The sequence below is a fragment of the Lynx canadensis genome, chromosome X (assembly GCF_007474595.2).
Source record: "Lynx canadensis isolate LIC74 chromosome X, mLynCan4.pri.v2, whole genome shotgun sequence".
Taxonomy (NCBI): domain Eukaryota; kingdom Metazoa; phylum Chordata; class Mammalia; order Carnivora; family Felidae; genus Lynx; species Lynx canadensis.
Genome location: NC_044321.2, coordinates 45,411,092 through 45,554,659, shown reverse-complemented (window position 1 = coordinate 45,554,659; position 143,568 = coordinate 45,411,092). Strand labels below are relative to the sequence as shown.

The following is a 143,568-nucleotide window of genomic DNA, read 5'->3' as shown; positions in this document are numbered from 1 at the left end:
TCTATTTCCTTTAGGTGTGCTGTTAGATTTTGTATTTGGGATTTTTCTTGTTTCTTGAGATAGGCCTGGATTGCAATGTATTTTCCTCTCAGGACTGCCTTCGCTGCGTCCCAAAGCGTTTGGATTGTTGTATTTTCATTTTCGTTTATTTCCATATATTTTTTAATTTCTTCTCTAATTGCCTGGTTGACCCACTCATTCGTTAGTAGGGTGTTCTTTAACCTCCATGCTTTTGGAGGTTTTCCAGACTTTTTCCTGTGGTTGATTTCAAGCTTCATAGCATTGTGGTCTGAAAGTATGCATGGTATAATTTCACTTCTTGTAAACTTATGAAGGGCTGTTTTGTGACCCAGTATATGATCTATCTTGGAGAATGTTCCATGTGCACTCGAGAAGAAAGTATATTCTGTTGCTTTGGGATGCAGAGTTCTAAATAGATCTGTCAAGTCCATCTGATCCAATGTCTCATTCAGGGCCCTTGTTTCTTTATTGACCGTGTGTCTAGATGATCTTTCCATTTCTGTAAGTGGGGTGTTAAAGTCCCCTGCAATTACCACATTCTTATCAATAAGGTTGCTTATGTTTGTAATTGTTTTATATATTTGGGGGCTCCGGTATTCGGCGCATAGACATTTATAATTGTTAGCTCTTCCTGATGGATAGACCCTGTAATTATTATATAATGCCCTTCTTCATCTCTTGTTACAGCCTTTAATTTAAGGTCTAGTTTGTCTGATATAAGTATGGCTACTCCAGCTTTCTTTTGGCTTCCAGTAGCATGATAAATAGTTCTCCATCCCCTCACTCTCAATCTAAAGGTGTCCTCAGGTCTAAAATGAGTCTCTTGTAGACACCAAATAGATGGGTCTTGTTTTTTTATCCATTCTGATACCCTATGTCTTTTGGTTGGCGCATTTAATCCATTTACATTCAATGTTATTATAGAAAGATATGGGTTTAGAGTCATTGTGATGTCTGTATGTTTTATGCTTGTAGTGATGTCTCTTGTACTTTGTCTCACAGGATCCCCCTTAGGATCTCTTGTAGGGCTGGTTTAGTGGTGACAAATTCCTCCAGTTTGTGTTTGTTTGGGAAGACCTTTATCTCTCCTTCTATTCTAAATGACAGACTTGCTGGATAAAGGATTCTCGGCTGCATATTTTTCCTGTTTAGCACACTGAAAATATCGTGCCAATCCTTTCTGGCCTGCCAAGTTTCAAAAGAGAGATCAGTCAAGAGTCTTATAGGTCTCCCTTTATATGTGAGGGCACATTTATCCCTTGCTGCTTTCAGAATTTTCTCTTTATCCTTGTATTTTGCCAGTTTCACCATGATATGTCATGCAGAAGATGGAGTCAAGTTACGTCTGAAGGGAGTTCTCTGTGCCTCTTGGATTTCAATGCCTTTTTCCTTCCCCAGTTCAGGGAAGTTCTCAGCTATAATTTCTTCAAGTACCCCTTCAGCACCTTTCCCTCTCTCTTCCTCCTCTGGGATACCAATTATGCGTATATTATTTCTTTTTAGTGTATCACTTAGTTCTCTAATTTTCCCCTCATACTCCTGGATTTTTTTCTCTCTCTTTCTCTCAGCTTCCTCTTTTTCCATAACTTTATCTTCTAGTTCACCTATTCTCTCCTCTGCCTCTTCAATCCGAGCTGTCGTCATTTCCATTTTGTTTTGCATTTCGTTTAAAGCGCTTTTCAGCCTCTCGTGACTGTTCCTTAGTCCCTTGATCTCTGTAGCAAGAGATTCTCTGCTGTCCTCTATACTGTTTTCAAGCCCAGCGATTAATTTTATGACTATTATTCTAAATTCACTTTCTGTTATATCCTTTAAATCCTTTTTGATCAGTTCATTAGCTGTTGTTATTTCCTGGAGATTCTTCTGAGGGGAATTCTTCCGCTTGGTCATTTTGGATAGTCCCTGGAGTGGTGCGGACCTGCAGGGCACTTCCCCTGTGCTGTGGTGTATAACTGGAGTTGGTGGGCGGGGCCGCAGTCAGTCCTGATGTCTGCCCCCAGCCCACCGCTGGGGCCACAGCCAGACTGGTGTGTGCCTTCTCTTCCCCTCTCCTAGGGGCGGGATTCACTGTGGGGTGGCGTGGCCCGTCTGGGCTACTTGCACACTGCCAGGCTTGTGGTGCTGGGCATCTGGCGTATTAGCTGGGGTGGGTAGGCAAGGTGCACGGGGGCAGGAGGGGCAGGCTTAGCTAGCTTCTCCTTAGGTGATCCACTTCAGGAGGGGCCCTGTGGCAGCCGGAGGGAGTCAGATCCGCTGCCGGAGGTTTGGCTCCGCAGAAGCACAGAGTTGGGTGTTTGCGTGGAGCGAGCAAGTTCCCTGGCAGGAACTGGTTCCCTTTGGGATTTTGGTTGGGGGATGGGCGGGGGAGATGGCGCTGGCGAGCGCCTTTGTTCCCCGCCAAACTGAGCTCTGTCGTCCGGGGGCTCAGCAGCTCTCCCTCCCTTTGTCCTCCAGCCTTCCCGCTTTCTGAGCAGAGCTGTTAACTTATGACCTCCCAGATGCTAAGTCGCGCTTGCTGTCAGAACACACTCCGTCAGTCAGGCCCCCTCCACTTTTACAAGCCAGACTCGGGGGCTCTGCTTGGCCGGCGAGCCGCCCCTCCGCCCCGGCTCCCTCCCGCCAGTCCGTGGAGCGCGCACCGCCTCGCCGCCCTTCCTACCCTCTTCCGTGGGCCTCTGGTCTGCGCTTGGCTCCGGAGACTCCGTTCTGCTAATCGTCTGGCGGTTTTCTGGGTTTTTTAGGCAGGTGTAGGTGGAATCTAAGTGATCAGCAGGACGCGCGGTGAGCCCAGCGTCCTCCTACGCCGCCATCTTCCGTACTCTCAAATGTCAGGTTCTTGATTTCAGCTCAGATCATGATCTTGGGGTCATGAAATTGAGCCCTGCCTTGGGCTCTGCACTGGGCATAGAGCCTGCTTGAGATTCATTCATTCTCTCTCTCTCTCTCTCTCTCTCTCTCTCCCCTACCTCACTCCCTCCCTCTCTCTCTGCCCCTCCCCTGCTCGTGCTCTCTCTCTCTAAAGAAAAAAAAAATCCATTAGTGAGAGGAACACCTGCATCCTTGGAAGCTCTGTGGTTGTCTTCCTTGCATGCCAGGTATGACTTCAGGGAAGAATGCCCCTGATTGCAATCCAGAGATCATCAGGGCTGCCTGTCCAGTCATAGGCCCAGAGTACAAGGGCTCTGTGGACAGAACGGTTTCAAAGGAGGAGGTGTTGGCATATTGCCCAACACTGCCTCACATGGTGGTGGGTTCTTTTCCTGCACTCAATACCAAGCTCGCCAGCTACCTCAGGTGCAGCTCTGGCATCCCAAGATGGCACGGGCTGCACCATGGGGACATGGTGCCTCCACCTAGATTTCAAAGGACCAGGCCTCCAGGCAGAGCTGCAACCTGAGGACCCCAGCCAGGTGAACCATGGGGCCCTAGCAGAGAACTGCCTGGGGGCCAGATGCCCAAAGCCTTAGGGGCCCAACTCATGCCCAGCAAAGCTGTGGAGTAAACCTGCCACCATGTGCCTCTCTCCAGTGTGTCTGGAAGGTAGGACCTCCACCCCAATGGGCCTGGAGAGCAGAGCATCCAGCCAAAGAGGAATATTCTTTTTTTAAAAAACTTTTGTTGAGAGTCCAGGGAAATTTACTTTTTAAAAATGTTTATTTTTTGCACCAAGAAGCATAAAATACCTAAGAATAAACTTAACCAAAGATGTAACAGATCTGTATGCTGAAAACTATAGAAAGCTTAGGAAGGTAGTTGAAGAAGATATAAAGAAATGGAAAGACATTCCCTGCTCATGGATTGGAAGAATAAATATTGTCAAAATGTCAATACTACCCAAAGCTATCTACACATTCAATGCAATCCCAATCAAAATTGCACCAGCATTCTTCTCGAAACTAGAACAAGCAATCCTAAAATTCATATGGAACCACAAAAGGCCCCAAATAGCCAAAGTAATTTTGAAGAAGACCAAAGCAGGAGGCATCACAATCCCAGACTTTAGCCTCTACTACAAAGCTGTCATCATCAAGACAGCATGGTATTGGCACAAAAACAGACACATAGACCAATGGAATAGAATAGAAACCCCAGGACTAGACCCACAAACGTATGGCCAACTCATCTTTGACAAAGCAGGAAAGAACATCCAATGGAAAAAAGACAGTCTCTTTAACAAATGGTGCTGGGAGAACTGGACAGCAACATGCAGAAGGTTGAAACTAGACCACTTTCTGACACCATTCACAAAAACGAACTCAAAATGGATAAAGGACCTGAATGTGAGACAGGAAACCATCAAAACCCTAGAGAGGAGAAAACAGGAAAAGACCTCTCTGACCTCAGCCGTAGCAATCTCTTACTCGACACATCCCCAAAGGCAAGGGAATTAAAAGCAAAAGTGAATTACTGGGACCTTATGAAGATAAAAAGCTTCTGCACAGCAAAGGAAACAACCAACAAAACTAAAAGGCAACCAACGGAATGGGAAAAGATATTTGCAAATGACATATCAGACAAAGGGCTAGTATCCAAAACCTATAAAGAGCTCACCAAACTCCACACCCAAAAAACAAATAACCCAGTGAAGAAATGGGCAGAAAACATGAAAAGACACTTCTCTAAAGAAGACATCCGGATGGCCAACAGGCACATGAAAAGATGTTCAACGTCGCTCCTTATCAGGGAAATACAAATCAAAACCACACTCAGATATCACCTCACGCCAGTCAGAGTGGCCAAAATGAACAAATCAGGAGACTATAGATGCTGGAGAGGATGTGGAGAAACGGGAACCCTCTTGCACTGTTGGTGGGAATGCAAATTGGTGCAGCCGCTCTGGAAAGCAGTGTGGAGGTTCCTCAGAAAATTACAAATAGACCTACCCTATGACCCAGCAATAGCACTGCTAGGAATTTATCCAAGGGATACAGGAGTGCTGATGCATAGGGGCACTTGTACCCCAATGTTTATAGCAGCACTCTCAACAATAGCCAAATTATGGAAAGAGCCTAAATGTCCATCAACTGATGAATGGATAAAGAAATTGTGGTTTATATACACAATGGAATACTACGTGGCAATGAGAAAGAATGAAATATGGCCTTTTGTAGCAACGTGGATGGAACTGGAGAGTGTGATGCTAAGTGAAATAAGCCATACAGAGAAAGACAGATACCATATGGTTTCACTCTTATGTGGATCCTGAGAAACTTAACAGAAACCCATGGGGGAGGGGAAGGAAAAAAAAAAGAGGTTAGAGTGGGAGAGAGCCAAAGCATAAGAGACTGTTAAAAACTGAGAACAAACTGAGGGTTGATGGGGGGTGGGAGGGAGGGGAGGGTGGGTGATGGGTATTAAGGAGGACATCTTTTGGGATGAGCACTGGGTGTTGTATGGAAACCAGTTTAACAATAAATTTCATATATTGGAAAAAAAAGAAAAGAAAAAAAATAAAAATATTTATTTTTGAGAGAGAGGGAAAGCACAAGGGTGGGAGAGGCAGAGAAAGAGATGTGGATACACAGAATCTGAAGCAGGCTCCAGTCTCTGAGTTGTCAGCCCAGAGCCTGACATGGGGCTCAAACCCACAAACCTTGAGATCATGACCTGAGCTGAAGTCAGACACTTAACCAACTGAGCCACTCAGGCACCCCTAAAGAGGAATATCTTTGAGCCTTAAGGTCTAACAGAATTTGCCCCTTGAATTTTGGACTTGTCCAGACCATGTCACTCCTTCCTTTTCTCCCATTTCTCCCTTTTGGAATGGCAATGTCTACCCTGTGCTTGTGCCAAAACTAAATTTTGGAAGCACATGACTTGCTGGGTTCACAGTTGGAGAGCAATTTGCCTCAGGATGAATCATACCTTGAATCTCGTTCATATCTGATTTAGATAATATTTTGATGAGGGTTTTAGATTTTAGAGTTGATGCTGAGATGAGTCAAGACTTTTGGGATTATTGGGTTGGAATGACTGTATTTTGCATGTTAAATGGACATGAATTTGGGGGGGGCCAGGGGGAGAATGCTATACCCTTAATGTACCTCCCCAATTCATATGTTGAAACCTAACCCCCAGTGTGATGGTATTAGGAGGTGGAGCCTTTGGGGGGTGATTAGGTCATGAGAGTGGAGCCCTCAAGAATGGAATTAATGCCCTTAAAAAAAACTCCAGAGAGATCCCTTCTACCATGTGAGGACACAGTAAGAAGACAGCCATCTATGAACCAGGAAGCATGTCTCAACAGACACTGAATCTGCAAGTGCCTTATTTGGACTTCCCAGCCTCCAGAGCTGTGAGAAGTAAATGTTTCTAACCTACTCAATCTATTATATTCTGTTCGAACTGCCTGAATACACTAAGACAAGCTCTCTGGTTTCAACGGGGATGATGGCTTCCCAGAAAAGTAGAGGCCAATTGGCAACACTTAACTGCCAAAGACAAGGTAGGAACATCTACCATAAAAGGCAGCATGAATGTATAGGCAAACTGATCATGATGTCCCTAGGAATGAAACAGATGAATGGCCTACTAGAATATTGCTAATTTATATAAGTTCTAGATCTAGTAGCCAGAAATCTGACTCAAGTCACCACAGTGGAGAGTCAGCCTCTTGCTGTTTTCAGTCTGAAGTCAATTCACAGACCCAGAGCCCTTTGACTGAAGGGAAGGGCAGGTTCCCTTGAGGAAGGAACATGCACCATTGCTGTAAGAACATACCACAAATCTTCCTCCAAGCCTTCCCCCAAGGGACCTGTGGCCAGTTAATAGAGTGAATGTGCATTGAGGAAAATGAAATACCCAGACTAAATGAGGATTCCTAGGCACTGGCTCTGAATTGACACTAATTCCTAGGGACCCAAAATGCCACTGTGGCCCAAGAAAGTGGGGGCTTCACTTTTACTTTACAAAGTGATGGTCAGGTGATAGAATTTTACCTCAATTCCCCTTGAGCCCAGTTGGTCTAGTAACCCACCTTGTGGTTATTTCCCTGGTTCCTAAATTTATTATTAGAATAAACATACTTAGAAACTGGCATAATCCCCACATCAGTTTGCTGTTAATAATGAGGGCCATTTGGGGCGCCTGGGTGGCGCAGTCGGTTAAGCGTCCGACTTCAGCCAGGTCACGATCTCGCGGTCCGTGAGTTCGAGCCCCGCGTCGGGCTCTGGGCTGATGGCTCAGAGCCTGGAGCCTGTTTCCGATTCTGTGTCTCCCTCTCTCTCTGCCCCTCCCCCGTTCATGCTCTGTCTCTCTCTGTCCCAAAAATAAATAAACGTTGAAAAAAAAATTTTTTTTAAAAAATAATGAGGGCCATTATGGTAAGAAGGGACTAAGTGAAAGTGAACTTCCTCTCCCTTTAACGTTAGTAAACCAATCATAACGCATCCCCAGGAGAATGCAGAGATTAGTATCACCATAAAAGACTTTAAAAAGTAGATGTGGTGATACTTATCCTGTCTCCATTTAACTCACCAGTTTGGCCTGTGTAGAAGTCAGCTGAATCTTGGATGACTGCAGACTATCATAAATTTAATCGGGTGGTGGGATGCCAGGGTGACTCAGTGGGTTCAGGGTCTGACTCTTGATTTCAGCTCAGGTCGTGATCTCGTGGTTCATGAGATTGGGCCTCACATCGGGCTCTGTGCTAACAACTGAAGCCTGCTTGGGATTCTCTCTCTCCCTCTCTCTCTGCCCCTCCCTTGCTTGCATGTGCGTGTGCACTTTCAAAACAAATAAATAAACTTAAAAAAATTAACCACGTGGTGACTCCAATTGTAGCTGCTATTCCAAATACAGTGTATTTACTGGAATTGTTCAATATAACTCCTGGAACTTGGTATGCAGGTATTGGCTTGGCTAATGACTTTTTCTCCATACTAAATTTCAAGGACTACCAGAAACCATTTGCTTTAACTGCTGAGAACAACAGTATAACCTGGGGGCATCTGGCTGGCTCAGCTGGTAGAGCATACAACTCTTTTTTAAAAATGTTTATTTATTTTTGAGAGCCAGAGAGAGGGGGACACAGAGGATCCAATGCGGACTCTGCGCTGACAGCAGAGAGCCCAATGTGGGGCTTGAGCTCATGAACCATGAACTCATGACCTGAGCTGAAGTTGGATGGTTAACCAACTGAGCCACCCAGGCACCCCAAGCATGTGACTCTTGATCTCAGGGTTGTGAGTTTAAGCCCCAGGTTGGGCATGGAGCTACTGAAAGAAAGAAAGAAAGAAAGAAAGAAAGAAAGAAAAGAACAGCAGTTTGTCTCAGGGATACATAAAGTCTCCTGGTGTCTGCTATAATATAGTCTGCAGAAATCTTAATCATCTTGACACTCAACAAAACATCACACTGGGCTGCTACATTGATGAAATGCTGATTGGATCTGGTGAAAAGGAAGTATCAAGTACCTTAGATGCCTTAATAAGAATGAAAAGGTTGGTGTGATAGTTAATTTTATAACATTGACTTGGCTGGGCTTGTGCCCACATATTTGGTCAAATATTGTTCTAAGATGTTCTGTGAAGGTGTTTTTTGGATAAGATTAACATTTAGATTGGTGGACTTTGAGTAAAGCAGATCATCCTCTTAACGTGGGTGGGCCTCATATAATCAGTTGAAGGACTGATTAGACCAAAGACTGACTTCCCCTGAGCAAGAAGTAATTCTGCCAGCAGTGGCCTTCAAACTTGAACTTCAACACTGGCTCTTCCCTGAGTCTCCAGCCTGCCAGCTCACCCTGCAGATTGTAGACTTGCTAGCCTCCATAATAATGTGAGTCAGTTCCTTAAAATAAATCTCTCTCCAATATATACACATCCTATTCATTCTCTTTCATTGGAGAACACTGACAAATATAGTTGGGTATAAACCCCACAAAGACTCATGGACCTACTACCTTGGTGAAGTTTCTAGGAGTTAAATGGTCTGGAGTATGTTGAAAAGTTCCCTCTGAGGTGAAAGACAAGTTGCTACACTTCATACCTCCTACCATAAATAAAGAGGTATAACCCTTGTGCTTTGTCTGAATGTTTATGTCCCCCGAAATTCACATGTTGAAATCCTAATGCCCAATGTGAAGGTATTAGGAGGTGCTTTGAATGTGCTTAGGTCATGAAGGTGGGGCCCTCATAAATGGGATTAGTGCTCTTATGAAAGAGACCCCACAGAGTTCCCTCTCACCTTCTTGCCTCTCATTTTCTCACCTCTCACCTTCTACATGTGAGGTGAGCTACATGTGAGTGAGAAGTGAGCTATCAGCAAGGAAGCAGGCCCTTACCACACATCAAATCTGCTAGTGCCATTATCTTGGACTTCCAGCCTTCAGAATTGGGAGACAGAAATGTTTGTGGTTTATAAGTCACCCAGCCTGTGATATTTTGTTATAGAAGCCCAAATGGACTTAGATGCCTTGGTAGGCTTCTTTAGATTTTGGAAGCAACATTTCAGTATGCTACTTTGAACCCCTCTACAGAGTTGCCCACACAGTTTCCAGTTTCGAATGGGACCAGAGCAAGCTAAAGCTCTGCAGCTTCAGTACAAGCTCCTCTTCAGTTGAAACCTTATGATCCAGCAGATCCATTGGCACTCGAAGTGTCTGTGACAAATAAGAATGCCGTATGACAAGCTGGCAAGGAAAAAGTCAAACTTTCACTCTTTGCAGATGATATGATACTCTATGTGGAAAACCTGAAAGACTCCACCAAAAACCTGCCAGAACTGACATACAAATTCAACAAAGTCATAGGATATGAAATCAACGTACAGAAATTGGTTGCACTTCTATACACCAATAATGAAGCAGCAGAAAGAGAAATCAAGGAATTGATCCTGTTTACAACTGCACCAAAAACTATAAGATATGTATGAATAAACCTAACCAAAGAGGTAAAAGATCTGTACACTGAAAACTATAGAAAACTTATGAAAGAAATTGAAGGAGGGGCGCCTGGGTGGCTCAGTCGGTTAAGCATCCAACTTCGGCTCAGGTCATGAGCTCACGGTTTGTGGGTTTGAGACCCGTGTCGGGCTCTGTGCTGACAGCTCGGAGCCTGGAGCCTGCTTTGGATTCTGTATCTCCCTCTGTCTCTGTTCCTCCCCTGCTCTCACTCAGTCTCTCTCTATCTCTCAAAAATAAATAAAAGATTTTTTAAAAATTAAAAAAAATTGAAGGAGATGCACAAAAAATAGAAAAACATTCCATGTTCATGGATTAGAAGAACAAATATTGTTAAAATGTCAATACTGCCCAAAACAATCTACACATCAATGCAACCCCTATCAATATAACACCAGCATTCTTCACAGAGCTACAACAAACAATTCAAAAATTGGTATGGAACCAGAAAAGACCCCAAATAGCCAAAGTCATGTTGAAAAAGAAAACCAAAGCTGGAGGCATCCCAATCCTGGACTTCAAGCTGTATTACAAAGCTGTAATCATCAAGACAGTATGGTACTGGCATAAAAATAGACACATGGATTAATGTAACAGAATAGAGAACCCAGAAATGGATCCACAAATGTATGTGGCCAACTAATCTTCAACAAAGCAAGAAAGATTATCCAATGGAAAAAAGACAGTCTCTTCAGCAAATGGTGTTGGGAAAACTGGACAGTGACATGCACAAGAATGAAACTGGACCACTTTCTTACACCATAAACAAAAATAAATTCAAAATGGATGAAGGACCTAAATGTGAGACAGGAGACCATCAAAATCCTAGAGGAGAAAACAGGCAACAACCTCTTTGACTAGTCTCCTTAGGCTGTCATAACAACAAAACACCATAGACTGGGTCACTTAAACAACAGAAATGTATTGCTCACAGTTCTGGAGGCTAAGAAGTTCCAAAATTTGAGTGCAGGCTGATTTAGTTCCTGCTAAGATCTCTCTCCATGGCTTGCAAACAGCCATCTTCTTGCTCATGTAACAAAGAGAAAAGGCTCTTTTTACAAGGGCACTAATCCTATCATGAGGACTCCACCCTCATCACCTAATTGTCTTCCAAAGGCCTCATCTCTAAATACCATCACACTGTGGGTTAGGGTTTCAACATATAGATTTTGGGGGACACAATTCAGTCCATAGAAGCCCATGAACAAAGTGGTGAGGGTGGGAACTATGCCTGGGCTCAACAATATGGGCTTCTCTATACTGAGGATGGTATGGTTAATGCTATTGCTGAGTACCTAATCTGCCATCAAACAGAGATGAAAACTGAGTCCCTGGAATGGCACTATTCCTTTTGGGAACCAACCTGGTGGCAGGTTGATTATTTTGGACCTCCTCCATCATGGAAGGAGACAGAGATTCATCTTCACAGGAATAGACACATTTTCTAGATATGCTTTTCCCTTTCCCACCCGTAATGCTTGTGCCAACACCACCATCTGCGGACTCTTTTGCACAGCATTGTATCTGATCCAGAAACTCATTTCACAGCAAAGAAAATGTAGCAATGGGTTCATGTCTATGAAATTAACTGGTCTTACCACATACTATACCATCTGGAAGCAGCTGGCTTAATTGAAAGGTGGAATGGCTTTGAAGATTCAGTTATGATGCTAGTTAAAAAACAACACCCTGAAAGGATAAGATTCTGTTTTATAGGACAGAGTATGCACTTTGAATCAGAGACCATTACATGGTGCCATCTCCCCCATGACCAGTATAAATGGGTCCTGAAATCAAGGGGTAAGAGTAGGAATGGCCCCTCTCACTATCATATTTAATAACCCACGCATAGAATTTTTGCTTCCCATCATAGCAACTTTGAGCTCTGCTAGTTTGGAAGTCTAAGCCCCTGTGGTGGTTAATTTTATGTGTCAACTTGACTGAGGCATGGGATACCCAGATAACTGACTAAATATTATTCTAGGTGCGCCTGTGAGAATATTTCTGAATGAGATTAACATTTGAATTGGTATACTGAGTAAAGTTGATTGCCTCCCCAATGTGAGTGGGCCTCATCCAGTCCACTGAAGGCCTGAAAACAACAAAAGGGCTGAGTAACAGAGAATTCACTCTTTCTTTGCCTGACTGGCTGTCTTTCAGCTAGGACATCAGTCTTCTTCTGTCTTCAGACTCGGACTGGAACTACACCATTGGCTCTCCTGGTTCTCAGACATTTGGACTGGGACTGGAACTATACCATTAGCTCTATATACTACATACTATGTACTATATACTACACCATCTCTGCTGGCTGCAGATCTTGAGCCTTCTCACCCTCCATAATCTCATGAGCCAATTCCTTGTAATACATCTCTTTATATATAAATATATCCTGTTGGTTCTGTTTCTCTGAAGAACACTGACTAATACAGATTTTGGTGCCAGGAGTGGGGTTAGATGAACAGAGTGTTAAGGATGAGTTTTCTAAATTGGGTCTGGAGTTTCTGGAGTTGGCTTTCTAATCTGATTAAATTTAAAGATGCTACTGACTCAATTTCCAGTATAAAGAGAGCACTGATGAAAATGGATATATTTTCTAAAGAGAAAATATATCCATTGGATCATCCTAATCAACCACTTATAAGAAAGAGCTGAGTGATGGTGTATATGAGACTTTGAAACATTTTTTTGAAAACTAACAAAAATAGATTGGCCGGTTGCTCCTAATATTGCTGGACAAAGCAGAGGAAGAAAAGGATGAGCTCAGAGATTTGAATTCTCAGCTTAAGCACCATATAAATGACCTAAGATCTAGGTGTGCCCTGAAGGAGACCCTTATCTCCTATAGCTGGAGAGCTAAGATTATTGAAAATCAAATGCAGACTCTCACCCTGCAATTGGCTGAATTACAATGCAAACTGAATTTGTAGTCTTGCAGGGTGTCTACTGTGAAAGTGAGGGCATTGATGGGGAAGGATGAGGGTCCTGTAAATTGGAATGGGTATGGGTGGGAAGACCCTAATGAAGCTGGAGACATTGTCCTCTAAATTTTGGTGATTCTTTGCCAGTGGAAGAAGCCTCCACTAGGGGGCACAACAACAGCTCCACTGAATTGGAAGCTGAGCTATTTTGGGCTCCTATGCCAATGAAACTACAGGCAAATAAAAATAGGGGGAGGTAGAGTTAATTCACTGGTTGTAGTGACTGATTTTCATTACCAAGGGGAAATCAGGTTGCTGTTACACAATGGAGGCAAGGAAGACTATGCCTGCAACTCAGGATTATCTGGGATGTCTCTTAGTACTACCATGCCCAATAGTAAAAGTTAATGGAGAACTAAAGTAATTCACAACAGACAGGATGATGGAGGACTCAGACACTTTAGAAATGAAAGTTTGAGTCATTCCATTAGGTTAAAAAAAAAAGAGTACCTGAGTTGCTGGAGGAAGGCAGGGGAAATACAGAATTGATAGTGGAAGAAGAAAGCCACAGATGACAATTACAGCTTCATGATCAATTACAGAAATGAGTACTATTGTAGCTTTGCCTATTTTCTTTTTGCTTGTTATATTTATGTGTTTATGTATATGCTAGCAATTTAGGCTATTTTATTTTTCTCTCTCTTTCCCATTTTTATTTTATATACAAATAGTTGTTGGAAGTTAATCTTACAATTTAGTCTTTCAATATTAGAATATCAGTGGACTGTGACTAAATTTGAGGAATAATTAACACAGGCAACAATGGATACAATTACTCTTGAGACTATGTGTCTTATTTTGGGGAGTGACAACTTCCTCTTTTATGAGAAGGAGAGCTATACATTGTTTTGTTGTATAAGAATTCAATTATGTGTAGAGGGGTGCACATATAAGCTGAGTAGTCAAAGGGGTAGACTGTGCCAGTTGCTGATTTTTCCTCTTGGCTTCAAATTCACTCTTTATGCTTGCTCTGTGAAAATGGATCTGGCCCATTTAAATTCTACTCCCAAAGCCAATATTTCACTGAATGTTAACTAGCTAAAATTTAAATAAATTTAAAAAATTTTGAAAAAAAAATTTTTCTTTTGCCAGCTGGCCCTGAAGCTTTGCCAGTAGAGGGCACTGGAGAGACATTGCAAGAAGGAAAACGGTTTTTCTTCCGGGCTCTGTTGTGCCCACTCAGCAGGTTCCCGCACCATACACAGCTTTCTCCAGCACCAGGGTCCTAAAGCACTCTCAGATTCTCCAGTGCCTGGCTCCTGCAGTACATGGTGACCACCAGCACCCAATGGCCATCAGATTCTCTCTGAAATCCCCCATCATATGGGTTAGTAGTGATTTGCTTCTGGTATTTGAAATACTCACAGCTTCATTTTCCAGTTCCTGTGATGCACAGCAAGCAGCAGTGCCCAGTGGCCAGCAACCTCCCCTGGCACCTTCCCTCAGGTAGTTTTGTAGCAGAGTGCCTCTGATGACACAGCTCCCCATGAACAGCCTTCTTTGGCCTCCTACCTCTGAGGACTGTTCCTCTGATCCTCTTCAGTAGACTTTTCCTGGCCTCATCTTCACATACATTTGCTGATCAGTATTTGGTTGAAGACTTGAAGGGAACCCTCTGTAGATCTCCAAAGGAGCTTTCTCTCTCTGTGAAGCTTTCTCCTCCATAGTACTCTGCCCAGTTCTGTGAATTCTAGCTGTTGTTAACCTCCACAAACTCTTACTATGTCTTCTAAACTCAAGAAGATCACCAGGCTCTTCTTGAGTCCCTCCCACACCCCACATGGCACCTGAAAATTCTCTCCAGGGAGTCATATGGTTCAACTATCTGTTTACCTTCTCTCAGGAATCACGGTCCCATGTATCCTGTTGTCTAATGTCTAGAAACCACTGTTCCATATATCTTATCTGGTTTTTCAGTTGTTTAAAGGAGAAGAGTGAATCTAATCCCTTTTACTTTACCATGGCTGGAAACAGAGATCCCAAAACCCTCTTTTCTGACCCATCTGAGACACTAGAACTCACATTTGATTATCACCAGAATCCCTACATCCTCAGCCTCCTCACTGAAGGTTGAATTTACCTTCTTGCTCCAATGGGAACCTGAATCTTGCTGGACAATACTGCAGCTCTCTCAAGCAGTAAATTCTCTCCCATAGCTCTCATACCATTGATCCAGGAGGCACAGGTGTTCTCCTTGAACTTCATGCACAACCCCAAACCATGTTCCTTCCCTCCTCAGGAAGTCCCCCAGCTCCTTTGAGACACAAACATCAGGTTATATGGCCCTCTGTGCATCTTTGTTCGCCATCTGCTGAGCCCCTCATCACTCCCCTTTGGGTTTTGAGGACATTTTCCTGGCTCACTGTGACACTCTCCAATACCTCTCTTGTCCAGAATCTTGGTGGTTTCAAAACCCAAACTGACGGTGGATTCGAAATACACATTCCAACCACCTAGTAATTCTCTGTGAAATCAGTTGGGTGTCCTACAATTCAATTCAATTCTAATACTATCTGCCTACAGATAGAGTCAGATCCCAGAGGTTAAGGGCTCAGTCCTATAAGACTGCCCCACCCCAAATCCAGATGCCAGTCACAAGTCCAGGTTGTCACCTGGAAGAGATGCATAGGGAAAGGTAGGTGGGAAGAGACACTGAGTTTCCATGTCCTTTCTGGGCACACCACTCTCTCAACACCTCCACACCTTGTTCATCAACCCCAAAGCTCTATAGACCTTCTACTTTGAGGATTTTATGGAGGATTCATCATGTAGGCACAATCAATCATTAACTCCATTTTTATCCCTTTTCCCTTCTCAAGAAAATGGAGGGATGGGGCTGAAAATTCCAAGTTTCTAATCATGGTTTAGTTTTGCCAATGACCAGCCCTCATCCAGGAGCCATCCAGGAGCCCACCCAGAATCACTTCATTAGAACAAAAGACACTCCTTCTATCACACAGGAAATTACAAGGGTTTCAGGAGGCTTGCATCAGGAACCAGGGATAGAGACTAATATATATTTTCTACTATCTCACAGACTTCAACATATGTATTTTGAGGGACACAAAAAATTCAGCCTATATCACAAAACAAGGAGGAAATACAATTACAGTCCTTGGTTCTGTAACTGGTCATATGCTTGTAGCTGGTATTTACAAACACCTTCTTCCACTACCTATTCTGTATTCCTTCCCTTTGCTCTCAGCAAGCACCTCAGCTGGTTGTGATTCTTTATTGGTTGGGTAACCTGAACCTTCATTCCTGAAGGGTCTGGGCCATTAGCACTCCTACTTGGATTGGGTTGTTGTAGTTTTTCATTGTAATCACAGAGCACTGTAACGCTAATAGACACCTTAAGGAATCCCCTGTATTCCATACGTACTCTTCCTTTTTGTTTTTCTTTAAGTTAGTTAGTTTAAGTAATCTCGACACCCAATGTGGGGACTCAAACTCACAACCCCTGAGATCAAGAGTCACATGCTCTTCTAAGCCAGCCAGGCTTCCGCAGACATACTCTTCCTTGTCTCTATCATGGAGCAGCAGTTCAATTTCCCCTGAGTAGTCAGGATCAGTCACCCCAGCAAGCACAGTAACTCCCTTCTTTACTTGTTGATTCAGAGGTATGAGGAGCCCAAAGTGTCCAGGTGACACCAGTTCAGTGTAGTCATTGTTGTGTCTCCTGGTGGAAGCATTCCTCCTTTTGGAAACAAGACCTCTAGGCCCTCAGAGCATAAGGTCATGGGAACAGGAAGCACCCTGTGGCCAAGTCAAATTTACATATAAAATTAACCATCACATCCTTCAACCCCATTAGCACCTAGAATCTATTGACTCTATTACCTTTTCACTGTTCCATACCTCTTTCATGTCCCCACTTCCTAACCTACCCAGCTTAAATTCTATGGTCCATAATTGTGATTTATCTGTTTAATTGTCCCTCTCTCACTTCATTTAATTCACTCAAGCCTAGCTCCTAATGAAATCATGGGTCCAGGCAGTGATCACTAATGGTTGCTACATCCCAAAAAGAGACACACTGGATATCATTGGTTGTGCATGATGATATCCTTTTCTGTGTGCCTGTCTCTGACAATGTGTTTTAAGAAAATTTCTATGGCTTGTTATAGGTATGTGCGATTCCAGTCTGCGTGCTCCTTTGTTTCTCAGTCAGTATCTTTGTGAGTGTGTACCTGTGTGACTGTGTCTGCACAGGTCTGGTTTGGTATCACCGTATGTTAGCTTGTGTGGGCTCTGCCTCTGTCTGTACTCATGGGCTTTGTCTATGCATGCATAGGTCTCTATGTGGCTTGTATATCTTTGTGAGTGACTGAAAATCACTATACTCAGTGTCTCTGGGTGACTCTGTCTGTATGTGTCTCTGTTTGCTGTTGCCATATGTCAGAATATGTGTGCCTATATCTGTGTTTGTGCTGTGTGTCTGTGTGTGTGTAAGTCATGCATGGTCACTGTATGTGGATGTCTCTGGGTGACCCAGGGGCTGTGCCTGTGCTGGCCCCTTCTTATGTGTCTGTGCCTCTGACTAAAAAAGGGGGTGGAGGGGGGTGAAAAGGGAGTGGGAGCAAAAAGACTCTGATTTAAAATCTTCCCTCCCACTCTCATAGGCCAAGGCCATCATGCAGTCTCAGGCATATACTATAGGGGTCAGGTCTTCTGCTGGGTGGGAAGCACCTGCCATCTGCAACCAAGGCTCTCCCCAGATGCAGGAGGGGCCTCCCCTGGGGAGGAAGAAAAGAAAAGAAAGGGGCAGGAAGGTGAGGTGGTCCCTTGGTACCCTTCAAAGTGTCCAGGAATACTCCACCTCCCTGTCCACATCCCCTCCCTTCCCCCCACCCATTCTAACCCTGACTTACCCTCAATTCTTTTTTTTTTTTTTTTTTTCAACGTTTATTTATTTTTGGGACAGAGAGAGACAGAGCATGAACGGGGGAGGGGCAGAGAGAGGGAGACACAGAATCGGAAGCAGGCTCCAGGCTCTGAGCCATCAGCCCAGAGCCTGACGCGGGGCTCGAACTCACGGACCGCGAGATCGTGACCTGGCTGAAGTCGGAGGCTTAACCGACTGCGCCACCCAGGCGCCCCTTACCCTCAATTCTTAATTTTATGCCAGCCCTACCCCCAGCAGAGTCACTGAAATGCCATACACCTATACCTACCTTCTGGGCCCATGACCCTTTCCACCACCATCTGCACTTGCCCCACTCGAAAAGAACCTTTTCCCTCACTTCTCCCTCTGTGCTACCAGACTGAGCCATGCTGGAATGTGTGCCTGGCAAAAACACAAGCATTTCTGCCCTTATTGGATCCTTGTCACTAGCAAAGCTTATTTCCAAATCAGGACCTGTATTGTGTTGTGTTGTGTTGTGTTGTACTGTATTGTATTGTATTGTATTGTATTTAATATTTACTTTACCATTACTTATTTTATTTTATTTTATTTTATAAGTAGGATGCATGCCCAGTGCACAGCCAATGAGGGGCTTGACACGACCCTGAGATCAAGACCTAAGTTGAGATCAAGAGTCAGACACTTAACCAATTAAGCCAGCCACCCCCAACTCAGGATCTTTACACTGTCTTCTGCCTGGAACACCCATTCTCCCATATCAATGTACAACTGGCTCCTTCAGGTCATCATTCCAGTCTCAGGTCCTGTGTCACCGCAGAAAGGCTTTCCCTGATCACCACTGGTAAGTACTAGCCCTGCTTCATTTCCTTCAGGGCATTCATCACCTCCTGACATAATGTACTGATTTGTTTGTTAACTGTTTGCTGTCTCTGCCAGAATGGCAGTTTCCCTGGGGCAGGAGTTCATGTCTGTTTTGCTCACCATGGTTTCCCTAGCACATAGAACAGTATAGGTGCTCAATAAGGAATTGGTTGGATGAATTAAAAAATATCCTGGTGTTAGATATGGGCCCTAATCTCCCCTACCCCCTACTGTGGGCCTGGATGCTAATGGCTCTAACAGAGGGCAGGATGAAGCAGGCTGAAGGTGAAGTCACAGAACCAGTTAGGTCAAGGGCATTCAGCTAACCTGCACCTGGCAGTTCTCATGCTGGGCACACTCCCTGCACCCAGCCTTGGTTCCTAAGGATCTCACACCTGGAGGGCTGGGTAGGGCCTTTGCCCTAACTATGCCAGCTCAGATCAGCAACATGGAAATTTTGTCCAGCTGAAAAGCCTCTGGTGGCCTGGGGTGGGGAGCAGACCTACAGTCCTTCTGGGGGGGGGGGGTCCCTCTGCTCTCTCCCCCTTCCCCTGGCCCTGAAAGTGTCAGAAATGGCGGGCTTCTCAGAGTGCCCAGATTCCCACCCTGGCTCTGAGGTGAATAGTTGCATTCATTTATAGTTTATCCTTCCTGGGTTTCTTTCTTTGCAAAAATGAGCAGATATATGTCTATATTCTTATTTCTTCTTCCTTATTATAAAAAAGATAACACTTTCTTTTTATAACCCAATAGAAAATTTCCTACCCAAAGCAATCTACACATTTAACACAATCCCTATCAAAATACCACCAGCATTTTTTTCCAGAGTTAGAACAAATAATCCTAAAATTTGTATGGAACCACAAAAGACCCTGAATAGCCAAAGAAATCCTGGAAAAGAAAAACAAAACTGGAGGCATCATGATTCCGGATTTCAAGCTATATTACAAAGCTGTAGTCATCAAAACAGTACAGTATAGGCACAAAAACAGACACATTGATCAACGGGACAGAATAGAGAACCCAGAACCCAGAAATGAACCCACAATTATATGGTCAACTAATCTTTGACAAAGCAGGAAAGAATATCCAATGGAAAAAAGACAGTCTCTTCATTAAATAGTGTTGAGAAAACCGGACAGCAACATGCACAAGAATGAAACTGGACCACTTTTTTATAGCATACACAAAATAAATTCAAAATGAATGGAAGACCTAAATGTGAGACAGAAGACCATCAAAATCCTAGAGGAGAAAACAGGTATCAACCTCTTTACCTCAGCCTCAGCAACTTGTTACTAGACATGTTTCCAGAGGCAAGGGAAACAAAAGCAAAAATGAACTACTGGGACCTCATCAAGATAAAAAAAACTTGTGCACAGCGAAGGAAAAAATCAACAAAAGTAAAAGGCAACTGACAGAATGGGAGAAGATATTTGCAAATGACATATCTGATAAAGGGTTAGTATCCAAAATCTATAAAGAACTTATCAAACTCAACACCCAAAAAACAAATATCCTTCCATGGGGGCCCAGAGCTGGGATGGAGCAGGAGTTAAAAAGTGAAGATGAAAGGTAGTAAGGTTCATCTCAAAGTCGAGCTTTTCTAGATACTGAGAGTCTTAAGCTGAGCCTCACCCAGGAAGAGGCTCTAGTAATACAGAAAACAAAAGACAAAATAAACTGGATTTCATCAAAATTGAAAACTTTTGTGCATCAAAGGACATCGTCAAGAAAAAGAAAAGACAACCTACAGGAGAAAATATTTGTAAACTATGTATCTGATATATATTCAGAATATGTAAAGAACTCTTACAATTCAACAACAAAAAGAAAAACATTTTTTAAATGGGCAAAGGGTTTAAATATTTCTCCAAAGATATACAAATGGCCAGGAAGTACACAAAAAGATGGTTAACACCATTCATCACTAGGAAAATACAAATCAAACCCACAGTGAGATATCATCCCCACTAGTATGGCTATAATACAAACAAACAAACAAACAAACAAACAAGTGTAGGCAAGAATGTGGAAAAATTGGAGCCCTTGTGCACTGCTGGTAGAAATGAAAAATGGTTCAGCCACTGTGGAAACAGTTTGGAAGTTCCTCAAAAAGCTAAACAGAATTAACCACAATTCCAGTAATTCCACTGCTAGGTAGACACCCAAAAGAACTGAAAACTGGTACTCAACAAATACATGTACACACATCTTCATGGCATTACTATTCACAATAGCCAAAAGGTGGAAGCAGCCGCCCATAGGTCCATCAACAGATGAATGGATAAACAAAATGTGTTTTTTCCATATATACAATGGAATATTATTCAGTCATAAGAAGGTATGAAGTACATGATACATACTACAGGGTGGATTAATCTTGAAAACATTATGTGAAAGAAGCCACACACAAAAGGTCACATATTGTAATAGGTAAATCCATTGACATAGAACACAGATTGGTGGTTGTCAGAGGCTGGGAGGGGCAAGGGGGTAGAATGGGGAGAAACTGCCTAAAGGGTACAGGGTTTCCCTTTGGGGGTGATGGAAACGTTTTGAAGCTAGACAGAGGTGGTGACTATACAATGTTGTGAATATACTAACTGCCACTGAATTTCTCGCTTTATGATAATTATCGTAACATTTTAAAAAGCAAAAAAGAAGAAACAGGAGAAGAAGAAAAAAGGGAAAGATGGTGTGATCCAACTCTCTGATGGGGCCTGAGAGAGTGAGTTTTCCTTCAGACATTTTTTTCCAGCTTTATTGAGGTATAATTGACATATAACACACTGTATAAGTCTAAGGGGTACAATGTGTTGATTTGATATGCGTATATATTGTGACATGCTTATCACAAAAAGGTTAATGTGCTTCCTTTACCTCACATAATTACCATCTTGTTGTTGTTGCTGTTGTGTATTGTTATGATGAGAACATTAAAGCTCTATTCTCATAGCAACTTTCAAGTGTACAATGCAGTGTTGTCACCACATTGTACATTAGATCCCTGGAATTTATTCATCTTATAACTGCAAGTTTGTACCCTTTGGCCTTTAAACGTTTTTATCACAGTAATTCATGAGCCTGGGAATAAGTCCCACAGTCCCATGAGGCTTTTGGTGAAAAGCAGATTTCTGTCTGCCCCTCCCACCCCCATATTGCAGCCCCAAAGATAACTATTTTTACCTCTTCAACTTCATTTTGGTTTTAGTTCTTCCAGTGATTTCTGCCATAACTCTAGACCAGCACTGTCCAATAAAACATTCTGATTGATGGAAATGTTCTATATTTCCACTGTCCAATACAGTAGCCACTAGACACATATGGCTATTGAGCACTTAAAATGTGGCAAGTATAGGGGTGCCTGGGTGGCTCCGTAGGTTGAGTGTCTGACTCTTGATATCGGCTGGGGTCTTGATTCCAGGTCGTGAGATCAAACCCCATGTCAGGCTCTATGCTGAGCATGGAGCCTGCTTGCGATTCTCTCTCTCTCTCAATCTCTCTCTCTCTCTCTCTCTCTCTCTCTCTCTCTTTCTCTCTACCTCTCTCTCTCTCTCCCTCCCTCCCTCTGCCCCTCCTTCCCCCTGCCCCTCCTCTGCACGGTCTCTCTCTCTCTCTAAAATAAAACAATTTTTTAAAAATTAAAAATTAAAAAAATGTGGCAAGTGTAACTGAAAAACTGAAGTTTTATTTTTTATTGTGGTAAAATACATAAAATAATAACAAAATAACATGAAATTTATCATCTTAACCATTTTTAAACATACAGCTCAGTAGTATTAAGTACATTGCATTGCTCTGCAACCATCACCACCATGTATGTCCAGAACACTTTTCCTCTCTCTTGCAAAACTAAAACTCTGCAATTAATCATTCCTCAGCCCATGGCAACCACCATTCTACTTTATGTCTCTATTCGACTACTCCAGGTACTTCATGTAAGTGGAATCATACAGTATTTGTCCTATTGTGACTGGTTTATTTCACTTAGTATAATGTCCGCAAGATTCATCCATGTTATAGCACGTATCAGATACTTTATTTAATTTTAATTAAGTTAAATGTAAATACACACATACACCTAGTAGCCAGCATATTGGAGAGTACAGCTCTAGATAATATGCTTCTGTCACTTTGTCTCAATTTATCAACTGCTATTGCTATTAACTGCTCCAGAGTAAAGAAAAGGGAAATTCGCCAACTGACTTCTTGTGACTCAAGTAACTCTATGTACCAGGAATTTATCTAGAGAATGTTGACAGGATTTTATACTTCAGTTTCCCTCACTCCAGGAAAAGAGAAACAGAAGTCATATTTATTATATATAAGACTGAGGGAGTATATTTTGAAACAAAATGTGCAATAGCCTTTGAAGATGACCTGTAAGCCCCACTTCTGCCTTAATGTCCTGGGGGCAAGGGGAAGGGTTTGGAAATAAGGAGCCTACCTGCTTCTGATGGACAGAAAGCAGATGGGAGAATTATCATGAGGGCTGATATGGGCTGGGACTACTGCTCTGATGCTCTGCCAGATCCATTCACTCATGAATGCATTTACTACACAGATGTTTATGTATTGCTTAAATCAGTACCAGGCCATGTTCTAGCTGCTGGGGACAGAGCAACACAACAACCAGACAAAGCCCCTGCCTTCATGAATGCCACTTTCTTGCAGGACAGAGACAAATAATAAACAAGTAATAAAAATTTAAAACTCAAATGATACTAAGTGCAAAGCAGAGCAAAGGGAGGAGTGCCAGGTGGTTTGGGATAAGGGAGGGAGTGCTATTTTATATAAGATGGTCAGGGCAGACCTCACTGAAGAGGTGACATTCAAGTAGAAACCTGAAGAAAGTTTTCAATACCGGGCTGATTGCGTCTCATGGTCTTGTTCAACATGTGCCTTTGTTGCCTAGATATCTATAAACTGGGAGTTGTCCCTACAGGTTGATCTGGTATAGGTTCAATCTTTGGGCAAGGATCCATCTTAGGTGGTACTGTGAGTTCTTCCATCAGGAGGCATGTATGTCTGGCCCTCTCTCCTTTCTGGTCCTAGATAGGCATTGCTTGGATCCATTATTTCATTAGATATTTGCAACACGATGAGAGTCAATTGTTCTTTCTTCAATATGAGAGTTCTTTTTAAATCCTTGGCATACAGGGGTGCTTGGGTTGCTCAGTCAGTTAAGCGTCCGAATTCACCTCAGGTCATGATCTCACAGCTCATGAGTTCGAGCCCTGCATTCGGCTCTGTGCTAACAGCTCGGAGCCTAGAGCCTGCTTCAAATTCTGTCTCCCTCTCTCTCTGCTCCTCCCCCACTCATGCTCTGTCTCTCTCTCCTTCAAAAATAAAAACATTTAAAAAAATTTAAATCCTTGGCATACAGAGGATACATTCAAACATTCTCCCTCTCTTCTTCCCCAAACCCCTTAGTTTTTAAATTTTAATTCCATTATCGTTAATATAGTGTTGTATTAATTTAAGGTGTACAGTATGGTGATTCCAGAAGTCCATATTACTCAGCGATCATCAAGATAAGTGTACTCTTTAATCCTCGTCACTCATTTCACCCAACCCCTCACCCACCTCCCCTCTGGTAACCATCAGTTTGTTCTCTATAGTTAAGAGTCTGTTTCTTGGTTTCTCTCTCTCTCTTTTTTCCTTTGCTCTTTTGTTTCTTAAATTCCACATATGAGTGAAATCATGTGGTATTTCTTCCTGACTTATTTCACTTAGTATTATACCCTCTGGATCCATCCATGTTGTTGCAAATGGCAAGATTTCATTCTTTTTTATGGCTGAATAATATGTTCCATTGTATATGCATACCACTTCTTTATCCATTCATCTATTGATGGACACTGGGGCTGCTTCCATATTTGGCCATTGTAAATAATGCTGCTATAAACATAGAAGTACATGTATCCCTTTGAATTAGTGTTTTTGTATTCTTTGGGTTTGCATTTCCACAACAATGCATAGGGGTTCCTTGTTCTCTGCATCCTTGCCAATACCTGTTGTTTCTTGTGGTTTTGATTTTAGCCATTCTGACAGCTGTGAGGTGATAGCTCATTGTAGTTTTGATTTGCATTTCCCTGATGATGAGTGATGTTGAGCGTCTTTTCGTATGTCTGTTGGCCACCTGGATGTCTTCTTTGGGGAAACGTCTGTTCATGTCCTGTGCCCATTTCTTAGTTGGATTGTTTGTGTTTTTTTGGTGAGTTGTATAAGTTTTCCATATTTTTTGGATACTAACCCTTTATTGGACTTGTCATTTGCAAATATCTTCTCCCATTCAGTAGGATGTCTTTTAGTTTTGTTGATTGTTTCCTTTGTTGTGCAGAAGTTTTTCATTTTGATGTAATCACAATAGTTTATTTTTGTTTTTATTTCCCTTGCCTCAGGAGACATGTCTAGTAAGAAGTTTCTATGCTCAATGTCAAAGAGGTTACTGCCTGTGTTCTCCTCTAGGATTTTTATGATTTCAGGTCTCCCGTTTAGGTCTTTAACACATTTTGAATTTATTTTTGTGTATGGTGTGAGAAAGTGGTCCAGTTTCATTCTTTTGCATGTAGCTGCCCAGTTTTCCCAACACCATTTATTGAAGAGACCGTCTTTTTCCCATTGCATATTCTTGCCTCCTGTGTCAAAGATTAATGGACCTAATAATTGTAGGTTTATTTATGGGGTTTTCAATTCTGTTCTATTGATCTTTGTGTCTGTTTTTGTGCCAGTACCATATTGTTTTGATTTCTACAGCTTTGTATATAACTTGAAGTCTGCAATTATGATGCCTCCAGCTTTGCTTTTTTTTTTTTCAAGATTGCTTTGGCTATGGGGGGGGGGGTGTCTTTTGAGTTTCCATACAAATTTTAGGATTATTTGTTTTGGTTCTGTAAAAAAAATGCTGTTGGTATTTTGATAGGGATTGCATTAAATCTGTAGATTGCTTTGGATAGTATGGGCATTTTAACAATGTTTGGTCTTCCAAGCCATGGGCATGGAACGTCTTTCCATTTCTTTGTGTCGCCTTCAGTTTCTTTCATCAACATTTTATAGTTTTCAGAATACAGGTCTTTCACCTCTTTGGTTAAATTTATTCCGAGGTGTTTTATTATTTTTGGTGTAATTGTCAATGGGATTGTTTTCTTAATATTTCTTTCTGCTGCTTCATTATTATTGTGTAGAAATGCAACAGATTTCTGTGCATTGATTTTGTATCTTATGACTTTACTGAATTCATTGATTAGTTCTAGTAGTTTTTGATGGATTCTTTAGGGTTTTATGAATTGAATATCATGTCATCTGCAAATAGTATTTTTTCAAAGGTCTTCCAGGTGATCCTACTATGTAGCTGGGCTTGAGAACTATAAAGGAGCTGTTCAGTATACGGATGGAAAGATAGGCTAGAGCCAGATAACAGAGATGATAAATTAGCTAATGTTTATTGAAAGTTAACTATGTGCTAGACACTTTATGTGTAGTAATCCATTTAATCCTCACAATCCTATGAGTATAGGTACTATTATCATTATGTTACAGATGAGGAAACAGTAAATTGACCAAAGTCTTATATACCAAAAGAGTGTCAGGCAGTCTGGCTTCAAAGCATATCCTAGAAACACTTGTATTCCAGGCCAAAAAACTTGGGTTTTCTTCTGTAACCATCTTTATTAGTTTAGTGTATATCCATCCAGAATTTCTTTATGCATATACAAGCAAGTGCAAATGTATATTCCCCCTCTCTTACACAAAAGGTAGCACACTAGATATACTAATCTGCATCTTGCTTTATTAACAAAATATCCTAGAAATCTTTACATATCACTACACAGAGAGCATCCTCATTCTTTTTTTTTTTTTTTTTTTTGCGGCTCCTTAGAATTTGTGTGCATGTACCATAATTTATTTAATCTTGGGTTGTTTTCAGTGTCTATCAAAATGCTGTGATAAATAATCTTGTATATGGATCACTTTGCATAGCCACAGAAATGGAATTACTGAGTCAAGGAGTATATGTGCATTTGTAACTTCAATAGATATTGCCAAATTATCCTCCACAGGTCTTGTACTATTTTGTATTCCTACCTGCAGTATGTGACATATGTTGGCACTTTTTTTATGAAATAACTTTTATTAATCATTTCAAAGGTCAATAAATAGGAAAAGTCCTAGAAAGACTGATCAAGGGGGTAAAAGTGAGAATTCAAATTACTAACGTCAGGAGTAGAAATTAGGAGTTAAAGGAAAAAGGAGGTCCAAGTAATAGTGAGGGAGAACAGAAGCCCATGATCTCCAAAAGTTTTAAGCTCTTCACAAAAACAGAAGAGGGAGCTATAGAGCCATGAAGTGAGAAAAGCAATCTTGAACCATGCTGCCCTTCTAAACATTCAAGAAAATTAATTCCATATAAAAGAATGGAGGTCAAATCCCATATAAAGTTATCGTAAGAAGAAAGAGGGTAAGGAGCAGAATAACCTCCCTATAAGCAATGAGAGAATTCCAGAAAGACACGCTTATAAAACAAATGAAAACTCCATCCTAGTGTTTTCAAATGAGCTAAGAGATAAGAAATGATTCAAGATATGAAAGAGGAGCATAAATCAGAATGAGAAAAGTTCAGAAATGAGATAATAGAATTCAAGAAAGAATTGGAAATGAAACAAAACCATTTCAGAAATGACTAAACTAGAAGGAACACCAGAGCAAAGAAACACAACAGATAATGGCCTAAGAGAAACACATGAAAAAGAGGAAAGTTTTTTTTTTTTCATTTTATTTTTAGGGGTGCCTGGGTGGCTCAGTCGGTTGTCTGACTTCGACTTAGGTCATGATCTCATGGTTGGTGGGTTCAAGCCCCGCGTCGGGCTCTGTGCTGACAGCTCAGAGCCTGGAGCCTGCTTCAGATTCTGTGTCTTCCTTTCTTTCTGCCCCTCCCCCACTCGCACTCTGTCTCTCTCTCTCTCTCTCAAAAATGAATAAACGTTAAAAAATTTAAAAATTAAAAATTTTATTTTTATGTCATCTCTACACCCAACATGGGGCTCGAACTCACAACCTTAAGATCAAAAGTTGCACACTCCACCGACTGAACCAGCCAGGCACCCTGCCTTTTTTTTTTTTTTTAATTGAAAAGGAGGAAAATTTTTAAAATAAAAAATAAATGAAAAGATTTTTGGTTTCAACTTGGACGTGTAAAGAACTGCAGAAAAGACACTCCCATCCTTACAAGAAAGGGCACAAAGTGATGACTCTGTAAACTCATCAGAGAACTGAGATCACAGGACTGATGGCCATCTTGAAATCTGGAGAGAAGGAAGTTGCCTGCAGGGAGACACAGGACCAGAGCATTTGCTCACCTGGGTAGGAAGCCACTGGATGCTATATGAGCCAAGAGGAACATTAAACTAGAAATGTTCACAAATTGCTGGAGGCCAATTGGAAGGAGAGTGTGAAGCTTGTAGAGAGTGCAGGTTTTTACTCCAGGAGATCCACTAGGCTCTCACAGGAAGAATAACAGAGAATCCAGACAAAGCTCCCTCCCTGCCACCATAGCTAGAGGAGGGAGACAACCACGAGGTCAGTCCACCTAAACTGTGTTCCTTATCTTCAGGGGGCAGTGTGAGGCTTCTAGGCTATTTAAGAGACCATGTACCAGGTGTGAGAGATTGTAGTTCTTTGGGGATCTGTGTCCTAGAGTTTGGGGGTCTGTGGACTGTTTGGGGTTCTGCTTCCCAATGTGTGAAGACTTCAAGTACTTTGGGTCTATGTTTCCAGGGTATGAGCCCTCTGAGATATTTGGGGGTTACTGATCCATGGTTTGAGGTATGGAGTTGTTTGGGAGTCTGTGTCACAAATGTAAGGTCATTGAGATGTTTGTGCTTCCCTGCCCCTGGCTTTGAATGCCTGGGGATGTTTGAGGGTCTGAGTTTTAGAATGTGAGGTCTCTAGGCTGTAGCTCAGGCTATGAGGCTTCTGAAACATTTGGGGGTTCTCCTTCTCAATGTGTGACATCTCACACTTCCTAGTATGTGCAATCTCTGAGCTGGTTTACTTTTGGCTGTGGCATGAGTTCTCTGAAGTCTTTGTGAGTCCATTTCCATTGTTTTGAAGTATTTGATATTTTGAGGGTCAGCATCCCTCACTGTAAACATCTCTGAATTTCTGAGGTTCTCTCCTTGAATTTAAGGCCATGTTGCTATTCCAAGCTGTGTTTAGCCTTGTGAGAGGTTTCTGAGCTCTTTTAGCATATATGTCCAAAATGTGAGGTCATTGAACTTTTTAGTGTCTCCTCGCAAGATGTTAAATGTACAAGTACTTTTAGGAATCTTTGTTCCAAGTTGTGAAATCTCAAATGCTGATGGAGGCATTTTAACATATGGTGATAGTTGTTTGGGTGTTCTGTGTACCAGGTTATGAAGTGTCTGAGCTGCGTGGGACTTTGTCCAAGGTTTGGTATCTTTATAGTTTAATCTGTAGAGTATCTATACCATGGTGTGTGGTATCTGAGTTATTTGAGTCTTTGTTCCATGGGGTGAGTCTCTGAGCTCTTCTGTGGGCTATGTTCCAGGTGTGAGGTCTCTGAGTTGTTTGGTGCCCTATTTTCTAGGTTGTGAAATCTTCAAGTTGACTTGTTTATTTTCTGCCTGTGTATGAGACCTCTGAGCTCTTTGTGTTTCTGCTATCCAGGGTGTGGGGACTCTCAACCTTTGTGAGACTCTCCCTGATGGTGAGGATTTAATATTCTGCAGGCCTGTGTTCCTGAGTGTGGAGGCTCTGGCGTTTTAAGTTTTTCATTCCTAGTTATTGTTTGGAGTATGTTTCAGGTCTCTGAGCTGATTTCATACCTACATCCAGAATGTGAGGTCACTCAGCTGTCTAGGTTTCTGTCTGAGATGATAGCACCCAAACAGTTTGTGGGTCTGGATCTCTACATGCATGGTATCAAAGGTTGCTTGGGTGATTTCATCTTATAATGAAATGTCTCCCCTCTTGGATATTTTCCAGGATGTGTGGTCTCTGAACTCTTTGTAGGGTGGCGTCTCTGAGTGTTAAATTCTCTATGATGTCTTTGTGGAGATGGTCCATGTAATGATGATCTTTGAGCTGATTTAAAGTTTCTTGTTCTAGGATCTGATGTTTGCATTCTTTCAGGGTTTCTGTGTCCCAAGGTGTATAGCCTCAAATTTGTTTGGAATTCTGTGTCCATGGCATGAGATGTATAGGCTTTGGGGGTCTGTGCCCACCATATGTGGTTTATGAGTTTTTGGGGGGTCTGTGTTTCAGGGTGTGTAGTTTTTAAGGTACTTGGGACCTGGTGTGTGGTGCCTCTGAGCTCTCTGAGTATTTGTGTCTGGTGTGTGAGGTGTCTAAGGAGACTGGGGAAACCATTTCTAGGTTTTGGGCTCTCTGAGGTTTGGACAGGTTTGTGTCAGGGTTTGAGGTCTCAGAACTTTTAGGTGGTATCTAATGTCTGAAGTATCTAAGTAGTTTGCAGATATGTTACAGAGGATGAGATCTGTGCTACTGTGGGGTCTGTGTCCTAGGTTGTGAAATCCCTGTACTTTTTTTTGGGGGGGGTTGGTATGTGTCCCAGGGTAGTGAAGTCTCTGGTCTTTTTGGAGATTTGTGTCCAGTCTGAGACATACTTGAGTTTTGGTAGTTCTGTCCATGGTGAGAGGTTTCTGAGATTTTCACATATCTGTGTTAGAATTTGAAGTCAGAACGATTTGGGGTGATGTTTCCATGGCAAGTTGTCTCTCATATGCCTAGGTATCTGTGCCATGTGTGTGAAGTCTCTAGGATATTTCAATGTCTGTTTCTTAGGGTGTGATAATTATTATAGTTGGGGCACCAGAGAGAATGAGCTGAAATAACAGGAAGAATTTGAGAATGGGATGCATAAACTTAATATTATACTTGTTCCAGTTTGGGTGATGATGTCAAGGTTATTTCTGTGGATGTGAGTGGCTGCGGAGACCACTGTAGGAAAGGAGGTCAAGAAAGTGAAAAGCCAGGTTTGTATGTGAAGATGGAAGAGTCATTTAAAGAGAAATGAAATCATCAAGGTTCAAAGGAGAGGTGGTATTAGAGACAGTGATAGTAATCTAGGAGCTAAAATTCTAAAGAAATTAGCATTGGTAGATGACTTTGATACTCAGGACCCTCATAACACGTGCACTAAAACTGAGGGGTTTTGTGAGAGCTTATCCCCTAAGGTCAGGAACAAGACAAGGATGTCCATTCTCTTCACTTCTATTCAGCATAGTACTGGAAGTCCTAACCACAACAATCAAACAAGAATAAGGAATAAAACACATCCAAATTGTAAGGAAGAACTAAAACTTACACTATATGCAAATGACATGATACTATATAGAGAAAACCCCAAAGACTCCACCAAAAAAACTGCTAGAACTGATAAATGAATTCAGTAAAGTCACAGGATACAAAATCAATGCACAGATATCTGTTGCATTTCTTTTTTTTTTAATTTTTTTACTTTATTTATGTTGTTTTTTTTAAATATAATTCATTGCCAAGTTAACTAACATACATTGTATACAGTGTGCTCTTGGTTTCAGGGGTAGATTCCCATGATTCATCGCTTACGTACAACACCCAGTGCTCATCCCAACAAGTGCCCTCCTCAGTGCCCATCACCCATTTTCCCCTCCCACCACCACCACCCCCCATTAACCATCAGTTTGTTCTCTGTATTTAAGAGTCTCTTATGGGTTTCCCTCCCTCTCTGACACTATTTTTTCCCCTTCCCTTCCCCCCTGGTCTTCTTTTAAGTTTCTCAAGCTCCACAGATGAGTGAAAACATTTGATACCTGTCTTTCTCTGACTGACTTATTTCACTTAGCATAATACCCTCCAGTTCCACCCACATTGTTGCAAATGATAGGATTTCATTCTTTCTCATTGCTGAGTAGTATTCCTTGTATATATAAACCACATCTTCTTTATCCATTCATCAGTTGATGGACATTTGGGCTCTTTCCATGATTTGGTTATTGTTGAAAGCACTGCTAGAAACATTGGGGTACATGTGCCCCTATGAATCAGCACTCCTGAATCCTTTGGATGAATTCCTCGTAATGCTGTTGCTGGGTCATAGGGTAGTTCTAGTTTTAATTTTTTGAGGAAACTCCACAGTGTTTTCCAGAGTGGCTGCACCAGTTTGCATTCCCACCAACAGTGCAAGAGGTTTCCTGTTTCTCCACTTCCTCATCAACATCTGTTGTTTCCTGAGTTGTTAATTCTATCCACTCTGACCAGAGTGAGGTGGTATTTCAGTGTGGTTTTGATTTGTATTTCCCTGATGATGAGTGATGTTGAACATCTTTTCATGTGTCTGTAAGCCATCTGGATGTCTTCTTTGGAAAAACATCTGTTCATATCTTCTGCCCATTTGTCACTGGATTATTTGTTTTTCAGGTGTTGAATTTGGCAAGTCCTTTATAAGTTTTGGATACTAACCCTTTATCCAATATGTCATTTGCAAATATCTTCTCTTATTCCATCAGTTGCTTGTTAGTTTTGTTGATTGTTTCCTTTGCAGTGCAGAAGCTTTTTATCTTTATGAGGTCCCGAGAGTTCATTCTTGCTTTTATTTCCCTTGCCTTCGGAGAGGTGTTGAGTAAGAAGTTGCTGTGGCTGAGGTCAAAGAGGTTGTCGCCTGTTTTCTCCTCTAGAGTTTTGATGGTCTCCTGTCTCACATTTAGGTCTTTCATCCATTCTGAGTTTATTTTTGTGTATGGTGTAAAAAAGTGGTCCAGTTCCATTCTTCTGCGTGTTGCTGTCCAGTTCTTCCAGCACCATTTGCTAAAGAGACTGTCTTTTTTTCCATTGGGTACTCTTTTCCTGCTTTGTCAAAGATTAGTTGGCCATACATTTGGGGTCCAATTCTGAGTTCTGTATTCTTTTCCATTGGTCTATGATCTGTTTTTGTGCCAGATATCTGTTGCATTTCTACAAATAATGAAGCAGCAGAAAAAAAAAATTAAGGAGCTCCTACATGGCTCAGTCAGTGGAGCATGTGACTCTTGATTTAAGGATTGTGAGTCTGAGCCCCATATGTAGAAATGTGTAGAGTTACTTTAAACTGTGTAGAAATTGCTTTAAAATAAAAAATCCCGGGATGCCTGGGTGACTCAGTTGGTTGAGCGTCCAACTTCAACTCAGGTCATGATCTCGCTGTCCATGAGCTCAAGCCCCATGTTGGGCTCTGTGCTGACAGCTTAGAGCCTGGAGCCTGTTTCAGATTCTGTGTCTCCCTCTCTCTCTGCCCTTCCCTCACTCATGCTCTGTCTCTCTCTGTGTGTCAAAAATAAATAAACATTAAAAAAATTTTTTAATAAAAAAATCTTAAAAAGAGAAATTAAGAAAAAATCCCACTGACAATTACACCAAAAATAATAAAACACCTCGGAATAAACTTAACCAAAGAGGAAAATGTTGATGAAGGAAACTGAAGGCGACACAAAGAAATGGAAAGACGTTCCATGCCCATGGCTTGGAAGACCAAACATTGTTAAAATGCCCATACTATCCAAAGCAATCTACAGATTTAATGCAATCCCTATCAAAATACCAACAGCATTTTTTTTTTTACAGAACCAAAACAAATAATCCTAAAATTTGTATGGAAACTCAAAAGACACCCCCCCCCCATAGCCAAAGCAATCTTGAAAAAAAAAAAAGCAAAGCTGGAGGCATCATAATTGCAGACTTCAAGTTATATACAAAGCTGTAGAAATCAAAACAATATGGTACTGGCACAAAAACAGACACAAAGATCAATAGAACAGAATTGAAAACCCCATAAATAAACCTACAATTATTTGGTCCATTAATCTTTGACACAGGAGGCAAGAATATGCAATGGGAAAAAGACGGTCTCTTCAATAAATGGTGTTGGGAAAACTGGGCAGCTGCATGCAAAAGAATGAAACTGGACCACTTTCTCACACCATACACAAAAATAAATTCAAAATGTGTTAAAGACCTAAACGGGAGACCTGAAATCATAAAAATCCTAGAGGAGAACACAGGCAGTAACCTCTTTGACATTGAGCATAGAAACTTCTTACTAGACATGTCTCCTGAGGCAAGGGAAATAAAAACAAAAATAAACTATTGTGATTACATCAAAATGAAAAACTTCTGCACAACAAAGGAAACAATCAACAAAACTAAAAGACATCCTACTGAATGGGAGAAGATATTTGCAAATGACAAGTCCAATAAAGGGTTAGTATCCAAAAAATATGGAAAACTTATACAACTCACCAAAAAAACACAAACAATCCAACTAAGAAATGGGCACAGGACATGAACAGACGTTTCCCCAAAGAAGACATCCAGGTGGCCAACAGACATACGAAAAGACGCTCAACATCACTCATCATCAGGGAAATGCAAATCAAAACTACAATGAGCTATCACCTCACAGCTGTCAGAATGGCTAAAATCAAAACCACAAGAAACAACAGGTATTGGCAAGGATGCAGAGAACAAGGAACCCCTATGCATTGTTGTGGAAATGCAAACCCAAAGAATACAAAAACACTAATTCAAAGGGATACATGTACTTCTATGTTTATAGCAGCATTATTTACAATGGCCAAATATGGAAGCAGCCCCAGTGTCCATCAATAGATGAATGGATAAAGAAGTGGTATGCATATACAATGGAACATATTATTCAGCCATAAAAAAGAATGAAATCTTGCCATTTGCAACAACATGGATGGATCCAGAGGGTATAATACTAAGTGAAATAAGTCAGGAAGAAATACCACATGATTTCACTCATATGTGGAATTTAAGAAACAAAAGAGCAAAGGAAAAAAGAGAGAGAGAGAAACCAAGAAACAGACTCTTAACTATAGAGAACAAACTGATGGTTACCAGAGGGGAGGTGGGTGAGGGGTTGGGTGAAATGAGTGACGAGGATTAATGAGTAACTTACCTTGATGAGCACTGAGTAATGTATAGAATTCTGGAATCACTATATTGTACACCTGAAACTAATATAACACTGTATGTTGACTATACTGGAATTAAAATTAAAAACTTAATAAAAAAAAAGAAAGGGGTATGATCTACTGGCTCACACAACTAGTGTATTGATCAGCCATTTCTGTGTAAATCTCAAAAAAAAAATATTGATGACTGGGCCCCACCCCCAGACTATGTAAATCAGAATCTCTGGGGAAAGGGGTAGTGGAGCCCAGGCATGGATATTTTTAAAAAGTGCCCCAGATGTTTTGATCATTCCTATCAGACTACTGGTCCCCTTGCTGCCCTAACATACATCAGGCTCATTCCTGCCTCCACACTTCCCCCTACCCCTGCTTGGGAAGCCTTCTTCTCCATCCCACATCCCTGCCTCTTGAGTTTCTACTCATTTCTAAGCCCTAATTTAGATGCTCTCTCCTTCATAAGGACCTCGCTGCTCTCCCCCCACACCCTTTGATAATTCCCTGATGCCTACAGGGCAAAACTGGAAAGGCCCACCTTTCCAGCCTCATCACCTGCTTCTGTTCCACCACATATTTCTTCCCTGTGCTTCTCCCATACCAATTTGCCCTTCTGCAGCCGCACTTATGCCTGAGCCTTGCACATGCTCTTCCCAGCCCCCAGCCTCAACAGTGCCCTTAACTAACTCCTACTCATCCTTCAAGACTCAGCTCAGGCAGCACTCAAGTGAAGCCAACTCTGAGCCCCTCTGCCGGTCTCCCAAGACTCCTCTCTCTGCCCTATATCCCCTAACACTTTTGATTTATTACTGGCATTCAGCACATTGTGTTAATTGTCTTGTATTTGTCTGGGTTGCAGTTAGTCTGAACTTCTTGAGAGCAAGGATTGTAATGTTTCCATCTCTCTCACTTTCCTGCAGCACAAACCTTGCATAAAGGAAGTATTTAGAGAACGTTTGCTGAGTTCTCCACTGGTATTCATTGTGAAAATTGCTGCTCTCTCCTGCAAGTTAAAGCCTGGTAACCGAACACAGTAGTCTAAAACTAGTATGAACAGCACTGAGGAAACTGGATTATCACCTCTTTCATTTTAGTCCATTTCTGTCCTTAGAATCTAGGGTTAAGATCTCAATAACTTATTTACATTGCATTATCAAGCCAGGCTTTGAGGTGTAAGATCTTATTAATGTTAATAAGCGAGTCTTTGAGTACCACCCCCTCAATCAATTCACCGCCTGATAAATTGCTTTGCTTAGTCAATGGTTCGCAGCCTCAGCTATACATTCAAAACCAGCTGGGCAGCTTTTCATCATCCTACTGCTCAGGCCACCCTGCAGGCCAATTACATTAGAATTTCTGGGGGTGGGTCCCAGCCATCGGTGTTTTTTGAGGCTCCCAGCCGATCCCAAAGTGTAGCCAACATTGAGAATCACTGGTGCTCCCTCCGTTGGCTCTGCCCTTTTATTTTTTCCTCCCTTGTCTACCCTTCCTTCCTACCCTCATCTCCACACTCCTCTCCTCTCCCTCTCACTTTGCCTGCTCTCAGGTCGCTCACGCTTATCTTGATGACACAACTCACCTTATGTCCCAGATGTCAACTGAGTAGTGGAAACTGCACTGAGCTAGGAGTTAGTAAGCCTGGACCTCTGCCCTGTTGTGGTCCTGGGGCAAGTCCCTTCACTCTCTGTATCTTCGTTTCTTCTTGGGTCAAATGGGGATCATAGCACTTGTTCTGCCTCCTTAGGAGGCCTATGTGAGAATCACTGGAAATAATGGACCCTAAAGTCCTTTGGGTGCTGAAGAGCACCATGTAAATACACAGAATTTTAGAGCTTCACTTACCAACACAGGGGCCATATAGTGTTAACATCGCTTGCGCAAAATAAGACTATATCATGTTTACAAAATACTACGAAACATTTATGGATGCATTCATATAAAGTTGGAGAACAAACCATGCATGGTCATGATGAACTCCAAATTCAGGACAATGGTAACTGGGGGAGGAAATGGGATGCCCCTGAGGGAACAGCTGAGGGGGATTCAACTGCTTTGTTAATGCTCTCTTTTTAAAAAATCAAATCTGAAGGGACGTCTGGGTGGCTCAGTCGGTTAAGCATCCAACTTCGGCTCAGGTCATGAACTTGTGGTTCATGAGTTAGAGCCCCACGTTGGGCTCTGTGCTGACAGCTCAGAGCCCAGAACCTGCTTCGGATTCTATGCCCCTCCCCTGCTCATGCTCTGTCTCTCTCTCTCTGTCTCTTTCATAAATAAACATTAAAAAATAAAAAATAAATAAAAATAAAATAAAGCAAAATAAATAAAAGGAGTTCTTATCATCATCTCGCCCTAGGTTCATTCTATTGTCCACCTTAGTATAATGGCAGAAAAAGATAAATCTGGGACTTGACAGCCGCTTCAAATCCTTCACATAAGATAGAAATGTATAAATCAATAACTTCATAAATTTAGAAAAAATGGGTCTGTTTCCTCTACCTGATTTTGAAGACATCAAGTGAGGACATTTTTGTATGCACTGTACCAAGTAATGAATGCTCAATTCTGCTGAAATAAACAAAAGGAATGGGAAGGAGAGACCCAGAAAGAGCCTGAAGGGGGAGAGGGAAAGGGGATGCAGGAAGAGGGGGCAAGAGGGGTTCAGTCACCTGGATGAAGTCACGCTCAAGTAGTAGTGAGTACCCCGATGTATCATACTCTCCTCGGTTCAGTCCTCACGCAGTTTCTCCATGGAGGGGTTGAACACGCCCACTGCACTACCGCTATGGGCTCTGTAATAAGGTAATGTACATTCATTGTTCATGGCACTGGGTTTTTTTTTTTGTTGTTGTTGTTTTTAAGGCAGCGGCTAAGCCGTTTCAGCTTTTTCAATAACCTCATAACTGGTCTGCTGCCCTGGCAACTACTAGCTCAGCGCCTGGCACACAAGCCACAGCTTGCCTGTCTAGCACCTTCATTCTGTTTGGACAAAGCTGCCCTTCTGGGAAGACAGCTCCTCCTGCTCACCGTGTGGCTAGCTTGTGGTTATTAGTAAAAGGAACCCCTCTCTCCTGCCCATGGAGCCCTGCACAGCTGGGTGACCGTAGGAAAGGTTAATTTTTAGATCCCTGTCGTCACTCCCTCAGCACAAGGTGTCCTGTACGGTAAATACTTGGGGGACCTCACTGGGTAGTCCTGCTGGCACCTAAGTACCAGTGATTTGCCCCCTGACTGTCCCCAAGTCCTCAGACTTTAATTGTCCAACTCTCCCCAGCTCTGCTCTCATTCACTGCTTTCACTGTGTTACCTGCACTCCAGTAATACTGGCCCTCACATCTGCCTCAAATCTTTTCACTTGCTCTTCCCTCCAGATTGCTTTCCTTCCTAGACCTTTGCATATCTGGGTTCTCAGTTATCAATACAGAAAATCCCGTCTCCAATATCATCATTACCTGAAAATCTTATGAATGTTTATTATTGGTTCCATCTCCCTTGAAAACTATAAAAAGTCTCCGCACAAACACTCCATTCAAACACCCTCACTCCGCCCACCCACCCACCTCCTGCACTAAAATATTTGATCAAACTTTGGCTTGGCTTCTAGCAGCCTAAGACTGCAAGCAGAGATGACCCAGCCCTCTTTTGAGTTTGTGTCTGAAAAAGGTCAGGACTGCTAAAAGATTTTATCATTTGTTCTAGCCAGCACCGGATGGTAATCCCATGACCTCGTTTTCTTAGAGCATTTACTAAAAAGGGCTTACAACTGTGAATTGTTCCTGTCCCTTTGAGATGTATATGTATCTCCTACACTTCAGAAAGTTATTTCTTAAGCACCTGAGAGCCATTCCTTTAAAATGTAAGCATAAGAAATGCTAGGGCCTCTACCTCCCATTCTCTGTGGGGGGAATAGCATCCTAAGTGCCAGCTAGCACACACAGCAGGCCTAATTTGTAATTTTTCACCTCCTTGACTCTACCTGAGCCCCTGCTCCCTCTTTCTCCCTCCTCCCTCCTCCTCCCTTTAAAATACTCAGTCACTTCTGCACAAATTGAAACGGAGCTCAGCTCTTTTCCTTACTGACAGTAGTTACTGAATAAAATCTGTTTTCACTGCTTTAACTAATGTCAGTTTTGTTTATCTTTGCCACCCTCCACCTTTGCCCTCCCTCAGAGACTAGAGGGCAGGGACCATGTCTGTTTTGGTCACAGGTGAATCCTTAGTGCCTGCAAGAACGCCTGGCACAACAAACATTTGCTAAGCGAACAAATAAATGTTTGTTAGAATGCACTTAGTAAAAAGGCCCCAAGGTTGGGAGATAGGAGAACTAGATTTTAGTCTCATCATTTGTCTTGTTACCTAATCTGTTACCTGAGTCAAGTTGCTTCATCAACTTGGTCCAACTACTATCTGTATGACCTGGGCAAGATATGGAACCTCTTTCAGTTTCTTCAACTAGCAATTCCTTCCTTAGAAAGTTGTTGGGAAGATTGAAATAATGTGAGAGAAACACAATACTGTGAGAGTAGGTGCTCAGAAAACAAGTTCCAGTCTTGACCTTCTCCTGGGTTTCTCTTGTCTGGTCTCTTACCCAGACCAATATAATCTTGTGCTCCTAAGAGTGCAGACTCTGGAGCCAGACTGCCTGACTGTGAAGTCTTGCTTTGATCCTTACTAGTTATGTGACTTTGCAAAGTAGCTTAACTTTCCAGGACTCACTTTCTTCATCTTAAGCCAGGAATGATTGTAATGCCTACCTCATAGGGTTGCTGTGAGGATTAATAGAGTAAATACACTCGCAACAGAGCCTGACCCATCACATATAAGCCTTAGATAGTATGACTGGGCCTTGGGATCCTCATTTATAAGAAGCATTAGGCCTTAAGGTCCCTGAAGCTTCTGCGACTTAGCACCTGCAGCTGGAGATGGCAATGGCTCCTACCCTTTCAGTACAGGGGTCTGAGGTCAGAGTCATTAATTTAGTCTCACACTGGGCTTATGAGCACCTCCTTCAGGCTTCACTTCCGGATCAGTGGTCTGAAGTCACTCTTCTGGGAGCTGCCGGGCCGGTCTGGTGTCTTCCATCAGCGCAGTGCCCGATTTGGAAGTGGTTCTTCCCAGACCACAGAGGCTCCACCGCAGGTCTTCCAACCCTGCCCCACCCTCACAGGACCCCCTTTTTGACTTAGAGTCGCCCAGAGTGTGGCCTCTGGGACTGACTGGAAGACTGGGGGTGGGGTATGGCGCGGTCACTGTCCAAATTTAGACTTTCTTCCAAAGAGGATGACCTGGGGGCGACTAGACGTCAGACTGAGTCCCTTCTAGGGCATGGAGTTGTAACGACGGGATCGAAAGATGTTTCCTCCAGGTCTAACACACCCACTCCTTTCTGTCCTCCGGTTTCCCGTCTCCCCCAGGGGGCTGCAAATTGCAGTCCGGGGGGGAAAAGAGCAATCCCAACTGTCCTTCTACCTCTGAGGACTCTGCGCTGGCCTAAACCTCTCTTGGTGGCCGCACTTATCCTCTTCCTCCCGCTGTGATCTGTCACTATCGCACACAGCTTCGTCCTAATCCCCTAATAGCCACCCACTGTGGACCGGTCCTCCCACTCATTCCCACCGCCAGCTCCACAGGAGACGACTCCAACTCCACGGGGAACTTGATGAGAGCTGGACACGCATGCGCGAGTACAGCCCATGCCCTCCAGAAGGCCTGGTCGGTGCGGAGAGCGCTTGCGCGGAGGCGAGGTAGGCAAGATGCTGCAAGTGCCTGGCGGAGTCAAGCTGGCCCGGTGCGTTTCCGAGACCCCTGCCGCGGTCCTTCCTCTCCCTGGGTCTCCCCTTCCCACACCAAGTCAGGACCGTAGGACAGCCCCGTATTGGAGTCTTAGTGTGAATCCTTCTGTTTAGCTAGCTTCCCTCTAGTAGAGAAAATGAATAAGTGACAACCATAGTGAATCTAAGGTGACTTTGCTTAGAGAGGGTGCAGCCTGTACATTGCCACCCAGTCCTTGGTCCCAGAGCGGGCGTCTTTTCTTCTCCACCTGGAAGTCGCACAAATAAAAAAGGAATTTGCCGCCTGCCCGAGCCCCTTCACCAGACCTTTTGGGTTCCCTCAGACCCCCACCATTAGGACAGTCTCGCATGACGCAAGTGGACTAAGGTAGAGGGCATAGCACTAAGATTGATCATTACTACTCACCGCTTTTTTTGTGGCAGACATAGTATGCTCTCATAAAGCGAGTGAGTAGTCGTATTCCCACTTCACAAAGGAGGAAATTGAGGCTGAGAGACGAAGACGACTTGACCCATGTCCCACGAGTGCCCCTTCAGTGGGTGCGTGGTCAAGACTTATTACAGACACTTCCTCAAAAGCCTCACACCCAGAATGGGCACCCCCACACCATGGGCCCCCAACTTCTGGGTGCTGCTGCCCCACCTGGGTTGATTCATCTCCCCCATAGTCATTTATTCTATTCCAAGTCTTTCCTAACTGGACCCCGGCTTCAGAGAGGAGGGGATTATCAGAATCTCTCCCTGGTCCACATGATGTGGAGGCTGGGGGAGTTGGAGAAACTAGGTAAACTCCCAGGCTGGAGAGCTAGGAGGCCTGGAGAGGGCCAAGCCCCCTGTGTCTGACTCTGACCATGAACAGGGTGGGGGTCTTCTGCTTTGCCTTCATTAGGAGGAGAGGTGGTGTTGATGTGGGAAACAAAGGCAAAAGAAAAAAATTAAATTTCCTTACTACCTACAGCCCATTGACAAGTCCCATTGACAGGCAGAGTGACCTTCCTCTGGGAGCTCAGCTGCCACAATGTTGACGCTTTGCTAAGGGCAAAAGGCAATCTTAGCTTAACATTATCCTGATGCCCCCAGGATCCTGTGAGTCTACTTTAACATATAGAAATTCCTTTGGAAACTTCCTTTATATCTAGCCCCACCCAAGATATATGTTAGCAATCATCCTCCAAGCTGATGGCCCACTGATATACAGCTGAGGGGAGTAAACTCCTGAGAGTTTACTAAACACTAATAAATGACGTTTTCCTAACAATAGCTATCCCCCTCAGGGTCCTGGAAACCTTGTTTCCAAAATTCCTTGGAGGCTTGTGCTGTGCCTAACCCCTTCCCAACTTGAAAGTATATAATCAGTCACCCCTCACAGCCCTTGTGCAGCTCTTTCTGCCCAGGGGTCCTGTCCCCGTGCTTTAACAAAACCACCTTTTTTTTTTTTTTTTTTTTTTGCACCAAAGACGTCTCAAGAATTCTTTCTTGACTGTTTGCTCCCAAACCCAACATTTCCACATCAGTGTGGCATCCTGGAGGGAGAAGAATGGTTCCGTCCATATTGCCAGAGCCTCCCTCCTCTGGCTGCTGGCTCCTGCCCCCTGCCACCTGGCTGTACTCCTCCTCTGGTGCCAGGTGGCCGCTTGTTTCTAGCCTTTGTTCCTACCTGCTTGCTTTTCTGCCTTTCCTTCAGGCTGTCCACATCGTCTTTCCTTCCTCCCCCATTTCCTCCCTTGCTCTGGTCCTTTTTGCCTTCTTCGACCTCCATATAGCCAGAATACTAGCTGTCTTCCTCCCATTCCTTTTCTCCCTCCAAAAAGAGCCCCAAACTGGTCCTATAATGAATGGCTTCTCTAAGCCTTCAGATGACTTCCACGTTTCTAGCTTGTCTGCTGGGTGCATGTGTAAACCATGAGGTAATTTTTCCAAAGCTGTGAAGGGAAGGTGGATGGATATAAGTGGAACTGACACTGTGTGATGATCACAGCACTTATTGATTTTGTAAAAATTAATAAAAGAAAACCCCATTTAGAATGGAATTCGGAGGCTGCCAAGGGGAGCTCTCACCCCTAGTACTAGTTATCATTGAAGACCCAAAAAGAAGAAACTGACTTTGCAAGTCCATACTACTTTACTAACCCAGTAGAAGGTTTCTTCCTACTCTGCCAACAGCCCCGCCAATGAGAAGCCACTATACTTCCAACCCCCCAGTTTACTTCAATAGATTAAAAAGAATTTTTTTAATGTTTATTTTTGAGAGAGAAAGAGAGCGCAAGCGAGGGGAGGGGCAGAGAGAAAAGGAGACACAGGATCTGAAGCAGGCTCCAGGCTCTGAGCTGCCAGCTCAGAGTCCAACGTGGGGCTTGAACCCATGAACCGTGAGATCATCACCTGAGCTGAAGTCGGACGCTTAACCAACTGAGCCACCCAGGCGCCCCTCCAATAGATTTTTTTTAAGTTTATGTATTTATTGTAGAGAGAGAGCATGCTCTGGGAGGGGCAGAGAGAGAGGGAGAGAGAGAGAGAGAGAGAGAGAGAGAGAGAGAGAATCCCAAGCAGGCTCTGCACCGTCAGTGCAGAGCACAACTCCATGGGGCTTGAACTCACAAACCATGAGCTCATGACCTGAGCCAAAAAGTCATAGGCTTAACTGACTGAGCCATCCAGGTGCCCCTACTCCAATAGACTTTTAATTTATAATAGCTCCTCCCAACTGTCCCCTGAACACACATACTTTTCCTCTATAACAGAGAGTTCCTCTCCTTTGTTCTCTGGACTTGTCTATGGTTTTATCATACCTTGCTTGTCTTGAATTGTAATTCTCAGCTATTCCTGAATAAATCCATTTTTTTTGCTGGTAAAATAACAGTTTTATTTTTAAGTTTAACATTACTTGGTGGCCCAAAAGGGTATCCAGAGAAGACCCCCCTCCCCAAAAACTCCAAGGCTGGTGAACAAACAGGTGTTTACATGCACAGAGCCCATTGGGCTCACTGCTTTCTTGCCGACTCTGGGGTTTTGAGAATAAGTTTTCTTCTGGTTTTTATGCTGAATGCTTTGTGTTTGAGCTCCCCAGAATTTATTCAAGATCTATTTTTAAAGTTTTGCTTGTTTGTTTTTTTAAAATCTCTCGACAGTACTCATTTGGCCTTTGGGCTGACTCCTTTTTGCAATCAGACCATTCCTGATAGAACTGTGCTGGCCTTCAGTCTGAATCCTGTTTGGAACCAGACTGTTCCTGTTGGAACTTGTGCCAGTTTGAATTGTGTAGGACTTTGAGCCAACTCCTTTTTGGGATGGGACCATTCTAGTTGAGCTGTTCTCATTAGAACTGTGCTGGCCTTTGGTCTGATTCCTCTGGAACCAGGCTGTACCTCTTGAAACTGTTATGTTGAGGAATTTTCTCTTTGCTCTAGAGAAAAACCTGTAAGATATAGGATTCCAGTCATCAAAATGCTTTGAGGGCACTCCTCTCTACTGGGACGCTGGCCAGTTTTATGTTTAAAAACTATGGTTCCTCCACATGCACAGTCATAAGTCAGTGGACTGACTTAACCAAAGAAATTTAAGGCTTTAATGGACATGATCTTGAACTTTTGATCTCCCCAAAGTTGTTTGCTCAAGATTAAATTAGAAAGCTGCAGCTCCTAAAAATAAATACATACATACATACATACAAATTTTTAAAGGGTAAAAAAGGGAGAAAAGAAAAAAAGAAAATTAATGGAATGTCTATTTTATTTAAAAAAATTTTTTTAACATTTATTTTCAAGAGACAGAGACAGAGTGTGAGTGGGGGAGGGGCAGAGAGAGAGGGAGACACAGAATCAGAAGCAAGCTCCAGTCTCTGAGCTGTCAGCCTAGAGCCTGATGCTGGGCTCGAACCCACCAACCATGAGATCACGGCCTGAGCTGAAGTCGGAATGTCTTCATTTTAATGAAGGCACCCCTGGCACCCCTGGAATGTCTATTTTAAATGGTACCTGAGGCTTCCAAATGTTTTCAGGATTCTAAGTGTCTCTCTTTGCAGAAACACTATTTCTAAATTAACTGAGGAAAACAGTTGAAAGAAGCCAAAATGGCTTCTGAGGCCTCTTTTTTGCCTCCCCTATTTTCTTTGTCTGCAGACCCATGGTGGCCACCTTGTCCTCAGGCTCTGCAGTGGCTGGCTGGTGCCTTTATCCTCTATTCTGTCTGCGGAGCTTAACTTTCCTCTGAATCTCTCCCCTCTCGCTCCTCTCCTGCTGCCGTTTCAAATTCTTCTGAGGATCCAAATAAACTTCAAATTATGTTGCCTGGATTAAGGCCAAATTATGAGCCATAATTAAAGAGTTTCCTAAAGTGACTGAGGACCCCCATAAGATTTCCAAATAATTTAACATAGTTATTCAAATTTACCAACCTGGTTTTTCAGATTTCTTTTTTTTTTAATTTATTATTTTTATTTTTATTTTTTTTAATATATGAAATTTATTGTCAAACTGGTTTCCATACAACACCCAGTGCTCATCCCAAAAGGTGCCCTCCTCAATACCCATCACCCACCCTTCCCTCCCTCCCACCCCCCATCAACCCTCAGTTTGTTCTCAGTTTTTTTTTTTTTTATGAAATTTATTGACAAATTGGTTTCCATACAACACCCAGTGCTCATCCCAAAAGGTGCCCTCCTCAATACCCATCACCCACCCTCCCCTCCCTCCCACCCCCCATCAACCCTCAGTTTGTTCTCAGTTTTTAACAGTCTCTTATGTTTTGGCTCTCTCCCACTCTAACCTCTTTTTTTTTTTTTTTTCCTTCCCCTCACCCATGGGTTTCTGTTAAGTTTCTTAGGATCCACATACGAGTGAAACCATATGGTATCTGTCTTTCTCTGTATGGCTTATTTCACTTAGCATCACACTCTCCAGTTCCATCCACGTTGCTACAAAAGGCCATATTTCATTCTTTCTCATTGCCACGTAGTATTCCATTGTGTATATAAACCACAATTTCTTTATCCATTCATCAGTTGATGGACATTTAGGCTCTTTCCAAAATTTGGCTATTGTTCAGAGTGCTGCTATAAACATTGGGGTACAAGTGCCCCTATGCATCAGCACTCCTGTATCCCTTGGATAAATTCCTAGCAGTGCTATTGCTGGGTCATAGGGTAGGCCTATTTTTAATTTTCTGAGGAACCTCCACACTGCTTTCCAGAGCGGCTGCACCAATTTGCATTCCCACCAACAGTGCAAGAGGGTTCCCGTTTCTCCACATCCTCTCCAGCATCTATAGTCTCCTGATTTGTTCATTTTGGCCACTCTGACTGGCGTGAGGTGATATCTGAGTGTGGTTTTGATTTGTATTTCCCTGATAAGGAGCAACGTTGAACATCTTTTCATGTGCCTGTTGGCCATCCGGATGTCTTCTTCAGAGAAGTGTCTTTTCATGTTTTCTGCCCATTTCTTCACTGGGTTATTTGTTTTTCGGGTGTGGAGTTTGGTGAGCTCTTTATAGATTTTGGATACTAGCCCTTTGTCTGATATGTCATTTGCAAATATCTTTTCCCATTCCGTTGGTTGCCTTTTAGTTTTGTTGGTTGTTTCCTTTGCTGTGCAGAAGCTTTTTATCTTCATAAGGTCCCAGTAATTCACTTTTGCTTTTAATTCCCTTGCCTTTGGGGATGTGTCGAGTAAGAGATTGCTACGGCTGAGGTCAGAGAGGTCTTTTCCTGCTTTCTCCTCTAAGGTTTTGATGGTTTCCTGTCTCACATTTAGGTCCTTTATCCATTTTGAGTTTATTTTTGTGGATGGTGTCAGAAAGTGGTCTAGTTTCAACCTTCTGCATGTTACTGTCCAGTTCTCCCAGCACCATTTGTTAAAGAGACTGTCTTTTTTCCATTGGATGTTCTTTCCTGCTTTGTCAAAGATGAGTTGGCCATACGTTTGTGGGTCTAGTTCTGGGGTTTCTATTGTCAAATTGGTTTCTATTTGTCTATGTGTTTCATATTGGTTTCACATTGGTCTATGTGTCTGTTTTTGTGCCAATACCATGCTGTCTTGATGATGACAGCTTTGTAGTAGAGGCTAAAGTCTGGGATTGTGATGCCTCCTGCTTTGGTCTTCTTCTTCAAAATTACTTTGGCTATTCGGGGCCTTTTGTGGTTCCATATGAATTTTAGGATTGCTTGTTCTAGTTTCGAGAAGAATGCTGGTGCAATTTTGATTGGGATTGCATTGAATGTGTAGATAGCTTTGGGTAGTATTGACATTTTGACAATATTTATTCTTCCAATCCATGAGCAGGGAATGTCTTTCCATTTCTTTATATCTTCTTCAATTTCCTGCATAAGCTTTCTATAGTTTTCATCATACAGATCTTTTACATCTTTGGTTAGATTTATTCCTAGGTATTTTATGCTTCTTGGTGCAATTATGAATGGGATCAGTTTCTTTATTTGTCTTTCTGTTGCTTCATTGTTAGTGTATAAGAATGCAACTGATTTCTGGGCATTGATTTTGTATCCTGCAACTTTGCTGAATTCATGTATCAGTTCTAGCAGACTTCTGGTGGAGTCTATCGGATTTTCCATGTATAATATCATGTCATCTGCAAAAAGCGAAAGCTTGACCTCATCTTTGCCAATTTTGATGCCTTTGATTTCCTTTTGTTGTCTGATTGCTGATGCTAGAACTTCCAGCACTATGTTAAACAACAGCGGTGAGAGTGGACATCCCTGTCATGTTCCTGATCTCAGGGAAAAAGCTCTCAGTTTTTCCCCATTGAGGATGATGTTAGCTGTGGGCTTTTCATAAATGGCTTTTATGATCTTTAAGTATGTCCCTTCTATCCCGACTTTCTCAAGGGTTTTTATTAAGAAAGGGTGCTGGATTTTGTCAAAGGCCTTTTCTGCATCGATTGACAGGATCATACGGTTCTTCTCTTTTTTTTTTTATTAATGTGATGTATCACGTTGATTGATTTGCGAATGTTGAACCAGCCCTGCATCCCAGGAATGAATCCCACTTGATCATGGTGAATAATTCTTTTTATATGCCGTTGAATTCTATTTGCTAGTATCTTATTGAGAATTTTTGCATCCATATTCATCAGGGATATTGGCCTGTAGTTCTCTTTTTTTACTGGGTCTCTGTCTGGTTTAGGAATCAAAGTAATACTGGCTTCATAGAATGAGTCTGGAAGTTTTCCTTCCCTTTCTATTTCTTGGAATAGCTTGAGAAGGATAGGTATTATCTCTGCTTTAAACGTCTGGTAGAACTCCCCTGGGAAGCCATCTGGTCCTGGACTCTTATTTGTTGGGAGATTTTTGATAACCGATTCAATTTCTTCACTGGTTATGGGTCTGTTCAAGCTTTCTCTTTCCTCCTGATTGAGTTTTGGAAGAGTGTGGGTGTTCAGGAATTTGTCCATTTCTTCCAGGTTGTCCAATTTGTTGGCATATAGTTTTTCATAGTATTCCCTGATAATTGTTTGTATCTCTGAGGGATTGGTTGTAATAATTCCATTTTCATTCATGATTTTATCTATTTGGGTCATCTCCCTTTTCTTTTTGAGAAGCCTGGCTAGAGGTTTGTCAATTTTGTTTATTTTTTCAAAAAACCAACTCTTGGTTTCGTTGATCTGCTCTACAGTTTTTTTAGATTCTCTATTGTTTATTTCTGCTCTGATCTTTATTATTTCTCTTCTGCTGCTGGGTTTAGGCTGCCTTTGCTGTTCTGCTTCTATTTCCTTTAGGTGTGCTGTTAGATTTTGTATTTGGGATTTTTCTTGTTTCTTGAGATAGGCCTGGATTGCAATGTATTTTCCTCTCAGGACTGCCTTCACTGCGTCCCAAAGCGTTTGGATTGTTGTATTTTCATTTTCGTTTGTTTCCATATATTTTTGATTTCTTCTCTAATTGCCTGGTTGACCCACTCATTCGTTAGTAGGGTGTTCTTTAACCTCCATGCTTTTGGAGGTTTTCCAGACTTTTTCCTGTGGTTGATTTCAAGCTTCATAGCATTGTGGTCTGAAAGTATGCATGGTATAATTTTAATTCTTGTAAACTTATGAAGGGCTGTTTTGTGACCCAGTGTATGATCTATCTTGGAGAAGGTTCCATGTGCACTCGAGAAGAAAGTATATTCTGTTGCTTTGGGATGCAGAGTTCTAAATATATCTGTCAGGTCCATCTGATCCAATGTATCATTCAGGGCCCTTGTTTCTTTATTGACCGTGTGTCTAGATGATCTTTCCATTTCTGTAAGTGGGGTGTTAAAGTCCCCTGCAATTACCACATTCTTATCAATAAGGTTGCTTATGTTTATGAGTAATTGTTTTATATATTTGGGGGCTCCAGTATTCGGCGCATAGACATTTATAATTGTTAGCTCTTCCTGATGGATAGACCCTGTAATTATTATATAATGCCCTTCTTCATCTCTTGTTACAGCCTTTAATTTAAGGTCTAGTTTGTCTGATATAAGTATGGCTACTCCAGCTTTCTTTTGGCTTCCAGTAGCATGATAAATAGTTCTCCATCCCCTCACTCTCAATCTAAAGGTGTCCTCAGGTCTAAAATGAGTCTCTTGTAGACACCAAATAGATGGGTCTTGTTTTTTTATCCATTCTGATACCCTATGTCTTTTGGTTGGCGCATTTAATCCATTTACATTCAGTGTTATTATAGAAAGATACGGGTTTAGAGTCATTGTGATGTCTGTATGTTTTATGCTTGTAGTGATGTCTCTTGTACTTTGTCTCACAGGGTCCCCCTTAGGATCTCTTGTAGGGCTGGTTTAGTGGTGACAAATTCCTTCAGTTTTTGTTTGTTTGGGAAGACCTTTATCTCTCCTTCTATTCTAAATGACAGACTTGCTGGATAAAGGATTCTCGGCTGCATATTTTTTCTGTTTAGCACACTGAAGATCTCGTGCCAATTCTTTCTAGCCTTCCAAGTTTCAAAAGAGAGATCAGTCACGAGTCTTATAGGTCTCCTTTTATATGTGAGGGCACGTTTATCCCTTGCTGCTTTCAGAATTTTCTCTTTATCCTTGTATTTTGCCAGTTTCACTATGATATGTTGTGCAGAAGATGGATTCAAGTTACGTCTGAAGGGAGTTCTCTGTGCCTCTTGGATTTCAATGCCTTTTTCCTTCTCCAGTTCAGGGAAGTTCTCAGCTATAATTTCTTCAAGTACCCCTTCAGCACCTTTCCCTCTCTCTTCCTCCTCTGGGATACCAATTATGCGTATATTATTTCTTTTTAGTGTATCGCTTAGTTCTCAGATTTCTATCAATAATCCACATGCTTGTTGGCAAGGACCAGGCCAAGCATTGGATGAAACTAGCTAGAATGGATCATCCCAAAGGGAATTTAGAGAAACAAACCCCTAACTTTTGGCAAGATGCTAGAGCACTCACTGGAAATCTCCACCGAGCAATCACAGTAGCTTGTCCCAAGACTGCTGATTGGAGCAAATTTCAGGCCTGTACACAAAAGCTTGATGAGCCTGTTCATGACTATTCTAAATTGTTTTTTAGAGTATTCTGGTCTCTCTTTAGATGTTGAATCCACTGGGTAGCATTTAACTCTTTTTTTTTTTTTACATTTATTTATTTTTGAGAGAGAGACAGAGACAGAGAATGAACAGGGGAGGGACAGAGAGGGAAACACAGAATCCAAAGCAGGCTCCAGGCTCTGAGCTGCCAGCACAGAGCCCAATGCAGGGCTTGAATCCACAAATCACGAGATCACGACCTGAGCTGAAGTCAGACACTCAACCAACTGAGCCACCCAGTTGCCCCTAACTCTATGTTTACTAACAAGCTGAACTGGGATCTTTCTCTTTTAGTTAAAAGGACCAGGATGGGGGCGCCTGGGTGGCTCAGTTGGTTGAGCATCTGGCTCTTGATTTCAGGTCAGGTCATGATCTCACAGTTCCTGAGACTGAGCCCCACTTCAGGCTCTGGGCTGACAGTGTGGAGCCTGCTTGGGATTCTCTCTCTCCTTCTCTGTCTCTCTGCTCCTCCCCAACACGTGCACTTCCTTCCTCTCTCTCTCTCTCTCTCTCTCTCTCCCTCTCTCAAAAATAAATAAAGATTTAAAAATTTAAAAAAATTGGGGCATCTGGGTGGCTCAGGTGGTAAGCATCTGATTCTTGATTTCGGCTCAGGTCATGATCTCGCAATTCATGAGTTTGAGCCCCACATTGGGCTGTGCTGACAGTGCAGAGCCTGCTTGGAATTCTCTCCCTCTGCCCCTCCCAGCCTTTGCTTGTTCTCTCTCTCTCTCTCTCTCTCTCTCTCTCAAAATAAATAAATAAACTTAAAAAAATAAATAAAAATAAAAAAATTTAAAAGGACTCGGGTGGAATGGGAAACTGCCTACTCCAGATTTAGTTAATATGGCAAGCCAGCTTGCTTGCATCCTGGGTGAGTCATCTAAAAGAAAGACTGCTTTGGGGCGCCTGGGTGGTGCAGTCGGTTAAGCGTCCTACTTCAGCCAGGTCACGATCTCGCGGTCCGTGAGTTCGAGCCCCGCGTCTGGCTCTGGGCTGATGGCTCAGAGCCTGGAGCCTGTTTCCGATTCTGTGTCTCCCTCTCTCTCTGCCCTTCCCCCGTTCATGCTCTGTCTCTCTCTGTCCCAAAAATAAATAAACGTTGAAAAAAAAATTTAAAAAAATAAAAGAAAGACTGCTTTGATTCTCAATTTTCAACTCTGGCAAATGAAATCCATTAAACAAAACCAAAAACTTTCAAGTTTCTGCTATTATTGCAAAGAGCCAAGGCATTAAAAAAAAGAGTTTTACAAATTTAAGTACTCCAGGCACCTTCAGCCCTCTAGCCAGTCTTTCTAATGTCCTCCTAATTCCCAGTGACTGGGGCTCTGAGGAACTACAAGGGCTCATCCCAATCCTCCCTCTTAACTGGCCCAGAGAAACCATTCTTCAGATCGGGAATGAATCTCTGTCCTTATTGACACCAGAGCTATATTCTCGGTGCTTAACCCCCCTTCTGTAAAGCAGTTCCTGCCTTGGAGTCCTAAAACAGTTCAAATAATGGAGATCTCTAATACACTTCAACAGGTTCCTGTCTCTGAACCTATTCCCTTTTGTCTAGGCTCTTGGAAAGCTACTCAACCTTTTTCTCTTTAGTTACTCTGCCCCTATTCATTTATTGGGTTATTTATTAGAAAAGTATCATGCCAGAATTTCTCCCAAAGCAGGAAAATAATTCTAGAATTTGACAGAAGCAATAAAAATAGCCAACTCGGGGAATTAAATGACTGTTTTGACCTCTTTTATTTGTTCTGTCTCTTATGGCACTGTATTTGAGCTCAGGGACACTGAGCATTTGTTCCTATTGGATCAGCTACCATTCTCTTTATTGTCAAAATTCTCAACTGCTGTTGACTGAATCCACACTGCACTTCCAATCAAGATTCAAATAGAGCCCTCAAAAACTCTTCCCATAAATAATGCCCTATAAATAAAGGAGCCCTTCATGGCATCAAGCCCATAATAGAAGATTGCAAGGCTCAGGGCCTCATTATCCTGTGCACTACTTCCTGTGACAGCCCTGTTTTACCTGTGAGAAAACCCAATGGCCAAGGATGGAGGTTTATTCATAACCTCTGAGCAATAAATAATACTGCTATTCCTTGGCACCCTGTTCTTCCTAACCCCCATGTGCTGCTAACATCCATCCCCACTGAAAGCAAATTTTCCACTGTAATCTATGCAGTGCATTTTTAGTATTCCAGTTGACAAAGATAGCCAATATCTTTTTGCTTTCACTTGAGAAGAATGGCAATACACCCTGACAGTAATGCCCCAGGATTTCACAGAGAGTTCTTACTTTTCACAAGCCTTAAAAGCTCATTTGGATGATACAAAGTTTTCATCAGGCTTTACCTTGTAATACATAGATGATTTGCTTCTCTGCTCCCTTTCCCACACCTCTTCACAGGAGACAGCATCCACCTGTTAAAACTTTTGGCTTTGGACCCTGCTGGAGCCACTTCTGTCAGCAACACGTGCAAGGTAATTTAGAGGTCTGTGGGGCCAGCCAGCCTGGGTCTGCTCACCTTCAAAGTCTATGCATCACCTGAAAAGGACTCATCTCAAAAAACTTTTCCACAAAGGTTAATGAGTTTTCACTCTACTCCATTCCTGAGGCTCAGTCTAAATTTGTGGAGGAGCCAAGGACCCAACTTGAAGAAAGTTTCTCACATCTCTGACATTATTGCAAGCCATATGCAAGTCAGTGTCAGGAAATATACTCCCAAACTAAGCCCAAGATGCAGAGCTTGGTTCAGTAGAGGTTAGACAGCTATGACTATCTCCAAAATGCACCTCCTGGATTTTTTCCCAAGACTTGGTGTTATTGGTTTTGCTGGCATTGTTGGACTTCCTTTGTATGTCCCAAATATTGCATGGGAGATACTTAAACTGAAAATTATTTATTGTTCATCTGAATTCAAATTTAATTACTGAGCACCCTGTATCTGATCTGGCAGCACTACTGTGAGAGGTATCAAGTAGTGCATTGCTACTGGAAAGTACAGTGTTTTACACAGACTGAAGTCAGGCAGCAGGCAGCAGATTATGCAGAGCACTGAAAGTGAGCAGGAACCACTTAAAGGGTTTAAAGAAACGAGGACAACATAATAAAATTTGAGTTTTAGGAAGAGACTTCTTCTGGCTTCTTGAAGGATCCTTTTAAGAGGGATAACTGGGATCTGACCAGTTGCAATAGCACAGACAAGAGATTTGGGGTGGTGATAACTGGAAGAGAGGAAAGAGGAGGTGCCAGATTCAAGAAATATGTAGGAGTTAAATCAACAGGATCTGGCAATTGATTTGAAGCAGTGAAGGGGGGGGGGGCCTGGATGGCCCAGTCAGTTAAGGGTCTGACTCTTGATCTCAGCTCAGGTTTGTTTGTTTGTTTGTTTGTTTGTTTTTGTCAGCTCAGGTCTTGATCTCACAGTCATGAGTTCAAGCCCCATGTTAGACTCCCCACTGGGTGTGAGGCCTACTTATAAGAAAAAAAGGAGTGAAGAGGGCATCAGTCCCAAGATCCAGTTTGAGTGTCTGAGAATATGGTATTACTACCAAGATAGAGAAGGTTTAAGGGGCAATGATTCAGTTTAGTTTATGCCATGTGTTGTAGGTGCCCAAGAGACATCTGGTGTAGGGGACTAGCATATGATTGGCTATCTCATTCTGAAGTTCAGTGGAGAAGGTGAGCTGGAGGTAGAGATTGGAAGTCCTCAGTAGAGAGGCAGTATTGAAACTAAGAGATGGTTGAGCTCCCCAGAGACAAGGGGTGCAGAAGAAAAGGAACCCAGGAAGAAGACCAAGAAGGAACAGTCAGGGAAGTAGGAGGAACCAGGAGAGTTAGGTGTCACAGAAGCCAAGGGAGGGTTTCTAGGAGGAATAAGTGATCAAACATGTCAAATGCAGCCAGAAAGTTTTGATTATACAAAGGCTAACCAATGGGGGGCACCTGGGTGGCTCAGTTGGTTAAGTGCCTGACTCTTGATTGCGGCTCATGTCATGATCTCATGGTTCATGGGATTGAGCTTCACTACCAGCGAGGAGCCTGCTTGAGATTTTCTCTCTCTCCCTCACTCTCTCTGCCCCTCCCCTGCTCACATGCTCGCTCTCTCTCTCAAAATAAATAAAGGCTAAACAATGGCCATTGATTTGAGTGATGGTAAAGTCATGATGAACTTAGGCTGGCATCACACAGATTCATTCAGACATCAGTGCTATTTATTCAAATGGTAAACAGCCAGCATGAATCCTCAGCATGGTCTCAGATGCTGGCCACATTCCCATGTTGCACACATGCTTTCAGAATTTAAGCCATTCATTCAAATTGTGCCCCAACTTACTCAGGAGTTACAGGCACACATTTGGATGCTCCCCACGCTCATCATTTGGGGTCCTTTATATTTGTCAATGCCAGCTCAGAGCCAGCTGGAGCCAATGCAGCTCTGTCATTGCCAGGGTAATGGAAAGCACCTAAAAGGCTTAAACAGGTTATTTTGTGTTTTTTATCTCCCAGGAGTGAAGATTGTCTATGTTTTTCTCTCATCTCCTGGTATGGCTAATACCCCCTGGGGAATGTGAGGTAATGCTGGATGTTGCTGGTTCTGGTGTCCCTGACATGCCCTTCCCTCACTTCTCAACCTTGTACAGCCAAACTCATGATTATCTGTTGTGTGCAAAAATCAAGTTTGCTCAGTTCCCTGTTTTCTAATGACCTTGAGACAGAGGTGTGAACAATAAAGAGAGAATGCTCAATGGCACAAATGCCTGAGCCCAGTGGGAAGGGCAAGCCCCAAACAGAACCTCTCTTCTCTGAGATCCAAGGAAAGGATAGTGTGGGTAGAGACAATGTTGGAGATGACAAGAGAGGAAATGTTCACTTAATGGCCTCCATTTGCTCTAAACAGAGGAGTTCTTAATCCAGGGTCCACAGCCCCTTTGGAGACTATAGGGAGAATTCAAGCAGCCCATGGACTTGGATAGGGGGGAAATTGCATCTTTATTTTCACTATTACCAACACAAGTTAGTATGTCCTTCTAGGGGATGTGGATAACAAACTACAGTAGTATTAGCAGTACCCGTGGCTCTGTTACTAATAGAAATCAGATTTTCATAGCATATCAGGGTTGTTACAGATCTCCCAAAATAACATCACTATTTTGAAACCATGGTAGTCATAAGACGTGTTGATAGAGCTTGGGATTTAATGTATAAAGAAGCACATATATTACCACACTACAGATATATTTCTTATTATTTTGGTAATTGTATTTCTTTTGTAATCCTATTTATATCCTATCTAATACATTCATTATTCTGAGAAGGGATTCCTTAGACTTCACCAGACTGCCAGAAGTTTTCACAGCATAAAAAAGGCTAAGAGACACTGCTCTGAAGAGTAACAATAGCTACCATTTACATAGGTCTTGCTAAAGGCCAGGTACTGAGTACTTTTTTTTCTTATATAATAGTTCACTCATTTACTCCTAACAACCCTACAAGGTAGGTGCTTTGATTATACCCATTTTTTGATGTTTTTTAAATTTATTTTTGAGAGAGAGAGAGTGTGAGCAGAGGAAGGGCAGAAAGAAAGGGAAGCAGAGGATATGAAGTGGGCTCCTCGCTTACAGCAGAGAGCCTGATGTGGGACTCGAACTCACAAACCATGAGATCATGACCTGAGCCGAAATCAAGAGTTGGACGCTTGACCGATTGGGCCACCCAGGCACCCCTGATTATACCCATTTTATGGAAGAGGAGACTGAGGCACAACAGTTAAGTAACTTGCTCAAGGTCATTCAGCTATTAAGGATGGAATTGAGATTCAAACCCAGGCCTTCTGGCTTCAGAGTCTGTGTTGAAAAGTCAAGAAGTTGAATTAGTAGAATGCCAAGGGGCAAATGGGTTGAGGGTGCCAGCAAGACTGTTTAAAGAGAGAAGAGGAGGGGTGCCTGGGTGACTCAGTTAAGCGTCTGAGTTCAGCACAGGTCATGATCTCAAGGTTAGTGGGTTCGAGCCCACATCAGGCTCTGCTGACAGCTTGGAGTCTGGAACCTGCTTCAGATTCTCTGTCTCCCTCTCTCTCTCTGCCCTGGCCTGCTTATGCTCTCTGTTTTTCTCTAAAAAATGAACAACCATTTTAAAAAATTTAAAAAAAGAAGAGGAATGAGTGAGGGTCTACGCTGGCCAGAAGAAAAGTAGGAAGAGGCTACTAGGCTGGAAGGAAATGGGAAGGCCCACAGAATAACAGGGTTCAAGGAGATAAAAGAAGTGGTGGAAGGAAAGTCAACATGACCGGGAGAACATGGTCAGAGTGAGAGATGGTGGTGTGTAGATGCTGGGGAAGTGGGAGAGTCATTCCAGGGCTTGGCAAGGTTAATAATGTGACCTAGGCAGAAGTGGTTAAAGGCAAGAGGAGGTGAAGGTCCTTGCAGTTGAGCAGATGAAGGAATCATGAAACTGGGCCCCCAAATTCTCCCAAGATTGATTGATTGATTGACCAACTGACTCATTCATTCATTCATTCATTTTTATCGTGTGTCTAGTACATGCTGGCAGTTTTCTTGGGTAGCCAAGAAGTGAACCAGCAGGACAAAATCCTGTGGCCATTGGGCTTACCTTCCAGCAGGGAGAGAACCACACCACACACACACATGCACACACACACACACGCACACATGCACACACACACACACACACACACACACTCTCATACATAAATTAGACAAGGCTCAGGGCACCTGGGTGGTTCAGTCGGTTAAGGGGCTGACTTTGGCTTAGGTCATGATCTCGCAGTTCGTGGGTTCGAGCCCCACATCGGGCTCTGTGCTGACAGCTCAGAGCCTGGAGCCTGCTTTGGATTCTGGGTCTCCCTCTCTCTCTGCCTCTTCCCAACTCATGCTCTCTCTGTGTCTCCCTCTCAAAATTAAATAAACATTTAAAAATTTTTGAGGGGTGCCTGGGTGGCTCAGTCGGTTAAGCATCCGACTTCAGCTCAGGTCACGATCTCGCGGTCTGTGAGTTCGAGCCCCACGTCAGGCTCCGGGCTGATGGCTCAGAGCCTGGAGCCTGCTTCCGATTCTGTGTCTCCCTCTCTCTCTGCCCCTCCCCCGTTCATGCTCTGTCTCTCTCTGTCCCAAAAATAAAATAAAACGTTAAAAAAGTAAAATAAATAAATAAAAATTTTTGAAAATTAGACAAGGCTCAAGTGCCTTTAGGCACAATTCCATGACCCCAAAAGTTCTGAAAAGCATAAGGTTTTTTTTTTCATACTTTGGAGCTCAAACCCATCAGGTGGCAAAACCTGACCTGAAGTAATATGAGGCTATCTATAGTCTTGATTCACACTTAGTGTTATTGTTCATACTTTTCACTCTAGAAATATTAAATTTTAATTATGTGATGCTCTAGACCTTTCTCAGTAGTTATATAGAATAGACTATATGCAGTATAGAGAATTATGTTATATAAAATATGTCTTCTTTTCTAAAATTGAAAAAAATATGAATTCCAAAACACATCTGGTCCCAAGATTAGAAAAAAGATTACAGACCTGTAAGGCTACCCAGATAATTCAAATATGCAATGTGTTGGTTCACAAAATGGCCCCTGTACAAAAAGGGCATGGAGAGACCAAAGAAAGAGGCAAACCACTCCAGATTGGTAGATGGCAGATTTAATAAGCAAGGGAACTTACATACAAGGCTTGTCTTAGCTGAAAGACAAGTAGATATCTGCATCCACCCACCAAAATCTTAAAAATGTATAGAGAGGCTTTAACTAGGTTCAACCATGTATTCAGTCTAGATAGTCTCAACAATACCTTATTCTCTCAAGGCTATGTCCCTGAAATGGCTCCAGCCATGGGAACATTGGGCAGAGTATATATTCCAAAGACAAGGGAAGGGGTGAAGAGATACCCATTGCCTGGCTCCAACTCTCAGGTCAACCAGTGGTCACATCCTCAATGACTTTCTCCAACATGATGGGATAGTAACTAGGTGTCCACAGCTTGAATGATCAGGGAGAGAAGTGACATTTAAGTTTAGTTCTACATGATGAAAAAAAGAAGAAGAAAAAGGCAGTCATGCAAACTTCACGGAGAGAGAATTCCAAGCAGAGGGAACAGCTAATGCAAAGATGAACACAAAGAGGCCAACTGTGGCTGGAGCATATTGGACCCCGTGAAGAGTGCTATAAATTGCTGGGTGGACTTCATGTAGTCAGAAAGATGGTGAATCTGGTACTAAATCCTTTGATGAATATGGTGTAGTGTCCATGAGTGTGGTGATTGTCAACAACTAGGAGGCCTAGAGGGAAGTCATCCTGGTGGGAAAGCATGTGGGGAGATACTTTAGGTAGAGGAAACATAAAGCCAAATGGGACTGAAAATGTAGACTAAGATTTATGGCCTAAAGACCTTGGTTTGGGGAGAAGTATGAAAGGAAGTCAGATTAGGTAGATTAGGTGGGTTCAAGATTTGAATTGGGATGCTGGTTGAAAGATGTTCTAGGATGACCAAAGACCTGGTCTAAAATGACAGTGTCTGGGCCACCTGGGTGGCTCAGTCAGTTAAGCGTCTGACATCGGCTCAGGTCATGATCTTGCGGTTCGTGGGTTTGAGCCCCGCGTCAGGCTCTGTGTTGACAGCTCAGAGCCTGGAGCCTGCTTCGGATTCTGTGTCTCCCTCTCTCTCTGCCCCCCCCCACTTGCACTCTGTCTCTGTCTGCCTCTCAAAAATAAATAAATGTAATAAAAAAATTTTTAATGGCAATGTCTGGTTGAGTTCCAGTCAGCAATGTGTGATCTGGGCTTTTGGATTTAAAATAGGTTTGACGCAGCTAGAGGACAGTAGCCAAGGCTGAACTGATGAAAGATGTTTTTCCTTCTGTTTATGCCTCTCAGAGTTTCTACTTTTCAACAACTGTCTCAGAATGTCTGTCTCCCAGCTTCCCTGTCTCTTATTTTTCTTTTAATTTAAATTCAAGTTAGTTAACATACAGTATAGTCTTGTCTTCAGGAGTAGATCCCAGTGATTCACCTCTTACATATGACACCCAGTGCTTATCCCAACAAGTGTCCTCCTTAATGCCCATCACCCATTTAACCCATCTCCCCCACCTCCCCTACAGCAGCCCTCAGTTTGTTCTCTGTATTTAAGAGTCTCTTATGGTTTTCCTCTCTCTGTGTTTTTATCCTATTTTTCCTTCCCTTCCCCTACGTTCATCTGTTGGGTTTCTCAAATTCCATATATGAGTGAAATCATATGACATGTCTTTCTCTGACTGACTTATTTCGCTTAGCATAATACTCTCTAGTTAGTTCCATCCATGTTGTAGCAAATGGCGAGATTTCATTTTTTTTCATCACTGAGTAGAATTCCATTGCATATATATATATATACACATCATATTTTCTTTATCCATTCATCAGTTGATGGACATTTGGACTCCTTCCATGACTTGGCTATTATTGATAGTGCTGCTATAAACATTGGGGTGCATGGGCTCCTTTGAATCAGCACTTTTGTATCCTTTGGATAAATACTGAGTAGTGCAGTTCTTGGGTCATAGGGTGGTTCTATATTTAATTTTTTGAGGAACCTCCATACTGTTTTCCAGAGTGGTTGCGCCATTTTGCATTCCCACCAACAGGGCAAAATTGTTCCCCCTTCTCTGTATCCTCACCAACACCTATTGTTTCTTGAATTGTTAATTTTAGCCATTCTGACAGGTGTGATTTTGTGGTTTTGATTTGTATTCCCCTGATGATGAGTGATGTTGAGTATAGAGAGACAGGGCCTAAAGGTGTGATGAAGAGAGAATTACAAAGCAGGGGGCTAAGACTCTCCAGGAGCCAAAGAATCGCTCACTTGGCTCAAGCCTCTTTTATTTTTGCAAATTGTATGTGCAAGCACATACAACATAGTATTTGGCATCTTGACAGGTCATGCACCTGCAGTGTATTTCATACTGGGTCATGAGTACATCTGGCGCCAGACAAAACATTCTTATCCCTAGGCCTGGTGCCTGTATGATGTCCTTCTGGAGAGAACGTGCAGTCCCGGTGGCTTTCCGTCCTGGAAATGAAACTGCTTTCAGTTCCTTGCTGTTCTGTCCCTTTCCTTCAGGACATTCTTATGGTGCCTCTGGCTTCTTGTTCTCCAACAGTTGAGCATCTTTTCATGTGTCTGTAAGTTATCTGGATGTCTTTGTAGAAGTGTCTATTCACGTCTTCTGCCCATTTCTTTACCGGATTATTTGTGGTAGGGTGTTGAATTTGGTAAGTTCTTTATAGATTTTGGATATTAACCCTTTATCAGATATGTCATTTAAAAATATCTTCTCTCATTCTGTCAGTTGCCTTTAGTTTTGTTGATTGTTTCCTTTGCTGTGCAGAAACTTTTTATCTTGATGAGGTCCCAGTAGTTCATTTTGCTTTTATTTCCCTTGCCTCTGGAGACATGTCTAATAAGAAGTTGCTGTGGCCAAGGTCGAAGAGATTTCTGCCTGTTTTCTCCTGTAGGATTTTGATGGTTTCCTGTCTCACGTTTGGGTCTTTCAACCACTTTGAATTTGTTTTTATGTATGGTGTAAGAAAGTGGTCCAGTTTCATTCTTCTGCATTTTGCTGTCCAGTTTTCCCAGCATCATTTGCCAAAGAGACTGTCTTTTTTCCATTAGATATTCTTTCCTGCTTTGTTGAAGATTAGTTGGCCATATATCTGTGGGTCCACTTATGGATTCTCTGTTCTATTCCATTAATCTATGTGTTTGTTTTTTGTGCCAATACCATACTGTCTTGATGATTACAGCTTTGTAATCTTAAAGTCCAGAATTGGGATGCCTCCAGCTTTGGTTTTCTTTTTTCAACATTACTTGGGCTATTTGGGATCTCTTATGGTTCCATACAAATTTTAGGATTGTTTGTTCTAGCTCTGTGAAGAATTCTGGTGTTATTTTGATAGGGATTGCATTGAATGTGTAGATCGCTTTGGGTAGTATCAACATTTTAACAATATTTGTTCTTCCGATCCATGAGTATGGAATGTTTTTCCATTTCATTGTGTCTTCTTCGATTTCTTTCAAAAGTTTTCTATAGTTTTCAGCATACAGATCTTTTACCTCTTTGGTTAGGTTTATTTTTAGGTATCTTATGGGTTCTGGTGCAGTTGTAAATGGGATTGATTCCTTGATATCTCTTTCTAATGCTTCATTATTATTGTATACAAATACACTCGATTTCTGTACGTTGATTTTTGTATCCTGCGACTTTGCTTAATTCGTGTATCAGTTCTAGCAGTTTTTTGGTGGAGTCTTTCAGGTTTTCCATGTAGAGTATCATGTCATCTACGAAAAGCGAGTTTGACTTCCCTCTCTTAGTGGCTCTACATCCATATCTTTGTGATCCAATCTGGCATCTCTGTTCTTCTCAGTCTCTTAACATATTTCTCTCTGGTGGCTCTCAGAATCTACATCTTTGCATATCCATGTTTATGTCTCAGAACTTTGTTCTCTGTCCCTTTGTCTGTGTCTGTACTGTAATTATCTTTCCCGAACTGAACTATGTCCTTCTGGAAGGCATGAATCTTTTAATATTCCTTTGGGTATCCCCAGTGACCCGCACAGAGCCTGGCATATGAGAAACTCTCATATGTGTATGCTTGAATGAAGGCTTTTTCTGAGTAAGGAATACTCTCAACCTCCTGTCCGCCTACTCCCCGCGGAGCTGGCCGCCTGCTCAAAGACTAGCTAAGGAGTAAGTAGTGCGGAAGGTGTGATGGTATTGTGCTGCTGCTATTGGGTTCTTTATCTAGGTGAAAAAACTCCGGAGGCACCTGGCCTTGGCTTCGCGCAGTGCGCAGGGACAAAAACAGCCGACACCACGCCCCAGAGTCTTGCGCATTGGCCCGTCCCTTCGCAGGCCCCGCCCCATCCCTCCGCCTCGGCCAATCAGGGTCTGCCTCATGGCCAGGCTCGTGGAGAGGCCAGGGCAAGATGGCTGCGGCATGTCGGACTGTGAAGGTAGTGGGGCGTTCGCTCCCGCTGGCTGCCCCGCTGCGCCAGCTGGAACCGCGCGGTCGTGGAACTAGGGGGTAGAGATCGGTGCTGGGAGAAAGGGTCACCCTTATCTAGGCCTGGTAGTGCGGCAGTTGGGCTTGGGAGGTGAAGGTCAACTCTCCGCTGCATGTGTGTGGGCTGTCTGGGGATGAGACACCACCAAAAGGTCCCATCAGTAAGGAGAGGAAACACACCTGGGTTACACCGCAGGCGTGACCAGGAGTCTCCCTTGCAGGAGTGGGGGTGGTCTGCACAGCATACCCATTTGACCGTATCCTTCACAGGGCCTAGTTGCTCTAATAACCGGAGGAGCCTCTGGTCTGGGTCTGGCCACGGCGGAGCGACTGGTGGGGCAAGGGGCCACTGCTGTGCTTCTGGACCTGCCTAACTCCGATGGGGAGGTCCAAGCCAAGAAGTTAGGGAAGAGTTGCGTCTTTGCCCCAGTTGACGTAAGTGTGTACATGAGGTCACTGAAATAGGCCTGGGAACTGGTGGGGTCCCCTTCCATAAGGGTGCTATCCATGTGGACAGTGGACCCATCTCCTTGCCCCTTTTGGCCTAAGCTCTCTGTCAAGCACTGTGGGAGCTTTTGCAATAAGGAATGTACAAAGCCCGGACCCACGGCAGTGGGGATGGAGATTGGACATATCAGAATCTCCTGGAGTTGGTATGTACAGTTTGAAAACGCATATTGTGCTCTGTAGTTTTATATTTACAAAGTTGAAAAACTTTTAGTGAAACTACAGAAAGTGAAGCTAGTTATCTTCATATCACTAATTCTCAAAGCTGCTCTGATCCACAGAAATCTCCAGGGGTATGTGAATTTATCAAAAGAGGGTATAGATTTGAAAAATGTTTTGAACACTGCTCTATACTACCTAACATTTTCACCTTTGCCCCACTCTTGAGTTTTCTTTTGGCCTCTCCCTTGATTACAGAATCCTGTTGTCACTCAAAGACTGGACCTGCTCCCTCCTCCTCCAGGTTTAGTGGTGAGTGTGTGTGCTGGGAGATGTATACTTTTCTCCACTTCTCCCTTTGAAGGTGACCTCAGAGAAGGACGTGCAAGCAGCCCTGACTCTAGCAAGAGAAAAGTTTGGCCGTGTGGATGTGGCAGTCAACTGTGCAGGCATTGCAGTGGCTATGAAGACATACAACTTAAAGAAGAATCAGGCCCATACTTTGGAGGACTTCCAGCGAGTTCTTAATGTAAGGCCTTGGAGGTTCTCCAGGGGTACAAGTAAGAGATATTTGACTGTGGGTGCCCCCACAGCTTTTAGGGGACAAAAGCCCTACACCATGTTTCTACTGGTCTTCCAGGTGAATCTCATGGGCACCTTCAATGTGATCCGCCTGGTGGCTGGTGAGATGGGCCAGAATGAACCAGATCAGGGAGGCCAACGCGGGGTCATCATCAACACTGCCAGCGTGGCTGCCTTTGAGGGCCAGGTGTGTGGGCAGGGACAAGGCTTGTGTGTCCTTGGTGACTTGTTAGGGCTCTTCCACCTATGACCTCTACTCCTTCTCCAGGTTGGACAAGCTGCATACTCTGCTTCCAAGGGGGGCATAGTGGGCATGACACTGCCCATTGCTCGGGATCTGGCTCCCATGGGCATCCGAGTGATGACCATTGCTCCAGGTAGATATATTCCCTCTCTGCCACACCTGGGATTGGGTAGGATTCATGGGCAGTTGAGAGGGGAAGGTGTCTACCAACTAAGTAGCAATAGTCTTCCATTTCTGGGCATCATAAATACATAGTTGGGGCTAAGGTGAGGAGGGAATGAGTAAATATGAAAGGAAGGGCAAAGGCGCCTGGGTGCTCAGTTGGTTAAGCATTCGACTTTTGATTTCGGCTCAGGTTGGTGAGATCGAGCCCCGCGTTGGACTCTGTGCTGACAGCACAGAACCTGCTTGGGATTCTCTCTCTCTCTCTTCTCTCTTTCCCCCTCCCCAACTTGAGCATGTGCTCTCTGTCTCTCTCTCAAATAAACATTGAAAAAAAAAAGGAAGGGTAGGCCTCTGACTCTGACTGTCTTGTCTAGGCCTATTTGGTACCCCACTGCTGACCAGCCTCCCAGAAAAAGTGCGCACCTTCTTGGCCAGCCAGGTGCCCTTCCCCAGCCGCCTGGGTGACCCTGCTGAGTATGCTCATCTGGTACAAGCCATCATCGAAAACCCATTCATCAACGGAGAGGTCATCCGGCTAGATGGGGCCATCCGCATGCAGCCTTGAAGGGAGAGGGCACAGAAAACACCTGTTCTTCTGCCCCTCCTTCCCCTGGAATACTGTACTGCAGCTTGAGAGGAAGTCCAGTAGCCATCTTGTAACTGCCCAGCAGTCACACTCTGTGCCTAATAAAGCCTGTTTCTCACAGGGAGTGGGTAACGCTGTGTGCTGGGTAAACTGGCATGGGGAAGAAAGGTGAATTAGTAACAGGGTCAGATCCTCCAAGCCCAGGGGTGGGTGGGAAAGGCAGTACCTCACACCTTCTGTGTCCTGTTACAACACATGGCCTTGATTTTAGTGAATAACTTTATTAACTAGGGTCAAAGGTAGGGATATTGGGGGGATGGATTGGTGGAGGAGGCCTTCAGCATTTTCATCTCTGACTCCAAGCCTTTGTGAGCTTGATGAGGGAGAAGAGATGACCATCCTGAGCTCAGTGGCTGCTGGTATTGAACTGCAGGTGATATTGGGCTGTAGGTTGATTGGTGTAGATTATCGAATTCAGATAATTCTGCCTGTGAAAGAAGTGCAGAGGCCTCAGCTAATGAGCTTCCCTCTCTCCCTGACCCTTCCCATCCCTCCCTTGGCATTCATGTTGCCACCCCCTAGAACTCACTGAGCTTTTTGCTCCGTAGCCAGCTGCTGATTGAAGGAACCCAGCCCCCTTTGAAATACAGCACAAAGTTCCCTCTCTTGCTCTTCTAGCTGCAGTGCTGCCTGGGCCAAGCTCAAGGTCTGACTTTCCCTTTTGGCATCCAGTGCTTGTTCAGCCCGGCGCTGTGCCTCCTTTTCATGGTGTTGCACCTTTTGGGCTTTCTTGATGGCAGCATGCTGCTCTGGAGTCATGCCCTTCCAACAATGGAGTGGGACCCGGTGGGGAGCCACAGGGTTTTGGGTAGTCTGGGGGTTCTCAGTCAGTAGGTTACTCGTGACCTGTTTCTGGGTCTCCTTGAGGTTAGCCTCCTGTTCGTGGCGTTGCTCATGGCGCTGCCGCTGAGCCATCTCAGCTGCCTGGTGGGGCCCCAAAATATGAGCATTTGGGTACCCAACATCAGGGAACCCTCAGTCACAGGGGAGGGGAAGACATGACCCTACTCTCCTCTATCTCTGGGAGAGAAGGAACAGATACTGCCTGACCTTTGACCTAATATGGGCGGGGGCGGTGGGATGACAGGGAACTTCCCTGTTCTCTGGAAACCTTTAGACTGAGAGGCTGGGGAAGGGAGGGTGGTGTTCCATTTTCAGGTCATCCTGAGTCTGGATGTGGGGAAGAGCATCTTCTGCCCTAAGAGGGCCCTTAGGTGAAAGGGGACATCCTCAGCTAGATGAGAGGGCTGGTGTTGATTCAAGAAAGTTTATGTGGGCAAAGATACGGCTAAGGTTCTCCAGGACTTTGTTCAAGGGGTTGGGGAGAGCCCAGTACACCGAATGGTTCAGGCCATACCTGGGCTTTGTTGGCATTGGCCATGGCAGTCATCATGGCCACGCGACAGGACTCCTCCAGCTTGGCCAGCTGGGCGGCCCGTGTATCCATGGCTAGGCGCAGCTGGTCATCGAGCAGATCTACACAGATAAATATGGCCAGGGCACTATACTGGTCTGCCCCATTGCTGGTTCATTCATTCAGCTATTTGTTCAACAAGCTCGGTGGATGTATGTATATGTATGTTTGGGAGGGGAATGTCCTAATTGTAGGGATGTGGAGGAGTTACTCTTTGGTGCTAGGGATAGCCAAAATAGCAGCAACAAAGGATTTCTCAAGTGCCTACCTGAAAGATACAGGGAGATGGATCAAACATAGATCATCATACCACATTTTGATAAGGGCAATGATAGAAATGTATACAGGGCATCATGAGAGCTTTGGGTGGTGGGTGAGAGGAAGGCTTCCAGAAGGAGGTGATCTTTGAAATGTGCATTGCATATAGAAAGAGCAAAGGGCATTCCAGGCCGTGTTTTAGTCCAGTCACACCAGCCTCATTGCTGTTTCTAGAACATGCCAGGCACTACTGCCCCAGGGATTTGCAATAGATGTTACTCTTGGCTCATGTTCTGTTGCTCACCCCAGGTCTTTGCTCAAATATTGCCACCTCAGTGAGGCCTACCCCGTCTCTCCTACCTAAAATTGCAACCTTCCTGTCCCCAACATTTATCCCCCTTCCCTGATTTATTCTTCTCCCTACCATTTGCCACCATTCAATATACTCTACATTTAACTTATTTTGTTTATTGCCTATCTCTCTCCTCACTAGGAAGTAACCTTTGTGAGGGCAGAGATTTTGTCTGTTTTATTCACTACCATGCCCAGCACCTAGATCAGAGCCTGGCACATAGTAGGTGCTCAATAAATATTTGTCAAATGAATGAAGGAAACCAAGAAAAAGTATGTTCTCTATCTTAAACTACAAATAGTGTGCTCTTGCTGGAGCATAAAATGCAAGTGGCTAGAGAGCTTTGCAGGGGCCAGACTAAGAGCCAAAAACTTGCCCTGAAGGTAGTGGGGAACATGGAAGGATTTTAAGCAAGGGGGTGGGGCGGGGGACACAGTTAGCTATGTATTTTAGAAAGCTCCTTCCGGGCCGGTATAGAATGTAGTCAGGCTGGTGGGAGACAATAGAGGTAGAGAAGCCATCTTGGAGGGCTCAAGCCAGGCCAAATATATAGGAGGCTACATTAGCAGTACATGATTGATTGCATGAGAGAGTAAGGGAGGGGAAAGATTTGGATGCTTCCCAGGGTCCTGGCTTGGATGACTGGATGTATGGTGTGGCCACCACTGGAAATAAAAGAGAATGAAGAGCAGGCTAGGGAATTCTGTTTAGGAAGCTAAGTTGAAGGTGGTCAACAGGCATCTGCAGATCTGATTCTGCAGGTAGAGAGTCCACAGCACAGAGGTGGTGACATGGTAGTTCAAACCAGAATGAGGGCCGAGGGCACCTGAGGTAAGTTTGCAGGGTAGGGAAAGCAGTGTGCCAGAGACCAAGCCTCAACAAGGAAGGAGTAAAGGAAGAGGAGCCCACAAAAGGCAGATACTGAAGAAATGGTCAGAGAGCTAAGAGCAGAATGTACTATTACAGAAGCCAAGGAAAAGAGCCTCAAGAAGCATGTGATTAGAGTCAAGTGTAGCAAGAAAGGTCCAAAGAGGAAAGACTAAACAGAACCTCTTGTACTTAACACAAACACATTGGCGATTTAGCAAGAGCAGGGTCAGTGCATTTGTGTGGGGGAGAAAGGAGATCTTGGGGTTGAGGTGTGACTGGAAAGGAAGAAAAAACAGCAAGCAGAAGCAGATTTTTCAAAAAGTATGGCTGTAAAGAACAACAGCTAGCTCACAGCATCTAGAGGAATCACAGGGTGGAGGGAGGCTTTTTTTTTAAGATGGGTTAGACATAAGCATGTTTACAGCAGGCACAGGAGGGACCAGTGAAAGAGGAAATGTTGAAAACACAGTGCAGGGGATATCTGAGAGACCACAGCCTGGGGGCAGGTAGAGGGAGGCACAGGGATAATGGGGTCCAGAACATAGGCTTAAGGCTTGGCTTTGAAGAGGCACAGGGACACAGACTTCAGATGCTGGAGGATGGCAAGGGTGGGGTGGGGAGGATGGATAGAGGTACATGGTTTCATTTCACTCTTCACAACAACCCAGAGAGGAAAGTATCAGCACCATTTTTCAGGTGAGGACACTAAGGTCCAGAGGTGAAGCAAAATGCCCAAGGTTGCACAGCAAGTAGTCGGTCAGGATTTGAATCCAAGTCTCTCAAGGAAGCAGCCCATGCTCCTTCCATTACACTGTGTGGACTCTCCCTTGGTATTCTGCTGTCCCTGTTGCCTAGCTCTGCCTTCTCATACACTTGCCTGCTGCTACAGGGTAGCTGGGCCCCATGGCGCCACTGCAGCGCTCTGACAAAAATCACCAAATACTCCCAATTTCCAAATACAGTAGACAGGTTTCTGTTCCTATCTGAACTTCTCCAGGGCCTTTGATATTATTGATGACTCCCTCTCTGAAACTCCTCCCTTGACCTCTGAGTCCCTACTTCTCATGGCAACTGAGAGAAGGCAAGCATGGTGTCATGGTCAAGACATGGTTGGGCTCTGGAGCCAGCTTGCCCAAGTTTACTTCCTGCGTCCATCACCATTAGCTGTATGACTTTGGGCAAGTTATTTAACATCTCTGTTCTTCAGTTTCCTCCACTGAAAATGGGGATAATACTAGGACTTGCCTCATGCACTGGTTGTCAGGATTACCTGAGTTAATATATGGTAGCAAACTTAGAGTGTCTGGTATACAGTAAGTGCTCAATACAGGTTAGCTCTTTTTATTATTTGATGTATCTTTTATCCTACCTCCCTGATCCCTTTGTTATGGGCTCCCTCATTCACTCAAGATACATTTACTGAGCATCTACCATGTACAAGGTAGTGTAGTGTGTAAGTCACTGGGGTTGTAGTGGTTAATAAGACAGCTCTGACCTTTGTCCTCACAGAGTGTACCATTTGCTCACCCTTTCCCAGGCTCCATTCAGGCTTAGCATCCTGCTCATCTGCACAGCCTTCCCCATCTTGGACCTCCAGATCTCTCCCTGCACCCCAGGCTGGCTGGCTATATGCCACCTCAGAATCATATAGCTACATGGCTGCCTGTTGGCCACCTCCTCTTGGCTGCAACAGCATTCTAGCTAATCTCCTTGCCTCTAGTCTTCCCCTCTAACCTAGTCTCCACAATGGCTGGCAAAATTTTACAGCTAAAATACAAATCACGTGACTCCAATGCACAAAACCCTCCCATGGCTCCTACCTCACTCAGTAAAAGCCAAAGTCCCCACCATGCCCCGTAAGGCCCTCTGGATCTGGCCCCTTCCATCTCTCTGAGCTTGTTTTCTATCACTTTTCCCCTCAATGGGTCTACTTCAGCTACTCTGGCCCCACTGCCATTCTTCAAACATTCCAGACACCCTCTCTCCTGCCTCGGGGCCTTTGTACTATTTCTCCTACCTGGACAGCTCTTCCCTCAGATGTTTGCATTTCTCACTTCCTCATCTTCGGATCTGTATTCAAACGTTACCTCAGTGAGGTTTTCCTTACTTAAAATTGCAACTGTGCACCCGTCTCCCAAAGTCCTCATATCCCCCTTTTGTGCTTTATTTTTCTCCCTAGCAACTATCTTAACCACATTATAGAGCTGACCCTTGAACAATGCAGGTCTTAGGTGCACCAATGCCCCCCACAGTCAAAAATCCACATGTAACTTTTGACTCCCCCAAAAGTTAACTACTAATAGCCTACTGCTGCTGTTGACCTTACCAATAACATAACGTTGACGAACACATATTTTATATGTTATATATTATATATTGTATCCCTACAATAAAGCTGGAGGGCTCCGGCTGCCTACCTGAATACTTCTTATCAACCCTGACTTGTTGTCGCTCCTTCAGCTGCTTCTCCAGGCTTTGCCTGAACTGCTCCTGCTGCATTTTCAGGCATGTGGCCTTCTCCAGGTCCTCCCTTGCAAAGTACTGCAGGCTGGATGGACCATAGCAGGATTCGCTGTCCCTGAGATAGGCTGGATACTCCATCCACTGTCGGCTAGGATCCCAAAAGTCAATTTCCTGCTTGTTCTTGACCTGCTGCTTTTGCTCTCGAAATTCCTGGACTTTCTTGGCCAGCCGAAGTGTCCGTTCTGCCTCTTCCTTCTCTAGCATCTGGGCTACCATATCATACTGCTTCTGGTAAGTAGCTGGGAGTGGTGGGAAGGAACATGGAAAAGCCCCAAGGCAGAGACAGAGCCCACTCAGCATGGCCTCTGCTCCCAAGGCCCATCGGATTTGTCCCACCACACCCCAGGCCTCAGGCCCCACCCCAAGGCAGTACGGCCCTACCTCAGCCCACTCAAGCCCTTATACTAGCCTTCTTGGCTTGCCCTTTGCCTTGAGTTTTTACCATAAGCTGCCTCCTTGTTCTGCTCTGTTGCCTCTCGAAGCTTTCGCTCTTCCACCTGGCTGTCGAGGGCTTTGACATCCACCTGATCCCAAGGAAAGAGGTAGATCAGGGTGGGGGAACAGCAGTGGGCCTTGGATGCTCTAACACAAGCTGCTGAGAATTTACCTGCTTCAGAATCCTCCAATAGACTCCCAATACCTACTGGATAATATTCTATCATCTGAGCATGGCTTGTAAGCCCCTCGGTGGTCTAGCTTCTGCCTCCTTCTCCAGCCTTATCTCAGTACCTTTTTCACCCACCCCACCCTCAAGAGCTCTGTGCTTATGTTTCCCTGTACATCTTAGGTTGTTCTGAACAAATAGCCTTTGCTCCAGCCGCTCCCTCCACTTGGAACTCTTTCTTCCTCTTTTTACCCAAACTCCTATTCATCCTTCAAGATCAGCCCAGGCTTCACCTTCCTAATTCCTTAGGCATTCCTTACTACCATAGAATCTAGGACCCATTGTCCACATTATATTGAAGTTTGCCTCTCTTGATGATCTCCTCCACCAGACTGTGAGCCCATTCAGGGTGGAGACCGGGCCTTAGTCAGTTTTGTACCCTTCTGCCCAACCCAGTGCTTGGCACAGAGCAGACCCTGAGGAAAAGCTTGCCAACTGGATCTCAATCACACCACACATCTCTCAGCCAACTACTTACTTATGTCAGGCACTATACCTCTGGTTTCCAGAGCCATCACCATATGTTAATATTCACTTTCACACTTCCTTTATTTAGCTTCATTTTACCAAGGAGCCTGGAGCTCAGAGAAGATAGGCGACTCATTTAAAGCCATGCATCTAGTAAACAGCAGACCTGGCCTTGAGCATAGGTATAAGGTCTTTTCCAGAATGCCATGCTGCATCCCCCCATCTATCCACCTACTTAGCAATTTATTTTTTCTTAAACTATCAATATTTTCTCTTTATTTTGATTATAATTCATTTAAAACATTTCAAGATAGTGCAAAAGGGAATATAGTTTAGTGAAGAGTAAGTCCCTCCCATCTCTCTCAGCCTAGTTAACAGTTTCTTACGTGGCCTTCCAGATAGCATTTAGGCATATACAATACCAAATATTCTTTAGACTTCTTTTGGCTCCATGTTGTCTGTCTCTCAAGAACCAGGCCACTCAGCCCAGAGCTGACTGGAGGAGAGTCAACTGTCACTGGCTCCTCTTCCCCCAGTCTCTTCCCCTATACCCCCAGCCCTCTTCCTTCCCACACCTGGGAGTGGATGCCTTCTCTCCATTCTCCTTCCTTTCCAACCCGAGGGCCTGCTCAAATCAAGGAGGGCTGTAACAGACACTGCCATGTTCCGCTCCAGGTGCAGGAGTGATGTTACTCCTGGTCCCAAGAAAGTCCCCATTTCCCACTCACCCCCATGACCTGGGTCCGCACATTGACGAATCGGCTCTGTCGCTGTTTTTCTTGATTTTTTCTAGCCTCAATGGCTGCCACCTCCTTCGGATCTGGCAGGTTTGTCTTATTCATCTGGAGCAAGGGTGGGGTGGAATGGCTAATTAGTGCTAACCATCACCCTTGACTACACCCCTAACCCCCATTCCTTTCTCCTTACAGTGTCTGACCACTTATTGATTCCTACTGATTTTACCTACTGGTATACTTCATATATGTGTCCTACATCTCTGTTGTCACCACCCTAACTCATGCCTCACAATTGGGTGCCAGACAATATTCCCAGGAGCCTCAGTGGTCTCCCTTGCTCCAGTGTTACCCTCTCTACTTCTCTCTCTCTCTGCTAGTTACCAGAGTGACCTTTCTGAAAGCAAATCTGACCATTGCACCTCAGCTTAAAACCTTTAAAAGCCAAGGGAGGGGCGCCTGGGTGGCGCAGTCGGTTAAGCTTCCGACTTCAGCCAGGTCACGATCTCACGGTCCGTGAGTTCGAGCCCCGCGTCGGGCTCTGGGCTGATGGCTCGGAGCCTGGAGCCTGTTTCCGATTCTGTGTCTCCCTCTCTCTCTGCCCCTCCCCCGTTCATGCTCTGTCTCTCTCTGTCCCAAAAATAAATTAAAAAAAAAAAAACGTTGAAAAAAAAATCAGTTTTAAAAGCCAAGGGAAACCAAAGCAAAAATGAACTATTGGGACCTCATCAAATTAAAAAGCTTCTGCACAGCAAAGGAAACAATCAGCAAAACGAAAAGGCAACCGAAAGAATGGGAGAAGATATTTGCAAACTACATATCAGATAAAGGGTTAGTATCCAAAATTTATAGAGAACTTACCAAACTCAACACCCAAAAAAAAATAATCCAATGAAGAAATGGGCAAAAGACATGAATAGACACTTCTCCAAAGAAGACATCCAGATAGCTAACTGACACATGAAAAAATGCTCAACATCACTCATCATCTGGGAAATACAAATGAAAATCACACTGAGATACCACCTCATGGCGGTCAGACAGGCTAACATTAACTCAGGCAACAACAGATGTTGGTGAGGATGCACTGCTGGTGGGAATGCAAACTGGTGCAGCCACTCTGGAAAACAATATGGAGGTTCCTCAAAAAATTAAAAATAGAACTACCCTACGACCCAGCAATTGCACTACTAGGTATTTATCTAAGGGATGCAGGTATGCTGTTTTGAAGGGACACATGCACCCCAATGTTTATAGCAGCACTATCAACAATAGCCAAAGTATGGAAAGAGCTCAAATGTCCATCGATGGATGAATGAATAAAGGAGATGTGGTATACATATACAATGGAGTATTACTCGGCAATCAGAAAGAATGAAATCTTGCCATTTGCAACTACATGGATGGAGCTAGAGGGTATTATACTAAGTGAAATTAGTCAGAGAAAGACAAATATCATATGACTTCACTCATATGAGGACTTTAAGATACAAAACATGAACATAAGGGAAGGGAAGCAAAAATAACATAAAAACAGGGAGAGACTCTTAAATATAGAGAACATAGGGTTGCTGGAGGGGTTGTGGGAGGGGGGATGGGCTAAATGGGTAAGGGGCTTAAGGAATCTACTCCTGAAATCTTTGTTGCACCATGTGCCAACTAACTTGGATGTAAATTATAAAAAATAAAGAAATGATAGAAAGTAAAAAAAAAAAACCCTTTAAAAGCAATAGAGTGCCTGGCTGACTCAGTGAAACATGTGACTCTTGATCTCAGGGTTGTAAGTTCAAGCCTCATGTTGGGTGTAGAGATCACTTAAAAATAAAAGATCTTAAAAAAACAACAACTTTAAAAGCAGCTTTAAAGCAAATGGCTCCCCAGTGTTTACAAGATAAAATGTAACCCTCTTTGCCAGATTTATAAGTCTTCATGATCTGACCCCTGCTCATCTTTCTAATTCTCAAACTCATTTACAAGTCTCCTCTATTTGTATTATGCTCTATTCAGTTTTCCCTATTTCAGTAAATGGCACCACGTTTTCCTCTTTATTTGCTACTTATTCTCTAGTCAAGTGACAGGGTAGAAGGCTTAAATTCACCTGTGTTCTTTCATATTTTGGGAAGCTCACTTTTGGCATTGTGAGCTAGCCAAAACCACAGCCAAATACACTTTTGCAAACATGAATCTGATCATGTCTCTCACCTGCTTACAATCCAATGGCTTCCCACTGCACTTAGCATCAGATCCAAATGTCTAACCACGAGTTTCAAGATCCGGCTCCTGCACACCTCTTCAATTCATCCCACGTCACAGCCTCCCTCACTTACAGTCTTCCAGGCACACTGGCCTCCTATCAAGTCCTCCAACGCAACAACCATTCCCACCTCAAGGCCTTTGTACATGGTATTTCTTTGTTTAGAATACCATTCCTCAACTCCTCCTAGAGCTAGTTCTGGTCTTTTTTTGTTTTGTTTTGTTTTTAAACATTTTGTGGTTGAAATATTTGACACATACAGGAGAATATATATATAACCCATTTACAAGTTAGGAGGCATGATAAAAGAGACCCATGAACCAACACCCCAACTTAAGAAATAGAACATGATTAGGGCACCTGGGTAGCTCAGTCAGTTAAGTGTCCAACTTCAGCCTAGGTCATGATCTCGCCGTTCCCAAGTTCGAGCCCCACATCGGGCTCTGTGCTGACAGCTCAGAGCCTGGAGCCAGTTTCAGATCCTGTGTCTCCCTCTCTCTGCCCCTTCCCCACTCACACTCTGTCTCTCTCAAAAATAAACATTAAAAAAAATTAAAAAAAAAAGAAATAGAACATGATCAATACTATTGAAGTATCTTATGTCTCTTCTCCCTCATCCTTACCCTAAGAGGTAACTACTGTGCAAATGTTGACATTCACTTACTAATGGGCATTAATATACTGTGTGTGTACACGACTCCCTGGACAATATTTTGAAATATTCTCATTTAAGAACTTTACAACGTATCATGCATTGTGCATTCTTCTTCATCTTCCTGTGTTCCCTCACGCTCATTCTATCATTTGACAAATCTTTGGGGAGTGCCTACTGTCAAGACACTCCTGTAAGCATTTGGGAGACATCAAGGAACAAAACTGACAAGAATCTGAGTCTTTGTGGAGGTTGCTTTTGGGGGGGCACAGACAATCAACAGCACATTAAATAGTTTGTAAGATGATTAGTCCTTTGGGAAAAAATATAGAGCAGAATAAAGGGAACTGGAAGTGCCAAGGAAATGGGGAGTGTTACAATTTTAAATGTTGAAGCCAGGGGAGGCATAATTGAACAGGTAATATTTGAGCAAATACTTGAAGGTGAGGGAGTCACCTATGCTGATATCTAGGAGAAGAGCACTCAGGCAGAGGGAACAAGTGCAAAGCCCTTAAGGAGGATGCAAAAGGCACACATTCAGGGGAACAGCAGGGAGGCAAGTGGGTGGAGGAGACGTAGGTAGGAAATGCTATTAGAGAGAGAATGTGGGGTGTGTGCAGAGCCTGTAGGACTTTGCAGAACATTGTTAAATGCTGTGGCTTTTATTCTTAGAGAAATGGGCAGCCATTGGAGGATTTTGAGCAGTGGGAATGTGTTCGGCCTCTGCTTTTTAAAGGTTCACTTCTGGATGTTGTGTGAACAGACTAAGGGGACCTGAGGCAAGGCTAGAAGCAGGGAGGCCAGACAGAAGGCTATTGCAGCCATCCAGGCAAAAGATGATGGTGAATCACATCAGGTCAGGAGCAGCAAGGATAGTGAGAAGTGGTCAGATTCTGAATATATGCATGTATTTTAAAAATGTTTTTATTTATTTTTGAGAGAGAGAGAGAGAGAATGAATATGAGTGGGGGAAGGGCAGAGACAGAGGGGGACAGAGGACCCAAGTGGACTCTGTGCTGACAGCAGCAAGCCCGATGTGAGGCTTGAACTCACAAGCTGTGAGATCATGACCTGAGTCGAAGTCACATGTTCAACCGACTGAGCCATCCAGGCGCCCCAGATTCTGGATAGATTTTGAAGGCAGAGCCAACAGGACTTCTGATAGATTAGATGTGCAGTATGAGAGCAGTATCAAGAATGATTTCAAGGATTTGAGCTAAGGCAATCAGAGGGATAGAGTTGTTATCAACTGAATAGTCTGTGTGGGAGAACAGTGGAATGGGGAGGAGTATCAAGAGATCATGTTTGGAAGTGTTGAGTTTGAGAAGTCTATTAGATATCCGTTGATAGCGTACAGATGGTATGGTGGATTTCATTATTGTTCCAAAAGATCTGGTGCTTCTCCCTACAGAAGGCTTATACATCTCATTGCCCTCAAGGTTAGCCATGTGATTGGCTTTGCCCTTTGCAATGGGAGAATTGGCCTGTGTTATTTCCAAATAGAGCTAAGAGCTATTATGTGATTGCCACGTTTTCCTCTTCAGTCTCTGCTAGGAGTCTGGCAATGTCCCAGGTAAGAGCTGCTCCTTCAGCATTGGTCCTGGAATGATGACATAGAGCAGAGATGTAGCCAACTCAAATCAGACAAGATGCATGAGTGAGAAATCCTTGTTATTTTAAGCTGCTGAGATTTTGGGGTTGTTTGTAACCTCAGCAAAAGTTAGTATATCCTAATACAAAGGAATTGCATGTTTATTTACTTTTGAGAGAGAGAGAGTGAACAGGGAGGGGCATAGAGAGGGGGACAGAGAATCCAAAGTGGGCTTTATGCTGACAGCAGAGAGCCCAATGTGGGGCTTGAACTCACGAACCCACGAACTGGGAGATCATGACCTGAGCTGAGCCACCCAGGCACCCCAGGAATTTAAAGCTATGAGGCTGTAAGAGATCTTACTCTAGGGCAGTAAGTTTAGATGCCCCAGGGGAGATGGGGAGTGGAGGAGTCAGCACTTGAGGCTGAGGAGGAGTGTCTGGTGAGGTGGGAGGAAAACTAGAAGTGTGGTATCTGAGAAGACTTCGGGAAAGAGTGAGCAACTGATGTTATGTTAAGATGAGGACTGAGAACTGACCGGTTTAATAACATGAGGATTGTTGATGACCTTAACAAAAACATTTTTGGTGGGGTTGTGGGGATGAAGACCTGACTGAAGTGAGTTTAGGAGAGACTAGGACTCTGCAGCACAAACAACCCAGTTTATTTATATTTAATTGCAAGAGAAAAAAAGGAGGAATCTGTAGATTAAAAGAAACCTATATACAGGTGGAAAAATTTCTCTAGCATATACCTCAGAGTGCAAGGGCTGATCATAGGGCATAAATGTATTTAACTTTACAAGTTGTTTTCCAAGGAGACTGTACCAATTTACACTTTCACTATAGTGTATAAAAACTCTGGGGCGCCTGGGTGGCGCAGTCGGTTAAGCGTCCGACTTCAGCCAGGTCACGATCTCGCGGTCCGGGAGTTCGAGCCCCGCGTCAGGCTCTGGGCTGATGGCTCAGAGCCTGGAGCCTGTTTCCGATTCTGTGTCTCCCTCTCTCTCTGCCCCTCCCCCGTTCATGCTCTGTCTCTCTCTGTCCCAAAAATAAATACACGTTGAAAAAAAAAATTAAAAAAAAAAACTCTAGTCACCCCACATCCTCAGGAATACTTGGTATTGCAGACTTTTTAATTTTTGCCAATTTGTTAACATAAAATTATAATTATCAATTTTTATTGATATTATCATTATTGCTAACGAGGTTGCACATCTTTTCATGTATTTTGGCCATTTTTGAATACTCCTCTGTGAAGTGCTCACTCATACCTTTTGTTCATTTTAAAGAAATCAAGTTGCTTGTCCTTTTCTTATTAATTTTAGGAGTTATGTATTCTACACACTAATCATTTATTAGCCTAAATGTGGCAAACACCTCCAATCTGTGGCTTGTTTTTTCACTTTATTATTTTTTATTATTTTATTTTTTTCATTTTAGAAAGAGAGAGAGCACAAGCAGGAGGGAGGGGCAGAGGGAGAGAGAGAGAGACAGAGAATCTTAAGCAGGCTCCACACTCAGTGCAGATCCCAATGTGGGGCTCAAACCCACACCCCTGGGATCATGATCTGAGCTAAAATCAAAAGTTGGATGTTCAACTGATTGAGCCACCCAGGTGCCCCAGATTTTTAAAAATAATATTTATTTTTAGGGGCAGCTGGATGGCTTAGTTGGTTAAGTGTTTGACTTTGGCTCAGGTCATGATCTCACAGTTTGTGAATTAGAGCCCCATGTCAGGCTCTGTGCAGACAGCTCAGGACAGCCTGGAGCCTGCTTCGGATTCTGTGTCCTCCTCTCTCTCTGCCCTCCCCTGCTCATGCTCTGTCTCAAAAATAAATAAACATTAAAAACTAATAATATTTATTTTTTAAATATTATGTGGCCTGAACTCATGACCCAGAGATCAAGAATCACATGCTCTACTAACAGAGTCAGCCAGGTGCTCCCTCACTTTACTATTATTTTATGGTAACAATTGATACATACAAAGGAATCTGGTTAACATGCATGTAAGTTATGAAGCACAACAACAAAATGAATACCTGTGGATCCCCTAGAGAAGCCAGAAAATAAAACACAATCAATACTTCAGAAGCTTTCTGTGTGCACTTACCCATTTTTTCATTTTCTTTATGTTGTAATTTGGATGAATTTAAATGTAGTCCAATTCACAAATCTTTTCCTTTAAACTTAGAAGTTTTCATTATTCAAGAAATCCCCTGAGGTCATAAAGATATCCTGTTATATGTTCTAAAATGTCTAGAATTTTGCCTTTCTCATTTAAGTTTTTAATCCATTTGGAATTGCACTTTATATATGGTGTGAGAGGTAGGGATCCAATTAGATTTTTTTCCAAGTTCCATCTCATCTTTTTAAAATGGAACACTAGTTCCTGTCAATTATATGAGATTGCTGTCCTTTGGTCATTCTGTTCCCTCAGCCTGATTGTGATTGTTTCTCCCAGTTGAATTCATTTACGATTACTCTACTAGATTCCATAAACCAAGCTTTCTCACTTTCCTGGACTTGTCCTAGAACTTTTAGACTCTTCCCAGCCTCCAGACATCATTTTTAAAATGGTTTCAGGAATGGCTATGGCAACCAACAGACCTTTTCCATGTCTAAGCCTAAGCACCAACCCCAGCCTATTCATTCCATCTGTCACCACAATGTAAGGTCATTAAACGGGAAGATTTGGCAGATATTTTAAGCTTCTTGGACTGCTAAGGCCATGACCTTGTGTTTTTTTTTTTTGTTTTTTGTTTTGTTTTGTTTTGTTTTTTGAGAGAGAGAGAGTGTGTGAGTGGGGGAGGAACAGAGAGAGAGGGAGAGAGAGAGAATTCCAAGTAGGCTCCACATGCCAGGCTCGATCCCACCAACTGTGAGATCATGACTCCAGCCAAAATCAAAAGTCAGACGCTTAACCCACTGAGCCATTTCGTTGTCCCAGCCATGATCTTGTAATGAGCAAGTATAAGGTGATAGGGGGATGAAAGTATGAAGAAGGATAGAAAATATGGGGAATGGAGGGGGAGGGAGAAAAGGAAAGGGGAAGAAGGGCAACCTATTACCAATAGGAATGGAGGACAGAGAGCAAGAGAAGGGAAAGGAGGAAAGCGAGGGAGGGGGCAGAGGAGGATGAAGAGGAGGAAATGGGATGGGGATGAAGCATGAAGAGAGATAGATAAAATGGGGGGAAAGGAAGAGAATAGAGATGGAGAGCACTGGCTCAGGAACCCTGACTCCAGGGAGTTCACACAAAATACTTTTCTTAGCAAGGAGTATCAATTTTGAAGCTCCCAGGTTGGATCTGTGTTCAAGTAGCCAACAAGTGGCTCAGGTCCAAGACTATTCTTGGGCTACAGCATCAGTCTCTGAATTCTGCTTGGAAGAACAGGTGGGAGGCGGGAGACAGAGGCAGTACCTGTGGCCGTAGCTTTCCCTAGCCCATAGCCAGCCGCTCCAGAGTACCCTCCTCTCCCTTCACACTCCCTCCCCCTCCCATCCCAACCCATTCCTACCCATATTCCTAGTGGAACTTCCAACTCTACTTCACCATCAGCATGGTCTGAGCTCACCTAACACCGAATCATCCCACTGGCCCCTCCTTCCCATACAGCCCTCGCTCCTCGGGGTCCTTCCAATTCCCGACCCTGTTCTTGTTTGAGCCTTCCAGCCGGCCAGGCTAAAGCCACTGCCAAGCTCCCACCTTCCTCTTGCCCTGGAGGGCATAACCCTGCTGTGACTTCTGTCTCAGTAAGCTTGGGCTCTGGTCCTGCCTGCTTCCTCGGATCCCAAAAGCCGCAGAGTCCTGCCTAACCGCCTCCTCTGCGGTTTGGTAGGCTGTGTCAGTGGTTGGCGTTGCCACGCAACAAGAAAGGGGGGGCGGGACCCAAACGTCCGTGGTAAGCTCGCGCCCTGGCAACGGATCAACAAAACTTCCACACCACGCCCCTGGTTCCGCTTGCGCCGGAAGCCGGAAATCCCGTTAGGCCTGGACTTTTCTCGCGAGGTTTGTCTTCCGCCCGGCCTGCACTGCGGTGTTTCCCGCGCGGGCTACCCCAGTTCCCGGGCGTACGGCGCGGCCTTTTGTACAGCCGCCGGCGCCGCCGCTGTCATGGGTTTCCTGAAACTGATTGAGATCGAGAACTTTAAGTCGTACAAGGGTCGGCAGATTATCGGACCGTTTCAGAGGTTCACCGCCATCATTGGACCCAATGGCTCTGGTGAGATAAACCTGGCTGCGGCCCTCCTCACGTCCCAGCCTGGACCCCCTATCCGGCAGCAGAGTAGTCCAACCCAGCCCGTGTGACCTGAAATGTCGGGAACCCTCACAGGTTCCTCTCCCTCCTGAGCGGGCTCAACTCGAACCCGCTTTGCCCGCTCGAGTGCTCTAACTCAAACCTCTTCTCCAGGTGTCACTTGCCCGCTCTCTGTGCGGCCCCCTCCCCGGAGCAAGTGGTACGGGCCGATCTGTACGTTACCCCGCCCACTGCCCCCTCCCGCCAAAATTGGCGCGTCCGGAGCCGACTGCCAGCGGCGGGCCGTGCAGTCCTCCGCCGGACCTGCTGCTTCCGGCTACTTCCCCTTGCCTTGTTTGAGCCCTCCGGAGGGTGTGGGACCGCTGGTAGCCCTCCCTTGGCCCCCGGTCTCCAGTGGTACACTTCTGCCTCAGCCCAGCGCCCCCTCCCGCTTCGCTCTGGTATGCTCCAATTCGTCCTTTTTTGTACTCTCCTCCGGAGGCGGCAGTTTTGAATTTCTGATCCCGCGCTCGCCTCTCCAGCTGGCGTGCTTGGGGTCTCCACCCTCCACCCCCATCTCAGAGATGGGGGTGCTTTGGAATCCCTTTAATTTACCACTGAAGCCGTTAAAAGAACTCTTCCGCTCGCCAAATTTATTGAATGCTTACAGTTTTGTAAGGAGTTATTCGAGGTGCTGTGGAAACAGTGAAGAAGAGAGTAAGCCTTACTCTCGGGACTTGCATTCCAGAGGGGAAAGACAATAATAAAGAAGGAGAAAATAAGACTATTCGGCTGTGATACATGCTATGCAGGAAATTAGGTTGATGGGATACAGTGACTTGGGTGGTGTCTTTGGAAAGAGTGGTCAGTAAATACTGTATTGTGTATTTGAAAGTTGCTGAGGGAATAGATCTTAAAAGTTCTCATCACAAGAAAAAAAATCGTTTATGTGAGGTGATGGATGTTAACTAACTAAACTTATTGTGGTAATCATTTCTCGATATAGACAGCTATGGAATCATGTTGTACACCTGAAACTAACACAATGCTATATGTCAGTTATATCAACAAAACTGGGGAGGGGCAAAGAGTGGCTAGGTAACACCTCTATTTCATATCTTAACGCCTCATTTCTAAATGATACACCATGGATTCCTTCCATCTACCCCCATAGGCAGTCTGTTTGGAATCCCACTGTGTTCCTCCACCCCAGAGATGTTTTAGCTAAATCATTTCCTAGTATGAGGGGCTTTCTCTGCAGATGTAGCTCAAATTTGTGACCTTCCCTGGGGTTTTGCTTGTGTTTGGTGCTCTTTGTAGAGCAGGGTTTCTCAACAGCGGCATTGTTGACATTTCTAGCAAGATAATTCTTTGCTGTGAGGTAGGTCCTGTGCATTGTAGGATGTTTAGCAGCATCCTTGGCTTTTTCCCACTAGATGATAGCACCCCTACCCCCCAGATGTGACCAAAAATGTTTCCAGATATTGCCTGTGTCCCCCTGAGAGGTGGGGCAGATCACTCTCTGCCTTCTCCATCCTCACTTGAGGACCACTGGCTTAGAGGACTAATGCTTGGGGTTTCACTCCAGTTTCTTAGGATTTTCGAGTGGTGGCCCCCGTGGAAAGAGCCAGGATGCACCTCTTGGCATTCACTCCCCTCAGCGTGGGTAGATTTGTATACCCAGCTGTTCCAAAAAGACCCCCTTGGTCTGGACCCTGTCCCCTCCCCCAATTCTTCAATGCCCACCTCCACAACCCATTCCTTGGCAGAGAAGAAGAGTGAATTGCGTTTCTTCTGTGGCACACAGTAGACACTTGGCACATGTTAATGTTTACTTTCTTCTGTCTTGTATTTATGGTATATGTTTTTGTGTTTTCATTACTGGTTTATGAGTGCCCCAAAGAAGACATTCCTTAAAACATTTGATCAGTGTTCAGCTCATAATGCATGTTATAAAAATGTTTACAATATCGAATGATTGCTCATAGGGAGGGCTTTGATTGTGAGACGTTCTAACCATCTCTGGAGAGCATGGGAGAAGCCTAAAGGTTGGAAGTGGGTGCCTAAAAGTCTGACTCCTGGTCAGCATGGTGTGCTAGTCCTGCTCTGATAAGGGAGACAGAGCTGAGTTCAGACCTCTGTTAAGATAGGAGTGCCATTTATTGAGCACCAGTGTGTGTCAGGTACTTTATTTATTGGGACCTTTTACATTTAAATTCTCAAAATGACCCAATCAGGGAGGTACCATTATCTTTGTTTCATAGGTGGAAGAGTGAGGCACAAACAGTTGTGATCACTTGCACACTAATTGATTCTCAGAGCCAGGGTCAGAAATTGTGCCTGTCATACTTCAAAGCCTTGTGCTCCTGCCACTCCCGACAGAGAACTGTGTGCTAAGCGTTATTTTAGAGGCTTTACCTATCAGTTGTGGTTTTTTAGATTTTCGAAGTGAGGGAATGGAAGGTCAGCTAAGAATTGGTGAAACTAAGAACCTGGTCTATTGGACTAGAACCCGAGCTCTTAATCACGGTGTTGTACTGCTTTGGAAGGAACTGGGCTGTTATTTTTATACCTGAGTAGAAAGGTGTGGGAAATCAGGTCTTCCGTTCAAGGTCATATAACATGCTGGGGTATAATCCTGAAGTAACATTTATAGAGATTAAAGTGTTCTCCCACCCCCCCACCCCCAGTCTAAATTGAAAAAAATTTTTTTTCCTGAGTCTAAAATGAAGAAAGTAACAGTTGTGACTCCACTATTGAAAAGATAACCACTCTTAATGTTAAAAAAATCTTAATTATTTGAATAGCTGATATATGCACACAGTATAAAATTTAAAAAATCCCAAAGGATAGACAGTAAAAAGATACCCTTCCCTGACCTGTTAACCTATTTTCCTTCTGGGAAGTGACCACTGGTTACACTGTTCACATTTTCATGTATTTTTTTTTTTCTATGCCTTTGCCTCTCCCCAAGTTTTTATTATGAAAATATTCAAACCTACTTGTGTGTTTTGCTTAATCATTGGAAAGTAAGCTGTGGACTTCATGACATTTCACCTCTAGGGATTCAGCATTCGACTCCTAAAATCATCATTCTCTTGTGTCACCAGTAGACTGTGATCACACCCGGGAAAATTAATTTCCTTGTTGTCGTCAGTTATCTAGTTCATATTCAAGCTTCCCTAATTGTTCCCCAGAATGTCGTTTTGGCTTTGGCTTTGGTTTTGGTTTTGGTTTTGGTTTTAAAGGGAAACTCGAATCCAATCAAAGTTCGTGCACTGCCTTTGCTTATTTCTCAGTAATCGCTTGTGTTCTGGAGTGGTTCTCCACATGTTTCTTTTTAGACATTCACTTTTTGAAAAAATCAGGCCAGTTGTCTTGGAGAGTATCCCACATTCTGTGTTTGTCTTAAGGTTTCTTCATAGTGTCACTTACTATGTTCCTCTAACTACTATATTTCCTGTAAACTGGAAGGTAGGTCTAAAGGCTTGTTCAGATTCAGGTTAAATATTTTGGCAAGATACTTCATAGATGATGCTGTATGCGTCATATCATATCACAATAGGAATATGCCTTTTAAAAAATATAGTAAAATACACATAGCAAAATTTGTCATCTTAACGATTTTTTAAGTGTACAGTTCAGCCATGTTAAGTATCTTCACATTGTACAACTGATCTCCTGAACTTTTTCATCTTGCAAAACTGAAAGTGTACACAGGAAACAGCAACTCCCCATTATCACCTTCCCTTAGCTCTTTTTTTTTTTAACTTTTAAACTTGGTTGAGATCAAACTATATTTTTTGTTATAGTTATATTATCTGCTTATTTCTTCTATTATGGGCATTTCCTCGTGTCGTTAATGGTTGTAGAACAATCCATTTTGTGAATATGCTGTTTCCTTAGATGGGATTCTAGTCTTTAACTGCTGTAGGTAATAGCTGCAAAGGGACTGTTTTTCTTAGCCCTTGAACCAGGGCTCCGGTGGGGGCAGAGCAGTGTTCCCTGACTTCCCCTCCTCTGCTTTGTCCCCTACTCCCTTAGGTAAGTCAAATCTCATGGATGCGATCAGCTTTGTATTGGGTGAGAAAACCAGCAACCTGCGAGTAAAGACCCTGAGGGACCTGATCCATGGAGCTCCTGTGGGCAAGCCAGCTGCCAATCGGGCCTTTGTCAGCATGGTCTACTCTGAGGAGGGTGCTGAGGACCGCACCTTTGCCCGTGTCATTGTTGGTGGGTGAGGCTGGCCAGAAGGCTCCCCTTGGGTCCCGGGAGGTGACTAGACTAGTTGACTGGGATAGGTGGATGTCTGACCTTCAGCTAACTCATGCACTGTCTTGTAGGGGGTTCTTCTGAGTACAAGATCAACAACAAAGTGGTTCAGCTACATGAGTACAGTGAGGAATTAGAGAAGTTGGGCATTCTCATCAAAGCTCGTAACTTCCTCGTCTTCCAGGTGAGCATTTTTAACAATTATTGGCTGTCTGCTCTTTGCTGATCCTTGTCCCATCCTCACTGGGCCTGCTTCATCTTGAGCTTCATCTCTCCCCTGAATTAATGTAGCAGCTTCTTCACTGGGCTTACAAGACTCCAGTCTGTCCCCTTCCAGTTCATCCCTTAGGCTAGGTTCATCTTACAAAGACACAAATCTGTTTCTTTCCTTTTCCTCCTTAAAGCATTTCAGTGATTGCTCATTGTCTTATGATGGTGGTTCTCAAATTATAGTCTCTGGATCAGCATCAACTTGGGGACATGCTAGAAATGCACCTTCTCTGGTCCCATCCCAGATCTATAGACGTAGAGACTATGGGATGGGGCCCAGCACTGAGTGTTTTACCAAGCTCTCCAGGTTATTATGCATGCTAAATCATTGCTTTAGCATAAACTCCAAACTCCTGGCATTCAGGAAACATCATCCTTTGGTTCTTGCCCACCTTACTAGCCCCTCACTTGTCAGTATTTTTCCCTTCCAACCCTGCATTCCAGCTCAGTTAAACTGTTTATAGTTCCCCAAATTCACTTGCTTTCTTTGGCCTGCAGGCCTTTGCATATTAATTGTCCTTTACATGAAATGACCTTCTCTCTTAATTTTCTTGGTTAGTTCTTCCCCATCTTTCAAACTCAACTTAGATGTCACCTTTGGGAAGCTTTCCTGAATAGACACTATCAGTCTCCTACCCCCAAGCTTCACTTAGTGCTTTTTCTGTGTTGCTTCTGTCACTGCACATAACACATGGTGTTGTCTTTGCTTTTGTCTCTTTTGCTCTGTGTGCACCTCAAGAGGCAGGGAACGTGTCCTCAAGGCCCAGTGTGAAATGTGGCACCTAGTGCGGGGAGAGGGTCAGAGACCTTTTTCTGAATAACTGAGTAGAAATGGGTAGAAGGAACTGGGTTGGATAGGCTCTAAATGGGGAGAGTGTTTTGATCTTTACTAGGGTGCTGTGGAATCTATTGCCATGAAGAATCCCAAAGAGAGGACAGCTCTATTTGAAGAGATAAGTCGCTCTGGGGAGCTGGCCCAGGAGTATGACAAGCGAAAGAAGGAAATGGTGAAGGCTGAAGAGGACACACAGTTTAATTACCATCGCAAAAAAAACATTGCAGCTGAACGCAAGGAAGCCAAACAGGAGAAAGAAGAGGTAGGTGGCTAGGCTACCTCTGGGCTCTAAGGGGCCAGGGTCGAGCCAGTGCCTTACTGATGCACACCTGCCTCCGTGCTCCTGTTTGCGCAGGCTGACCGCTACCAGCGCCTGAAGGATGAGGTGGTGCGAGCTCAGGTGCAGCTGCAGCTCTTTAAGCTTTATCACAATGAAGTGGAGATTGAGAAGCTCAATAAGGAACTGGCCTCTAAGAACAAGGAGATCGAGAAGGACAAGAAGCGTATGGACAAGGTAGAGGATGAGCTGAAGGAGAAGAAGAAGGAGCTGGGCAAAATGATGCGGGAGCAGCAGCAGATTGAGAAGGAGATCAAGTAAGAGGCAGGCCTGGGCCTGCAACCTATGGGAAACCAAGAGGCTGTGCTGTTTCCTAGGGCTCCTCTGAGCCTAGAGTCCGGTGTTCGTCCTAGTTTGTCTTCCTCTTGACTTGCTTTGGCCAGAACCAAACACATTTCTTGACTTGCATTTTAGACAAAGCATTTGAGTACTCAGACTCTGGGTAGATGGCTACTCATGAAAGAGAGAACTTGAAAGGGGTGGGGACCTTGCCAAGTGAGAGGAAGCAATGGGAGGCCTGGCTACTAGAGTGGCTGGGAATGCCTTCCTGGAAGAGGAAAACTGGCGCTAGAAGTTTAAAGGACATGAAAAAGTTAGATCAGATGGGGGACAACTCCATGAACATAGGGCATTCTTGGGAGCTGTTACTGAGGGTCCTGGCCTGGCTAGGGCTGAGGCAGGAGTGGCAGCTTTACCTTATGGAATGGCCGGAATGCCAGGCTGAAGCCATCAGTTCCAGGGAGTAGTCAGACTGCCCCTTTTCTGAGGATCTGTGGGGCATCAGGTCCTCGTTCTTTAAGCAATTCCCTGAGGCTGGCTGGGACATCAGGCCCCCCCTTTGGGTAAAAAGCCTGGGAACCCTCTCTTCTGCCACAGTGCTAACTGATTTACCCACCACCCCCCCTCCGGCAAAAGGGAGAAGGACTCAGAGCTGAACCAGAAGCGGCCTCAGTACATCAAAGCCAAGGAGAATACCTCCCACAAAATCAAGAAGCTGGAAGCAGCCAAGAAGTCCCTACAGAATGCTCAGAAGCATTACAAGAAGCGTAAAGGTGACATGGATGAGCTGGAAAAGGAGATGCTGTCAGTAGAGAAAGCCCGGCAGGAGTTTGAGGAACGGATGGAAGAGGAGAGTCAGAGTCAGGGCAGAGACTTAACCTTGGAGGAGAATCAGGTAAGCTCTGGGAGGTTGGGGGTGGGGTGGGGGATTGCTGTGCTTCTACAGAGACTGATTTGGTTACCTGTTCCTAATACAGGTGAAGAAATACCACCGGTTGAAAGAAGAAGCCAGCAAGAGAGCGGCTACGTTGGCTCAGGAGCTGGAGAAGTTCAATCGAGATCAGAAAGCCGACCAGGACCGGCTGGATCTGGAAGAGCGGAAGAAAGTAGAGACAGAGGTGGGCATGTGTTACAAGATTAGGGATGATGGTCCAGAGAAAAAAGAAGTGATGAAAGTCTTTTTTTTTTTTTCTTTTTAATGTTTATTTTTGAGAGGGAGAGAGCATGAGCAGGGGAGGGGGCACAGAGAGAGGGGAGCAGAGGATCCAAAGCAGGCTCTGTGCTGACAGCAGAGAACCTGATGCGGGGCTCAAACCCACGAACCGCAAGATCATGACCTGAGCCGAAGTCAGACACTTAACTGACTGAGTTACCCAGGTGCCCCTTAACAGTAATGACAATAGCTAACAACTAGTAAGCATTTACTGTTTGCTAGGTACTATATTTTACATGTATTTACTCATTTAATTCCTCATTTTCCAAATGAGGAAACTATAGTGCAGAGGTGAAGTAATTTGCCTAAGGTCACATCATTATGAAGTGGCAGAACCAGGACATGTTCTACCCAGGCTAGGTAGAACGTCATGAGAAGGTCTCAGGGCTCTGGGAGGGGCATCAATTAGCAGAGCCACACTGAACACTGTTGTGTGTCTGCTTTTTAGTAGGTCTCCCCCATTAGTGACAGACTGTCCTGGACTGTTGGGCTTTTTGATCAGTGGGCACATAGCAGGTATAAGCCAGGGCCCCATGGTCTTAGAGTTAGCTTGCTCAGCCCCTGGTGATGGTGTATATTTGTCTTTCTTCCAGGCCAAGATCAAGCAAAAGCTGCGGGAGATTGAAGAGAATCAGAAACGGATTGAGAAACTAGAGGAATACATTACCACTAGCAAGTATGTGGCTCTGCAGCCTTTCCTCTTATTTCCAGGGCTGTTGTTGTGAACCCTATCTGTCCTGCCCCTCCTCAGGCAGGATCCCCAGAGTCCCTTTCAGCCAGGTATATTTTCTCACTAGCCAGGGTAACCCCTTGTGATCCCTCACTTTGTAGGCAGTCCCTAGAGGAGCAGAAGAAGTTAGAGGGGGAGCTGACAGAGGAGGTGGAGATGGCCAAACGGCGTATTGATGAGATCAATAAGGAGCTGAACCAGGTGATGGAGCAGCTAGGTGATGCCCGTATTGACCGCCAGGAGAGCAGCCGCCAACAGCGAAAGGCAGAGATTATGGAAAGCATCAAGCGCTTGTACCCTGGCTCTGTGGTAAGAATGGAAAGGGAACTCCTTTCCTGAGCACCTACTCTCCCACTGGCTGTCAGCAGCCCTGTGAAGACAAGATTGCTGATCCCTTTTTTACAGCTGGGGGAACAGGCTCAGAGAGATGAAATGACTTACCCAAAACAGCACAGCTTATAAGAATTGTAATCCAAACCCAACTTATGTCTGACTTGGAACCTCCTGTTCTTTCTATCACACCAGTTGCAACTTCTTGAAGGTTTTGTCTTGCTGCTTCCACTCCTCTGTGGGATGCTGGGAAACTGGAGAGGCCTTTGGAAGTGGGAGGAGCCACAGGATATGATTTAGTCTCATAGGAAGTAACTCTGCAGGCTTTGATATGAGCTCACATGGCCTGTACCAAGTGGTTCGTTTGCTTGTAGGGATATCCTAGGCTTTATCAGAGCTCTTGGCCTCATAAACCAAATCTTGAGTTCCCTGAGTATTCTCTCTCTGTTGCTATCCATCCCTGGGTTCAACTTAATTTGGTCCCATAGATATTTCCTGATCTGTCCTCTAGACACTTCTGGGGGAGTTTATAAGGATCTCTATTGCTATAATTCCTTCCCTGGGTTTAACTTAATTTGGTTCCATAGATATTTCCTGATCTGTCCTCTAGACACTCCTGGGGAGTTTATAAGGATGATTTAGGCTCATTTCCTGCCCTTGAAGATCTTACCCATTATCTGATAGTTCTTAGGGAACCATGATTAGCTTAGGGGGCATGGGGGACATGAACTAGAAAAAGATTTATTTTGCTGGGTGCTTGTGAGAATTTGAGGTAATGTATGTAAGGGGTATCTGACATAGTGCCTGGGGCAGTAGTGGTCTGTGAAATGATAAAACTGAGGTTTAGAAAGATGATTTTGGATTCAGGCATGACTGGAGTGATTGTTGCTTTGGGGACAGAGTAGGCTTTTCCTCCATAGCATGGAAGCTACGTTCCTCATGCAGGTTTTGGTCTGCCACTTCTGAACTGGGAATTGGGGTTCCTGAGTCAGTCCCCAAAAGCCTCATGCTTCAGTTTTCTCTTCTGACTTTCCTCAGTATGGACGCCTCATTGACCTCTGTCAGCCCACACAAAAGAAGTACCAGATTGCCGTGACCAAGGTTTTGGGCAAGAACATGGATGCCATTATCGTGGACTCTGAAAAGACAGGCCGGGACTGTATTCAGTATATCAAGGAACAGCGTGGGGAGCCTGAGACCTTCTTGCCTCTTGACTACTTGGAGGTGAGGCTGGTGGGGATGGGGTCAGGGCAGTGTGAGAGGGCCCCTTCTCCTAGCCCTCCATGTTCTCCCACTTACTGAGCTTCTTCCCATAGGTGAAACCTACAGATGAGAAGCTCCGGGAACTGAAGGGGGCCAAGCTGGTGATTGACGTAATTCGCTATGAGCCACCCCACATCAAAAAGGCCCTGCAATATGCTTGTGGCAACGCCCTTGTGTGTGACAATGTGGAGGATGCCCGCCGCATTGCCTTTGGCGGCCACCAGCGTCACAAGGTATGGATTCCCTTGTGCACATTGGAGCTGGACAGGCTTAGTATTGGAGACTCTTCATCTTCTCTCCCTCCTTCTCTCTTTTCCCTACTGTGTGTAGACGGTGGCACTGGATGGGACCCTGTTCCAGAAGTCAGGGGTGATCTCTGGTGGAGCCAGTGACTTGAAAGCCAAGGCTCGGCGCTGGGATGAGAAAGCGGTAGATAAGTTGAAAGAGAAGAAGGAGCGGTTGACAGAGGAACTGAAAGTAAGTCATGGGCATTACTGTCCCCAGGGTTTGGAGTCCTAAGCCCAGGCTGGCCACTCCTGTTCTTATCACCTAGCTGTTCTGTCATGTCCACTTCAGGAGCAGATGAAGGCAAAGCGGAAAGAGGCAGAGCTACGTCAGGTGCAGTCTCAGGCCCATGGACTACAGATGCGGCTCAAGTACTCGCAGAGTGACCTGGAACAGACTAAGACGAGACATCTAGCCCTGAATCTGCAGGTGGGGCTTAGTCTTCAGCCCTGTCCTCCAAAGGTCACCCTCACATTCCTGGTCAGAGTTTCTCTGGGAGTGGAAATGTATCCCATTTCCCTCTCTCCTCCCAGCCTGCTTCAGGGAACCAAGCATAGCAGCCCGGGCTTCAGATCTCGACTTTATGGTGGGAGGCAGCTTACTTAATGTGTCATCATCAGTTTTTCATCTATTTGTAAAATGGGAGTTAGAATACCACCTGCTTTATAGCCTTCTTGCAAAGATTGAATGATTACATGCCTGTAAAGTACTTAGACTGATTCCTTGCGCCCGGTAAGTGCTCAGTAAATGTTAGATGCTATTATTAGCATTATTCGTTCAACAAATATCTGAGCTGCTTCTGAAAGTGAATTGAAAGTGAACGCTGGCATTTCAGTCCCTCTCAGTGGGGGTGCTCTTCTAGGTATATTAATGTGTTTGATCATAGGGTGCTTCCCAAGACCACCTGGAGGCATTATTTAAAGTGTAGTATAAATATCCCTTTACCTTCTTCTAAAATCAAAAAGTCTGAATTCCGAGGGTTATAGATAAGGAAATGTGGACCTGTAACTGATGATGTTTACCATGTGGATTAAAGCTAGCCAAATAGAGCCTGAGGAGGAAGCTGTGTGATGGTTCAAGTGGGAGATGATGGAACCTTGACTGGGGAATTGTGAGCCATGTTCTCTCAGCATGTGGAGAGCTAGCCCTTCTTTTGCAGGGGCCGGTGAGCTCAGGGTGGCTCCGTTCCTCCAAAGAGCCTGGTCTCTTTTTCCCTCAACCCTGTTTCCTGCAGGAAAAGTCCAAGCTGGAGAGTGAGCTAGCCAACTTTGGGCCTCGCATTAATGATATCAAGAGGATCATCCAGAGCCGAGAGAGGGAAATGAAAGACTTGAAGGAGAAGATGAACCAGGTTGGTAAGGGATGAACCATGCCAGTGTGTGCAGTGGGGTGGGACTGGGACTGGCAGCAGCACTCTGATCCAGAGGGCCTTTGCTGTCCCTTGCTTCTCCCCTCAGGTGGAGGATGAGGTGTTTGAAGAGTTTTGTCGGGAGATTGGTGTGCGCAACATCCGAGAGTTTGAGGAAGAGAAGGTGAAGCGGCAGAACGAAATTGCCAAGAAGCGGTAAGTGGAAGTGTGGGGTACAAGAGGACACAGTGGGGTGCCCTTGAGCCCCCAGCCTGATATCCTGGGAAGTCACATGCCATCATAAGACAAGGAGCAGCTCTTAGAACGATGGGTGTAGTAGGTCGGCTTTAAAGAACAGGAACATCAGGGAGGCAGTGTGGCATGGTCTCATGCTTAAGAGTGCCAGCTTTAAATGTGATTTACCTGGGTTAGAATCCTAGCTCCATAACTCATTATCTTGGGCAGTGACTTGACCTCTCCGAGGCCCAGTTTCCTTATCTGTAAAGTGGGATAATAAGGATGCCTGTCTCATGGCATTTAGGCAGATCAAATGAACTCGTCCTTGTAAAGTATTTAGGATAATACTTAGCACCTACCAAGAGTAGTAAATGCTAGCTTTTATTATTGTCATTATCCTGATGGGCATTGCAGAGGGGTGGGGATGGAATGAAGTTGGAAGAATAGTAAGAACAACACAACAGTTCCTCTTCTCTTTCCCCTCTTTACTATATTTGTTAATTTAATAGACTTTTCTTGAGTCCCTATGTTGTGCAAAGTTGTCCTGTGCTAGGTATTGGTGGGGAGATTGGGGTGACACAGACGAACGTGACAATCTTTAAAAGAGGTCGCCCCCTGGACCCTGGGTCTCAGTCTGCAGTTTATGTAGCTCATGGCCCATATAGTAAATATTCATTGCTCTTCTACCCATAAGCCAGGCTCAAGGGATATAGAATTGAATCAGAGACTGTCCTTGTCCTCAGGGGGTTGTGGAAGTGGGGGAGACAAACAAGTAGATCAACAATTTCAAAATAGTGTCATTGATGCTGTACTTGAGGTACATAGAAAATACAGAGGAAATGTTCAAAGAACTGCAAATCAAGAAGAAAGATAAAAACGAGAGACCCAATAGAGAAATGGACAGAGGGTGTAGTTAGCATTTCATGGAAAAAGAAGCACAAATGGCTGATAACTACAGATTGATGTTCAGTCTTGTTTCTAATCAGAGAAATGCAAATTAAAACAGTCTTAGCAGTATTTGGTGAAAATAAGTCTGCATAAGCTCTATGACTTAGCAAAGCCACTTCTGGATATATAGCTCAGAGAGAGTGTTGCCACAGGGCAACAAAGAGACACATTCGGGGTTGTGTCTTGGCATAATTTATAGTAGTTGGACATTGGTGGCCACGTAAATGGCCATCACTTGGAGGAAAATATAAGTCGAATGTGATGAATATATAGACTATGCAATACTGTGTAGCAGTTCAAAGCAAGAACTAGATTTACAGGCTGTAACATAGATACGTTTATAATTGTATTTGTGTACATTTAAAAACAAGTATATTTTACAAGGGTGTGTATTCTTAAGGCTATATACGTATGTATGTATGTATGTACGTATGTATGTATGTCACTTTGGAGTGTGTGCTCACTGTAGGGAGAGTAACGGGAATGGAAATCAGGTATTGAGCCAAAGGAGACCATGGTCTTGCACAGACAGTGAACATAAGCATGTTACGAACTGTGGGATATAATTAACTGCACCAAAAAGGGAGGAAACCCAGAAACATGTAATAAAAGCGGAGAACCTGCTCACAACTGTCAGGAAAGCTTTTCCAGAACAAGAAGCGATGAACTGGATGCCTGTAGAGTGAGTAGGATTTGGCCAGCTGGGCAGCAGACAGAAGGGAGTTCCAGGCAGTGAGAACAGCATGCTCGGAGGTGTGAGAGAGTATGCCTTGTACTGGAAACTAAGTAGTTTTGAATGTCTGGAGCATAAAAATGGGGTCAGGAGGAAGGCGGGGGTGGTGGACAGGTCAGCAGGGGCCAGATTGCAGAGGGCTTTATGAGTCATGCTTGGGATATTGGACTTAAAATTGCATAGCTCAAAATTATAGAGTTAATTACATTCCATTTGGATTATAGTGACTAATAGGGTTAAGCTGCTAGCATGACATCTGGCAGCATCTGTCACACCATATTGCGGGGGTGGGGAGGCAGTTGGAAATTAGCCCTGTCTGGCCTGCTAGTATCTGGATGCTGGTTACATACTCTTTGAGTTTCTGAAGAGATGGGGAGCAGGGCAATAGCAGAAATCTAGTATTTTCTCTATGTTTTGTTTTTACTACCTAAGCTCTGCTCCTTGAAGGTTCTGGGATGGGGGAGGGTGGGTGGGCTCATTGGAAAAAGTCAAAGCCCATGAGCAAGTATAAGCTGAATGCAACCAGGATACTGTCAATAATGATGGTAACTAAAATTTATTAAGTATTTAACTGTGTGTCTGGTATGCTTCTAAGGACTGGATGCATATTAACTTGTTAAAAAATTCTCCCAATAACTATGAGGTAAGCACTACTGTTATTTCCATCTTATAGATGAGGAAACAGAAGCATAGAATGTATAACTACCTTGGCCAAGATTACACTACTAGTGAATGGCAGAGTTTGGATGCCAGACCTCTTATTCTGCCACATTACATTGCGATGGTGCCATAGGAGAAACAGCCTGGGTTTGGTGTTAGACCTGGATTCCTGTGTGGCCTTGGGCAAGGTCTTTTACCTCTTGGCCCATGTTCCCTCATTTGTAAAATTAGGATAATCATGCTTACTTGTGGAGCTATTAATTAGAGGATTAGAGGTAATTTTGTAAAGTACACAGAAACTTAATAAGTAGGAATTATCATGGCTGGTGGGTTCAGGTGGACCTTTTTGTGCCTCCTAGGAACTTGGGAAGGTTCTGGAGTCTTCCAATGTATAAAGGGGGAGTAGTGGAGTTTGGCCTGATCTCCCCTGCCTTGTGCCATATCCACAAGGCAAGGCTGAGGAACTTAGTTCTCCAGCGTCAGTTGGAGTTGGAATAGTTTTATGTGGATATGGAGGGATGAGCTGAGTGGTGACTGAAATCTGGTAGTACCTGAGTCCCTGCATCCTGGGTCTAGTTCTCTTTTCTCCCCACAGTTTGGAGTTTGAGAATCAGAAGACTCGCTTGGGCATCCAGTTGGATTTTGAAAAGAACCAACTGAAAGAGGACCAGGATAAAGTGCACATGTGGGAGCAGACAGTGAAAAAGGATGAAAATGAGATAGAAAAGCTCAAGAAGGTAAGGAAGGAGAGCATGAAAAGACATACTAAAAACTGGGAGGAAAAATTGGAAGAGATATGATAGAAGGATAATATCCATTATTTATAAAGCCCTGTTGAAATAAGAAAACACCAAGACCTAAATAGGAAAAATGAAATGAGTAAGAGGCACAAACAGTTTAAGAAGGTTCAAATAGCCCATAAACACATACACATAATTTAGCCTTATTAGAAATCAAAGAAATGCAAATTAAAGCAACAATCAGAGGTAATTTGTTTCCTATCACATCCAAGATTAAAAAAAATGATTAACACTGGCCACGGTGCCCAAGACCAGCATTCTTTTATGCCATATGGCACCATCCATCAAGATTCTTCAGAATGTATTTATCCCCTCTTACTCAGTAATACCTGAGGAAATCCAGAATGCTGGCACAGCTTTGTGCACGGAGGTTGATGTTTATTACAAACATTTATAGTTCTATATTGGAAATTCTCCAATGTCCTCTGGGAATTAGGAGTTTAGCAAATTACGCTACATTCATATATGTGTGTAGTTAAATGGTCTTCAAATTTTAGTAATATACAGAACCTGTTTAAAGACCTAAGATCTTTAGCGTTGGCTTAAAAAAAATCCTTACTGTTAAATATATACAAACATCCATACTTAGAGCACTTAACCAGAAAGCCAGGATAAACTTACAAATTAATTCTTATAATTAACCACATTAATTCAGTGCAACAGATGATGGTGTTTTGCTGAAACTGAGTCCCTTTTCACAGTGCGCCTGTGCTGCTGGCTGCCACGGCTCAGTTTGAGTCAAGCATGCCTGTGTCACTGGGTATTGTCTAACAACTCCCTTTTCCCACATTCCTTCTCTTTAAATTCCTGTCAAACCTTTGTTCTTCTCACAGCGTCCCGTCCTGAGGTGATTTGATCCTCTTCGCTTGGTTTAAACCATTTGACTTTTATGTCTGCCTGTGTTTGTTGGTGGTAGTGGTGGTGGTGGTGTGTGTGTGTGTGTTTTCATTAAACCCAGATAATTAAAGTAGTTCTCTTTGGTGTCACCAGAATCTTAAATGCAAATGAAGATCAGGCAGGCGTACATGGACATCTAGATGATCCAGAGTCATGTTTCTATGACTTTTTATTTTGAAATCATTTGAAAATGAGTATTACAAAGAACTCCCCCCTACCTGTCACCAAGATTCATCAGTCACTGACATGCCATATTTGCTTCTGCATTGTCTGTGTATGCATATTGTTTTTATGAGCCATTTGGGAGGAAGTTGCAGATATGTCTCCTTTATGTGACTTTAAGATCAAAATGAAAACCAAACATTCTCCCTTTAAGAAATCTGATCTATTAAGTAAGACTCCGATCCCCTTGACTGACCATGCTCAATGCCACTCCCTTTCCTCTTCCTGGGGCTAATCCCATGTAGTGTGTATTCTTCCAGAGCTTGTAGGCATTTACTTAAATACTTGTATATTCATATAGGTACACTCATAGAAAATACACAGTATTGTTTGTGTGGGTTTTTAAAAAATTGATGTTATATTGCTCATGATGGCAATTTTGATGTGGAAAAGATGCTTAAATATAATACTAAGTCAGAATATAGAGTTTTAATTCTAATCTAGTCTCAAGTCTGTAGGGCTATCTAGAAGTGATATGAGGAGGAAACAGACTAAGATGTTAATTGGTTATCTGTGGCTGGTGGGATTACAAGTGACTTTTTCTCCACCTACTTGATACTGTTTCAGTACTTTGAACTTTTCTACATCAAGCAACTTGTATTATGGGGTATGTAGGGGAGGGCAACCAAACTTGAAAAAAGATAAAAAGAAGCCCAGAGGGTGATGGTGGTATGTGAAAGTAGAGCTTATTGAAGAGAGGTTCTGACACACCCAGAGGCTCCTTCTGCCTGGTGGAAAGGGTGGGGGCAAGGGGAGAAGATCCCAAGGTGAGATGAGGAAAACCTTTACTTCTTGTCCTGTTCCCCCTGCTGGGACCAGGAGGAGCAAAGACACATGAAGATCATAGATGAGACCATGGCCCAGCTACAAGACCTGAAGAATCAGCACCTGGCCAAGAAGTCGGAGGTGAATGATAAGAATCATGAGATGGAGGAGATTCGTAAGAAACTGGGGGGCGCCAACAAGTGAGTGGGTTCAGGCCTGGGGTGGGGGAACTAGGTAGAGCAGGCAGCCTGCTGGATTTGGATCTCACCTCTCCCTGGACCTTCTTAGGGAAATGACCCACTTACAGAAGGAGGTAACAGCCATTGAGACCAAGCTTGAACAGAAACGCAGTGACCGCCACAACCTGCTACAGGCCTGCAAGATGCAGGACATCAAGTTGCCACTGTCTAAAGGCACTATGGACGACATTAGTCAGGAAGAGGTGTGTGTCATGGCTGGTGGTGGGAGTGGGCAATGAACAACATTGACCAGAGATGGGAGGTGAGAGTGACCAGGGAGAGAGAGAAAAGGATGGTGGGTGGAGGTGGTGGGGAACATAAGGAAGGATGAAGGGGAGATGAGGCAGGGTGAGGCTGTGAAGGCAGGTGAAGTGAAAGGCAATAGCCTTGGTGTGAGAGGGAAGTTGAATTGAGGGGTAGTGTTGTCAGTGGGTGGTGAGGGAGTGAGGCCAGGAGAAGATGAAATCATTCTGTATGTAACCTTAGGGACTTGAGGAAAAAGTTAGCTCCCGCAGGTGATGACTATTGGGAAGAGTGCATGTTGAGGGACATTAGCCAAGAGCAAAGAAAGACAGAAGCTGAGGGACCTGAGAAATGATGGCCTAGCTGCAGTGAAAGAGGTTGGCCAGGAGAGGGTTGGGTAAGGGACATCAGGAATGCAGAGGTGACAAAGCTTAGTCATAGGAAAGGGAGGGACACTAGCCAGTAGAGGAGCCAAGGCATTTTATGTCCTGGAATTGACAATTGGTAGCAAGGGGTGGGAACATTAACTGAGAGGAGGTTTGCATATATCTGTCTTAGACCTGGGCGCGGATCTCAGGCCCACATCTCTTTCCCTCCCTCCTCCCAAATAGCATTTCAATTTAATTCAGCAAAATATTTTGAACACCAGAAATGTGCCAGGCGCCATGGTAACGGGTGACATAATTACTCCTAATCCAAAACAATCCTGCCAGGCAGGCGTTGTCCCGTGTTACAGTTGAGGGTTTGTGTGTTTAAATCAGGATTCAGGTGTCAGGATCTGACAGCATGACTTGCCTAGGATCCCACCGTTAGTGGTAGAGCCCAAATTTGAACTCAGGTCTCTGTGCCTTCAGAGCTGCTGTCCTTCTGCCACAGGTGCTCTCTAGCAAGGTGCTTCTCAAAGACTTTGAAGGCTGCATAGGAGCGCCCCCCCCCCCCCCCCCCGCACCCTCTAAAGGAGCATTCTCATGGCCAGTGTGCTCCATTGGACTCTCCCTCTCACCATTGCAGGGTAGCTCCCAGGGGGAGGATTCAGTGAGTGGTTCTCAGCGAACTTCCAGTATCTATGCACGAGAGGCCCTCATCGAGATTGACTACGGTGACCTGTGTGAGGATCTGAAGGTGAGGATCAGCCACAGGGGTGGGGACATCTTCCTAGCTGTTCAAAGGGAAGAGAGTCAGCCTACCTGGGGGCCCCATGGAGACCATGGCTGGAAAGAGGGGTAAGCTGGCAAAGGAGGGAGAGAGTCGTGACTTAGGGTCTCCCCCCAGCTATGCACATACAGACACAGGCACATCTTCCACCACCACCCCAGTTGTCCCCATCCCTGCCTGCTGCCAGTATTCCCCTTCCACGCATATACACGTCTCAGCCCAGATGCACACACAGAGAACGTGCTCCTTTACAGTGAACAGATGGCCCTTGGGTGTTCCTCAGTACTGTGTCCCAGGCACTCTTCCTTCTCACTTGGCATTCTCTCATCCTGGGTATCTCTTTTACTCCCCTGGCTTCAGCTGCCATGTATGCTATGCTCCACAGGTACCTCAAATCCCAGCCTTTCTCCCCAAGTCTTCCCCTTCTCAGTGCCAGCCACAGGTTTAAACCAGAAATCTGAGCCTCATTCTTGACTGCCTCTCTCATTTTGCATACTCATTGAATTACCAAGCCCTATCCATTCTACCTCCTTAGATATCTAGTGAATTCTACTTTTTTCTGTTTCTGTGGTCTTTCTAGTACAGGCCATTTCACCTCTCACGTGGACTACTGTAGGAGCCTCCTAAACAGGGCCTGATGCTTTCCAATCCATCATCATAGCCAGGGGTACTTGATTTTTTAAAGAAACCTTTACTGCGGAAAACTTCAAATATACACAGAAGTAGAGAGAAGAATATAATGAACCCCAGGTACCTATCACCCAGCTTCAGCAATTAGCAACATGTGGTCAGTCTTGTTTTTTATACCCTTCCCTCCCCATTGGCATATTTTAAATAAAATTCCAGATAATATTCATAATTACCTCAGTATACATCTCTAGAAAGAAGGACATTTTAAAAGACGTACTATAGTATCCTACCAAAAAAATTTTAAGACTAGCTGCAATGTCATCTAATATTCAGTAAATCTTTAGATTTGCACAAATATCCCATAAATACCTTTTTTAAAAACAGTTTGTTTTTAAGTTTATTTTATCTTGAGAAAGAGTGCACATGCGCACACACAAGCAGGGGAGAGGCAGAGAGAGAATCCTCAGTTGGCTGCACACTGTTAGCGCAGAGCCCGATGTAGGGCTTGAAGTCAGGAACTGAGATCAGGACCTGAGCTGAGATCAAGAGTCTGATGCTTAGCCAACTAAGCCACTCAGGTGCCCCACAGTTTGTGTATTTAAATCAGGATTCAAGTGAGGTTCATAATGTTAAAAGTGGTCTCTTCTAGTCTGTAACATTTTCTTATCCCTTTTTATTTTTTTCTACCTGTATATGGAAGAAACTAGGTTATTGGCCCTGTACAATTTTCTACATTCCAAATTTGGCTGATTATGTCCTATAATGTTATTTAACGTGTCCTCCCATCCCCTGTACTTCCTGTAAACTGGTACTTAAATCTGGGGTTTGATTGGATTCAGTTCATTTTTTATTTTGGGCAGGAATATATCATAGGTGGTGCTGTCTGCTTGTGAACTTTCTTTTGCATCACATCAGTTGACATTGAATGTCATTTCTATCTTTGTAATAAGTTTGAGCAGGAGTCAACGTTACCTGTGAATATTCTTGTCAGCAACTCAAATAAGGATCTGATCAAGCCTTATATCCACCAATTATATGAAACACCGGTGCCAGAGCAACATGTTAAATAAAAACACAGGGATGCAGTTAGCTAAATCCAGGCTGTGGGAAACTCTATAGACCTGGTGTCTTCCATAGAGAAATGAGAAGAAAAAGGGAAAATTTTTATTGGCTATAAGAGACAAATCAACCAGTTGGGACATGTGGCACTCCCTTAAATCCATTACGAAGAGAGGAAGGGGAATTTATAGACGAGACATAAGAGACAAATCAGCCAGTTGCAGTGTGTGTACCTTATTTGAAACCTGCTTTGAAAACCCTGTAAAAAAAATTTTTTTTTTTAATAAAACAATCAGGACAATTTGAACACTGACCAGATAATTTATGATGTTCAGAAATTGCTATTAATATTTTTAGGTGAGATGATAGTATTGTGGCTTTTTTAAATGTCCTTATCTTTTATAGCAGTGGTTCTCAATGGTGCATGGATTTTGCCTCCCAGGGGACATTTGGTAATGTCTGGAGATACTTGTGACACCCACTTGTCATAATTGGTTGTTGACAGTATTGAGTAGGTAGCTACAAGGGATGCTGCTAAACATCTTAACAGTGTACAAAGGACAGCCCTTACAACAGTGAATCATCTGGTCCAAAGTGTCAGTAGTGCTGAGATTCAGAACCATTTTAGAGACACATACTGCAGTATTTATGGATGAAATGGCATGCTTGAGATTTGCTTTAAAATAACTGACGGACACTTGGGTGGCTCACCTGGCTCACCTTGGTTGAGCGTCTGACTTCGGCTCAGGTCACAATCTCGCTGTCCGTGAGTTCAGGCCCCGCATCGGGCTCTGTGCTGACAGCTCGGAGCGTGGAGCCTGTTTCAGATTCTGTGTCTCCCTCTCTCTTTGCCCTTTCCCCACTCATGCTCTGTCTCTCTCTCTGTCAAAAATAAACATTAAAAAAAATTAAAAATAATTGAAGATAGAAAGGAATTGAGTATAGGTGGCAGAATACTGGCCCTGAGTTGATAATTATAGCTGGATAATAGGTACACGGGGGTGCTTTGTATTATCCTCTGCATTTTTGTGTATGTTGAAAATTTACATAATATAAAGAGAAAAATAATTGGAGGGTGTGGAGGAGCTGATCACCAGGTTCAGGTGTTGTTAGCCCATCAGTTTTTATAAAATTCCCTGTCAGTCTTTCACAAGTTGGTTTTAGCAGCTCTTAATCATCATTGCCTAGCCCTATTAAGGGTTGGAAAGTGGTAATTTCCTGATTCTTCCATTCCTCCTCCATTTATTTATTGGAATTCTAAATAGAAGTTTCTCATATCAACTATTTAGTTCCCTTGAAATACAGCCAATACAGAAAGGGTAGGATAAATGCTTCATTCTTTTATTTACGAGCTTTCAGAAAGAGGTGGTTGCCCTTGTAACCTTTAAAGGTGACCAGTGACTTTTTTAATCTGTATTTATTATAAACTGTTTAAAGGTATTTTGATGTTTATCTGTTGGAGCCATTTTTCTTCTTTATGTTCATATTGTCCCATCTTTGTCCAGCAGGAGCCACTTCAAGTTGATTTTTTGCTCTTATGTTTAGATTTTTATTATGGGAAGTTTTCACAGGCAAAAGCAAAATAGCACAGTGCCGTCTCATGTAGACATTGCCAGTTTCAACAGTTATCAACTCATGGCCAGACTTGTTTTCTGTGCACCTCATACACTTCATCCTCTCTCCCTACCCCTGGCTTCTTTAAAAATACAGTCAATCCCAAGGCGCCTGGGTGTCTCAGTCGGTTTAGCATTTGACTCTTGATGTTGGCTCAGGTTATGATCCCAGGGTTGTAGGATCAAGGCTCAAGTCCACTCTGTGCTGAGAATGGAGACTGCTTAAGATATTCTCTCTCTCTCTCTCTCCCCCCCCACCCCTTCACCCCTTCCCCACCTCCCTTTCTCTCTCCTTCTCCCTCCCTCTCCCCCTGCTCCCTTCCCTCCCTCAGCCCCTCTCCCCCACTTGCACTCTTTCTGTCTCTAAAAAAAAAATACAGTCAACCCTTGAATAATACAGGTTTGAATTATGCAGGTCCACTTATACACAGATTTTTCTTCAATAAACACAGTACTGTACATGTGTTTTTTTAATGATTTTCTTAGTAACATTTTCTTTTCCTTAGCTTACTTTATTTTAAAAAAAATTTTTTTTTCAACGTTTATTTATTTTTGGGACAGAGAGAGACAGAGCATGAATGGGGGAGGGGCAGAGAGAGAGGGAGACACAGAATCGGAAACAGGCTCCAGGCTCTGAGCCATCAGCCCAGAGCCTGACGCGGGGCTAGAACTCACAGACTGCGAGATCGTGACCTGGCTGAAGTCGAATGCTTAACTGACTGCGCCACCCAGGCGCCTGTCCTTAGCTTACTTTAAAAATACACGTTAATTGGGGCACCTGGGTGGCTCAGTTGGTTAAGCATCTGACTTCAGCTCAGGTCATGATCTCGCGGTTTGTGAGTTCAAGCCCCACGTCAGGCTCTGTGCTGACAGCTCAGAGCCTGGAGCCTGCTTCAGATTCTGTGTCTCCCTCTCTCTGCCCCTCCCCTGCTCATGGTCTGTCTCTTTCTGTCTCTCAATAATAAATAAACATTAAAAAAATTTTTAAATAAAAATACACATTAATCACTGTTTATGTTATCTGTAATGCTTCCGGTCAACAGTAGGCTATTAGTAATTAAGTTTTGGGGGAGTCACAAGTTATATGTAAATGGATCTTTGGCTGTGTGGGGTGGGGGTTTATGCCCCAACCCCCTTGTGTTCAAGGGTCAGCTGCAAATTTTAGACATCATGTCATGTCATTTGTAAATATTTCAGAATGTATCTCTAAATGATAATTTTTATCTTTATTTAATGTTTTAAAATGTAATTTGTTGTCAAGCTGGCTAACATACAGTGTACTCTTGGTTTTGGGGGTAGATTCCCGTGATTCATTGCTTATGTACAATACCTAGTGCTCATCCCAACAGGTGCCCTCCTCAATGCCCATCACCCATTTTTCCCCTCTCTCCTGCCCCCCCATCAACTCTCAGTTTGTTTTCTGTACTTAAGAGTCTAAAAGAGATCATTTTCAGATCTTTAGAAATATTTAGAATTGTTACACCAAAAACCCAATAATTCCTTAATATTGGAATTCTATATTATAAAATAATTTCTCAATATCAGTATTAGTATTCACATTTCCCTGATTGTCGTGTACACACACAGTTTGCTTGCTTGAACTGGGAGTCAAATAAGATGATAGATATAGATAGATAGATAGATAGATAGATAATTGATATAGTGATTGGTTGATATGTCTCTTAAGTCTCAATCTACAGGAGTGCCCCCTTGTCCATGCCTTTGCTTTCTGTGGTTTCAGTTACCCGCGGTCAACCGCGGTCTAGAAGCAGATGATCCTCCTTCTGACCTATTGTCAGAAGGTCGGTAGTAGCCTAGTGGTGTATCACAGTGCCTACGTCATCCACTTCATTTCATCACGTAGTCATTTTATCATCTCCTGTCATCACAAGAAGGGTGAGTTACAGTACAGTAAGATAGTTTGAGAGAGAAGACCATTCATGTAACTTTTATTATAGTATATTTTTATAATTGTTCTATTTTGTTATTACTGTTAATCTTTTACTGTGCCTAATTTATAAATTAAAGTATCAAGGGTATGTATGTATGAGGAAAAACATGGTATGTCGGGGTTGGCACTGTTCATGGCTTTAGGCATCCACTGGGGGTCTTAGAATGTACCCATGGGGATAAGGGGGACTACTATATAAATGCCCCTCTATCAGTTTTTATTTTTCTTTGCAGTATTTTTTGTTGTTGAAGAAATTGGCTTATTTCTCCTGAATGATTTTCTATATGCTATACCTTTTTGATCGTGTACTATGATTTTTTAATGCTCCCCTAGAACAAAAAAAAAAAAAAAAAAAGTTCTGGTATCCCCTGTAGTTCCTGAAAGTGGGTAGTTAGACATAGATCAGTGCTGTTCAGTAGACATATAATATGACCCACATGTGGCATTTTTTAAAAAGTAAAATTAATTTTACTACTGTATTTTGTTCCACCCAGTATATCTTAAAGAGTTATTTCAGTGTGTAAACAATATAAAATTATTGATGAGATATTTGACAATCTCTTTGTACTAAGTCTTCAACATACAGTATCTATTTATGTTTCCAGCACATCTCAATTTGGATGCTAAATTTTCCTTGGATATACTTGATCTGTATTTTGCTACCTTAAACTTTACAATTGAAAAAGGAGAACCACATAGCCAGGTTTTTTCCAAATATACTTAAAAGTTTTCTAGTAACTAAGTTGAATATTGGTTTTTATATCCATCAACATCCATTAAAATCGGTCATATGTGGCTTATGGCTACCGTACTGGACAGCTCTGATCTAGGGGTTTGATTAGATTCAAGTTTGGGCGTTGTTATGACTGGTCATAAGTGGCGTTGTTAACTTTAATCAGGAGGTTGGTAATGTCTGATTGTGATTCTTTTTGTGTGGTTTTCAGCCATGGTGGTTATTGTCTAGATTCATTAATTTGTCTGTGGTTGCAAAATGGTAATCTTCTTACTCTGTCATTCTTCTTTGTTAGCTGGAGTACTGTAAAGAGAGATTTCCTCTTATCAATTACTTGGTTACTCTGAGGTATACAGTTTATATTAAAAAGGCAGGGTATGTAGGCTTGAATCTTTTATTACTAGTTTATAAAATAATGAATTTGTTCTTTGGCATTCTCAAGATTTGTTCACTGAGTTTTCAGGTATATCATTATGAACTCAAGGATTTAAACATATTAGATGTGTTGCACTGTTGTGGTTGTTATCCTTCTTGTTGATCAAGTTGTTGCATCTTTGGCCAGTGAGAACTGGTTCAAGTTGGCTTCTGAATCATTTTGACACAACTGTTACAGACTTTTGTCTTCCTTGCTTTCTGGTATGTCCAGGTTCATCCTTTACATTTCCCCAGATCTATAATTAGCCATTTCTCTCTGAGAAGCCTTGACTTCTTGCAGTGAGAAATGCTATTTAGCAACCACCAACTGAGCACTGGAGTGCTCATGACTGCTGGGTTGCTGAGTGCTTCTAGAACGTTTCAGTAGACCGGGCTACAGGATGCATTTTTTATTTTGAAGGAAAAATGTTACCATGAGTTCACATTGATACTTCAGTTGAAATTGTAATTTTCACAGTTTAACATCATTGGTTTTATGTTTGAGTTCCCTCAGTTATTCTTGCTAAAAATCTTGGTTCCTAGCAACACTAACATAATAATGTATTTTTAATTTTTTTTTTTCAACGTTTATTTATTTATTTGGGACAGGGAGAGACAGAGCATGAACGGGGGAGGGGCAGAGAGAGAGGGAGACACAGAATCGGAAACAGGCTCCAGGCTCTGAGCCATCAGCCCAGAGCCTGACGCGGGGCTCGAACTCACGGACCGCGAGATCGTGACCTGGCTGAAGTCGGACGCTTAACCGACTGCGCCACCCAGGCGCCCCATAATAATGTATTTTTTATCCTATTCTCTATATATGTAATAGTTTGAAAATATCAATGAGATATTCTTAGTAATAATTTGATTATTGAATGCTATTGAAGATTTCCTTGAAGTCCTCTTTTCTGTTAAGCTAATGGCTCGTTGAACATGTACGGCATGTTCCTGTATTTTAAAGTGATTCGAAAGAATCCTCTGAGTGTTTAATCAGCTTAATATATAGTCATGGTTCTTTGTTTAGTTTTCCATTTTTAAGGGGTTGCTCATTTTTGCATTTTGATTTTTTTTCCAACTTTACTTTGAAAATTTTCAAATCCACAAAAAAATCGAAAGAATAGTACAATGAATGTTCACATGTCTTTCACTTTACACTCCCCAATGAATAATTTTCCGTTTTTTTTCCCTCTCATCTTGCTTGATTCCCTCCCTCTGCACTACATGCGTTTTGTTTTTTGCTGAACCATTTGAAGGAAGTTGCAGACTTCAACTCTAAATACTTCAGCTAATAACAAGGGATTCTCCATAACCACAATTCCATACTACATTTAAGAAAATTAATAATGTCATATCTAATATCCTGCCCATTTTTAAATTTCCTTAGTTATTCCAAAAAAGTTTGTTTTTAATAATTGTTTTAAACTGTGATCCAATCAAGATTCACGTATTGCTTTTGGTTGATCTCTTTTTAGTTTCTTTTAATGTGAAGCATTCCCACATCATTGATCTTTTGAATTTTGAAGTCTATGTGTTGTCTTGAATGGATATGTTATGGATGTGTTTGTTTCCTTTCATTGTTGCTAACCTTGTTCTACCTACCCTTATTGTTTCCTATAAATTGGAAGTTTGATCTAGTCTGAGTTGGGTTTGGGTTAAGTAATTTTTTGGCCAGGACCTTTCATCGGTGATGCTGTGTACTCTGTATTGCATCATGCCAGGAGACATGTAACGTGAGGATGTCCTACTATTCATGATGTTAAGTGTGGTCCTCAGTTAAGGTATCAATTGCCACATTTCTTACTGTTGTCAGTAGTAACTAGTCATCTTTAGGGTGATTGTTTGGTATATTGTGAATGTCTTGTTCCCAACAATCTTTTTACCTGGTGGTTTTCACATTTTGATCGAATTTTCTTTTATAATTCTATAAAATCTTAATATGGTTCTAAAAACAAAAGTATAACATAAGGTACATGAAAATAAGTTTAACTTTCTTTCCTGTCCCCTTCATCTCCCTTCCTTTATATGTAACCATTTTAATTAGTTTTTAGATTATCCTTTTTTTGTTGTTGTATTTTAAAAATACAAATATATCTGTAAATATGCAAAGATACTCCCATTCCTTCTCTTAGATATAAAAAAAAAAAGCATTCTATTGTGTACCTTTCATAGTTCACTTATATCCAGGAGACCACTTCATAGCAGTGTAGAGAGATCTTTAGAAGGGTTTTTCTAAAATGTGTATATTTGTGCATCCATTTGTGTATATTCATGTCCTTCCTGTGCTTGAAGCCATTCAGTGGTACCTCACCTCCCTTGGGATAAAGTCCAAACCTCTTACAAGGCTTAAAAAGCCCTTTATCATTGGGCTTCTGCACATGTCTCCAGCCTTACCTCATCCCCCAGCATGCTTATGTGCATGCGTGCACACACACATGCACACAATGCATAATTATTGCCATATTGAATTGCCCCCCCCACCTTTATTTGGCTTTTGAAATTTATTAAAATTGGTTACTTTTTTGAATTGGTTTGACTTCCCTGAATGAACCACAAGCAGACCCCTGGTTTTGCATGTGATGCTCCTGTCTGCATAGGCTGTTCCTTCTCTCTGTCCTCACCATTCATCCTGTAGGCCTGAGCTTAAACATATTTCTGGAAGCCTTCTGTAGCCCGAGTCTGAGTTAGTTGCCCTTCTTATGTGCTGACCCAACACCATCTGTTTATCATTGTTTTGGTATTCATTGTACAGTGTTCTGATTGTTTACTTATATGCCTTCCTCTGTTAGTCCATGAGTTCTGTGAGCACAGGAGCCCTGGCTCACAGGATATGAGAGCCCCAGTGCCGCCTGGCATTTAGAAGGCATTTAGTAAATATTTATTGACTGAAAGTGGCAGAAAGGCACAGGCGCAGACAAGCATTGCAATACCATAAGACCTAAAACTTAAATGGAATTTGCTCAGATGTGGTGATCTGAGCAGAAAACGTGAGTTGCCTTATTCATTGTGGAGCCGTAGGTGGAGTCCAGACCAGCCTGTGTGGGAGCCTCTAGGTCACCCTGGGATGGTACTGGCTCATGGCCTGGGCTGAGAGCCAGAGAGGGGCACCACCAGCTGCTCTTCCTGAGAGACGGAGAGGTTGGCAGGGCCTGGGGGAAGGGCTAGAGATGAGAAAGTGGCGTCAGCCTGTAATTTCCAGGGTGGTAGGAATGGTTCCTGTGAGGAGGACCTGGTGGAAGGAGCTGAGCTAGGGCAGAAGAGCTTCTACATGGGAGCAAGTGCTCAGGCCCCCACTTGGTGAAGCATCTCTTACGGAGATGGCCCTTCTTGATGTTGCTGGGCCTGGGGTTTACAGGATGCCCAGGCCGAGGAGGAGATCAAACAGGAGATGAATACGCTGCAGCAGAAGCTCAATGAGCAGCAGAGTGTACTCCAGCGTATTGCTGCCCCTAACATGAAAGCCATGGAAAAGCTGGAAAGTGTCCGAGACAAGTTCCAGGAGACCTCAGATGGTATGATTTTTCCCTTTTACTTGGGTCTAAGGTGAAGGCAGAAGGCCGGAATTACAGCAAGGGCCTGTTACATATCACAGCAGCCCCCCTTTTTACGTGCTTTCTTAACTTGAAATTCCCAAGAGCCCTAAACAGTAGGGGTTAATTACCACACTTGTTTTATAGAGTAGAAAACTGCTAAGGTTCAGAGGGGGTGAATGACCCACCCAAAGTCACATAGCCCCTACCTACTACAGCATATCTGGCCTTGGTTTCCTGGACCTGTCTTTCCCATCCACCCTCATCCACTCAGCATGCCCTCACTGGCCCCTGCATGTATTCAGTCCTACCACCAGGCTTTTGCTTACATGGTTGCTGGCTAACAAGCCCTTTCTATGCAAATCTAGCTTGACCGTCACCTACCTGAGCCCAGGGAAGAATTCATATTTTTTGTGGCTCCAAGCCCATGTTTCTTCGTTTATACTATGTGGCTGGCCCACTGGTGATGGATGGGTGGTTGTGGGATCATTTTCCTGGGACCCTCCCCAGACATTGCTCTCCCTTTGGGATGTCCCTGCTCTGCAGATTGTCATTTGCAGGTCATTCTTGCCAGGGTATGGTCCTCAGCCTTGGCAGAGCCTAGGCACTGAGGAGTCACCTGTCTTTCCCTTGTGGCAGAATTTGAGGCAGCCCGAAAGCGAGCCAAGAAAGCCAAGCAGGCATTCGAACAGATCAAGAAGGAGCGCTTTGACCGCTTCAATGCTTGTTTTGAATCCGTGGCCACCAACATTGATGAGATCTACAAGGCCCTATCCCGCAACAGCAGTGCCCAGGTAGGCTGGAGCCCCTTACCCGGCTAGCCCCTACCATCCTGTTGCCCTTCCCTTTAGGCATCCTGTCCCCATCCTCATTTAGATGCAGACCCAGACCCAGATTCTGATCCATCTGCCTTCTCCCTAGGCATTCCTGGGCCCTGAGAACCCTGAGGAGCCCTACTTGGACGGCATCAACTACAATTGCGTGGCTCCTGGCAAACGCTTCCGGCCAATGGACAACTTGTCAGGGGGGGAGAAAACAGTGGCAGCTCTGGCCTTGCTCTTTGCCATCCACAGGTAAGGCTGCTCCTCCCAGGGCAGTTGGCGGAGAGACTGAACTGAGGCCACCAGAGGCTCTGGGGCCCAAGGATATGCAGAGATCTGCAGAGGTGAAGATGTTCTGGTGGAATCTGGATTGCATCCCTGTTTCCCTACCTACTACAGCATATCTGGCCTTGGTTTCCTGGACCTGTCTTTCCCATCCACCCTCATCCACTCAGCATGCCCTCACTGGCCCCTGCATGTATTCAGTCCTACCACCAGGCTTTTGCTTACATGGTTGCTGGCTAACAAGCCCTTTCTATGCAAATCTAGCTTGACTGTCACCTACCACACCTTCACATCTCATTTTCCTCCTCCTGTTCCTCTAGGAAGCCTGCTTTGACCACTATGGCATACCCTGATCTCCCCCTCCTGAATGCCAATAGTACTTGAGTCTGACCCCCACAACTTAGTACTTGATTGTACAGCGTCATTCAGCGAGCATTTCTTGAGGGCTGCTCTGTACCAGACTCTGTTGGGGGATTAGGAACACAGATGAGTCAGACATGGTCTCTGTCCTTGAGGAGCTCATGGTCTAGTGAAAGCCAGATGTGTAAACAGCAAGCTAAGTGTCGTAACTGGGTGAGCGTGTATGCTGTGGATGCACAGAGGAGGGATACCAACCCAGTCTGGGGGAGGGTCTGGGTAGTCAGGGAAGGCTTTTGAGGGCAGGTAACACTTGAGCAGGAAATGCAAAGGATGAGTAGAAGATAGCCAAGAGACCAGGAGGCATTCTAGGCAGAGGGTGCAGCACGTACAGAGAGGCAGGGAGACACAGCAGCGTGTGCAGGTGGGTGGGGAGGACCTTCAGGTAGCTTGGACAGTGTGGCCAGAGCCTAGGACCGCTTTATCTCCCCAGCAAGTCTGGAAGCTCTGGAGAGAACCATGTCCTCTCCTGGTTCTGTAGGTTCCTGGAGCACAGGGTTGGATGCAGAGGAGGGCTCAGTTGGTATACTGGCCTTTGGGGGCTCAGGCAACATTATGACCTGGGGTTTTTAGTCTCTGAAGAAGTGGAGGGGGATGCTGGCCTGTGTGATGGGCCCTGGGGCTTTCCCGCCCCACCCCTGCCCCCATCAGTGTCAGCTCACCTACTGGTTCCCTCCCAGCTACAAGCCAGCCCCCTTCTTCGTCCTGGATGAGATCGATGCTGCCTTGGATAACACCAACATTGGCAAGGTGGGTGCAAGGAAAGTGGGGCCCGGGAGGGAGGCCCCTAGCTTGGGGCTGGGTTTCAGGGAGCAACTCCTGAGTGTGCTCTAGCCGTTCCTGCTGCCTGCTCTCTGTGCCTGGGAGGCTGGGCCCAGGGTCATTCACGCCGTGCTAGTCAGTGGCCTCTCAGCCTCTTTTCCCCCAACCCTTCACCCCTTACCCCACCCCCTCTGCCTCTGGTTCTGACTGGAAAACACAAGGGAGTGTTAGGGCTTCAGCCCTGCTAAGTGCCCGGCGGCCCCTCCCACAGGTGGCAAATTACATCAAGGAGCAGTCGACTTGCAACTTCCAGGCCATCGTCATCTCTCTCAAGGAGGAGTTCTACACCAAGGCTGAGAGCCTCATTGGAGTCTACCCCGAGGTAGGGCGGGCCTGGCTCAGGAGCCAGCCCCACTCCCTGCCTGACTCCCCAGGGCAGGAAGGGAAGGCTGTAGTGGAGGGCCATGGGGGTGGGGGAGCATAGGGACTCAGGTCCTGAACAACCATCTGGGCTTGTTGGAGCCCTGCCCTTGAGGCTTAGCCAGCCCAGCTGGGCAGGGCCACTGCGTCTGGGGACAAGTGGAACGGCCAGGCAGAGGCAGCCAGACAGCAGAGAAAAGGAGGAGAATGCAGAGGTAGGCAGGGAGAGAAGGCACATGGGACCGAGCACATCCTCTCACACCCAGAGAGAACCATTGCTTGGGCTTTGGGCAGGTATGTAGGGAGGAGGGTTTGAGGCCCCCAGTCCTGGGGCGCTAGACCCCCTCCCTCCCTTAATTCTCTCCTTACAATTTCATTTTTCTTTTTCTCCCTCCTCCTTCAGCAAGGGGACTGTGTGATCAGCAAAGTCCTGACCTTCGACCTCACCAAGTACCCAGATGCCAACCCCAACCCCAATGAGCAGTAGCAGTAGTTCTGCCCTCCTGCCCTGTCTGGATCCCTAAGCTGCCCCTCTCCCAATCTCTCAATACTTGGCTCCCAACCTTCCCCTACCTCCTGTCCCTGTTTGGTATAGTCATGGGATTTAGGCACTGCTGTCAAGCATGAAGAGGAACAGAGGTGATGTTAGGTCTGGAGCAAAAATTCCTGAGCTACAGGGAGCATCCTGGCCTTTGGAAGGAGGTGCTGAGCTGAACTGAGCCGAACAGGGCCATCTGTCCATTCTTTCTTCCCTACCCCCGCCTTCCCCTCCCCAGACCCCCCTCCCATCACCCATAACCATAGGTCCCTTGGGCCTCTTGCATCTTGCTTGTGTGTGGGTATGTATGTGTGTATATATGTGTCTGCGTGTGTGCATGTGGGTATGTTAGCACAATAATAAAGATATCGGAGATTCATTTTAGAAGGAGCCTAGGCTGAACTTGATTCTAAGAGAGCTTAGTATGACAGCACCCCAGAGCTGGGCAAAGGTATTCAGGACCTCATAGGAGTCAGTCATGTGAAACTGCCCTCATTTCACTGATTCGTGTGTTCATTCATTTGTGTGTTTATCAGACATATATCGAGCACTCTTTATTTGTCAGGCTCTATTCTAGAAATACAGAGCTGAATCAGACATCTCTACCCTCCTACTGAGGAGATGCAGTAGGTTCATGATTTCCCATGGTCAGCTGAATTCTATGTATATGTACTTTGAGAAGAGGATGATCACCTCCAGGCTTCCTGGAGAAGGTCACATTTGAGCTGAACCTTGACAAATTGGTAGGATTTGCTTGGGCACTAGGAGCAGAGCCTGGGCTCTGGGGACAGACAGTTTTGGGTTCTCGTCCTTTTTTTTAAGTCACTAATCTGATGTTGAGCAAGTCATTTGACCTTTCTGTGCCTCAGTTTCCTCATCTGTAAAATGGGGCTAACAATATTACCTACCTCATAGGATTTAATGATGTCAAGCTCCTCACTGGGGGCCTTATCCCTGCTTGGAGCCCACTAGGTGCCGACCCCTCAGAATACAAGCCTTCTCATACCTAGACCCCTGTGGGCTCTGATCCCAATTGTTAGGGACAGAAAGAGCCTCCAAATCTGGAAGATACTGGATGCCTAGCTTTTTGAGAAAGTTCCAGGGCACCAGTGGGGTTTATCTGGTAAGTGAAGGGCCTAAGGAAGCCTATAGCTTCAATCGTGTGGTAACCAGGTGCCTGGGCCCCAACCTGGGTTGTGAGGAAGTCGGGGAGAGGTAGCCTGGGCCACATCCCGGCCGAATGTGTGTGAAGTTCCTTTTGGGAACTAACTGTGTCAGCTGTAGGGACCGTGCAGAGGCAGCAGAGCCTGCTGCCATGAGGTCAGCCTTTGCTCGTTCATGTACACTGTCAGACCATCACCTTGTTCTGATTGTATACTGCATTTTTGTTTTTTAAAAGTTCTGATTACTCAAGTAATGCATGAATCCATTCTCTAAGACCTTAGATTTATAAATAAAGGTAGCCTCATTTGACTACCATTCCCCATCCCCCTCTAAACTGCTATCGTGTGTGTTGTACATCCATCTAGACTGTTTTTAAGACTTTTACGTATATAATTCATTGAAAATACTGTTGTGTATTTAATATAAATGGCATATTGAGTCGTTCTACAATTTGCTTTCTTCAATTTAACAATGTTTTTGAGATCTATGCATGTTTTTACAAAATGTAGATTCAGTTCATCCTTTGTAATGGCTATATAGACTGCCATTATAGGACTCTATCACATCTTCCCATTTCTTTTGTGATAGATAGTTAAGACTGTTTTCTCTTTTTGCTATTACGGAATACTACACAGGAACAACACGTGTGTGTGTGTGCGCGTGTGTGTATGAGTTTACCTAGGGTTGCTTCCTAGGTTGAACTGCAGAGTCATAGGCTATTTATATTTTTGTTTTAAATAGATACTTCCAAATTGCCCTCCTGTACTATTTACTCAATATTTTCCTGAGGTTGTCTTAGGTATAATGTTGTTACCTACTTCAGTTTCATCCTAGGTAGTGATATCCGTGAAACCACGGGTTTGATATGCTAATTATGTATTTTTCTAATACATATTAAAAGGCATAACTCAAATTTGTGTTCAACCAAAGAAGTCACATACCACCAGTGGTACGTGTGCTATAGTTTGGGAAATGCTGGCATATCTGAAAGAGCACAGTCTGGGAGTCACCCTGGTTCAAATCCTAGCTGTAGAAACTTTAGCTCGTTACTTCACCTCCCTGAATCTCAGTTTCCTCGCATAGGAAAGGAGGTCATATGTGCCTACTTTGCAGCAGTGTAGGCAAGATGAAGTGAAATACATTTGAAGCAATTTGGCTGGCACTTAGATTATCACAGGCCTTTCAAGGTAGCAGTTACTATTCTCCTCACTTTACAGTTGAGGATACTGAGGCCCAGGAAGGTTAATGACCAAGCTACCAGATAACAGGGTTTGAACTCAGGCCCTCCGATTCAGTCTTGTGCTTTCTCCGCTGCGAGGATGGTTATCAACCTTGGCTGTGCACCAGAATCACTTGTGAAGCTTTTTCTTTTTCCTTTTTAAAAATCAAAGCAATATATACACTGATTAGAAGGTGAAATAGTACAGAAGGGCTTATAATAAAAAGCAGCTGTTCCCTGCTGCACCTCCACGTCCAAAAGGATGTGGAGCTCCTTGCTCTGGTCCCGCCTCTGAAAGTCTAATTCAGTAGGTGTGGATAATAATATGGATAATAATCCTTACCTCACAGGGTGGAAAGGATTAGATGACATGCCTTGGGCTGAAGCCCTGGCCCACAGGAACACAAATGTGACAAAGGACTTAGGTCCTGGGGATCAGAGAGGTGAGAGGCCTTGTCCTAGAGCCCAGTGGTTCGTTGGCAGAGCCTAGACTTAACCAGGAGGATCGCTGTGCTTGCCCAGTGCTTGCCCACTGTGCCACACTGCCTCCTATCATCACAGGGCAACATGTGCTGAGTGAAGGCTGTACTCAGATGAGAGCCAACACCACAGTGTTGCCAAGAGTAGGCTATGTCCAAATAGGATCTCTAGGGCTAGTTGGACGGCACTAGGCTGACTCCCTTATACTCTGGACCCAGTAGCCTTGGTCTAGGGAGTTTAAGAAAACTCCATGGCAGTGTTTACCTTTAACTGGGCACTTCACTCTAGGAATCTCGTGTTGTGCACCAGGGACACAAACAGGAGTTCAATCTTTACCCCGCCTTTGAGGAGCTCACTAGTTGGGGGAGGCAATTCATAGAACAGCCTTTAACCATACAGTGTGATAGCACTCTTGACGGGAGCATTGAAAAATGAGGAGTATCTAGCTTAAATGTAGAGGTTCCAGGAAGGCATCCTCTAGTCTAGGAGGTGACACCTGAGCTGAGTCTCGAGAGACTGGTAGGAACCATCCAGTTGAAGTAGAGGGAATTTCCAGGTTGTGGAGACAGTATGCACAAAGACCTGAAGGCAAGAAATGGCAAAACAGTTCCAAAATCCTGAAACAAGTTTTACTGAGGTGGGGAAGAACAGCAGGAAGTGAAGCTGGAGATGTATTCGAGAGCCAGAGATTTGAAGAGGGGAGTAAGAGCCTGGTGACAAAGTTCAGATTTACTTCCTTGGGACAGTGTGGTTCCCAAACTGGCTGTGCACCAGAGACGCATGGAGCATCCCAGGCCCCAGCCTCTAAACGTTCAATTTCTGTAATGGATGGGGCCTCAGGATCTTGAGTGCTTAGAAAAGTCAGCATGTGACTGTAGGGTGCAGCCAGGTTTGGGAACTAGCTGTAGGCAGTGTGGGAGCCACGGAATGGTTTTAGGAGACTGTGTGTCCGATGAGAACTTAATAAACCTTTTTCTGGTCAGCCAGTATGGAAATGGTTTAGGATAGATGTGCATGCTGTATGCTGCCAGACCTGTGGTTTCCCTGTTGCTCAACTACTCACTGTATTGGCTTGTTTTGTCTCTGAATAAGCTAAAAGCACCACAAGGATGGGCCTGGGGTTATCTTGCTACTAGTATATCCCCAGCAAAAAGCACAGTGCCTAACCCAAAACAGGCACCCAATAAATAGTTTTTGAGTGAGTGAGTGCGTGAATGAATGCACTTGTGAGGGAGAGAATGGAGACAGGGAGATCAGTTAGGAAACTATTGAGAAGACTAGGAGGACTACTCAAGGGCAACAGTAGTGAGAATGGGTTGGAGGCAACAAAAGTGAGCTGTAAAGGGAAGGTGATGAGCTGGACTTCGTGACTGATTATTGGATGTGGAGAGTGACTGAGAGGATAAATGAATGTCCATCAGTAGCCCACATTCCTACCCTATCCCAGTCATTCTCCTCTTTCCTCATCCATCTAAGTCAGAATCTCCTTCCAGCCTCAGCAACTGGAACTCCTCCCCTAAGTTAGTTAAACATTCTGTGTGCTGTGTGGTTCCCCCCCCCCCCCCCCCCCCCGCCCAGCCTCCCAGCCATTGATTCATTCATCCAGTTCAATAAATCTTGGCTAAGCACCTCCTGTATGCAGTGAGGCTCTTCCAAGCCAGGACTCTGACTCCCTCTTTCCTACCTCAAGAGATGTTTTTGAGGGCTTCCCCAGGTAAGACTCCCATCCCTTAGACCATAACCTAAAGTGAGATGCCTAGATGTCAGACCTGTAAGGGAACTTACAGACTTTGTCCAACTCCCTCCTGAGGCCCTGGGAGGGGAAGGAGCTTGCCCAAGGCCCCATTACTAGAAAGTGTCAGAGCCAGAACTGGAACCTAAGTTCCTTTTCCACATCACTCCTAGAGCCTTGATCTCTCCCATCACAGATCAGGACAAGCAGAGGTGGCCAGGGAGAAGGCGGGACTTAGGTTGGCCTTGAAGGTCAGTGTACTGGACAGGCCAAACAAGAAGCTTGCCAATTACACTGCCCCCTTCTGGAAACCCTCAGCAAACCTGCCATGCCCACAGTCCCTTCTAAGGGGTTTCTTAAGCATGAGTTGCCATGCTCTGTACCATGTGACCTCACAATCCTGGCCACAGATGTTTAGTTTGGGATAGTATCTGACTTGAGGACAGCCAGTCTCTAGGTCGCAGCCTATGAGGTGGACTGATGTAAGAACTCCACCTCGTAGGGATGGCCTGTATTAAATGGCCTCCAGGGAGGCTAGATGTGAGGCATTCAGAAGTGAACAATTAATTAGAATTTAGTGAGACAGAAGTGGTGGTGGATGAGGGGTGCCAGAAGCGAAACAGCAAAAGCAAGGAGAAAGCTGCAGGGACCATAGATGTTTATTATCATGAGAACATGGGGCCGCAAGGTAGCAGAAGCCATGAAGCAGCAAGACAACAATGGGCCAAAAGGACAAAGAAGCCATGAAGCAATAGGAGCCACAATGTAGCAGGAGCCACGAGGAACAGAAACCATGAGGCAGAACCCTGAATCTGAGATCCATGAAGCAGCAGAAGGTTCAAACGGACAAGATCCACGAGGTAGCAGAAGTGATGAGACTGTAAGAGCCACAAGGTAGCCAGGCAGCAGGAATCGAAGAGGCTGCAGGATTTATAAGGCAAACAGAAGCTACAACACAGAGAAGCCCTGGATTCATTAGAACTGAAGCCCCAGAAGCCAGGAAGCTGTGGGAGCCAGGAGGCCCAGAAGCTGTGAGGCCCCCAAAGGCCAAGGGCTAGAGAGGAGGGGAGCAGAGGGAAAAGAAAGAAAGAAAGATAAAAGGTAGTCAGTAGCAGTAGGAGGAGTATAAATACAGCCAGAAAGAAGTTGAGTCACCATTTTGGGAAGCACTAGAGAAGGGAGCAACAGATGCCTGCAGCTGAGGGGGTGATGAGATAAGCCAGGCTCTAGAGCTGCTTTGGATCATGAACCATTTTCGAGTTTCTGTTCCTCCATGAGGCTGCCTGTGTAGCTGTTCTTGTCTTCCTTATTTCCCTGTGAATGCTTCAATAAATCTCCATCACTAACCTGAGTGTGTGTGTTCTTGTAATCTGAAAGAAGTGAACATTGTGGTGTGCACTGTAGATGGGTGGAGAGCAGGGCACGAGGGCCTTCCCCAAGTGGGTTTGAAACAAGACACAGGTGGGAATTCACTCTGTCGCATAACCTCACTGGCACAGGCACTTCTCATTCATTTACTTATTGGCTTCTTTTTCTCGTTCATCCACTCATCATTCCTTTGTTCACCTATTCGTGCATAACTCATTCATTCACTTATTCACCCAGGCTTCAGTATAAGCATTCACTCATTTGTTTGCTCATTTGTTCTTTCCTGGATCCACTCAGTCATCACTTGCACCCATGTGGCCAGCAGGCATACACTGAGTTCTTGCATCATGTCAGGCCCTGTGCTAGGTTCTGAGGATAAGCTATACTCCCTCAATTCTAGGAATTTGCAGTTTAATCAGGGACTCAGATGAGTAAGCAAGCACCAAGAGCGAGAGATTATGTAGCAGAAGTCTAGATGAGGCAGGGAGAGAATATAGGACCATTCCTATGTGGGGTGGGGCAGGATGGAGGGAGTACTCAGGAAAGCTTTTATAGAGAAGGGGGCACTTGAACGGAATCTTGAAGGAAGAGTTGGTGTTTACCATGTAGAAAGGGGATATGGAACATTCCAAGCAAAGGAGCTGCCTAAGCAAAGCTACATGAAAAGTGTGGAAGTGCATGAACTTTGGGGGGAGTGGGCATTGTCCCATGTAGTGGAAGTTGTGGAAGCCAGGCATTTGAGCTCAGCTTTGACCCTATTGGCAGTGGGAGGCTGTGGAAGGGTTTGAAGCAGGAGAGTAAGTCAGATGGGTATTTTAGGAAGATCACTCTGGTAGCTGGCGTGAAAGATGGTTGTAAGCATGAAACACTGACCCAAGCAATATACTTGAAAGAACATGTAAGTGTCATAATTAGAGGCATGAATGAAGACTCGAGAGTCCCTGAGGAGAGAGGAAAAGAGTTCTCCCAGGGGACTAAGGAAGACTTTTTGGAGGAGAAATTTGAGCTGAGCCTTGAAAAATAGGATTCCAACTGGTGGAGATGAGTGAGGGCTTTTCAGGCCTGGGAGACGTGAAAACAAGCAAGGAGGTGGGTGTAAATATGGCAACTTCAGGCTAACAAATATCCCAGTTTGGCTGCAGCAGAGCTGTATCTAAGGGAGAGGCAGGAAGGGAGACTGTCAAAGTGTTTTGTATTCTGCCATTAGGTCTGCAGCGACAAGGGAATTTGGAGGGAGGGCATAAGTGGTGGACAGGAGTGTCCTTTTTCTGTGTTTTTCAAAATTAATTTTAATGCGTTCATCTTAAAATAGAAGTAATGTGTGCATATTTAGAAGACAAGTCAATAAACTTAAATCAGTACAAAAGGACACTGAAAAGTGAGAGTCTACAGCCCCACTCCCACTCGACCACTTTTAGTTATTAGCAGCCACTTCTAGTTATTTCTTCTGATTGTTACCTCCATATCTAAATGTTATGTGAGCTATGTGAACATTTGTCTCTCATCAGTTTCAGACATTAACCCATTGCTGTCCTGCTATGTATGACAAATGAGGATTTAGATCACTTAACACCAAGTTCAACTCTCATCTTCTCTGCTTCTAATAGAATTGAGTTTCTGTACAAGATACTTTTCAGAATTTAAGTAGCACCTTTCTTTCCTTGTCTGTGAATTAGAGACAATATTTCTTGACCAGAACTTTGTTAGATGAGAATATCTTTTCTTTTTTTTCCCCTTCTCCACTGTCAACCTCCCCAACTTCTGCCATCTGGTCTTTTATTATTGTCAAAGTTGATAACATTGAATTCTGTAATCACGATTTAAGTTTTTTTGTATGTGTGTTGCCAATAGTTTGATAGTTTGATTTGAAAAGTTGAAAAGCAATAAGCAATTATATTAATGTGACTGTAAGTATTGTTCATTGAGGAAGCCATTTAATGTACTTTTCAGTTTTTCCTTGTAGTTTTTCATTTCTCCCTCACATTTCTAATACTCTTTATCTTTCACTATTTTATCATGTATTCCATATTTTTTGTTCTCAAAATCTCTCTTACATTAAGTATTCCATCAAGCCTACTTTTTTTTTTTTTAAATCTTCTTCTAAGGGAACTTCTTCCTGGAACCCTCTATACTCTTTCTCAGATCTGGACTAGTTGCTCTCTAAGGCCTGATGCATGGCTGTCATTTCAAGACCTTCCTTCACTGCTTTCCTTGGTTAAATCCACCATTTGCTGGCTCCCAGGGGTTTTTTGTTTTGTTTGTTTTCCATTGTTTTGATGGAGCACATCCTCAAGTAACTTTCTCAGAAAAGTTTGTAGAGTTAGACCTCCTGAGTCTTTGCATGTCTGAAAATAGCTTTATTCCATCCTTATACTTGGCTATAGAGTTTGAGGTTCAACATCATTTTCCCACAGAACTTTGAAGGCATTACTCCACTTCCTTCTAGCATCCAATTTTGATGACAAAAAGTCTGATATCAGTCTGAATCTCATTGCTTTATAGTAACTTTCCCCATATCTTCTTTTTTTTCTTTCTCCTTCAAGGATCTCAATGACACAAATGTTAGATCTCTTGTTACAGTTTCACAGGTGCCTAAGGTTCTGTTCACTATTTTTTCCAGTCTTTTCTGTTTTTCAGATTGGGTAATTTCTATTCTGTATCCAAGTTCACTGATTCTTTACCATGTTCTCTCCATTTTGATGTTAGCCTATCCATTGAGGTTTTTGTTTTGGTTATTGTATTTTTCACTTCTAAAATTTCCATTTGGTCTTCTTTTTATCTTCTGTTTCTTTACTGACAGTTTCTATTCATTTGTTTTAAGCATGTTCCTAATTGTACATTGAGGCATTTTTATGATGGCTCCTTAAAAACCCTTGTCAGATCATTTTTAACATCTTATATCAGTGTTGGAGTCTACCAAGTGTCTTTTCTCATTTAAGTTGAGATTTTCTTGGTACTTGGTATGATGAATAATTTTATGTTGAAACCTGGGCATTCTTTTTCAGCTTCCCTCCTCAGACACTGTTCCAGCAGTGAGAGAGGGGGCAGTGCCTCATTACTACCAGGTGGGTGTGGAAGTCTAGGATCCCCTCCTGCTGGCAAGCCAGAAGGAGGGTATCCTCATTACTCTTTGGGTGAGGATATAGGAGTTCCAGCTCCCTACTCAACCTTCTCTGAGAGCACCCCAGCAGGAAGGGGAAGGGGTGACTTCTCAGCCAGTAAGGGTACAAGTCTAAGCTCCCCACTTGGCATTTGCACAGTTTTTTCTGTGGTATTTGGCTGGAGTGAAGTGGTTATTATCTAACTGCCACCTTCTCCAGCACCAAGTCTGGAGTGTGCGAGTAAAAAAGCAAACCGAAGGAACTCACCACCATGTCACTTCTCTGCTGCCAAGGTCTCCAGCCTGTTTGCCTTCTTCTCTTCACCTTTCTGAGTCTTATTATGTTTATATACAGTGCCCCAGGATTTTAGCTGTACTTGGGGAGAGGAATAGGGAAAAGTACTTCATCTACCTCCCCCACCCCAAACTTTAAACAGTACTTTAAAAAAATTATATTCTTGGTGTTTTGAGATTTTATAATTATGTGTTTAAGTTTGGGTATTTGTCATTCATTGTGCTGGTCACTGGTTAGGTCCCTTCATTGTGAAGTTCTTTAGGAAATTCTTTTATTTATTTAATATAGTTCCTCTCTTCCATTTTCTTTGTTCTCTCCTGGAACAACTCCTGAATTGATCTTTTGTAGTTTTCAATCTGGTCTCTCCCTCAATCTCATTTTCCCTCCCTCCCTAGCTCTCCCCCTCTCTTTTGTTTTCGTTTACTTTTTGGGAGATTTAACTTTATCTTCCAACTCTTCTATTGAATTTCTTTTCATTTTGGCAATCACATTTTAAACTCTCCAAACATCCATTCATGTTCCTTTTCCTTTCTTACAGCATCCAATTTTTGTTTAATGGATGTACTAGTATCTTGAATCTCTCTGGGTATAATAGAGGTATTTTCTATTATTTTCCTTTCAAAAAATATGTTTCCTTTGGGATTCGTTTTACCCTGTTTGCTTATTTTGGTCTCTTTTAATTTGCAGTCATTTCTCAAATGCCTGGTAATCCATGGTTGTATACTCATATTTAAGAATGTAGCAACAAATATCTGATTGGGAGCTCTGTGTATGGGGGGACAGTGCTAGGTGACCGATGGCTTTCCTTTAGGATGATTAGAAGAGAACTGACTGCTATGCTACAGAATCCTCGAATGCTAGAATGTGAAGATCTTTTCTCTGAGGTTGTTCAGTTTTCTTAGTTAAGAACCCTCTGGGTTTTGCCTAATGGGTAGACACCTGGCTGCTGTGAATTGTACATAAGGGGGCGGGTTAACGGTTCGATATACAGGCTTCCAATTAATCTCCCTGTTTTCAACCCAACATCTCACTCACACTTTACATCATACCTGACATTGTTAAGACCCAAGACTCCAGGCTTCTGCAGAGAAAGATCAACTCCTTCCTCGGTGGCATCATCTCCATGCATACTCCAGGCTTTGGCTTCCTCCACCATGCTCCATCAGTTGCCATTCCTCCATTACTTTCTATCTTCCAGAAATGTGTTGAAATCTCTCTTTTGCTGATGGACCTGCTCTCATTATCTTCCTCATTGTGTTTTTATACCTTTTTAAAAAATTCCTTTACTATCATTTTAGCAAGGTCTCAGGTGGGAGTGGAGATAAACACATGGTAAGTCTGCCATCTTGACCTGGAAATCTACTAGTCTACTTACAACTGTTTGTTTTTAATTTTTCTGGTAATTATCTTAATATCTCTAAATAATATACAGGTTTTTCTATTTATCAACTTATTTATCACTTTTAGGCATTATCTGTTGACTTCCTGCTATTTAAATCAGCCAACTACCCTCCTCCCATGCCCCCAATATAGCTCTATTGTTAATTATATATTCTCTAATCCTTACCTTCGTACCTTTAAATAATAGACTTATGCTGCTTTCAGTCTCTCAGCTTCTGTCATTTATACTTTTACTTTTATGTTAATGAGATTAATAACATTTACATTCTGCTCTATAACCATAATTAAGTCATCCATACTTAGCTGACAGGTCACTCTAAAAGTTTAAAGTCAATAAAGTGTTTATGTTATTATAATTATGTAAATGTTGTTCCCTGAAGCTCCAATTAGTGTACTAGGATTACATTTCTTTTCTCATGCAGTTTTTTTTTCCTGGAGTTTCTAATTGCCTTTCTTTTTTCCTTGCATTGTCTGACTTTATCTCCTTCTTAAATTGTTCCAAATTCTCAAGGAAAGTATAAAATCATTTGAATCCCCTTTTTTCCCAGATACCTTCCTCCTGGGAGCCCTCCGTCTTCCTGCTCCAATTTGGACTGATTGCTCTGTAGGCCTGCAGCGCAACTGTCATCCTGGGACGTCCCTTCATTACTCTTCTGGGCTGGACCCAATCTTTCCTGGACCCCATATCTTCCTCTTTCTTAGTTTACTCCTTTGTAGTGGACTTTGTGGTTGTTTTCCAATATCCATTCCTCTCCTCCCCCATTGTATAACAACTATACAATTTTGAGTGGGATTGAACCCACTGCCAGCTCTAGGTATAGGCCTTTATTGGTAGAAACCAATCTGAGTAATCATGCCCCATTCCCACAGTGATGATTGGTTCAGAGATGATCCAGTCACACTGAAGTTTAGGACTTTTGTTCAGTTTTTGAGGGAAGAGGTGGCCTGTCTTCCCTTGGATATGAACAAAGAAGCACGTAGCCTGGTTGCTGCTGTTGGCCATCTTGTGAACATGCAGAAGGCGTACCTGAGGATGGAGCTGACAAATGGAGGAGGCAAAAGAAGCACAGAGAAATGGAACCATATTGCTGATCATACCGTGCCTAAAGTCTGCCCTGCCTACAGACATATCAGTTAAGTGACTCAATAAATTACATTTATTATTTAAGCCAGCTTGAGTCGAGTTTTATATTGCTTGCACCTGAAAGCATTCAAACTTACACTTTCTGCGGTCTTCCTTTAGAGAAGGAATGAGTACATTTTTCGTTACATAAGGTACTAAGAGGGAAGCGTTTTTGTAAGTAAGTATGGGAAGAAGGGTACATATGGATGTTGGACAACCAAAAGAGTGAACTCTAGTGGCTGCCTAGCATCTAAATCCTCATTCTGTTTGGGAGATTACTCCCCTCCTGTGAGTCTTGGTGGGAGGCAGGGCTTCACTTCCTACCATGGAAACTGAAGGAGGTCAGAAACTTCCTTTCCCTGCCCACCAGGCAGCAAGGGCTGAATACTCTGTTCATGGCCTTGAATCTAGGGCCAAAAGTACAGGGGAGAGGGGAATATGCAAAATTAACAGATGGATGATAGATTAGGGGAATATATTTGCAAGGTGTAAAACTGGCAAAAGATTAGTAACTAAAAAAAGAAGATAGTAAACCCAATAGGAAAATGGGCAAAAGATAGGAAGAGTAACTAACAAAAAGAGAATCTTGAATTTACAAAAGGGGAAACTTGAATATATTAAGACATTTTCAACTCTGCTAATAATTAGAAAAATGAGAATTAAGATAGAAATTGCTACAAGAATGGCAACATGTAGACAGTGAGGTATTGTCAGATGCTGATGAGGATGTGAGGAGAAAAGGAAAATCGTAGGTGGGAGCATAAACGGAAACAGGTATTCCAGAGACTAATTTGGCAATACTTCCCGGAGTTCAGTAGGTGTAGACCGTACAACATAGCAACTGCACTCCTGAATATATATTCCAGAGAAATAGATACCTGGGAAATTCTTCTCCAGGTCCTTAAGGAAATACAGTTGAGGTTATTTGTTCTAGTATTGTTTGTGGTGGTGAAGAATTGGGAGCAATCCAGGTGTCCATCACCATGGGACCAGATAAGCAAACTGTGGTATATTTATAGGATGCAAAATATAAAGCAATCAAAAGAAATGAGCTAAATTCACTAGAGTCGTACAGATAGATCTCCAAAGGCTAGTGTGGACTGAAAAGGTGAATGAGATTTACAGTATAACACCATTTATGTAACTGTAAAACACTATTTTCATGGATATGCATATACCAAAATAAACATGGAAGATGGGTTGGAAGTGTATATACATGAAATACACTTGAGTAGCACACTGAGGTGGGCAGTTGAATGGGAGTGGGAATGGGAATTGAAAGGGAAAAGATAATACAATGAAATAAAGCAAAAGAGGGGCCTTGGATAAACTGAGGAAAACAATACCATGGACTGAAGAGCATGAGTAACAACACAATGCCAAAGTTGACCACAAATCAATGAGAACGAACAGGAGGATGGCCAGAGTTTATGTGTGGTGGCGTGTGGTGGCAGGACAACATCCCAGGGTTCCAGCTGTGGGGATAAGCAGGACCAGTAGCAGCATTCTCACCTGGCTGCTCCCACAGTGTGGCTTTAGCTGTGGCTTCTCCTGCCCGCGTCCCCAGATTTCTGTGAAATACCTGATAACCTTGTAATAAATCCCTTTTCTGCTTAAGTTAACTAGAATCAGTTTCTGTTACCGGCATCCAAGAATCCTGACTGAGACACCATGCATTTTGGTGGAGAACATCCTCAAGTAACTTCTTAAGAAAGGTAAAATTTGGGGTCTTTGCATATCTGAAAATGTGGCATTATTTTACCTTCATATCTGGATGATAGCTTGGCTTTAGAATTCTATGATCAAAATATTTTTTCTTCTGAATGTTGAAGGTATTGCATTTAGTGTGTAGTGTTGCTGATTAGATGTCGGGTGCTAATATGATTCAAATTCCTTTCTTGGCAACCTGTTTTCCGCACTTCAGGAAGCTTACTTTTTTTTCTCCCTTCATGTGTTTTGAAATATGTCAGTGATGAGCACAGGAGTGTGTTCTTCTCCTGTCTGTTTTGCTGGGCATCTGGTGGCTGGGCTCTTTCAGTCTGAAGACTTGTGTTCCTCTCCTCTGAGAAATGACTGTTTTATTTCTTTGTTAATTTTCTCTCCTCTATTTTTTCTGTTCTCTCATTCTAGACCTCATATCAGTTGGGTGTTGGATCTTCTGGATGATCGTCTTAGTCTTTTCATTTTATGTCATATTTTCCATGTCTTTGTTTTTTTACTCTGCAGTCTGGGACATTTTCTTGAATTTATCTTCTAGCCTACTTTTTTATTTTGGCAGTCATTTTCAATTTCTGAGCACTCTTTCTTATTCTCCAAAGGTGCCTTTTTTCATAGCATCCTTTTCTTTAATGGATGCAATATCTTCTGTGAGTGTGTGCTTAATAGAGCTTTACTGGAGTCTTGGGGATAACAGATGATAATTACCAAGCCAGGAAGGAAAATTATAAATGGATGATCAGATATTACCTCTCTGAGAGAATGCCACCCATGCCCCTCTGAATGAGGCTACATACTGGCTGTCCTTCTCCTTAGCCCCCAACACTGATACCATGTGTGGGCAAGACGATCATCCAACAACCAGATAGTTTTTGGCCATATGCTCCCTACCAGAAGTTCAGATCTCTAGCTCTCACCTTGACATCAGAGAGACAAGGTCACTGTTCTGTTCACCACTCCCAGGCCAACATGAGGCAATTGTAATAGCAGCACATTATGTAGGGTGGATTGTTTTTTAACATTAAATAATATATATAGTGGAAACGACAATCCAGTCTAGTTCCTTTTTACAGTCTTTCCTTCAACAGGAGTCAACAGCAGTCCAAGCCTGAAGATCTCTTGGTGTAGTCCAAACTGAGCATCTTCTGTGAACAAAATATGCACACACATCTCTCAGGAGCAAGTAATTTTCAGGGCCAGTCCAGTCCAAACCCATGTTTGAGATAAAAAATGAACTCAGTGGAAGCATAATGCTGTTAAAGTACACTCAAATTATGTCACTGCTCAGAACATTTAACATTTTAATCAGAGTGGATAACATTTGCTGAATGCTTACTCTGTACCTGGCACTTGAATTACCTTCATTTCATGAAGAGGGAAATTGAGGTTCCCAGGTGTCACTTGCCAGGGTCACAGAGCTAATAAATGGCAGACAGGAAATTGCACCAGGACTGTCTAACTGCAGTCAACCTCTGTAACTGCTGCACAATGCTGTACTGGTTTCCACCAGCCATGTTACCGCTGATGGTGATAGCACAATTTTCTCTAAGATCGGGGGTGGATTCCTGAGATACCTTAGTCTAAGTAACAAGTTTGTTCTGCTAAGTTTGCTTCCAAGGTGAATTGATGTCCTTTCCTCTGGAGACAGAAAACTGCTGCCAGCTTCTATTTTTTTTCCTAATGTTTTCCTTTCACAGAAACCATAACACTTCTAAATTTTAATTTTTCATCAAAGTAACACTTGCATATACTTAAAAAAAATACAGTGGTGCTAAAGAGCTCATAAGAAAACCCAGCAATATCTGGGTTTTCTCCCACTGCAAGTCCCACTTCATAGAGGCAACTGCATTAAATGATTTTTACCAGTCTTTGGCTGTTTCTTCTGGCATTTACCACTCCCAACCCCCTTCTCCTTTGTCATCTCCCAGTCAGAGGCTGAAGAGCCAGAGACTTTCTTAACCTCCCTTGCAGCTGGAGATGGTTATGTGTCCCAGTTATGGCCATGAGAAGTTTGCTGGGGAGAGGGGGCTTCTGAAGAGGCTTTTGCTGACGCTGTCCCTTTCCTTCTTCTCTCTACCTTGACTACAGTCGTGCTGCCTGGAGCTGTGACAGCAATCTTGTGACTGTGAGGAGATGAGCATGAGGATGAAGATACAGCATATGAAGGAAGAAACAGAGCCTGGCTCCCCGATGGCATCACTGCGCAGCTGAACCCGTGCCACACTTACGTTAATAATAAACTAACTTCCTGAAAAATAAATAAATGAATGAGCAAAGCCATAAGTGTTTAAGCTGCTGTCAGTTTGGTTTTGTGTTACTTTGTAAATGAAAGGATTTTTAACTGCAGCACCACCAGGCTCCTATACAACATGTTTATGCTACTATTTTTTTTTATTGGAGTATAGTTGACATACAATATGATATTGCTACTATTTCTTAGCAATTTGAGACATTATCTCTCGACAACTCATTATAGTAGGAGAGGACTTTATCCCCCTCCACACACACATCCCTATATCCCCTCCCTTCACTCTTTACAATATGTTTACATATTTTTAAAATTTTTTAAAGTTTATTTTGAGGGAGAGAGCATGAGCAGGGGAAGGGCAGAGAGACAATCCCAAGTAGGCTCCGCCCAGTCAGCACGGAGCCAACATGGGGCTTGAACTCACAAACTGCCAGATCATGACCTGAGCAGAAACCAAGAGTCAGATGCTTAATCGACTGAGCTACCCAGGTGCCCTGGCCAGTATGTTTATATACCAATTTCTAGTAAATAAGTAGTTGCTAAAGAGCCAAGAAATGTACTATAATTACCTGGATTTATTTTCCTATGTGTGTGTGTATGTGTGTGTGTGTGTGTCCCTGAACTTCATAATTGCTTGGTAATTTTTTTTTTTTTTTTTTTTTTTTTTTGCTTGAGATAGGCACACCCTTAGTTCTTCCCGTTGGCTTCATCAGTCCATTCACAAACCAATTAGCGTGTTTTTCACAAATGTTCAAACCTGTCACCCATTGATTTAAGAAGAAACCAATGAACCTGGGTGGTTCAGTCGGTTAAGCGTTCCACTTAGGCTCAGGTCATGATCTCATGGTTCGTGAGTTGGAGCCCCACGTCGGGCTCTGTGCCGACAGCTCAGAGCCTGGAGCCTGCTTCGGATTCTGTGTCTCCTTCTCTCCACTAGTTCATTACTCCTCTTCCACTCACGCTGTGTGTCTCTCAAAAACATTGAAAAAGAAGAAACCAATGAAAAGTTGATTGGTTGGAGGCCTGTGTAAGAGGCAGAGGTTGGTCAAGTCCACTACTAAACTTTCCCTTAAGGTGACAGATGTGCCCCACACATTCTACTGGAGGACTCCTAAGTCCAGAAAGCGGAGGTTCTGCACTGGGACTGTTTGATTTAAGAAACCCTCTGTACTTCAAGTGCAGATGTTTCGCTTTTGATTTCTACCAACAAACATGGGGAAGGGCAGAGGGAGGGTGGGGGAGGCAACTGTTCCAACACATACTTTCAATTCTTCCCTCAGGGGCTCTGCATTTCCTGCCTACCATCAGGATAGCTCTTTTGTGCCAGAGTCTCACCAGGAATTTGCAGGGTAGACCAGGGCTCTCCTTTGCATGTCCCCCCTCCACATGTGGGCTGTGCCTCTACCCTTCCCTGTCCTGCTTTCTCAGGTACCACCCTTCAAGTCCCTTTCTGCTTGCCAGAAAGTTGGTGAAATCTCACTCCCATTGATGGGGCCTCCTCCAGCTTTTTTTTGGAGACGTGGGTTATACACGATCCCTTTCCTCTTATTTCATAGGGTCTCAGGAATTAGAGGAGGCAGATGTATTCCACCTTCTTGAATGGAAGTGAGAATGTGAATTTTTAGCTGCCCCAGATTATTTAGATATGCCCCCAAGTGTGTAGACCAACATTTGTGAACCACTAGCAATGCAAAAAGCCTGGGTTTGGAAATGTGATGAATTTGAGTTTGAATTCTGACTCTCTGACCTCATTACTCAAGTCACATCCATGGGCTTCAATTTTCTCCCCTACAAAATGGGAATAATAATGTCTGAAAGAGTTCTGGGAAGATTTTCTTAGCTACTGTGTGTAAAGCATCCAACACAGCCCTCAACAGACAGAAGCTGTTCAAGATAAGAGTGATCACTCCTTAATGGGAGCAAGTGATTGGAAAGATTTGAGTCAGGTTTTAGGAGAGACTCAGACAGCAGGATGTATTCTTGTGACACTGAGGAGTCACTTGAACCTGAAGAATATGCCAGATTGTTCCCTCAGTCTGGTGTGGGGAGGAAGAAAGAAGCCCTTGGACCAGCAGCTCTTGGGTTAAAATCTTCGTCTGCATCTGAGTTATTTGTAACCCGTTGTCATGGCAACAAGTTTGGCAAGCAAGCCAGTGCTGCAAGCTCCTGACAGTAGGAAGGGGAGGGCAGTGGGAGAAGATGGAAGATTTGGAAGGGGGTTGTCTGTGACCAGCGCCTCACTTTCCTCTGATTTGTCTGAAAGATTCTGATGGAGATGAGGGTGAGCGTCCTCCAGGGAGAATCGTTGGACATTGGAGAGTTTCCTGCTCAATCTCCTGATATTCCAGATGTGAAAATAAGCCCAGAGAGGTCCAGCGGCTGGCTCAATGCCACACAGTAAGTCAGGGATGGAAATAGGACTAGACTTTTTAAAAAGAAGACTCAGGGTCATAGAACTGAGGCATAAAAAACATGGAGAGGGCCTTTGGAAACATTTCATCCACATTTCCACCAACACACCCATGCTTTTATTGTTGTTCATGTGGAAGTCCTGGGACCCAGAGTGGGTGAGAACTGACTCATGGTCACACGGCAACTCATGTGCTGATCTGAGAGGAGAACCCAGAGGCCACAGGCCTCCCAAGCCTGGGTACTACCTGGGGGAGGTGGCTGTCTTGGGTTCATGATTCAGAGAGGCTCTTCACTGCTGACTGCCAAGACACAGCCTCCCAGGGTAAGATTCATTTGACTGCCTTGGCCTCTGACCCCCTCAAATCCAAGATACATGCGTTCAGGTCACAGTTCCCCTTCCCACACACCTTCTGCAAGTATGTATTTCCCACTGCCACTGTCAATGCTATTGCACAAATGGCAGCCCAGCCCCACCCCACCCCACCCTGAACCAAACCCACCTGCCATATGCCTCCCTGTCCAAATCACCCACAGGGCTAGGCACTTCCTGGACATTTTTTTATGTGATTAACTCCTCACAATTATTCTCTGCCTCCTAAGTTAGCAGCTGGAATTCTAGCCATATTTCTTTTTTCTTTTTCTCTTTTAAGTAGGCTCCATACCCAATGTGGGGCTTGAACTCATGGCTCTGAGACTGAGTTGCATGCTCTACTGACTGAGCAAGCTAGGCACTCCCAGCAGGTGGAAATCTAAAGAACTAGAGGAAGATAAAATGACTGGCCCAAGGCCACACGGTGAGTGTGGCCTGAATCCCTCCTCGTCCAAAAAGGTGTTTCTGCCCCCTTCTATCCCACAGAGTTCCTCCCGCCATTATCTTTGCCTTAATCACCCCCTTGGCACTTGAACAGTATGTTTGCCCTTTGTCCTCTGCCTTATGTGCAGCCTGAACCCCCCTGCTCTCATCAGAGCCAATTCTTCACCAAGTCCAGCTGATTCTCCTTTCTGTCTCTCAAATCCACCTTTTCTCATCCTTTGCCACTGCCTTGCTTCAGGCTCAACATCCCTCATATGTGTGACCCGAAATCTATTCCCTGGCTCCCTGCTTCCAGACTGGCCATCTCCAACCTACTATTTTGCATACAAGCAGTGAGAGAGCAGTGATGCAGAAGCCAACACGTGGCTTTCTTCCTTTACACCCCCTCCACTAGCATTAAAGTTCTAGCTCCTTGTTTGGCAACTAAGGCCATCCACAGTTCTGACCCCCACCAGGCCTCTCCAGCCTCATCTCTTGCCACATTTGGCCTCATATGCTGTGTTCAGATCACTGAACTAACTACAAGTGGTTACTACAATGTACCAAGCCCTCTCTTGTCTAGATGTCTTTCCGTGTAAGGCCTTTACACTGAATTCCCAAACCTGATGAGCTCACGTAAAGTGTGACTTCATCCAAACAGCCTACCTTGATTCTCAAGTGGGAATGGATCCTTTTCTCTGGGCTCCCACAGCCCCCAGAGCTCTCCACTGTCGGCCCCCATGTGAAATTGATATCTAGTGCTCTCTCTCCTAGCAGATCAGAAGTTCCCTGAAGGCAGGGACTCCAGCAAAGCTCAGCCCCTGGCTGGTCCCCAGAGGAAAGGTCAGAGAATATTCATTGTGTGCATTCAGGTGCACGAAAGGTTGGATGAGGAATGGAAATTGGGTTCAGCCCTGTGGTTGCACACTCTTGCCTTAAAGGGCCGGCAAGATGTCACTGGTTCCTGGCAGGTTCCTCTTGGCGCCAGGACGTGGTTTCTCTGAGAGGGGGTGTGGAGTGGGTCAGCTGTTGCAGGGTGAGGCCAGCCAACCAAGTCCTGAGCCTGAAGGTGAGTCATGTTGAAAGAGAAGGGATGTGAGAGGCGAGATAGAAAGTGAGGGCAGCCACTGAGGTAGATACTATTATTTTCCCTCCTCCTTATAGGTAAGGAAACTGAGGCATGAGGAGTCTTAGGTGACTTGCCAAAGCCACACAGCTAAGTATGGTCATGCTGGGACTCCAACTCTGATCAACTCTAGGTCATTATTCACCTTGTCCCCATCTCTCCCAGGATTCACTTTGGACAACAGGTTTGTAGTAGTGAATGGTGGAGTGGTGACTCCAGCCTGGGTCATAGGGAAACAATTGTCAAGGCAGAAAAGAAAGAAGAAATCATATCCTGAACACCTACAGTGACCTTAAGCTGTGGGGACACCAAGGGGGGATGGGGTGGAAGATGGAGCTTGAAAATTTATTCTTCTGTTACCTACTTGGGTCTCTCTGTACATAACTTCTTAACACTTAATGCAGCCCCTTTTATGTGGAAATTATTAATATCACAATTCACCTCTGAGAATCTGAGGCCTCTAGAGAGGAAATGACTTACATAAGTTTAGTCACCTAGTAAGCAGCAAGGGCAGGACTTGGGTAGATGTGTCAGGCTCCACAATGAAAGGGGACAGCAAGGCTCTGAAGCAAATTAAATCATGGCTTTGCAAGGGGCTGGGACAAGAGTGGCCACTTTGAGAGTGGCCCAGAGGACAGGAGGGACTGGAGAGGGCTATGCTTTGAAGAGGAAGTATGGAGTTTGGCTCTGGAGGGCCCAGAGCTAGAATGCCAGGCCCAGACTGGGCACTTTCTTTTAAAAATAATAATAATAACAAATAGGGGCTCCTGGGTAGCTCAGTTGGTCAAGCATCCAACTCTTGGCTTTAGCTCAGGTCATGAGCTCACAGTTTGTGAATTCTAGCCCCACATTGGGCTCTACGCAGGCAGTGAGGAACCTGCTTGGGATTCTCTCTCTGCCCCTCCCCTGCTCGTGCACAGTCTCTCTCCAAAGAAATAAACAAACTTAAAAAACATATATATTATATATAATATATAAGATTATATCACATATAAGTATATCTCTATACATATTATAATATATAATTAATGTAATAATATATATAATTATATAGAGAATATATATTTATATATAATATGTATTTGTATATCTATACATATACATAAGTCAACATTCTCTATAGAGAACATGTATAATATATATCTATATATTATATATTTATATAATAAAATATATTTATATTTTATATATACTGAAGACAGAAAATTTTCTGATGCTAAAAGTAAAACTCACTAAATACATTTAAATGTTTGTTCTGGGGGGGAACGGGAGTGAGAGTGGGGTGTGGGAATTCTAGAGAATAAATAAATAAAATGAACAAAGAAAGGAATCAAGAGGAGCCAAGAAAGAGCCAACGATGATAATATGCCTGATCTGAGGCCATGAGTAACCTCTCCCTCTACCCAGAAGATCCCAAACAAAATAAACGCCCCTCCCTCCAAAAGTAATACAGGTTCATTGATGAAAATTTGGGGGAGAAAAACATCCTACTGCCCAAGCACAACCAATGTTAGCATCTTGGTGTATTTAGGCTTTACTCTAGTCCTTAAAAAATACATTTGGGATCATGCTGTATATTCAATTATATACTGCCATTTTCACATAAACATTTCCCACTAAAATTATTTAAATTTTTAATATATTTATTTAGTTTTTGAGAGAAAGGGAGACAGAGCACGAGTGGCGGAGGGGCAGAGAGAGAGGGAGACACAGAATCCGAAGCAGGCTCCAGGCTCTGAGCTGTCACCACAGAACCCGACGTGGGGCTCGAACTCATGGACCACAAGATCATGACCTGAGCCGAAATTGGACACTCAATTAACTGAGCCACCCAGGTGCCTCTCCCATTAAAATTATTTGTAAACATATTTAAATGGTACAAAATGTCCTATTGAGTGAATATACTTATGGAATTTCTTTCTGCGTGGGTTTTGGCATTCCTTTTATTACTTTTCTTTCTTTCTTTCTTTAGAATTGTTTGGCCAGGTTTTAGGTTTGATTTCCTCTTGTGTCTTATTTTGGGAGATAGAATAAAGAGAGATTGTTGTTTGAGAAGAGTTGGGAAAAGCAGGGTAGGCTTGTTGGAAGCAATTGTATTTGAGGGAAACTTTCTTAGAGTGTGTTAAACATGCACAGGATAAAATCTTGAAATGATACAACAAGGTATTCAGTGAAAAATATGTCTCTTTTTCACCCCTCACCCTTGGTTCTCTAGTCTTCTACTGAGTAATCCACTGGTAGCATTTCTTCGTGTGTCCTTTGCGTGTGGATTTTCTAAGCCTATACAAGTGTGTGTGTGTAGCTATGTTTTTATTTTTTAAAACTTTAAACAGCTTTATTGAGACTTAACTCACATACTATACAATTCACTCATTTAGAGTGTGTAATCCAATGGCTTTTACTGTATTCACAGAGTTGTGCAATCATCACCACAATAAATTTTAGAATATTTTCATTACCCAAAAAAGAAGCACCGAACTTTTTTTCTGTCACCCCAAAGCCCCCATCTCCCCATCCCTAGACAGCCACCAATGTCCTTTCTGTCTCTATAGATCTGCCTATTCTGAACATTTCATATAAATTGAATCATATACTATGCAGCCTTCTCTGGATGACTTCTTTCACTTAGCATGTTTTTAAGGTTCAGCCATGTTGTAGTAGGTATCAATACTTTATTCCTTATATACTTTATTTTTAATTTTTTAAAATTTTATTCTTTTAAGTAAACTCTACCCCCAATGTGGGGCTTGAACACACAACCCTGACATCAAGAGTTGCACACTCCACCAACTGAGTCAGCCAGGTGCCCCTAAACTTTATTTATTTTTTTTGAGCAGCTTTAGGTTTAAACAAAAACTGGGTGGAAAATATAGAGTTCTCATATACTTCCTTTCCAAAACCCCAATTTCCCCAATTATTAATGCTGTGCATTAGTGTGGTGAATTTATTACAATTGATAAACCAATAATGATACATTATTATTTTTCTTTTTTCAGCTTTATTGAGATATACTTGACTGATACATTAACTAAAGTCCATAGTTTACATCAGGGTTCACTCTATGTGTTGTACATTCTATGGGTTTTGACAAGTGTATAATGACATGTATCCACCATAACAATATCATACAGAGTAGTTTCACTACCTAAAAATCCTCTCTCTGCCTGTTCATCCCTTCCTCCCTCCCCTAATCCCTGGTAACCACTGATCTTTTCACTATCCCATGGTTTTGCTTTTTTCAGAATGTCACATAGTTGGAATCATACGATGTGTGTAGTCTTTTCACATTAGCTTCCTTCACTTTGTAATATGCATTTAAGGTTCCTCTGTAATATGCATGTAATATGCATTCATGGCTTGATAGCTCACTTCTTTTTATTGCTGAATAGTATTTCATTGTCTGGATGTACCACAGCTTATTCATTCACATAATGGAGGACATTTTGGTTGCTTACAAGTTTTGGCAAATGTACATAAAGATGCTATAAACGTTCATGTGCAGGTTTTTGTGTGGAGTTTTCAGCTCATTTGGGTAAATACCAAGGAGCATGATTTTTGGATTGTATGGTAAGAATATACAAGAAACTGCCAAACTGTCTTCCAAAATGGCTGTACCAGGGTGCCTGGGTGGCTCAGTCAGTTAAGCATCCGACTCTTGATTTCAGCTCAGGTCATGATCTCATGGTTTGTGAGTTCGAACCCCAGGTTGGGCTCTGTGGTGACAGCGTGGAGCCTGCTTCAATTCTCTGTCTCTCTCCCTCTCTGCCCTTCACCTGCTTGTGCTCTGCCTCTCAAAAATAAATAAACATGAAAAACATTAAAAAACAAAAACAAAATGACTGTAACCATTTTGTTTTCCCACCAGCAATGAATGAGAGTTCTTATTGTTCCACCTCTTCGTTAGTGTTTGGTGTTGTCAGTGTTTGGGATTTTAGCCATTCTCATAAGTATGCAGTGGTATGTCATTGTTGTTTTAACTTGCGTTTTTCTAATGACATAGATGTTGGACATCTTTTCATATGCTTATTTGCCATCTGTGTATCTTCTTTGGTGAGGTATCTGTTCAAGTCTTTTGCCCATTTTTAAATTGGACTGCTTGTTTTCTTATTTTTGAGTTTTAAGAGTTCTTTGTATAGTCTGGATATCAATCTTTTATCAGATATGTGTTTTGCAGATATTCTTACCCATTCTGTGGCTTTTCTTTTCGTTTTCTTTTTTTTTTAATTTTTTTTCAACGTTCATTTATTTTTGGGACAGAGAGAGACAGAGCATGAACGGGGGAGGGGCAGAGAGAGAGGGAGACACAGAATCGGAAACAGGCTCCAGGCTCTGAGCCATCAGCCCAGAGCCCGACGCGGGGCTCGAACTCACGGACCGCGAGATCGTGACCTGGCTGAAGTCGGACGCTTAACCGACTGCGCCACCCAGGCGCCCCTCTTTTCGTTTTCTTAACTGTGTCTTCTACCAGTACTGAAGCCCAATTTATTGATTTTTTTTTCTTTCCTGGATTGTGTTTTTGGTGTTACAGTTAGTCATTACTAAACTCCAGTTCACCTAGATTCCTGAAAGAATTTTCAGAAATCTTTTCAGGAATTTTATAGTTTTGTATTTTACACTTATGTCTGTGATCCATTTTGAGTTAATTTTTGTGAAGGGTGTAAGATCTGTGTCTAGATTAATGTTTTTTTACTTGTGGATGTCCAGTTGTTTCAGCACCATTTGTTCAAAAGACTCTCCGTTCTCCATTGAGTTCCCTTTGTTCCTTTGTTAAAATATCAGTTTACTATTTGCGTGGATCAATTTCTGAAGTCTCTATTCTGTTCCACTGATCTATTTGTCCATTCTTTTACCTATATCATACCACCTCGATTACTGTAACTGATAGTAGATCTCAAAGTCTGGTAGTGACAGTCCTCAGACTTCATTTTTCTCCTCCAATATTGAGTTGACTACTCTGAATCTTTTGCATTTACAGATAAACTTTAGAGTCAGTTTGTCTATATCCACAAAGTAACTTGATGGGGTTTTTATTGGGACTTCACTGAATCTATAGATCAAGTTGGGAAGAACTGACATCTTGACAATATTGAATCTTCCTATCTATGTACATGGAATATTTCTCCATTTATCTTCTTTGATTTATCAGAATTTTATAGTTTTCTTTCTATAGATCTTATACATGTTTTGTTAGAGTTATACCTATGTGTTTCATTGTTTTGGTGCTAATGCAAGTGGTATTGTGTTTTTAAATTTAAAATCCCAATTGTTCATCACTGGTATGCAGGCAAGCAATTGACTTGTGTATGTTAACCTTGTATCCTGCAATCTTGCTATAATTGTTTAATAGTTCCAATAGTTTTTTAGTTGATTATTTGGGATTTTCTACATAGACAATTATGTCATCTGTGAACAAAGTCCAGTTTTATTTCTTCCTTCCAAATCTTCATACATTTTATTTCCTTTTCTTGTGTTATTGCATTAGCTAGGTCTTCCAGTACAATACTGGATAGGAGTGATAAGAGCAGTCATCCTTGCCCTGTTCCTGATCTTAGTGGGGAAACATCTAGTTTCTTACCATTAGGTATGATACTAGCTCTAGGTTTTTTGTAGATGTTCTTTAACTGTATTTTTTAATTAGGAAATTTTCTCTTGAATTTTTATTTAGACAATTTCGGATTTACAGAAAAGTTCCAAGAATAGTACAAAGAACTGCTATATACTCTTCACCCAGATTCCTCAAATGTTAGCATTTTACCACATTTGTTTATCCTACTCTATTTTTCCTTCTGTCTCATGTATATATTTCTATATTTCTTATACATATATTTCTTTTTTTCTCCTGAACTAATTGATAATCAGTTGCAGACATGGTACCTCTTTACCCACAAATACTTCAATGTGTTTTTTTTTACATTTATTTATTTTTGAGAAACAGAGTGAGACAAAGCGTGAGAGGGGGAGAGGCAGAGAGAGAAGGAGACACAGAATCTGAAGCAGGCTCCAGGCTCTGAGCAAGCGGTCAGCACAGAGCCTGACGCGGCGCTTGAACCCACGAACTGTGAGATCATGACCTGAGCCGAAGTCGGACGCTCAACCGACTGAGCCACCCAGGCACCCCCAATGTGTTTTTCTTAAAGCAAAGAATTATCTTACATAAACACAGAGCAATTATCAGGAAATTCACATTGGTACAATACTATTATAAATGCAATTTACAGAACTTATTTAGAACGGACCAGTTTCCTCAATAATGTCCTTTATAGCAAAAGAAACTCTTAATCATGTGCAGTCATCATTCTCTTTAGTCCCCTTTGATAGACAAGAGTTCTTAAGTCTTCCTTTGTGTCTTCTGACACTGACATTTTTGAAGAGTGCAGTCTAATTATTTTTACTGTCCCTTAATTTGGGTTTGTCTTATGTTTCCTCATGATGAAATTCATGTTACACATTTTGGTAGGAATATCACAGAAGTAATGCTGTGTCCTTTTCTGTGCATCATATCAGAAGGCACATAATGACTATTTGTGTTTCTCCATTGTAAAGTTACTGTTTTTCCCTTTGTAATTAATGAGTATTTTGTGGAGAGCTACATTGAGATTATGTAAATATCCTGTTCTCCTCAAACTTGCACCCACAAGTTTTCGTGTTCACTGATGATTCTCAAGGTTGTTAAATGGTGATTTTCAAATGCCTTCATTCTTTTACATGGATTAGTTGGCTCTTCACTATAAGAGAGAGTTTTCCCTTCTTCTACATGTATTTGTATATGTTTCCATCTTTGAGCACTTCCTTGTTTTCTGACATCACAAGATGCCCAAGGGCCATCTTGTACTTTCCCTTCCCCAGCCTTGGAATCAGCCATTTTTTTTCAAGAATCCTAGTTCTTTTTTGTTGAGAATGGCATTAGTAAGCAAACTTTGGATGCTAAGTATTATAGCTATACTTTCAGAATTTTGATTTTGTATTTGAGGGAAAAGAAAGCTGAAGCCACAACATTGACAACCAAATGCTCTTTTCTGGGACTGTTGGAAGATGGACAATGTCTGCCTATAGAAGTTGTTGGGTATTGGTGTCTTTTGAAAGCACATTGTACCTTGGGTTGTGGTACCACAGAGATTCATGGGAAGGAGCAAAACCAAAGATGAGTAGCAATGAGAGTGGCCTGGAAAAGTTGAAAGAATAATACCTAATAGCTTCCATTTAGTGAGATCTTACTGTGTGCCAGACAGTGGGTTAGGAACTTTACAAACATTATCTCTGTTCCCCTATAATTCTGGAAGGTGTGGTGAGGTTGACTGACTGGCTGGTAATAACTGAGCCATGATAAGAACCCAGAGAAGGAGGAAGATGGTAGGAGAGGCCATCAAAGAGAAAAGGCAGCATATCTCCATGCTTTTGAGAAGGCAATATGGTATAATAGGCTAGGAATTTGAAGATTGAGACTCTAGTCTTAGCTCTGCCACCCACTCTGAGATCTGAGGTGACCATGTACCGTCTTTGAACCTTAGTTTCATTGCTTGGCTACTCAAAGGGTTGTTATAAGAAAAATTAAATGATGGCTCCAAAGCAGACTTGTAAACCCTGAAGTGTTATACAAATGGAAATGGTTATTATTTACCTGACCTAATGAGCCTGGATTCTCTTCTTCCACCAGAGACCACAATTCTCTTGGAAATGCAATTGATTAAAGTTACAGGAGAACCCTAAAGACCTATGTCCCTTCTTATCTGCATGTTCCAGGAGACTTCTAGGACATTCCCTTGGCAAATTTTGACTCCTGGTATTCACACCCTTGTGTAATCCCCTCTTCTTGAGTGTGGGATGACATAGGGACTTACTTCTAGCTGATAGAATGTGGCAAAGATGATGGAATGTCGCTTAGGGATTTGGCCTCATAAGACTTTGACTTCCATCTTGCTCATGGACTCTCTCCCTTGCTAGCTTTCATGAAGCAAGTTGCTGTGTTGGGGAGGTCCATGTGCCAAGGAAGTGAAAGCCAGCATCCAGCCAGAAACTGAGGCTCTCAGTCCAGCAGTCCTTGAGGAACTGAAAATCTGCCTACAATCAGGTGATCTTGAAGGTGTATCCTTCCACTGTCAGGCCTTCAGATGAGGCCCCAGCCATGGCAGATATCTTGATTGCAGCCTTGTGAAAGACCCTGAAATGGAGAACTCAGCAGAGGACCTGGACCCAGTTAAGCCCACAGAAACTATGAGGTGAATAAATGTTTTTTAAGCCACAAAATTTGTAGTTATCTGTTATTCAGCAATAGATAACTAATATAGTAACCATCATTTATATAAGCTTCTCTAATCATCTATTTTCTCCCATATTTCATACAACTCTGTGCTTTCCCTTCCTTGAGCCAAACTTGAACTGCCTCTCTTCCTCCAAAACCTTTCTACTATACCCTCTGGAAACTTCATTCTATAGTTAGCAAGGTCCCCGTAGGTTAAGAAATATGTGAATAAACAGAGAGACATATCTGTATCTGATTCCTGCATGAGCATACTCAATATTTGTAAAGATGTGAATTCCCCTCAAATTATTTATAAATCTAATGCAACAAAATCATTTTCATTCACATTAAAGTTCTAAATCATATAGTTTTAGAACAATAAACATCCAGAAATAACCAGGAAAATTCTGGAAAATAAGAGTAATGTGTACCAGTCAGTCTTACCACTTATTGAAGCACATTGTAAGGCTATAGCAATTAAAACACAGTGGTATGGCTTCAAAACTGACAACTCACTCAATGGAATACAATAGAAAGTTCAGGAAAAAGTCATTTGGTCTATGGAGAATTTAGTATATTGAAAGGTAATATTTTAATTCATTGATGAAAAGGTAGATTATCCAATAAATCATTTTTTGATAATTAGCTTGTGGTTTAGAAAAAATAAAGTTGGATATCTAGCTCATTTCTTACACCAAAATAAGTTCCAGATGCATAAAATATATGAGTGTTCAGGACACCTGGGTGGCTCAGTTGGTTAAGTGTCTGACTCTTTTTTTTTGCCAGTTAATAGAGGGTTATTGTCATTAGCAACCAAGGAAATATAAACTGTAGAATAAAATATCTTAACAAATCTGATTGGCAAAAATTAAAATAATGGATAACATCAACTCTTAGCGAATATTCAGAGATAAGGATACTGTTCTATTCTATTGGTGGGCCTGCACAATGGCCAAGCAGTTTTGGAAATCAAAGAGGCATTTATGTATCAAATTTTAAAATTCACATGTACTTTGACCAAATATAAATGTTTGATTCTTGATGTCAGCTCAGGTCATGATCTCACAGTTGGTGGGATGGAGCCCCACATCCATCTCTGCACTGACAGCGCAGAGCCTGCTTGGGATTCTCTCTCTCTCTCTCTCTCTCTCTCTCACTATCCCTTCCCCACTCACACTCTCTCTCTCTCAAAATAAACATTTAAATATATATATTAAAATTATATAAGTAATTATACTGAATATATATATATATATATATTTGTTCAACACCTCCCCATACTTTATTCATAATCACACAAAAAGACTGAAAACAACCCAAATGCCCATTAACAAGTAAATGGATAAACAAAATGTGGTACAGCCATACAATGGAATATTAGTCAACACTAAAAAGTAATGAGCTAAAATGGACCTTGACATGGAGAGATTATCCTGGATTATTTGGGTAAGATCAATGTAATCACAAGGGAGAGAAGAGAGTCACAGTCAAAGAAGATGTGACATCAGACACAGAGATCAGAAAGAGAGAGATTTGAAGATGCTACAGTGCTGGCTTTGAAGATGAAGAAAGGGCTATAAGCCAAGGAATACAAGTGTACTGTAAAGGCTGGAAAAAGCAAGGAAATAATTCTTCCTTAGTCTCCAGAAAAAAGAGTCTTTGATTTTAGTTCCAGAAGGTTCATTTCAGACTAATGATCTCCAGAACTGCAAGATAATAAATATGCGTTGTTTTAAGCCAATGTGTTTGTGGTAATTTGTTACAGCAGCAATAGGAAGTCTAATACATATAGTTTTAAAAAAAACTATATAAATAGGTGTACACTGATATGCAGTGCTCACCCTTGTCCCCATCCACCTGTTTTCCCTTGAACACTATAGATAACCATTTTTATTAACTTCTTGTTCATTCATCCAATGTTTCTTTATGCCAATATGAGCAAATGTGAATATTTATTCCTATTCCCTCCTTTCTTACACAAAGGGTAACATGCTATATACACTTTTCTGTCTTTCACTTTTTTCCTCAAGCAACATAAAGATAGACAAATATAACTGTATACAAATGTAAATTCCAATTTAGTAACACTATACATAAGGTCAAAGGACAAACTTGGAAAAACATTTGTATATAATCCACAGTAAAAATAAAAAGCTGATTGTCTACTGATCGGAAATTACTCAAGTAAATTACATTGCATTCACATAATAGAATACTATGCAGTCATTCAAAAACATGTAAAGGCAAGGAAGAAATTAGAATTGGGTGGTGGTCAAAAAGAACTTTAGCCTTACCTGAATTCTTAAAAAATTTCTAAAGGGTCATCTACTCCTCTATTACTTGTGTAATTAAAAATCATTAAAAATAAAAACAGGTGGGAAATAACAAGAAAGTATAGATCTATGTAACTTGGAACAATGTCAAATATATAGTGTTAAGAAGGCACTTGCAAAATAGTAACTATAGTATGATCCTATTTTTGATAAAACACTACTATTGGCTTTGAAAAATATATAAAGACTATATAACAAACTTAATAGTTATCTCAGAGGTGTGAGATTCTGAGGTACTTTTGGCTTTCTACATTAAATGTTTATGTAATGTTCAAATTTTAAAACATGTATCACTTTCATAACCAGAAAAAATGAATATATATTCTGACAACCTATATCCTTTACTAGTCATGGTTCTTGATTGTAAATAAATAATGCAGTGTATCACTGATGACTTTGGCTAACTGCAGCAGAAAATGAAATTACTGGAAGATGTGGCCAAGTCATTTACTGTTTGCTGGATATCCATGTGCGTCTCTACATTTCCCAGTCCTCTCAGAGTTAGATGAGGCCAAGTGAGGAGTTCTGGCCAATAGGCTGTGCATTTAAAAACTGATGCTCAATCCTGTTCTTTGTTCTGCTATGGCAACCATGGAGGCCACAGGTGCTAGATGAGACAGCCACAAGATGCCAGCCTGTATCCCTAAGTTACCACTTGGAAAGGAACTGTCTTGAAAAGCCACTGAACTTGCTGTAGATTTTGCATGAGAAAAAAGTAAACTTGTATGTGTTGTTATTGAGATTTGGGGTTCATTTAGTATCAAAACATAAGCCATCCTATCCTAACAGAAAATGGTGTCAGGTATTTCATGCGGTCTACGAGAGGCCTGGAGAACCAGATAGGTGGCATGACATGACACAGCAAAGATTTTGCTGCAGGAATGGTCTGAGAGGATGATACTGTTGCCTCCATTGTCAACTAACACTTGCCACTACATCTGGACCCCATTGTTCCTTGATACTATTGCTGTACTATCAGATTTTTGACTTTACATTAGCTGGTTGAAAAATCACTAACTGACTCTGCACTCCTTTGCATCACTCCCTCAACATTCAAGGTTGCAAGCAGGATCATGTGATTTGCCATCCTGAGGTCACCTGCCCATGCACTAGTTATCAGGGGATGGGGAGAAAAAATATGTGCCCCCCTTCCCTGGTTTCAGTAACGCTCGATAAGGCCCTGCTTCCAACCCTATCTTGTGATGTCTCCCAAATAGGAAGAGTGTTTGAATGCTAAGCAGCCAAAATATC

At 43.3% G+C, this 143,568-nt stretch overlaps 3 protein-coding genes across 9 annotated transcripts; 2 read left to right on the top strand and 1 right to left on the bottom strand.

Moving 5' to 3' along the window:
• The first annotated feature begins 61,910 nt into the window (after positions 1 to 61,910).
• On the top strand, positions 61,911 to 64,378 carry HSD17B10 (hydroxysteroid 17-beta dehydrogenase 10). Its single transcript, XM_030306259.1, has 6 exons — positions 61,911 to 61,961; positions 62,282 to 62,446; positions 63,042 to 63,206; positions 63,318 to 63,446; positions 63,528 to 63,636; positions 64,043 to 64,378. Exons 1-6 carry the CDS (start codon positions 61,935 to 61,937, stop codon positions 64,231 to 64,233), a joined length of 786 nt encoding a protein of 261 aa, XP_030162119.1. The 5' UTR covers positions 61,911 to 61,934; the 3' UTR covers positions 64,234 to 64,378.
• Positions 64,379 to 64,474: 96 nt separating this feature from the next.
• RIBC1 (RIB43A domain with coiled-coils 1) lies at positions 64,475 to 78,420 on the bottom strand. 2 transcript variants are annotated; one of them, XM_032592169.1, is made up of 7 exons: positions 78,210 to 78,420; positions 71,592 to 71,705; positions 70,174 to 70,255; positions 69,626 to 69,970; positions 65,672 to 65,790; positions 64,844 to 65,238; positions 64,629 to 64,742 (listed from the first exon to the last, which is right to left on the bottom strand). In XM_032592169.1, exons 1-7 carry the CDS (start codon positions 78,219 to 78,221, stop codon positions 64,661 to 64,663), a joined length of 1,149 nt encoding a protein of 382 aa, XP_032448060.1. In that variant the 5' UTR covers positions 78,222 to 78,420; the 3' UTR covers positions 64,629 to 64,660. The 2 variants fall into 2 exon arrangements, with proteins under 2 accessions (XP_030162118.1, XP_032448060.1); XM_030306258.1 differs by lacking the exon at positions 64,844 to 65,238 and having other exon boundaries at positions 64,475 to 64,742.
• A 1,697-nt stretch (positions 78,421 to 80,117) lies between these two features.
• SMC1A (structural maintenance of chromosomes 1A) lies at positions 80,118 to 127,446 on the top strand. 6 transcript variants are annotated; one of them, XR_003966790.2, is made up of 26 exons: positions 80,118 to 80,322; positions 84,382 to 84,570; positions 84,681 to 84,793; positions 85,773 to 85,976; positions 86,070 to 86,308; positions 86,967 to 87,225; positions 87,308 to 87,448; positions 88,137 to 88,219; positions 88,375 to 88,582; positions 89,642 to 89,827; positions 89,920 to 90,099; positions 90,197 to 90,343; positions 90,443 to 90,580; positions 91,386 to 91,502; positions 91,609 to 91,715; positions 94,673 to 94,814; positions 96,816 to 96,961; positions 97,050 to 97,203; positions 98,255 to 98,365; positions 108,151 to 108,307; positions 108,965 to 109,119; positions 109,247 to 109,398; positions 110,529 to 110,598; positions 110,882 to 110,992; positions 123,253 to 125,165; positions 127,255 to 127,446. XR_003966790.2 is itself a non-coding variant. In XM_030306250.2 (25 exons), exons 1-25 carry the CDS (start codon positions 80,214 to 80,216, stop codon positions 111,515 to 111,517), a joined length of 3,702 nt encoding a protein of 1,233 aa, XP_030162110.1. In that variant the 5' UTR covers positions 80,118 to 80,213; the 3' UTR covers positions 111,518 to 117,514. The 6 variants fall into 6 exon arrangements, 3 of the variants coding, with proteins under 3 accessions (XP_030162110.1, XP_030162111.1, XP_030162112.1); XM_030306250.2 differs by lacking the exons at positions 123,253 to 125,165; positions 127,255 to 127,446 and adding an exon at positions 111,434 to 117,514; XR_003966791.1 differs by lacking the exons at positions 84,382 to 84,570; positions 84,681 to 84,793 and having other exon boundaries at positions 80,238 to 80,322.
• The last annotated feature ends 16,122 nt before the right edge of the window (positions 127,447 to 143,568 follow it).

Excerpts from the sequence above, each read along its gene's own strand:
- HSD17B10 (XM_030306259.1), top strand. The coding sequence starts at position 61,935 with ATGGCTGCGGCATGTCGGACTGTGAAG. Across the intron at positions 63,207-63,317 it reads ACTTCCAGCGAGTTCTTAAT|GTGAATCTCATGGGCACCTT; the intron begins GTAAGGCCTTGG and ends CTGGTCTTCCAG. Across the intron at positions 63,637-64,042 it reads AGTGATGACCATTGCTCCAG|GCCTATTTGGTACCCCACTG; the intron begins GTAGATATATTC and ends TGTCTTGTCTAG.
- RIBC1 (XM_032592169.1), bottom strand. Across the intron at positions 70,256-71,591 it reads TGCGGACCCAGGTCATGGGG|GTGGATGTCAAAGCCCTCGA; the intron begins GTGAGTGGGAAA and ends CCTTGGGATCAG. Across the intron at positions 65,239-65,671 it reads CCAATGCCAACAAAGCCCAG|GCAGCTGAGATGGCTCAGCG; the intron begins GTATGGCCTGAA and ends GGGCCCCACCAG.
- SMC1A (XM_030306250.2), top strand. The coding sequence starts at position 80,214 with ATGGGTTTCCTGAAACTGATTGAGATCGAGAACTTTAAGTCGTACAAG. Across the intron at positions 87,226-87,307 it reads TAACCTTGGAGGAGAATCAG|GTGAAGAAATACCACCGGTT; the intron begins GTAAGCTCTGGG and ends TTCCTAATACAG. Across the intron at positions 91,716-94,672 it reads AACGAAATTGCCAAGAAGCG|TTTGGAGTTTGAGAATCAGA; the intron begins GTAAGTGGAAGT and ends TTCTCCCCACAG.